The sequence below is a fragment of the Homo sapiens genome, chromosome 1, assembly GCF_000001405.40.
Source record: "Homo sapiens chromosome 1, GRCh38.p14 Primary Assembly".
Classification (NCBI taxonomy): Eukaryota; Metazoa; Chordata; class Mammalia; order Primates; family Hominidae; genus Homo; species Homo sapiens.
Genome location: NC_000001.11, coordinates 42,910,254 through 43,046,133, shown reverse-complemented (window position 1 = coordinate 43,046,133; position 135,880 = coordinate 42,910,254). Strand labels below are relative to the sequence as shown.

General features: G+C 48.7%; 1 protein-coding gene, 1 long non-coding RNA gene and 3 pseudogenes across 2 annotated transcripts, besides 37 other annotated features; 3 read left to right on the top strand and 2 right to left on the bottom strand.

Moving 5' to 3' along the window:
• Positions 9,369–9,919: an enhancer, noted in NCBI's record as "H3K27ac-H3K4me1 hESC enhancer chr1:43501886-43502436 (GRCh37/hg19 assembly coordinates)". NCBI's record gives its function as "activates a minimal SCP1, AML or CMV promoter by ChIP-STARR-seq in naive H9 embryonic stem cells {active_cell/tissue: H9 hESC(naive)}" and the evidence as "EXISTENCE:reporter gene assay evidence [ECO:0000049][PMID:30033119]".
• Positions 22,497–22,585, top strand: LOC124904715 (uncharacterized; annotated as a pseudogene).
• Positions 36,359–37,066: an enhancer, noted in NCBI's record as "OCT4-NANOG-H3K27ac hESC enhancer chr1:43474739-43475446 (GRCh37/hg19 assembly coordinates)". NCBI's record gives its function as "activates a minimal SCP1, AML or CMV promoter by ChIP-STARR-seq in primed H9 embryonic stem cells {active_cell/tissue: H9 hESC(primed)}" and the evidence as "EXISTENCE:reporter gene assay evidence [ECO:0000049][PMID:30033119]".
• Positions 37,067–37,775: an enhancer, noted in NCBI's record as "OCT4-NANOG-H3K27ac-H3K4me1 hESC enhancer chr1:43474030-43474738 (GRCh37/hg19 assembly coordinates)". NCBI's record gives its function as "activates a minimal SCP1, AML or CMV promoter by ChIP-STARR-seq in naive and primed H9 embryonic stem cells {active_cell/tissue: H9 hESC(naive and primed)}" and the evidence as "EXISTENCE:reporter gene assay evidence [ECO:0000049][PMID:30033119]".
• Positions 37,252–37,546: a silencer, noted in NCBI's record as "tiled region #10275; K562 Repressive non-DNase unmatched - State 8:EnhW". NCBI's record gives its function as "represses a minimal TATA promoter and a strong SV40 promoter by Sharpr-MPRA in K562 cells {active_cell/tissue: K562}" and the evidence as "EXISTENCE:reporter gene assay evidence [ECO:0000049][PMID:27701403]".
• Positions 37,776–38,483: an enhancer, noted in NCBI's record as "NANOG-H3K27ac-H3K4me1 hESC enhancer chr1:43473322-43474029 (GRCh37/hg19 assembly coordinates)". NCBI's record gives its function as "activates a minimal SCP1, AML or CMV promoter by ChIP-STARR-seq in naive and primed H9 embryonic stem cells {active_cell/tissue: H9 hESC(naive and primed)}" and the evidence as "EXISTENCE:reporter gene assay evidence [ECO:0000049][PMID:30033119]".
• Positions 54,591–54,696, bottom strand: RNU6-880P (RNA, U6 small nuclear 880, pseudogene; annotated as a pseudogene).
• SLC2A1-DT (SLC2A1 divergent transcript) lies at positions 62,776–87,085 on the bottom strand. Its single transcript, NR_033967.1, has 4 exons — positions 86,557–87,085; positions 75,740–75,885; positions 71,946–72,160; positions 62,776–63,009 (listed from the first exon to the last, which is right to left on the bottom strand). It is a non-coding gene; the product is annotated as an SLC2A1 divergent transcript (long non-coding RNA).
• Positions 72,052–72,552: an enhancer, noted in NCBI's record as "H3K4me1 hESC enhancer chr1:43439253-43439753 (GRCh37/hg19 assembly coordinates)". NCBI's record gives its function as "activates a minimal SCP1, AML or CMV promoter by ChIP-STARR-seq in naive H9 embryonic stem cells {active_cell/tissue: H9 hESC(naive)}" and the evidence as "EXISTENCE:reporter gene assay evidence [ECO:0000049][PMID:30033119]".
• Positions 72,553–73,053: an enhancer, noted in NCBI's record as "H3K4me1 hESC enhancer chr1:43438752-43439252 (GRCh37/hg19 assembly coordinates)". NCBI's record gives its function as "activates a minimal SCP1, AML or CMV promoter by ChIP-STARR-seq in naive H9 embryonic stem cells {active_cell/tissue: H9 hESC(naive)}" and the evidence as "EXISTENCE:reporter gene assay evidence [ECO:0000049][PMID:30033119]".
• Positions 74,167–74,666: an enhancer, noted in NCBI's record as "H3K4me1 hESC enhancer chr1:43437139-43437638 (GRCh37/hg19 assembly coordinates)". NCBI's record gives its function as "activates a minimal SCP1, AML or CMV promoter by ChIP-STARR-seq in naive H9 embryonic stem cells {active_cell/tissue: H9 hESC(naive)}" and the evidence as "EXISTENCE:reporter gene assay evidence [ECO:0000049][PMID:30033119]".
• Positions 74,667–75,168: an enhancer, noted in NCBI's record as "H3K4me1 hESC enhancer chr1:43436637-43437138 (GRCh37/hg19 assembly coordinates)". NCBI's record gives its function as "activates a minimal SCP1, AML or CMV promoter by ChIP-STARR-seq in primed H9 embryonic stem cells {active_cell/tissue: H9 hESC(primed)}" and the evidence as "EXISTENCE:reporter gene assay evidence [ECO:0000049][PMID:30033119]".
• Positions 83,162–83,456: a silencer, noted in NCBI's record as "tiled region #619; HepG2 Repressive DNase unmatched - State 5:Enh". NCBI's record gives its function as "represses a minimal TATA promoter and a strong SV40 promoter by Sharpr-MPRA in HepG2 cells {active_cell/tissue: HepG2}" and the evidence as "EXISTENCE:reporter gene assay evidence [ECO:0000049][PMID:27701403]".
• Positions 86,910–87,093: a silencer, noted in NCBI's record as "fragment chr1:43424712-43424895 (GRCh37/hg19 assembly coordinates)". NCBI's record gives its function as "represses an EF-1alpha promoter that drives an FKBP-Casp9 reporter gene in an ReSE screen in phorbol 12-myristate 13-acetate-treated (for megakaryocytic differentiation) K562 erythroleukemia cells {active_cell/tissue: K562(+PMA)}" and the evidence as "EXISTENCE:reporter gene assay evidence [ECO:0000049][PMID:32094911]".
• Positions 86,910–87,375: a biological region, named in NCBI's record as "ReSE screen-validated silencer GRCh37_chr1:43424712-43424895".
• Positions 86,966–87,375: a silencer, noted in NCBI's record as "silent region_773". NCBI's record gives its function as "represses an Ori minimal core promoter by ATAC-STARR-seq in GM12878 lymphoblastoid cells {active_cell/tissue: GM12878}" and the evidence as "EXISTENCE:reporter gene assay evidence [ECO:0000049][PMID:35858748]".
• On the top strand, positions 87,266–120,781 carry SLC2A1 (solute carrier family 2 member 1). The gene is made up of 10 exons (NM_006516.4): positions 87,266–87,500; positions 102,813–102,908; positions 114,928–115,088; positions 115,268–115,508; positions 116,099–116,261; positions 116,354–116,541; positions 116,820–116,924; positions 117,101–117,202; positions 118,326–118,529; positions 118,893–120,781. Exons 1-10 carry the CDS (start codon positions 87,483–87,485, stop codon positions 119,091–119,093), a joined length of 1,479 nt encoding a protein of 492 aa, NP_006507.2. The 5' UTR covers positions 87,266–87,482; the 3' UTR covers positions 119,094–120,781.
• Positions 87,506–88,145: a silencer, noted in NCBI's record as "silent region_772". NCBI's record gives its function as "represses an Ori minimal core promoter by ATAC-STARR-seq in GM12878 lymphoblastoid cells {active_cell/tissue: GM12878}" and the evidence as "EXISTENCE:reporter gene assay evidence [ECO:0000049][PMID:35858748]".
• Positions 90,423–90,712: an enhancer, noted in NCBI's record as "active region_910". NCBI's record gives its function as "activates an Ori minimal core promoter by ATAC-STARR-seq in GM12878 lymphoblastoid cells {active_cell/tissue: GM12878}" and the evidence as "EXISTENCE:reporter gene assay evidence [ECO:0000049][PMID:35858748]".
• Positions 92,064–93,008: an enhancer, noted in NCBI's record as "H3K27ac-H3K4me1 hESC enhancer chr1:43418797-43419741 (GRCh37/hg19 assembly coordinates)". NCBI's record gives its function as "activates a minimal SCP1, AML or CMV promoter by ChIP-STARR-seq in naive H9 embryonic stem cells {active_cell/tissue: H9 hESC(naive)}" and the evidence as "EXISTENCE:reporter gene assay evidence [ECO:0000049][PMID:30033119]".
• Positions 93,242–93,536: an enhancer, noted in NCBI's record as "tiled region #3978; K562 Activating DNase matched - State 1:Tss". NCBI's record gives its function as "activates a minimal TATA promoter and a strong SV40 promoter by Sharpr-MPRA in K562 cells {active_cell/tissue: K562}" and the evidence as "EXISTENCE:reporter gene assay evidence [ECO:0000049][PMID:27701403]".
• Positions 93,462–93,871, top strand: ATP6V0CP4 (ATPase H+ transporting V0 subunit c pseudogene 4; annotated as a pseudogene).
• Positions 93,659–93,728: an enhancer, noted in NCBI's record as "active region_909". NCBI's record gives its function as "activates an Ori minimal core promoter by ATAC-STARR-seq in GM12878 lymphoblastoid cells {active_cell/tissue: GM12878}" and the evidence as "EXISTENCE:reporter gene assay evidence [ECO:0000049][PMID:35858748]".
• Positions 95,263–95,798: an enhancer, noted in NCBI's record as "H3K4me1 hESC enhancer chr1:43416007-43416542 (GRCh37/hg19 assembly coordinates)". NCBI's record gives its function as "activates a minimal SCP1, AML or CMV promoter by ChIP-STARR-seq in primed H9 embryonic stem cells {active_cell/tissue: H9 hESC(primed)}" and the evidence as "EXISTENCE:reporter gene assay evidence [ECO:0000049][PMID:30033119]".
• Positions 98,817–99,316: an enhancer, noted in NCBI's record as "H3K4me1 hESC enhancer chr1:43412489-43412988 (GRCh37/hg19 assembly coordinates)". NCBI's record gives its function as "activates a minimal SCP1, AML or CMV promoter by ChIP-STARR-seq in naive H9 embryonic stem cells {active_cell/tissue: H9 hESC(naive)}" and the evidence as "EXISTENCE:reporter gene assay evidence [ECO:0000049][PMID:30033119]".
• Positions 99,317–99,818: an enhancer, noted in NCBI's record as "H3K4me1 hESC enhancer chr1:43411987-43412488 (GRCh37/hg19 assembly coordinates)". NCBI's record gives its function as "activates a minimal SCP1, AML or CMV promoter by ChIP-STARR-seq in naive H9 embryonic stem cells {active_cell/tissue: H9 hESC(naive)}" and the evidence as "EXISTENCE:reporter gene assay evidence [ECO:0000049][PMID:30033119]".
• Positions 100,678–100,837: an enhancer, noted in NCBI's record as "active region_908". NCBI's record gives its function as "activates an Ori minimal core promoter by ATAC-STARR-seq in GM12878 lymphoblastoid cells {active_cell/tissue: GM12878}" and the evidence as "EXISTENCE:reporter gene assay evidence [ECO:0000049][PMID:35858748]".
• Positions 100,928–101,057: an enhancer, noted in NCBI's record as "active region_907". NCBI's record gives its function as "activates an Ori minimal core promoter by ATAC-STARR-seq in GM12878 lymphoblastoid cells {active_cell/tissue: GM12878}" and the evidence as "EXISTENCE:reporter gene assay evidence [ECO:0000049][PMID:35858748]".
• Positions 101,488–101,537: an enhancer, noted in NCBI's record as "active region_906". NCBI's record gives its function as "activates an Ori minimal core promoter by ATAC-STARR-seq in GM12878 lymphoblastoid cells {active_cell/tissue: GM12878}" and the evidence as "EXISTENCE:reporter gene assay evidence [ECO:0000049][PMID:35858748]".
• Positions 102,785–103,293: an enhancer, noted in NCBI's record as "H3K27ac-H3K4me1 hESC enhancer chr1:43408512-43409020 (GRCh37/hg19 assembly coordinates)". NCBI's record gives its function as "activates a minimal SCP1, AML or CMV promoter by ChIP-STARR-seq in naive H9 embryonic stem cells {active_cell/tissue: H9 hESC(naive)}" and the evidence as "EXISTENCE:reporter gene assay evidence [ECO:0000049][PMID:30033119]".
• Positions 104,819–105,327: an enhancer, noted in NCBI's record as "H3K27ac-H3K4me1 hESC enhancer chr1:43406478-43406986 (GRCh37/hg19 assembly coordinates)". NCBI's record gives its function as "activates a minimal SCP1, AML or CMV promoter by ChIP-STARR-seq in naive H9 embryonic stem cells {active_cell/tissue: H9 hESC(naive)}" and the evidence as "EXISTENCE:reporter gene assay evidence [ECO:0000049][PMID:30033119]".
• Positions 104,878–105,027: an enhancer, noted in NCBI's record as "active region_905". NCBI's record gives its function as "activates an Ori minimal core promoter by ATAC-STARR-seq in GM12878 lymphoblastoid cells {active_cell/tissue: GM12878}" and the evidence as "EXISTENCE:reporter gene assay evidence [ECO:0000049][PMID:35858748]".
• Positions 105,108–105,207: an enhancer, noted in NCBI's record as "active region_904". NCBI's record gives its function as "activates an Ori minimal core promoter by ATAC-STARR-seq in GM12878 lymphoblastoid cells {active_cell/tissue: GM12878}" and the evidence as "EXISTENCE:reporter gene assay evidence [ECO:0000049][PMID:35858748]".
• Positions 109,252–109,321: an enhancer, noted in NCBI's record as "active region_903". NCBI's record gives its function as "activates an Ori minimal core promoter by ATAC-STARR-seq in GM12878 lymphoblastoid cells {active_cell/tissue: GM12878}" and the evidence as "EXISTENCE:reporter gene assay evidence [ECO:0000049][PMID:35858748]".
• Positions 110,696–111,488: an enhancer, noted in NCBI's record as "H3K27ac-H3K4me1 hESC enhancer chr1:43400317-43401109 (GRCh37/hg19 assembly coordinates)". NCBI's record gives its function as "activates a minimal SCP1, AML or CMV promoter by ChIP-STARR-seq in primed H9 embryonic stem cells {active_cell/tissue: H9 hESC(primed)}" and the evidence as "EXISTENCE:reporter gene assay evidence [ECO:0000049][PMID:30033119]".
• Positions 113,826–113,995: an enhancer, noted in NCBI's record as "active region_902". NCBI's record gives its function as "activates an Ori minimal core promoter by ATAC-STARR-seq in GM12878 lymphoblastoid cells {active_cell/tissue: GM12878}" and the evidence as "EXISTENCE:reporter gene assay evidence [ECO:0000049][PMID:35858748]".
• Positions 116,266–116,906: an enhancer, noted in NCBI's record as "H3K4me1 hESC enhancer chr1:43394899-43395539 (GRCh37/hg19 assembly coordinates)". NCBI's record gives its function as "activates a minimal SCP1, AML or CMV promoter by ChIP-STARR-seq in naive H9 embryonic stem cells {active_cell/tissue: H9 hESC(naive)}" and the evidence as "EXISTENCE:reporter gene assay evidence [ECO:0000049][PMID:30033119]".
• Positions 116,907–117,549: an enhancer, noted in NCBI's record as "H3K4me1 hESC enhancer chr1:43394256-43394898 (GRCh37/hg19 assembly coordinates)". NCBI's record gives its function as "activates a minimal SCP1, AML or CMV promoter by ChIP-STARR-seq in naive H9 embryonic stem cells {active_cell/tissue: H9 hESC(naive)}" and the evidence as "EXISTENCE:reporter gene assay evidence [ECO:0000049][PMID:30033119]".
• Positions 118,581–119,080: an enhancer, noted in NCBI's record as "H3K4me1 hESC enhancer chr1:43392725-43393224 (GRCh37/hg19 assembly coordinates)". NCBI's record gives its function as "activates a minimal SCP1, AML or CMV promoter by ChIP-STARR-seq in naive H9 embryonic stem cells {active_cell/tissue: H9 hESC(naive)}" and the evidence as "EXISTENCE:reporter gene assay evidence [ECO:0000049][PMID:30033119]".
• Positions 121,452–121,541: an enhancer, noted in NCBI's record as "active region_901". NCBI's record gives its function as "activates an Ori minimal core promoter by ATAC-STARR-seq in GM12878 lymphoblastoid cells {active_cell/tissue: GM12878}" and the evidence as "EXISTENCE:reporter gene assay evidence [ECO:0000049][PMID:35858748]".
• Positions 121,962–122,091: an enhancer, noted in NCBI's record as "active region_900". NCBI's record gives its function as "activates an Ori minimal core promoter by ATAC-STARR-seq in GM12878 lymphoblastoid cells {active_cell/tissue: GM12878}" and the evidence as "EXISTENCE:reporter gene assay evidence [ECO:0000049][PMID:35858748]".
• Positions 122,748–122,867: an enhancer, noted in NCBI's record as "active region_899". NCBI's record gives its function as "activates an Ori minimal core promoter by ATAC-STARR-seq in GM12878 lymphoblastoid cells {active_cell/tissue: GM12878}" and the evidence as "EXISTENCE:reporter gene assay evidence [ECO:0000049][PMID:35858748]".

Genomic DNA, 135,880 nt, shown 5'->3' with positions numbered 1-135,880 from the left:
CTAAAGTGCTTTGGCAGTAGCCATAACTTGTAGTTCAAAGAGGCCTTGCTGTGTTCTCTAGCAAGAATTCACCATTTCTGGGACCAGGACCTCTACCTTTGCAGAGCCCAGAGCTGCAGGAATGGAGAGTACAAGGTCCCTAATGGGTCACTGGAAATGAGAGTAAATGGGATCATGCCTACTTCCATCCTTTGGTTCTCAGACCCATGTATTTTTCTGATTCCATGAAACCATGATGAGATTTCTGATTCAGTGTGTGTAGTGCATCTGGAGGATGGTCCCCGTCTTGCCACAAACCAAGCTCAAGTTTTTTCCTTCCCTTTCAAGTAGTAGTACATGATCCCCCATAGAGTCATAGGTATGAGTTGAGAGAGGGGCACAGATGCAACCATGATGGGTGGCATGGGGGTCTGGGCTGCTTGCTCATGAAGTCCCACCAAGGATTGATCCCAGATATACTGTTTCTATCATATGGTGAATTGCAGCTGGACTTGCTAGGCTTTAAGACTTGGTGGGTTCAATAGGACCTAGCATATATGGGCAATTCCAGCCAGACATCTGGTCAGCAATTCTGTCTCTAGCATGTCTCAGTAGCATACAGGAGCTGTTTTTCAAAAGGTGTACAATTCTTTCCTGTGAGTGGCACGGCCTTAGCCCAAAACCCCAGGGTCTACCTTTTAATTTTCCATGTGGGGCTTGCCCAAAACTCCATACCCCATCTGTTTCCACACTGACATTTCCAACACCAAGTTCTGCCGGAGTGTATGGCCCAAGTGTCAGGGCTGTTTGCCGTGCAGTCCGGATCTGCTGCAGAGCCCTTTCCTGCTCCAGGTCCCACTCAGAGCTGGGAGCTTTGCATGTCACCCAATGGAAGGACTGCAGTGGTGTCTCTAGGTGTGGAATGTGTGCCTCCAGAACCCAAAGAGGCCTAAGTGGCATTGGGCTTCCTTCTTTATGGTGGCAGAAGCAAACAGCAGCTGTTTGTCTTTTGCTTTTGGTCGGATATGCCAGCATGACCCTGACTCCTAGATCCCTCATATCTTTGCAGATATGACAGGCTTTGAATGTTTGCAAGGTTTACCTCCCACCCCCTGGAGCACTTGTCTTATCAAGGCCTCCAGTGTGCTGTCCACCTCGGCTTATCCTCCTGGTCAGCATGACGTCATGGGTGTCATGGAGCAGTGTGATGTTCTGCAGGATGGCCAGGTGTTCTGCAGGACGATTCTCCTTGGACTATATTGTGAAAAGGAGCAAGAGAATTAACACAGCCCTGGGATAAAACTATAAAGTAGATTATTGTTCATTCTGTGTGCATGTGAACTGCTTTATCTTCTTTCCTGGTTATGATAGAAAAGAACACATTTGCCAAATCAATAGCTGCATACTATGAACCTGAAACAATATTAATCTGTTCCAGCAAAGACAGCAGACCAGCACAGCAGCTGTATTTGGGGCTACTATTAGGTAAAGCTTTTGAGTGTCTATAGTCACACTGTAGGATACACCTGGTTTATTTTTTTAATCTTTAAAAACTTTTTTTTTGTTTTATTTTCTGCAGAGACAGGGCCTCGCTTTGTTGCCCCGGCTGGTCTCAAACTCCTGGCCTCAAGTGATTCCCCCATCTAGACCTCTCAAAGTTCTAGGATTACAGATGAGCCACAGTGCCCAGCCTCATCTGGGCTTAATTTTTCAGTGTGGCCCCTGCAGAAACTAGACGGACCCTCGCTCCTGCATCTTGAGATCCTTAAGGGTAGTGTTACAGTAGTTCCTCCTTACTCAGGAGGGATGCAGTCTAAGACCCGCTGTGGATGCCCGAAACCACAGATACCACAGATAGTACCAAACCCTATATACACTATGGGTTTTTTGTTTGTTTGCTTTGTTATTTTGAGATGAAGTCTCGCTCTGTTGCCCAGGCTGGAGTGGAGTGGCATGATCTCAGCTCACTGCAACCTCCACCGCCCAGATTCAAGCAATTCTTGTGCCTCAGCCTCCCGAGTAGCTGGGACTACAGGCGCCCGCCACTCCTGGCTAATCTTTGTGTTTTTAGTAGAGACGGGGGTTTCACCATATTGGCCAGGCTGGTTTTGAACTCCTGACCTCAGGTGATCCGCCAGCCTCAGCCTCCCAAAGTGCTGGAATTACAGTCATGAGCCAGCTTGCCCAGCCCACTGTGCTTTTTTCCTATACAGTATCGGTTGGGTAGCATAGACAGCATCATGGATGCACTGGACAAAGGCATGATTCATGTCCTGAGCCAGATGGAGCAGGACAACACGAGATTTCATCACACTACTCAGAGAGGCACACAGTTTAAAACTTATTAATTGCTTATTTCTGGGATCTTTCATTTAGTATCTCCAGACTGCGGTGAACTGTGGGTAACTGAAACCTCAGAAAGCAAAACTGTGCATAAAGGGGGATTACTGTATTATCTATCTCCCCCACACCAGGTTGCAATATTGTTTTTGATTTAATATCTTGGTGGGGAGTGGGGCAGGTGAAAAATAGATGGTGGGGGGGAAGGCGTGGTAGAGGTGCAGTTTCAGAGGGTTCCACTTGCCCTTCCCCACTGTGATAGCTCTTGCCCCACAGGGCAAAGGCCCAATGTGGGGATTATTCCATCTGCCAACTATGTCAACCCAACTATTCATTCAGAGACTGAAAAAATGACTACTGAGTTGTCTCATGTGCCCAGTGGGTCCACTGTGAGCTGGACTCTGGACAGGACTCCAATTATTAATACCTTCACACTTAGTTTTTGTTTTTTTAAATGCATTCAGCTTTTCATTATCTCTCTGTAGAATCGATGCAACTTAACACCAGCTAACGTCATTGTCTTCCTGTACACCATCCCCGTTCTTTTCAAACATTTGACTCAGTGTGTGGCCAGGCTGTTCCCTCTGTTGAAGCCTTCTCCAAGTCATTACCAATGAAAGTTTTAGCAATTGAGCCACCACCTTATGCCAGGGACTACCCCTACCCTACATGCCTTGGGGATGGAGTCTTCACTGACAGCTGGACAGCAGGTGATCCAGTAAATGAGCCCATCTGGCCTCCTGTGTCAGTTTTGATCCTTTAGAAAGGAGACACAGTCTGGAGTTAGGAGTGCAAAATATTTATTGGGAGATGCCTGTGAAAGAGGAAGGGGGAGGAACAGGAAGAGGAAGAGGAGGGCAAGCCTTCAGACCATGATGCAGATCTGAGAAAGCCTCCATAGGCTCAGTGGGGTGCTCTAGAACCAAGACTGCCTGGTGGAGGAGTCCCCATTGGGCAGAAATGACTAGACTCTGATCCCCCTGTTGTGCTCAGCCACTGATTGAGAGCTTCCTGGGGAGAGTGTAGCCACCTGAGGGTGCTGCGTCTGGAGAGGGTTTGCTACCTGCACTCCTTGTAGCTTGCTATGGGTCAAATTTTTGTCTCCTCCAAAAAGATATGTTGAAGTTCTAACCCCCATTACCTCTTGAATGTGACTTTATTTGGAGATAGTGTCATCACAGATGTAACTAGTTGAAATGAGGTTATAATGGAATATGGTAGGCCCCTAATCCAATATGACTGGTATCCTTATAAGAAGATGGCCACGTGAAGACAGAGACACAGGAAGAACACCAGGCGAAGACAGAGGATTGGAGCAAGGCATCTACAAGCCAAGGCTCCCCTGAAGCTACCAGAAGCTAAGAGAGGCATGGAACAGACCCTTCCTAGCACCTTAGAGGGAGCATGGCCCTGCTGACAGCTTGATTTCAGACTCCTGGCCTCCAGAACTATGAGACAATACATTTCTGTTATTTTAAGCCACCCAGTTTGTGTTCCTTTGTTATGGCAGCCCTAGCAAATGAATACACAGCTGAACAGTAAGTTCTTTTTCGAAGGGAGAGCTGAGAGACCCAGTTCCGTGGCTAATACAAATCCCACACTGGCTCCAAAGCTCACATTTTTTACCTTCCCCTAGGGTCCCCATGAGCCGGGGAGAAAGAGAAGGTCAAGGCTTGATGTCTTTCCTTTGGATGTCCTATACCACCACCACCTTGCCCCATACTGGCCTCTGATGTGTGGACTCATCGGAGACTGGGGTGATGGAGACTTAGGGCAGGCCCCCTACGTACACACACACCCTGATAAGAAAGGCAAGGCTCTAGGGGCCTAAATCCCATCTAAGCCACAGCAGTCCACCTGGCCCCATCGCTTAGGTGACAGGGAAGGAACTAAGAAGGCACTTCATCTGCCACCCGTCATTTCTCCTACAAAGCTGGCCCCCAGTTCCTGTGAAACTGGAGACACTCACTGAAAGGAGGGGGCTAAAGAGGGTGCCCCATACCAAGCCCAGCACCACTAGGGGAGGCCCAAGGGCAGCCTCTGCCAGCCTATATAATACATATTTCCAGGGAGAGGGTGTGGGTTTCTATCAGATTTTCAGACATCTCTTACCATTCCTCCAAAGGTACGAACCCCTGATTTATTCCAAGTCTTCCTCTCAACCAAATTTCTTCTTCTCTCTTTTTTTCCAAATTTTAAGAGAGAGGGCCTTGCTCTGTCACCTAGGCAGGAGTGCAGTGGCACTATCATAGCTCACTCACTGCAGCCTCGATCTCCTGGGCTCAAACAATCTTCCCACCTCAGCCTTCCAAATAGCTAGGACTACATGTGTGCACCACCATGCCCGGCTAATTCCAAATCTCTTCTTAGCTCTGCACTGGGTTCACGATTTCCTCCCCTCCCTACAGCCCCAGAGACCTGCTCCTTGGTGACACTGTGGGGCCAGGTTCCATTTTTCTCCAAAGAAGACTTTGGCCACCTTTCCCACAAGGCCTGCTCTGTGTCTTTGGAGCTCTACATAGACAAAACTTCATCCACCTGAGGTCTCAGTGGCATGGAAGTGGCAGAGAGCTGAAGTAGGCAGCCTTTGCTATGAAAAAAGATGAGAAGCATTAGGGAGCCCTGAGGGTCGTTTCGAGAAAAGGGGAAGAAAACCCCTGTATCCTGAGTTCACACTCTGTGCCGGGCCTGGTGTGAAGCATTTCCCCCATAGCCTCATTGTTATTGGTGCCACTTTATAAGGTAGAGGTCATGGGCTCAAAGAGAAGTGTAAGGCCCTGGATCCCCAACTACAGAGTGGGGAGATGGAACCTGAACCTGGTCTCCTAGCTCAAGAGCACGCTGCCCTCTCTTGAATCCTCACATGGAGAAAAAGATGGAAATCTGCAATGATTCATCTCCCATTTGGATTCAAGTAGAGTCAAGTTTTACATGAAGACCTTTGGGTGTATTGGCCAAACCCTCATTTCTGGTCTCAGGAAAAATTGTGAGAAAGACTTTGTGAGGGCGTAAAAGATTACTGGGTATCCTGTCGGGAGTTCTCGTCCAGGTTATCGTCACATTTTATTAACCTTGAGACATTTTGCAACTCTCTAGGTTGTGGAAAATTGATAATGCAAATTATTCTTTTCTATAGAAATGCAAGGAAATTGTGTCCAGGGGAATGCAACTGGGTATCACTCTTTTTATTTTTTTTTATTTTTTTGAGATGGAGTCTCACTCTGTCTCCCAGGCTGGAGTGCAATGGCACAGTCTCACCTCACCGCAACCTCTGCCTCCTGTGTTCAGGCTATTCTCCTGCTTCAGCCCCCCAAGTAGCTGGGATTACAGGCATGTGTCACCATACCCAGCTAATTTTGTATTTTTAGTAGAGATGGGGTTTGTTTCTCCATGTTTGGTCAGGCTGGTCTCAAACTCCCAACTTCAGATTATCCACTCGCCTCGGCCTCCCAAAGTGCTGGGATTACAGGCGTGAGCAACTGCGCCCGGCACTGGGTATCACTCTAAAGACAGATCAATTTTTAAATTCCAATTTTTTTTTGAGACAGGGTTTCACTCTGTTGCTCAGGCTGGAGTGCAATGATGCAATCACAGTTCACTGCAGCCTTCACCTCCCAGGCTCAAGTGATCCTCCCACCTCAGCCTCCCAAGTAGCTGGGACTGCAGGTGCATGCTACTGCCTAGCTAATTTTTAAAAAAAATTTTGTAGAGACAGAGTCTTACTATGTTGCCCCATCTGGTCTCAAACTCTGGGGCTTAGGCAATCCTCTTGCCTCAGCCTCCCAAAGTGCTGGAATTACAAGCGTAAGGAATGGCACCTGGCCTAAACATTTCTAAATTCATCAGCATTCTTATAGCCTATATACATGTGGTTCTTTAAGTTCTCCTTTGAACCAGTTGTAACATCTTACCAGTTCCCTCATTAATTAATGGGTTAAATGACACATGTTCATTAAATATTTGTACGTGACTGAGAAATTCATATTCTTGGATGACTTTGGCTCTGACCCAAATCCCCTACTCATGACAAGGTTTGAGAGGCAGGACTTTGGATTACCCAGAACTAGCTTTTTAAGACCTCTTTCAGAGTCCATAAACATTCTTTTCCTTTTTGTTCTTTTCTTTATTTTTATTACTATTTCCTGTCTTATTAATATTTATTCTCGTGTGTGTCATAGGAAGGGCCACGAGCACAAATGTACCTGTGTCTCTTGGTAGGAAGGCATATGTGCTAGCCAAGGCCACACGGGAGACATTTATTGACTCTGTCACCTCCTCTGTTTACTCTCTCTCCAAGGACAGACTGTAACCCAGCAGGATGGGAAGGGGCAGGAGGTTTGGGAGCCTTCTTGGACACTTGGACTTTGGTAACAGGAAAGGCTGTTGGAGGCTCCAGTACTGATAACCTCCTAGGCCAGTGTGAGCCGGACAATCTGGGAGCCGGGCAGAGTGGACAATTCTGATGAGGCTGAGGATCCACCAACGTCTGAAAGACGACGCTGTTGGTCCCATTGGCCCCCCGCAGGGACCGGCCCGAGCTGAGCCCCAGAGCAGGAAGGAAATCATCCTGAAAGCCGAAGTTCAGGATGGTCCCCCAGAGCTGGGTCTCCAAACCTCTTTGATCTCATACCATTACTGGTTAAAAATAATCAGAGTTATGCAGCTTCTATATGGGTACATTTTCTTTTTAAATTTTAGGTTTGTTTATCTCCATATTAAACAGTAATAAGATGTAATTACTTTTGTTATTTAAAAACAAACAAACAAACAAACAAACAAAGAGGGGTTTTTCCTAAAGATCAGAGGACTGTCTTGCGTCCCCACTTTGGAAATCATACAGTCCAGAGAGAGACTGTTTTCACAGGACAGGGGGAGAGTGGAGCATGCAGGGAGCGTGTAGCCTGGATTTGCCACCCGCAACTTTGACAAACTGTGTCTCCCCTCTAGGGCTGGATCTCCATCCATTTAAAATTGGAATGAGAGCACCTGTCACTAGCAAACCTCCCATATGGTTTTAGCATAAACACCACTCTACATAAAAAATGCAAAGTATTATAATTATGGGCTGTGGTTGTGTCATTTCCAACAGACTGAAATAGTGGCATTTTTTTTTAACAGCAGCCAAAGGCTTTAGGGCCAGAATGAAAGCTCAGATCTAAACAAAGGAACATCCCCCAGAATGCTATAAACTCACTGCAGTAAAGCCTGTCTACGACTACAGTCAGATCCTCTTCTAAGGGTTTGTGTTAAGGGTGAGAGAATCCTGGACAGGACCAAGAGATGTAATCAGGGCCCCAAGATAAACAGTGTTGCCTTCTTTTCTTTGCCGCCTGTAATAACCAAAAACTTTGTGGTGTTACTATTTGCTAAAAGTAATCATACTATCTACTACCATTTATTGAGCACTCCAGATTCAAAGTACTTTTTTTTTTTTTTTGAGACGGAGTTTTGCTCTTGTTGCCCAGGCTGGAGTACAGTGGTACGATCTTGGCTCACCGAAACCTCTGCCTCCCGGGTTCAAGCAATTCTCCTGACTCAGCCTCCCGAGTAGCTGGGATTACAGGCATGCACCAGCACACTTGGCTAATTTTGTATTTTCAGTAGAGACGGGGTTTCTCCATGTTGGTCAGGCTAGTCTTGAACTCCCGACCTCAGGTGATCTGCCCACCTCAGCCTCCCAAAGTGCTGGGATTACAGGCATGAGCCACCGCACCCAGCCCAGATTTGAAGTATTTTGTGCACATTATCTCATTTAGTTTTCAAAATAATCCAGGAGTAGGGCATTATTATCCCATTTTACATGTGGGGAGCCTGAAACTCAGATACGTTAAATAAGTGGACAAATAACCTGGACACTGAGTGGCAAAGATAAGTCTGCCAGCCCCAACGCCACCTTCGCTACCACACTCTAGTGCGGCTCACACCTTCCTCCCACGTGCCTCCAGTCTCTGGTGAGATGCGCGGCAATGCCCTTCTGTCAGACTGTCATCCTCCCTTCAGGACCCCCTGAGAGATGGAGGCCAGGCGTGTCACCAGCTAGCTGTGCAGAAACCCTGGGTCCAAGAAAGTCACCAGCAGCTCTAAGATGTGCCTTAGAAGAAGGAGTTGAGGCTGGCACAGCCATATTCCTGGCAGCTCAGAGCTTGCAGTTGGAAAGCATTTAGACGTGTCAGATTTGGGACTACTATTTCATTGAGTTCTCAAACTGAGGCCCACAAATGTGATATACTCTGCTTGGGGACTCCCATGGTTGGTTAATGTAAAAAGGCAGACACTGCTATATTTGTTTGAAGTCAGTCTGAAGTTTGAATCTCAGCTCTACCATGCATTCGCTGCACCTTTTTCGGCAAGTGGCTTCCCCTCTCTGAGTCTTGGTTTCCTAATTGGTAAGATAACACCTACCTCATGACTGCTTTGCAGTTCCTTCACTTACTCATTCTGCAAATATTAGGTTCGATCACATGCAATTGCCAATATTCAACCACTTTTTACTGACAGAAACAGCAACTTCATGCAGCTCAACTCTAGTATTCTTGAGGACTTTATTCATCAAAGTTTTCCAGAGAAATGAAATCAGCAGGAGCTCTGTGTGTGTATGTGTGTGTGCGTGTGTGCATGTATGTGTGTGTGTGCATGTGTATGTGTGTGCATGTGTGTCTGTATGTGTGTGTGCATGTGTGTGCGCATGTGTGTGTGCGTGTTTATGTGTACGTGCGTGTGTATGTCTGTGTGCATGTATGTGTGTATGTTTGTGCGTGCGTGTGTGTGTGTGTGTGTGTGAAGTTGGCTCATGTGATCATCAGGGCTGGCAAGTCTGAAGCCTGTAGGGTAGGTCTGAAGGCTGGAAATTCAGGTAAGACTCAATGTTGCAGCCTTGAGTCTGAAGGCGACAGGGCAAGCCAGCAGGTGCACAACTCACGCAGAGTTTCTATGTTGCAGTGTTGAGGCTGCCTCAGTCTTTCCGCAAACTTGAGTCTTTGCTGTGAGGAGGCCGGGGTGGCTGACAGCAGTGAGTAAAGGGGAGAGTATATGAGATGAGTCCAGAAAGGACCTAGGGTGCCCTGCAGATCATTGTTGCCTGGGAAAATGAGGATTAAATCAGAGACACGTGTGTGTAAAGTAATGAGCATGGTATTTGGCAGAAAGTGGCAGCCTTCATTCCTCTTAGTGACCTAAGCCCAGAGCACAGGCTGGTGGATTCTCGTTCAGGCCTCCTTCCTCCCTGCCGCCTGGATCCAAAGTCCTGGACTCCAGTTTTATTCACTTCATCCCCAAGCAGGGATTTGTGGAGCCTGTGGACCATCATGACAGCCTGGAAATCCAACAGTTCCTGCTGCATAAGTGAGAGAGCCAGGATCCACGGAGAGAGGAGTCCAGGGCCACCCTGAGTGGGCCAGACTGAGGAGGGGGTGGGGGCTGATACATGCGGAGCCGCGCCCCCACTGGCATCTCAGCCCTGACCCGCCTGCCCAAGGCTGGGCTGTAGCCTTGTCCAGCTCTGTCCCAGGCTTTGTTCCTGAGTCTTCGAGGCCCCTCTTCCTGCCAAACAAAGCCCCCAGCCTCCGCCTGCCGCCCAACAGGCACCTGGGGCCTCCGGGCCTGGGAATCAAAGCCTGTTTTGCAAAGGAGGCCCTGTGTTTGGAGAAACACCCATCCCCTGCTGCCCAGCCCTTCAAAGAGCCGGCATTGTTCTGCACTGAGAAGGCGCCTCCTGACGCGAGCAGGGGCCGGGCTGACGCGGGTGGACCTCTGATCTCAGGCCAGGCCCCCACGCCACTTGGAGTAGGGCCGGGGGGACCTAGGGGCCAGGGTGGGAGCAGTCTGTCCGGTGGCATTGTGCCCCTTTCCCGTCCTCTGCCCACCTGGGCCTCCATCCATGTGTCCTCACCGAGGCCTGGACCTGGAAACCTGGAGAACCAGGCAGGCCCAGAGGGGCATGAGGAGAAGAACTGAGGTAGAGACAGGGCTTAGTGATCACAGAGGTGTTCAGGGCAAGTATGTTGAAAGACTGTAAAAAAATACCTTCAGCTTACAGATTACAGGACTGAGGCCAGAGGAGAAATGGAACTGGGTCCAGAGCCCAACTCAAGCTGGGGTCAGGCTGAGCCTTGACTTATACCCTTGGTAATCATAATCGTTATGTCCAGACTAAGGCCCAGATCTTCTGAGCTGGATTTCAGTACTCTTTTTCTTTCCTAAAGAAATATTTCAAGGCCAGGTGCAGTGGCTCCTGCCTGTAATCCCAGCACTTTGAGAGGCCAAGGCGGGTGGATCACCTGAGGTTGGGAGTTTGAGACCAGCCTGGCCAACATGGTGAAACCCTGTCTCTACTAAAAATACAAAAAATAGCTGGGCGTGGTGATGTGCACCTGTAATCCCAGCTACTCAGGAGGTTGAGGTGGGAGGATTGCTTGAGCTGAGGAGGTCAAGGCTGCAGTCAGCCAAGACTGCACCACTGCCCTCCAGCCCAGGTGACAGAGTGAGACCCCATCTGAAAAAGAAAAAGAAAAAATAAATATTTCATATATACTTTTTTCCCTCAGAGTTGTTTTTATTGCAACTTTGGTAGAGATGACCTTCCCTTTAGATAAATGCTCTTAACAGAGAGTTAAGGCCATAGAACTAGCAGCAGGGCCCAGGTGGGTCCTGAGAGCTCCCTCAGTACTCAGAGCCCCTACCCTCCTGCCTATTTTCCTCCTGCTGCCATCCTCACACTTCGCATGGCCCAGAGTTGGCTGTGGGGCCTCTTAGCCTCATCCCTGTTGCACAAACGAAGTCTCTCAAGGCACAGAGAGGTGAAATAATCTGCCCAAAGTCATACAGGAAACCAGGGACAAGACACAACCCAGAACCACATCTCAGATGTGACTTCCGTACTCTTTCTTCCCTCCAACTACACTCCTCCTGAAGCCATATCATTCCAGGTCCCTCTGCCCACGGTGTCCCTGGTACTAACATTTACTTTGCAGTCTGTGATAATGATTAAGATCAAGGGCTCTTTAATCAGACAGACTGGAGTCCAGTTTAGTTCCCCTTCTCTGTAAGACTTTAAGTAAACTACTCATCCATTCTGAACCTCAGTCTCTTCTGTAGAATAGGAACAACAGTAGCTGCCAACCTTAAAGGCTGTTGTGAAGATTCACTTGGGGAGCAACCTATGAAAAGTCCTTAGCACATAATAATAAACACTCAGGAAGTACTGTCCTGATTAATCATTATTCCTCCTACTTTCACTATGTGGAAGGGAGGGGAAAGGAGGGGCCGTGGTAAGGTGTGGAACTGTCTCTTTGTATGAGCTGCTTCCTGAAGCAAACAGCAACAACTCCTTCCTGTTGGGCTAAAGGAAGAAGGAAAGGGAAGGGAGGGAAGCGGGGCGGGGTGGGGGGAAGACAGGCAGAGAGAGAGACTTTGAGCTCCAGCTTGGGATTCTTGCATTTCACCTACTTGGCCTTCTGGGTACTCAGTGTGACCTTTTGACAGTCAGGATGTTGCTGTCCTGGTCATCTTTGCCAAACATCTAATGACCACAGAGGTGGCTTCCAGCCCCAGAATCCTGGAAAATTCCACAAGACTGTTTGGAGAGGTGGGATAGCAGAGTAGAAGCTGTGGCAACACCTTAACAAGCCACTTCACTTCTCTGAGGCTTGCTCGAGAAACAGGTGACCACAATGGTCCAAGGTTCCAGTCCCAGCCCTGTTGTTTGCTAATTGTATGAACGTGGGCAAGTCTCTTAGCTTCTGTGGATCTCAATTTTTTTCCACTAAACAAGAATAATAAAATTCATGCAATATTATGATTTAGGATATTCTGTGTGCCATGTTACCAGACCCTAAATGATGCCAAAGATGACATTATCCAAAAACATGTAAAATGCCTATACATATACAATATACAATGCATGTTATATTATAGATACTTAACAAATTCTAGTTTCCTTTGGAGCCAGAGTTTAGACTGTCTTAAATTTGTGTCAATGGACAAGTCACAATCATATAATAAATAGCTATTTGTTATATGATTCTTCATCTGTAAACTGGGGCTTAAAATACCTTCCTTACATTTAATAATAATAACATTAGCTTGTGTTTGTTGATTATGTATGACATTTGGGCATTCTCTGTGCTCAGGATTTTTTCTTTGAGACAGGGTCTCACCCTGTTGCCTAAGCTTCAGTTCAGTGGCATAATCATGGTTCATTACAGCCTCAGTCTCCTGGGCTCGAGCAATCTTCCTACCTCAGCCTCCTGAATGGCTGGTACTACAGGTGCGTACTACCACGCCTGGCTAATTTTTTATTTTTTTATAGAGACAGGGTCTTGCTTTGTTGCCCGGGTTGGTTTCGAACCCCTGGACTCAAGGAATCCTCCCACCTCAGCCTCCCAAAGTGCTGGGATTAGAGGTGTGAGCCACCATGCCTAGCCAGCATTTTAAATATATTAACTTACATAATCTCAAAAACTCCATAAAGAGGTTTTTGTTGTTTTAGAGACAGGGTCTCACTCTGTAGTCCAAGCTGGAATGCAGTGGTATGATCACAGCTCACTATAATCTTGAACACCTGGGCTCAAGTGATCCTCCTGCCTCAGCCTCCTGAGTAGCTGGGACTACAGGCATGCACCACCACACCTGGTACATTTCTTAATATTTTTGTAGAAATGGGGGGTCTTGCTTTGTTGTCCAGGCTGGTCTCGAACTCCTGGTCTTAAACAATCCTCCTGCCTTGGCCTCCCAAAGTGCTGAGATTACAGGCATGAGCCACTGTATCCAGCTCCTGCTGTCTTGAACGAGAAAAGCAGGCCAAGTAGAATTAGCAGTAGGATGGCAGTTCTGCTTTTAAAATGTGCATCTGAGACTGGATGCAGTGGCTTACCCTTATAATCCCAGCACTTTGGGAGGCTGAGGCAGGAGGATTGCTTGAGCCCAGGAGTTTGAGACCAGCCTGGGCAACACAGCAAGACTCCATCTCTACTTTTTATTTTTATTTTTATTTTTTTAATTATTTTTGAGATGGAGTTTTACTCTTGTTGCCCAGGCTGGAGTGCAGTGGCATGATCTCAGCTCACTGCAACCTCCGCCTCCCGGGTTCAAGCGATTCTCCTGCCTCGGCCTCCCAAAGTGCTGGGATTACAGGCATGAGCTACCACGCCCCGTCAATACTCCATCTCTAAAAAGAAAAAATGAAAAAGAAAAAAAATGTGCGTCTGTTTTTATGTGCAGAGAAAAGCCAGGGAGAATGTCTGTCAAAATGTTTCTGTGGTTATTGATGAGTGATTGAATTGGATGCATTTTGTTTTTTTCTTCATACTTTTTTATATTTTCCAATTTTTTTAAATAAGAAAAATGATGGAACATAGGTACTAGAGGAAGAATAAAAGTAGGCTTCTAGGCACTCCTTCATTCAATAAGTGCTTATTTGTGTTCTCCGTCAAATTATATTTTTGAGTGCATATTACAATGGGCCAGGTACCAGATGGAGTGTTAGAGATAAAACAGTGGCCTAGTGGCTGGGCATGGTGGCTCACGCCTGTAATCCCAGCACTTTGGGAGGCCGAGGCGGGTGGATCACCTGAGGTCAGAAGTTCAAGACCAGCCTGGTCAACATGGTGAAACCCTGTCTCTACTAAATATGCAAAAATTAGCCGGGCATGGTGGCGGCGCCTGTAATCCCAGCTACTCAGGAGGCTGAGGCAGGAGAATCACTTGAACCCGGGAGGCAGAGGTTGCCGTGAGCCGAGATCGCGCCATTGCGCTCCAGCCTGGGCAACAAGAGCGAAACTTTATTCCAAAAAAAAAAAAAAAAAAAAACAGTGGCCTGGAATGCTGAGAACCATTCCAATGTCAGATGCTCTGTACCAATTGTCCCCACATGTGCACTCCACTCATTCGTATACTTAACAGAGGTGATCAGACACTGCTGCCAGGCACACCAAGTCCCACACTAGGCAATGAGTACACAAATGGCCTCAGTCAAAGGCCCCACCTCCAGGAACTCACAGAGCTCAACACATACTGCTGCAGTCCAGCACAGTCAGGGCCATAGCAGGGGACATGAGCATTAAAGGAGGGAGCTGCTGACATGGAGACCATGAAGACTTCCCCAAGGAGAAAACAGACAGGCCCCGGGTGCAGGAGGACACACCCTCAGAGTGCTTGGAGAATTTTGCCGCATTCCTAGATTGCTAGACCAGGAAGCTATGACCAACGAAGGTAGGAGACAGTCAGAATTGACACATTCAAAACCCAGCAACACAGTTTGGAACAGCTTGCATTAAAAACTGTAAAATATGCATACCCATTGGTCCAGTCATTTCACATCTAGGCACTTATAGCAAAGAAACAACTAAAAATATGTACAGAGATTTAGCTGCTGGTATGTTCATTTGAGCATTGAGAAACAGTAGAGTGTAGGGGTTAAGCCCACAGACTTGGAATCCTTGTCTGCCTGGATGTTAATCAGGCCCCACCACTTAACTCACTAGCTGTGTGACCTTTGACAAGTCACGTACTACTTCTGTGTTGAAATTTCCCAATTTTGCTGGGCGCGGTGGCTCACGCCTGTAATCCCAGCACTTTGAGAGGCCGAGGCGGGCGGATCACAAGGTTAGGAGATCGAGACCATCCTGGCTAACATGGTGAAACCCCGTCTCTACTCAAAATACAAAAAATTAGCCAGGCGTGGTGGTGGGCACCTGTAGTCCCAGCTACTCAGGAGGCTGAGGCAGGAGAATGGTGTGAACCTGGGAGGCGGAGCTTGCAGTGAGCGGAGATGGTGCCACTGCACTCCAGCCGGGGTGGCAGAGCAAGACTCCATCTCAAAAAAAAAAAAAGAAATTTCCCAATTTATAAAATGGAGACAGTAATAGTACCCAATTCATAAGGTTTTAGGAGAGATTAAATGAGTTAACATCGGTAAAGCACTCAAACAGTGTGATGGCAAGCACCATAAAAACATTTGAAGAGGCCAGGTGTGGTGGCTCATGCCTATAATCACAGCAATTTGGGAGGCCATGGCAGGCAGATCGCTTGGGCGCAGGAATTTGAGACCAGCCTGGCCAACATGGCAAAACCCTGTCTCTACCATCAAAAATACAAAAATTAGCCAAGCATGGTGGCCTACACCTGTAGTCCCAGCTACTTGGGAGGCTGAGGCGGGAGGATGGCTTGAGCCCAGGAGGCGGAGGTTGCAGTGAGCTGAGATTGCACCAGTGCACTCAGCCTTGGTGACAGAGTGAGACCCTGTCTTAAAAAAAAAAAGAAAGAAAAAAAAAAAAAGAAAAGAAGCCAGGTGTGATGGCTCACATCTGTAATCCCAGCACTTTGGGAGGCTGAGGTGGGCAGATCACGAGGTCAGGAGTTCGAGACCAGCCTGGCCAACATAGTGAAACCCCGTCTCTACTAAAAATACGAAAATTAGCCGGGCGTGGTGGCACGTGCCTGTAATCCCAGCTACTTGGCAGGCTGAGGCAGGAGAATCGCTTGAACCCGGGAAGTGGAGGTTGCAGCGAACCAAGATCACACCACTGCACACCAGCCTGGGCGACAGTGCGAGACTCCGTCTCAAAAAAGAAAAAGAAAAAGAAAAAACATTTGAAGAAAACTGGAAATAACCTAAATGTCCAACATTAGAGATTTGCTCATTTGACATTCATATGATAGGACACCATACAAATATTAAAAATCTAAAAATGATTTAGAAGAATATTCAATGAATAAAGAGACATTCAGAATATGACTAAGTGAAAAGAAAAATAAAGCCAGTTACCAAACAACATGCTTGATTAATATTTAAATGTATTTGCATAGAAGAATGCCTGGAAGGACCTGTAGAGCAAATTAACACCAGTGGTTAAGGCTGGACAATGGGATTGCATGGAACTGTTATTTTTTCTTTTTAATCAACTGTATTTTCTAATTATTTTTCTAGAATCAATATAAATTTATTTTGTAATTTTAAAATATTCACAAATGCAGGAAATAATGACTTAGCTCCACCAGTTAAAAAAAGGACTGAGTTTTATTCTATAGCATTTATTTATTCACTTAATAAATATTCAAGTATCTACTATGTGCCAGGCATTAGGGCACCATTCTAAGTGCTGTCCAGCAGCAAGTTCAGTGGGTCCAGAACAACATCACTGTGAAGAAGAAAAAGGAGGAGGAGGACAGGGAGGAGGGGCAGGAGGGAGGGAGGCACTTCAAATGGGTTCAGATTGGGGTCTGGACTCGAGCATGAATACACACAGGTCTTCTTTCCAACAGTCCTTGGTGAGGACTTCTCCTCAGTAGTGAGCTATGCGTCTATTCAAAGTAACCAGCCTTTCCTTCCGAATGACTCGTTGACAGGGAGACACAGGAGCTCATGCCACATGTGAAGGGACAGAGCAGAAACATCTGCTGAGGGAGATGTCACCGTGCTGGGGACTTTCATGCCACCCATTCAGTGAATCCTCCCAACCACTTTGTGAGGAAGGTATCATCGTCTCTATTTTCCCGGATGAGGAGCGAGAGGCTTGGAGAAGTAAAGTTACTCGTCTAAGGGGACCCAGCCAGACAGGGGGTGAGCTAGCACTTGAACCCAGCTCCTTCTGGCTGAGATGCCTTCACCCTTCTACTGTAGGACCCACCACCTCCCTCCACCCCTTCATCATCACCATCAATGCTCCAGGGTGTTTCGTGGGAGGCACATTGCTAAGGGCAGTGTCTCAGGGTTACTCTTCACCTGTGAGGTGGAGGGATGAGGGGGTGAGGAGACTGAGGCTCAGAGACGTTGCTACCTGCCCCAGGTCACACGGCTCTGGCATGGTGGAACTGAGATAGGCACACGGTCCTGCTGGGTTCCAGTGCTCTGATCCTGAACAGCCACACCACCTCGCCTCTCCTCCGGTCCTTGGTTAGCCTCCTCTGAACACCACGGTGCATCTTTGGGGTAGCATTTGTGAACGCAAAAAGTGTCAACTTTTCTTTCCTTTTTTTTTTTTAAGAGATGGAATTTCACTCTTGTCGCCCAGGTTGGAGTGCAATGGCGTGATCTCGGCTCACTGCAACCACTGCCTCCAGGGTTCAAGCGATTCTGCCACCTCAGCCTCCCGAGTAGCTGGGATTACAGACGCCTGCCACCACACTGGACTAATTTTTTGTATTTTTAGTAGAGATGGGGTTTTGCCATGTTGGCCAGGCTGGTCTCAAACTCCTGAGCTCAGGTGATCCATCTTCCTCGGCCTCCCAAAGTGCTGGGATTGCAGGCGCCTGCTACTGCCCCTGGCCTTCTTTCCCTTTTCTTGCTTTTTACAACATTCATTGTCTTCTAGCAGGGAGTCTGTGTCACTGTGGAAAGACAAAGAAGTCAGAGCAGCAGAAAGGAAGACGTAGGAGGAGTGTTTGACAATCCATCAAGCCATAAGAATAAAAACTTCATTCTTTTACAGGAGTAAAAATTCTATCTCCGAAGAATGAGCATAGAAATATGGGAGATAACGGAGAATGGCTCAAAACCAAAGTCTTGGAGGTACAGTTAAAGGAACTAGAAATATTTAACCCAGAGAAAAGTATTATAGTTTTGTTCATTCAACCAACAGACAAGTGTAAGGCTTCTCCTCTGGGGCAACTATTGTGCAAGGTGCCGGTGACTCGGAAATAAACCAAACGGACATAGCCTCTGTCCTTGTGGAACCTAAAATGGGTAGATGGTTGTGATCTCTGCCTGAAAACACCTGAAGGGGCACGGGGAAGACAGCGTGGTCTTGTTCTGTGCGAATCTTGAAGACAGCTGGGACTGTTGTGTGGAAGTTTCAGCGGGCAGGTTTCTGCCCCAAAGGAGGAAGAATTTGCTAACAGAGCTCTTCTTCCAAAGTGGACAGGCGCTTTGGGGAGTTTGTAAGCTCCCCATCATGGGGCAAAGGAGGTATGACCCCTTTGAGAAGTTACAGGCTGGGCGCGGTGGCTCACGCCTGTAATCCCAGCACTTTGGGAGGCCAAGGTGGGTGGATCACTTGAAGTCAAGAGTTCAAGACCAGCCTGGCCAACATGTGAAAACTCGTCTCTACTAATAAAAAAAAATATATAGCTGGGCGTGGTGGTGCACACCTGTAATTCCAGCTACTCGGGAATTATACTGAGGCAGGGGAATCGCTTGAACTGGGGAGGCAGAGGTTTCAGTGAGCTGAGATCACACCACTGCACTCCAGCCTGGTTGACGAAGTGAGACTCTGTCTCAAAAAAAAAAAAAAAAAAAAAAAGAAAGGAAAAGAAAAGAAAAGAAAATACAGAAGAGGGGCTGTATTAGTTAGGGGCTGCCATGACAAGATACCATAGCCTGGCCGACTTAAACAACAGAAATTTATTTCTCACAGCTCTGAAGATTGGGAATTCCAAGATCAAGGTACCAACTGATTCCATTTCTGGTGAGGGCTCTATTCCTGCTTGCAAAAGCCACCTTCTCACGATGTCCTCACATGTTTCCTTGGTATGTGAGCACGGAGGGATAGAAAACCAGGTCTCTGGTCTCCCTTTTTATTATTTATTTATTTAGAGACAGAATCTCATTCTGTCGCCCAGGCTGGAGTGCAGTGGCACGATCTCTGCTCATTGCAACCTCCACCTCCTGGGTTCAGGTGGTTCTCTGCTTCAGTCTCCCAGGTAGCTGGGATTACAGTCACACACCACCACACCTGGCTAATTTTTGTATTTTTATTTTTTATTTATTTATTTATTTATTTGAGATGGAGTCTCGCTCTGTCGCCCAGGCTGGAGTGCAGTGGCGTAATCTCGGCTCACTGCAAGCTCCGCCTCCCGGGTCACGCCATTCTCCTGCCTCAGCCTCCTGAGTAGCTGGGACTACAGGCACCTGCCACCATGCCCAGCTAATTTTTTTGTATTTTTAGTAGAGACGGGGTTTCACAGTGTTAGCCAGGATGGTCTCGATCTCCTGACCTCCTGATCTGCCTGCCTCGGCCTCCCAAAGTGCTGGGATTACAGGCGTGAGCCACCGTGCCCAGCCTAATTTTTGTATTTTTATTAGAGACCTGGTTTCACTATGTTGGCCAGGCTGGTCTCAAATTCCTAACCTCAAGTGATCCACCTGCCTCGGCCTCCCAAAGTGCTGGGATTACAGGCGTGAGCCACTGCGCCTGGTCTGGTCTCCCTTTTTAAAATTTTTTTTGAGACAGAGTTTCACTCTTATTGCCCAGGCTGGAGTGCAATGGCGTGATCTTAGCTCACTGCAACCTCTGCCTCCTGGGTTCAAGTGATTCTCCTGCCTCAGCCTCCCAAGTAGCTGGGATTACAGGCATGTGCCACCACGCCCATTTAATTTGGTATTTTTACTAGAGATGGGGTTTCTCCATGTTGGTCAGGCTGGTCTCGACTCCGGACCTCACGTGATCCACCCACCTCGACCTCCCAAAGTGCTGGGATTACAGGCCTGAGCCACCGCACCCGGCCTGTTCTCCCTTTTTGTAAGGTCACTAATCTCATCACAACTTCTCCATTTTATCTAACCCTAATTATCTCCCCAAAGCTCCGTTTCCAAATACTATCACATTGGGTGTTATGGCTTCCAGTGAATTTAAGAGGGACACAAACACTCAGTCCTTAACAGGAGTCTCAAGAACCAGGCAATGGGACTAGCTCACCTGAGAGGGCTCTGCTGTGCCTGATTCTGTGCTTCTGGGGAAGTGAGGACCATGTGCACCCCACTGCTGAGGATCCAGTGTGTATCAGGCGGCTGAACTTAGGCAGGGTGAGGAGTTGAGAACCAGACAGAATGACTGAGTGGTTCACCCATCGCCCTTTCTGCTCTGGGGTTGGCGATGCAAAGATGAGCAAAACCACTCCGGGTTATACCACTCCGAGCAAGTCACTTACCCTCCTGCAATCTTAACTTCTTCATCTGAGACAGGGTATGACAGTGCCACTTTCTCATAAAATTACTGTGAGGACAGAATGGGGAAATGTATGTGAAGGCACAGAGTGGACGCCTGATGAGCACCCAGCAGATGCAAGTCACCACTTAAGAAAACTAACAAAAATTATAAGGGGATGGGACACACAGAAACCCAGATGGGGAGAGCATGGAATAAGAGGCGTGGTGGCAGGTGTTGACGGTGGCAGAGTCTCCACATCAGAGGAGGCTTAGTTTGCACAAGTACCCCCTTGGCATTCAGGAAAAGCTTTTCAGTAGAAGGGACGTTTTGAGCTAAAACATGAAAGAAGGCTGAGAGGCTGGCTGTGGTGGTTCACTCCTCTAATCCCAGCACTTCAGGAGGCTGAGACAGGAGGATCGCTTGAGCCCATGAGTTCGGGAACTGCCTGAACAACAAAGTGAGACCCCGTCAAAAAATTAGAAAATTAACCAAGCGTAGTGTTGTGTGCCTGTGGCCCCAGCTGCTTGGGAGGCTGAGGTGGGAGGATCGCTGGAGCCCAGGAGATCGAGGCTGCAGTGAGCCATATTCACACCACTGCACTCCAGCTGAGACCCTGTCTCAAAAAAACAAGAAGACTGAGGAAGTCGTGGAGTTGGGGGCAAAGTTGCTGTAAACCAAAGGATGAGAAACAGACAGGCTGCTGGGCTAACTGGAGAAAGAAAATGGCTCAGGTGACCACACAAATCGATTCACTCATTCTCCCATTGGTCATCAGTCACCTCCCACAGCATCACCGTGGACCCTGCTGACAGCCAGAACCACTCCAGCTCTAAAACTCTAACTCCCACACCTCGCCAGCTGCCCACAGCCTCTCCTCTTCCCACTCACCAACTGCATGAATCCCTCCGCTTGTGCTCTCTGACGACACAGGCCCCTCCAGCCACTGGCCCTCTACTTTCTTCCAGCCCATCACCCTCTTCTTCCTCATGTCCTTCCTTATCACAGCTCAGCGTGGAGGTGCAGTGTCTCAGTAACGGTCTTTTCAATGCTATGAGTTCTCTTCCCTGTGTCTTCATCTCACTGGTCAAGCAAACTCCCCCCCTTCTGCATCCTCCCATGCCTGTCCCTGGCAAGCCAAATGCTGCTGAGACAGTCCCACCACAGCCAGAGGCTTCCCCATAGCTCCAGGACCCTCACTTCGAATGGGCCTTGGACACTGCTCAGTAATCAACCACTATCCATTGGCATCTTAAAAAACTTCACCACTCCTCAAACCTGTACCCCTCTGCCGTTATTCTTAGAGATGACACCACCTTCTACTTAACAGAGAAAGAAGATGCCACCCCTTGTCTTCTCCCATTGACACACACACACACACGCACACACACCTGCGTGCACACACATGCATGTGAACACATACACATGCAGACATTCAGAGACATGCACACACCCCTACATCTACCCTCTTCTCTTTTCCTCTGTTTCAACATGGAAGCTGTCGCTCTCATCTAAAGCCAACCCTCCACCTGGATTCTGGTGCCCTCCCTTTCCCTTTCCTCAGGAACCTATGTTTCTTATTATCCCTTCTTCTCTTGGATTTTCTGTCTCTACTTCTAGATAAGATCCTTTCAGCTAGCCTTTATACACAGTCAAATTACATTTTTTTTTTTTTTGAAATGGAGTCTTACTCTGTTGCCCAGGCTGGCGTGCAATGGTGCGATCTCAGCTCACTGCAACCTCCGCCTCCGGGGTTCAAGCAATTCTCCTGCCTCAGCCTCCCGGGTAGCTGGGATTACAGGTACCCACCACCATGCCTGGCTAATTTTTGCATTTTTAGTAGAGATGGGGTTTTGCCATATTGGCAAGGCTGGTCTTGAACTCCTAACCTCAGGTGATCTGCCCGCCTCAGCCTCCCAAAGTGCTGGCATTACAGGCATGGGCCACCGTGCCCAGCCCAAATCACCTTCTTAACCAAAAACAAATGCCACCTCTGTCGCCTTCTCATCTCCCTCAGCAACCACTCACTCTCTGTTTCTCATCTCCACTGCAGAGGCAGGGGCCGTCTGCACTGTCTCCATGTCCTTACCTCCCACTCGTCTTTTCTGACAGCTCTAGGGAGGCAAAAGTGATGTACAATGAACTGCACATACTGAAAGTGTACTATTTGATGAGTTTTGCCATATGTATACACCTGGGAAACCCTCACTATAATAAAGGTAATGAACATCTCCATCACTCACAAATGTCCTTGTTCCCATGTACAAGCTTCTTGCTCCATCACTCACTAAAAATACCCTTGATAAAGGTACCAGTGGTGTGCTTGCTTCAGTAGCACATACATTGAAATTGGAATGATACAGCTGCTCAAGGATGACACACAAATTTGTGATGTGTTCCATATTTTTAAAATGTCTTTATTTTAAAATGGTACCAGTGGGCTACCTCTCACCAAACCTGATGGGAAATGGTCATTGTCTCTCAGATGTCTCAGAAATATCCTAAATTCAATCTGTTCAAAACCAGACTGATAGGCTTATCCCCAAACCTACTTCTGCTCCAGTAGTACCACCAGGAATTGTTCCTGACACACTTAGGCAATGCTGCACAAAGCGCCTTCCACTTCACCTACACAGCTGCCTCCATCCCCTCCTCTCCATCTCCATCATCACCACCTTAGCCTCAAACTCCTTAATCACTCATCTGCAGCATAGCAGTGGTCTCCTAACAGCTAACTGTATTATGTTGGTGCACACACTTCACCTCCAAGCTGCAGCCAGAGGGATCTATTTGGAAGGCAAGTATGATCATGTAATCCTCACCCGCATTTATTATAAAATATGGACTAAGACTGAAATCCATAGCATGGCCTATAGGGCTTGTGAGGTCTGGCCTCTCCTCTCCTCTCCAGCCCTCCCTTACCCCATCCCCACCTTGCTCTCTGGGCTCTTACCACACTGGCCTCTTTTCAGTCCCTTTAACTAACTAGGATTCCCCATCACAGGGCTTGGCACATGTTGTTCCTCATCCTGAATGCTTTCCCATTCATGCTTCAGACCTTGGCTCAATTATCACTGCCTCAGAGAAGCCCTTCCTGACTTCACTAAGTGAGTTGAACGTCTTGTCCCATCTTCACTTAGCACTTAGCACCTCACCTTTGTAGTGGGTGCCACAGCTGTGATTTGATTATCTGTGTGCCTATCTGTTTCACTCACAATTCACTTCCTTTACTAAATTCCTAGGGAAGAGACAGGGTATGTCTTTCTTTGCTCACCATAGTAGCCTCAATGCCTGACCTAGTTGACCTAGTCCCTAGCATTAACAATAAATATGTGTGAAATGAATGAGCATACAGTGAGTACCTACTGTGTGCCACGCTCTTCTGCATATTCAGTTGCATTTACTCCTACCGCCAGCCTTTCCAGTTGGGTATTTTGTTCTTTATAAATGAGATGATCAAGGCTCAGGGAAGCTGAGAAACCTACGCATGGTCACACAGCTGGAAGTGACTGAGCCTGAGTCCTTGTCAGCTACCAGCTTCCTGGAAGGGGTGAGGGAGCATCTTCATATCCACTCCCATGCTCCATGGGTCTGTGCATAGGAGGTGCTTTACAGCATTACCTCAGTTCGCCCCCAGAATCGGCTTGTGATGTGGGTGCTCCAACCTTTTCCAAATGCAGTCATCTCATTGAATTACAGAAAGATTATGTGAGCAGCCTACAGTTACTCAGCAAAATTGCAGAGCTGGCCTTGTAATACAGAGTATCTGGGATGTTTTCACCGCACTGGGCACGATAGAACAGGCAGGTGAAATCAGCATGGAGGAATCGTTAACTCCCAAACAAAGGTCTGAGCTGGGTGCTGAACCTCCCCTCCGGTCACACTCACCACTCTGAGTCATCTGGGCTTTGGAAAATGCTCTTTCTTGGAGCTGCTCTGTTGGTGCATGACCCTGGCATTGGAGAGTGTCCAACCAAAGGGGAAGCAAGGGTGGGAGCCATGCTACATCCTGGTGCCAACTCAAGGAGGCTCATGTCAAGAAGGGAGGTGGCAGCGTGTCCCTGCAGCTGACCTTCCACCTCAGCTTAAAAATAAATTCTGGTTTTGGGGTGGCTTTTCCACCGAGTCTGTGTCAGCCATCATCTTCCCTCTGGGCACAGTGTGGAAGCACGGGGTGGGTGCGGCCCAGGAGGACGGTGCCAGGTGTCTGCAGGCCCTGGGCAGGATCAGCCAGTATCCAGCTGGACTAGAACCAAGAGCCCTTGGGCGCTGGAGCTGCTTGGGCCTGTGCCTCCCTGCCTGCCTTTCTTGTGAGATGGGAGAGGCTCATCAGCTGCGGTGGCTTATGGTAATAGTGGGGTTCCTAGGAAGACTTCTCTAGGCTGGCCAAGTGAAGACCACCATCTGACTGGTGGGATGGGCAGTCTGCCCACCTGCCTCCCTGTGGTGGATCCATTGGAGACCCCATGCTTTCCTCTGCAGGCCCACGGCTCATGCCTTCCTTCTAGGTATAACTGAATAGAGCAGTGTTTCTCAAATTATCTACAATCGATCTCAGACCCATCTTTTCAGGTCACACCCCTTGCATGTTGTGGCAATTCCAAATTACTATAAAACATTTCTAATTTTTTACTCAGGATTTTGGTACTTAGCTCACTGTGGTCTAGGAACAAGGAGTTAGCTGATTTGCATGGTCCACGGACCACACTTTGAGGACCACTGGAATCGAGGACCAATTGTCGGCTAAGATCTTGGGGGCGTGAGTGAGGGGACCCAGAAATGAGAAAGACCCTGTCTGTTGCCCTGGAGGAGCACAGGCTCTAGAGAAAGAGACCTGAATTCAATCCTGCCTTTTCACCTGCTAATAATGTTTGGCAGGTACTTCCTTTTGTTGTGCCTCAGTTTCTTTATCTGGAAAACAAGGATACCTATTATAGAAAGTAGCTATTGTTTCTTTCTTCTCATTGTCTGGACAAAGATATATAGCATCTGATTTTCCTTTACATTTGGGTAGATTGACCCCTTCCCATGGCTTCAGGGATGGGGATATAACCTAAGTGTGGCCAGTTAGCAAATCTGATCTCCCTGGTTTATGATTGGTCCAGAATTGTGCACACACCCAAGCTGATGCACTGAAGGTCTGTCATGGACCCCTCGCTGGATGTGTTGAAGAAAAGATGCTGTTTTTCTGCTGGGGTTGCTAAGTACAAGGATCATCTTTCTGAAAACAAAGTCAGTACAGAAGAAAGCCAAGCCAAAAGATGGAGAAAAAGGCTCCTTGAAACAGTGTTTGAGTGCCTGGTTCCAGACAAGCCTAAAGCTACACTGATTCATGGAACTTTCAATTAGGTGCTATACATCTTTTTAATTTTTTCCTAAGTTGGTTTGAGTTTAATTTTGTTACCCACAACCAAAGAATTTTTTTTTGTTTTTGTTTTTGTTGTTTTTTGAGATGGAGTCTTGCTTTGTCACCTAGGCTGGAGTGCAGTGGTATGATCTCGGCTCACTGCAACCTCCACCTCCCAGGTTCAAGAGATTCTCCTGCCTCAGCCCCCTGAGCAGCTGGGATTACAGGCACCCGCCACCACGCCCAGCTAATTTTTGTATTTTTAGTAGAGATTGGGCTTCATCATGTTGGCCAGGCTGGCCTTGAACTCCTGACCTCAAGTGATCTGCCCACTTTGGGCTCCCGAAGTGCTGGGATTACAGGCATGAGCCACTGTGCCCGGCCAAGAAATTTTAAAATACCAATCATGAGATGAAGTAATATATGAAAAGGGCTCACCACAGTGTCTGACACAGATTAAACACCCAATAAATGGAAACTATCATCATTATTCTCATCATCCAGTATCCATTGAGGTGTATTATATGCTGTGTACTGGGGATATGAAGATAAATCAGATATAATCTGTCCTTAAGAAGTTTCCAGTCTATGGGGAGGTATGAATCAAAGAGACCCAATTCTTGTAACAAACAGGGAAAAAGTCCATCAGGGTCAACAGAGCTGGACTAACCAAGGGTCATGTGGCTGCAGGAAGAGAAAGACACTGACGGGCTGGCGCAATGGCTCACACCTGTAATTCCAGCACTTTGGGAGGCCGAGGCAGGTGGATCACTTGAGCTCAGGAGTTTGAGACAAGCCTGGCCAACATGGTGAAACCCCGTCTCTACTAAAAATACAAAAATTAGCCGGGCGTGGTGGCACGTGCCTGTAGTCCCAGCTACGTGGGAAGCTGAGGCAGGAGAATTGCTTGAACCCAGGACACAGAGGTTGCAGTGAGCTGAGATTGTGCCACTGTACTCCAGCCTGGGCAACAGAGTGAGACTCCATCTCAATAAATAAATAATAAAATAAATAAAAATTGACTTTATTATAATTTTTAAGGAAGCTAAAGGCAAGAGAAATCCAACTGACTAATGCTCAGAAAAGATTTCCTGGTCTCTTCAGCACATAATGTTCCCTGCTAGTTTCACCCTTTTGATGCTTCCTAAATAAGACATGTCCTAGAGATGTTCATTCCTGCTGAGATGCACCATGCTCTTGGTATTCTGTCTTTCCCCTGCTCATTCACCCCACCCCTGCACCACACCCAATCATTTGCCAAATCCTGTTCATTCAAACCCTGCAATGGTCTTTCACAAGGCCGTCCCCTCCTGTCCATCTTCCCACTCCCCCGGCCCTGCTGCGCACACAGCCTCTACCCAGGATCCACTATATCCCATCTCACCTCCTCTTCCCACAGCACATTCCGGAGCTGGTGAGAGCTTCTCATTGCCTAAGAAATAAACAGCAAACCTCTAGTGGGACTGCAGGGCTTCCATGAACACTTCTCACTTTCCTTTCTAAAACAGGTGCTATTGGTACCCTGCCCATGCCCCTTAGCCCATCTGGAAAGTCACCTACGGATTTTGTGAAGGATTCTTGTACACACTGGTGGTTTCACGCCTCAAGCATTCACAGTCCTCTGCCCCAGGGCTTTCTTTGGTGGCTGGAGGTGGCTCACCCACCTGGGCAGGGTTGAATAGCCAGAGAGTTGATGTCCTGGGGAGCAACCCTCAACCACTGGAATTCTGGACCTACCAGAATAGGCAGACAAATACTCCAACATCGTTGCCTTTCTGCGGAACAATTCTAAAGTGTGTTGTACAGAGTCTCTCAGAGGGTCCTCAGTTACCCAACTTACTCATCTTTTATTGGCTTTCCTCTCTTCTCTGCCTCTCTTCGCCACTTCTTCACAGTGCTCCCTTCAACATCCTCTCAAATAAAATACTTGCCCACCCTCTTAAATCCTTGATTCAGCATCTACTTTGTGAGGTGCCCAAATCAGGACACTTTCAAAGCCTAGGCATAATTCCCATCACACTGTGTCATGCACCCTTAAGTACAACCAACTTAAAACTATATGCCCCCTGCTTTCACCCTTCTATGACTTTGTCTGGCTGTACCTTCACCTTGAAAGACTTCCCACTTTCACATCTGTCCTCTCCCATCTATTGTTCAAGAATCAACTCAGGTTTCAGTGTTTTTCATGATAAGCACAAGGAGTGATCCCTCAATGCTTTGAACTCCAGAGCAGTTTATCACTTCCTTCAGCATCACCTTTGTCCTCCAGGTTTCTCAACCTAGCGGAGTCTATTGACAAACTCTCCTTTACTTTTGTTCAGCTGATGACCCCCATGGCCGGATCTAAACCTTATCATTACCCAGTTCTGGGATCTTAGATTCTAGTGTTTCCTGGATGACCACAGATACCTTTGGCTTTCTTGCTCCAGGGACACCTGCTCTATGAGGTTATCGAGGTCCCCAATCTCTTCCTCCCTATCTCTCAGCCTCTCTAGACCAGGCCTACCCTACCAATCCCATCCAGGTGAATCTTTTCCTCTAACTCACCAATCCCTTGGCCTCTTCCATCCTTCCATTTGTACAAAACCCACGTCTCGGTCAGTTCACCCATCAGCTTCATTGGTTTCCTCTCACCAGTAGCCTCAGAAGAAGTGCAAATCAGTTAAGAGAGTACACAGGACTTACCAGGACTAAAACCCTAGCTCCACAGCTATTCACTGTATGACCTCAGGCAATGTAAGTTTTTGGACTGCAGCCTCCTTCTCTGTAAAAGAGAAAAATAATAAAATGTTCTTCTACCCTCAGATAAAATTCAGTATTATTGAACCTTCAGTGTAAGGTTCAATTTTTAAATACCAAAGACAGGACAAACCGTCAGTAACTAGTAATAGGTTGTGTTAATCTTGCTTCTATTACTGTGTGTCTACTTCATTTCGTTGCGGGGGTGTGGGGGGGTACTTAGAATTGTGCCTGGCACACGGTAGGCACTTCATAAATGCTGGCTGTTATTATTACTACTATACTAGTTTCCTACAGCTGCCATAACACACCACTACAAACTGAGTGGCTCAGAACAACGGAAGCGTATTTTCTTTTTCTTTTCTTTTTTTTTTTTTTTTTTTTGAGACAGTGTCTTGCTCTGTTGCCCACGCTGGAGTGCTGTGGCACAATCTCGGTTCATTGCAACCTCTGCCTCCTGGGTTCACGCCATTCTCCTGCCTCAGCCTCCTAAGTAGCTGGGATTACAGGCGCGTGCCACCATGCCCAGCTAATTTTTGTATTTTTAGTAGAGACGGGGTTTCACCATGTTGGTCAGGTTGGTCTCGAACTCCTGACCTTGTGATCCGCCTGCCTCGGCCTCCCAAAGTGCTAGGATTACAGGTGTGAGCCACCGCGCCCAGCTCGGAAGCATATTTTCTTACAGCTCTGGAGGGCAGTGTCTGCAGAGATGGCTCTTTGGAGGCTCTGAAGGGGCACTGACTAATGTCCCTCTCCTGGCTCCTGGTGACTGCTGGCAGTCCTTGGTGTTTTGGTTTAGAACTGTACTGCTCTAATCTCTGCCTCTATGCCCACATGGCCATCCTGCTCTGTGTCTCTGTCTCCAGTCTCCCTCTGATTTGCTCTTATAAGGACACTTGTTATTGCATTTAGGGCCCACCCTAAATCCAGGATGATCTTATCTTGAGATTCTTTTTGTCTTTTTGTTTGTTTGTTTGTTTGTTTTGAGACAGAGTTTCGCTTTTGTCGCCCGGGCTGGAGTGCAATGGTGCGATCTCGGCTTGCTGTAACCTCTGCCTCCCAGGTTCAAGCATTTCTCCTGACTCAGTCTCCTGAGTAGCCGGGATTACAGGGATGCGCCACCACGCCCGGCTAATTTTGTATTTTTAGTAGAGACAGGGTTTCTCCATATTGGTCAGGCTGGTCTCGAACTCCCAACCTCAGGTGATCCGTCCACCTCGGCCTCCCAAAATGCTAGGATTACAGGCGTGAGCCACCGTGCCCGGCCTCATCTTGAGATTCTTAATTACACTGGCAGATACCTATTTTGTCCAACTAGGGTCACATTCACAGGTTCCAGGGATTAGGACTTGGACATGTCTTTTGGGGGGTCACTATTCAACCCACTGCAATTTTCTTTACAAAGAGTTTCAGTGGAGAGGTGGGAGTGGAAGCCAGATTGCAGAGGATCAACAAAGAGGAGGCAAAGAAACGTAGGTGATTATTTTACATACATATTTTTTTGAGACAAGGTCTTTTTTTTTTGAGAAGGAGTCTTGCTCCGTTGCCCAGGCTGGAGTGCAGTGGTGCGACCTCACCTCACTGCAACCTCTGCCTCCCAGGTTCAACCAGTTCTCCTGCCTCAGCCTCCCAAGTAGCTGGGATTACAGGCGTGTGCCACCATGCCCGGTTAATTTTTGTAATTTTGGTAGAGACAGGGTTTCTCCATGTTGGTCAGGCTGGTCTCAAACTCCTGACCTTGTGATCTGCCTGCCTCAGCCTCCTAAAGTGCTGGGATTAGAGGAGTGAGCCACCGCGCCCGGCCTTGAGACAGTCTCCAGACTGGAGTGCAGTGGCACAATCTCAGCTCACTGCAACCTCCACCTCCCAGGCTCAAGTGATCCTCCCACCTCGGCCTCCTGTATAGTGAGTAGCTGGGACTACAGGCACACACCACCATGCCCAGCTAATTTTTTAAAAGTTTTTTGTAGACACACGGTTTCCCTGTATTGCCCAGGATGGTCTAGTATTTCTGGGCTCGAGCAATCCTCCCACCTCGGCTTCCCAAAATACTGGGATTACAGGCGTGAGCCACCAGGACCACCCTAGATGATTATTTTAGACACTTGGTTAAGAGGGGATGCAGATGAAGGGAGAAATGGAGGAGGGCTACAAGCAGAAGAGGGATTTTTGTTCCGTTTTAAAATATGGTGTATCTTTGAGTCTCTTGGGGGAAAAAAGATGAGAAAGACGGGGGAAGATCTTAAAGATATAGGAGAGGGAGGAACAATGAAGCAAGGAGCTGGCCCCAGAACTGAGTTGCCATCAATAAATCAGGGCTGAATTGATGACTCAGTAAACCCCAGGATGGGCCAGCCACAGACCAGCCACCATCAAGCAGGTCGGAACAGAGACATGGCCGGAGGAGAGAAGTGTGAGCCAAGGAGCCTCCAAGACAAGAGAAAACAAAACCAACCAAGCCTCTGGTGGAAGACCTGAGATTTGAAAAGGGATGAATCAGGATCATTCCCTGGGCAGTTTATAAACCACTTTCATCAGTTTCTCATCTGAAGCACTGATTCCTGCTGGAGGGCAGGCAGAGGAATCACAATGTTACCTGAACAGAGGAAGAAACCGAGACCCAGAAAGGCCTTGGGGCTAGTGGAGGACGCATAGGTAGTTGAGGTGTTCAGAGTTCCAGCTGAGGAGGCAGGAAGCCCAGGAAGTCCTGGGGAGGGGGGTCCTCTGTCTGACAGCAAGGAGAAGCAGTTATTGAGGCTTCCACTCAGAAATGGACACTTTTTATTTTAGTAGTTTTTGGGGTACAGGTGGTTTTTGGTTACATAGATAAGTTCTCTAGTGGTGATTTCGGACATTCTAGTTCTCCCAAGCTGTGTACATTGTACCCAATATGTAGTGTTTTATCCCTCACCCCCTCCCAAGCTTCCCACCTGAGTCCCCAAAGTCCATTATATCATTCTTATGCCTTTGCACCCTCATAGCTTAGCTCCCACTTTTTCTTTTTCCCCCAAGATGGAGTCTTGCTCTGTCACCGAGGCTGGAATGCAGTGGCGCAATCTCGGCTCACTGCAACCTCTGCCTCCCGGATTCAAGCGATTATCCTGCTTAGGCCTCCTAAGTAGCTGGGATTACAGGCATGTGCCACCACACTCGGCTAATTTTTGTATTCTTAGTAGAGATGGTGTTTCACCATGTTGGCCAGGCTAGTGTTGAACTATTGACCTTGTGATCTGCCCGCCTTGACCTCCCAAAGTGCTGGGATTACAGGCGTGAGCCAACATGCCCGGCCGCTTAGCTCCCACTTATAAGTGAGAATGTACAATATTTGGTTTTCCATTTCTGGGTTACTTCACTTAGAATAATGGCCTCCAGCTCCATCCAAGTTCCTGCAAAAGACATTATTTCATTCCTTTTTATAGCTGAGTAGTATTCCATGGTGTATATATACCGCATTTTCTTTATCCACTTGTTGATGGGCACTTAGGTCAGTTCCATATCTTTGCAACTGCGAATTGTGCTGCTAAAAACGTGTGTGCAGGTGTCGTTTTCATATAATGACTTTTTTTTCCTTTGGGTACATACCTAGTAGTGGGATTGCTGGATCACGTAGTAGATCTACTTTTAGTTCTTCAAGGAATCTCCATACTGTTTTCCATAGTGATTGTACTAATTTACATTCCCACCAGCAGTGTAAAAGTATTCCCTTTTCACCATACCCATACCAACATCTATTGTCTTTTGACTTTTTAATTATGGTCATTCTTGCATTAAGGCAAAGTGGTATCTCACTGTGGTTTTAATTTGCAAAAACTGAACACTTAAAATACTGTTGCTCTTTTTCCCCTTTTGCACTCTCCTCCCTGGGCTTCTATGAGACACATCTTCCCGGTTTTTCACCTCTTGGATCTTTCTCAAGATCCTTTCCAGAGTGCCTGTTGCTCCTCCGACCCTTTACAGTGGGCGCTGTCCAGGTACTTCTCCCCCACTAAACTGTTTCCCAGGGTGGGCTCTGGTGGCCCTGGGCTCCAATTCATACCTCTAGTCTATTCCTTCCAAACCTAATCTTCTGCCCAGCCCTGTCTCCTGAGCTCCAGATTCATATACCCAGCTGCCCACTCCCCTGTCCATCTGGGCGTCCCATGGGTACTTCAAACCCAACAGATACCAAACTGGACTCATCCCTTTTCCCCCAAAACGGGCTCCTCCTCTCATGTTCCCTGTCAGTTGCTGGCACTACCTGCCACAATTCTGCCTCTGCCTCTCCCCCAGCATCCTGTCAGTCACCAAGAGTTATCTGTCTCTTTTGGCTCATAAATATCTCATGACCTTGCCTCCCTCTCTCCATCCCCAGGCTTTGTCACCATGGCTTACCTGGACCCTACAACAGGCTCCCCCTGCCTGCTGGCCTTTCCAGTCCATCCTCCAAATGGCTACCCCATGATCTTCCTAAATCACAAAGATGATCCTCTTGCTCACCTCTTTAAAGATGTCTGTTGGCTTCTCCACTTCTGCTGGGTAAAGCACGAACTGGCATTCAAGGCCCTTGATGATCTGCCTCTGGCCATATTCTCCAGCCTTATCATGACCGCATGTATTCCACCCTCCAGCCACACCTATGATTTGCCATTTCACAAATGCCCCCCACCTTCATCTAGGTTGTTTATTCTCCTTCCCACCAGTGTCCACTTGAAGCCAGCTCAGGTATCTCCCCCTGCAAGAAGCTCTCCTGACCCTCCTTCCCATGAGTTAACTTCTCCACGTGTGCTCGCCCCCACTTCTCTCATCTGCTCACACTGTATGGTGATAGTCTACCTGCCTGTCTACCCACTAGTTGGTGCAGGGACATGTCTGGGTTCCCAGAGTGGAATCCAGGACCTCACACATGCTCTGTACTCAGTTAATGTTTCCTGGACTGTGCTGAATTGTCACAGTGTGAACCAAGCTGCCATCATTTGCAGTTTACAAATTCATTGCACCATTATTTTTCCACTCTTCTTCATGACACATAGTCAGCTCAAAATATCTTTACACAGCAAGTTTTTTTTTTTTTTCACCTTTGCATTAGATACTTGGAATATACTCCCCAAACTGGTTTCTCTTGGTCAGGGGTTGTACTTAAGTGTGTGGTTTTTATTAGAACTGCTAAATAGTTCTCCAGAAAGATTGTGTTTATTCACATCACCACTATGTATACAGGAAAGGTATGATACCTTTCCTCATCCATCATAAGGTTATTCTTTTTTTTTTTTTTTTTTGAGACGGAGTCTCACTCTGTCACCCAGGCTGGAGTGCAATGGTACGATCTCGGCTCACCGCAAACTCCGTCCCCCAGGCTCAAGCGATTCTCCTGCCTCAGCCTCCCAAGTAGCTGGGATTACAGGCATGCACCACCACACCTGGCTAATTTTGTATTTTTAGTAGAGACAGGGTTTCTCCATGTTGGTCAGGCTAGTCTTGAACCCCTGACCTCAGGTGATTCACCCGCCTCAGCCTCCCAAAGTGCTGGGATTAGAGGCGTGAGCCACCATACCAAGCAAGGTTATTCTTATAATAAAAGACAGATAAACAAGAAAAAAGCACAACAAATTTATTGAATCAAAGTTTTACATGACATAGGAGCCTTCAGAAATAAAGACCCAAAAGCCTAGAGAAAACTGTGTTTTGTGTTTAGGTTCAATGAGGAATGAACAGCCATGTGGAGATGTGATTGGACAAAGGGGCATGACCTCATGGTAATAGACTGAGCAGGGAGATCCAGCAAAGCCTATCCAGATTCTTTTTGGTCTCCTTGCGAAGCATTCCTTCCTGCAGTGTATGGGGCAGGACTGCTCTGGGATGAGGGTCTTCAAGGGGCAAGGGAAAACAGAGAGTGTAACCTTTCTAGATTTTATGGCTGGCTTAGGGGGAGAGAGGTTCTAGTTTCTATGACGTGCTTTGGGGAATAGGAATTCTGTTTTCTCTGATTTGCTTCAAGGGAGAAAGAGGAGCGGGAGACACAGGGCCTGGATATTTTGCTTCTCTTTGAGTTCAAGTACTCAGCATGCCAAAGTGCCATACATTGGGCTATCACGTTCTGAGCCTCAACACCTGCAACACTGCCAGCAGTGGGTTTTACTATTTTTTCATTCATATTTGCTACTTTAACGGGCATGCAGAGGTGATGGTCTCTTCCTTCAGGGAGGCTTCTATAATTCTAGAGAGACAGCTATGGTAGGGTGTGACAAGTGCCATAACAGAGGGGTGGGGTGTGGAGGGTAGCAGAGGAGACTGTGGGAGCCCAGGATGGCAGGGAGAGTCTAATCCAAGTTGTGGGGCTGAAGGAAAACTTCCTAAAGGAGAGGCCAGCTACCTCAGACTAATCAGGCTGATGCCTCCCACTGCCTCCGGTCTTCTATAGCATTCTTACTGCCATTGGCTTTCCTCATCTTATCTCTATCTTCTAGCTACAACAACTCAATGGGAATAGATACTTTTCCCATCTCACAAATGAGGAAACAGAGGCTCACAGGGACCACACAGCTAGAGACGGGGCTAGAACTCAAACCCAGCTCTATGTGATGTCCTTGGGCCAGTGCTCTTCCAGCCGTCCATGTTGATAAGGAACAAGGGACAGATAAGATACTTCCTAGGGATGACCAACCCGGGGAAGGGACTTTTTAGCAATTACCCTCATTCACTACAACCCTGGAGGGTGAGTAATGTCAGCCCCAGTCTATGAAGTCTAAACAACCTCCCCAAGGTCACACTGTGGTGCAAGATAGACTCTCATCCCTACAGAGGACTTCCCCTCCCTGCCACACCCATTTGAGAGGGAGCAAAATTTATGCCCCTCCCCTCTCAATTCATAAGTTGAAGTCCTAATCCCTTGTACCATAGAATATGACCTTATTTAGAGACAGGGTCTTTACAGAGGTAATCAAGTTAAAATGAAGCCGTTAGGGTGGACCCTAAACCAATATGATTGGTATCCTTATAAAAAGGGGACATTTGGGGCCAAGCGCGGTGGCTCACGCCTGTAATCCCTGCACTTTGGAAGGCCGAGGCTGGCGGATCACCTGAGGTTGGGAGTTTGAGACCAGCCTGACCAACATGGTGAAACCCCGTCTCTACTAAAAATACAAAATTAGCCAGGTGTGGTGGCATGCACCTGTAGTCCCAGCTACTTGGGAGGCTGAGGCAGGAGAATCCCTTGAACCCAGGAGGCAGAGTTTGCAGTGAGCCGAGATGGCGCCTCTGCACTCCAGCCTGGGCAATAACAGCGAAACTCCATCTCAAAAAAAAACATACACAAAAAACAAACAAAAAAAATGGCTAGGGGGCACAGAAATTTGGACAAGGAGATGGACGAGCATAGAGGAAAAAAGATGGGAAGAGACACAAGAAGAAACAAGACAAAGAACATGGGAAGCTACCAGAATTCACCTGGCATGTTCCATACCAGAGAGGCATGGAACGGATTCTCCCTTACAGCCCTCCGAAGGAACTAACCCTGCCAATACCTTAATGTAAGACTTCCAGCCTCCAGAACTGTGAGATAATACATTTTTGTTGTTTAAGCCCCTTAATTTGTAGTACTTTGTTATGGAAACCCCAGTAAATTAATAAAGGGAAAACTGCCACCCACCCCCAAAACAGGGGATCCTGAAGATATTTTTGAACAAATAATTTTTGTGATTTCAAATTTGGTAATGTCTTCATTATATTTTTTATTGAAGAAAATTGGGGCCAGGTGTGGTGGCTCACCCCTGTAGTCCCAGCACTTTGGAAGGCCAAGGCAGGTGGATCACCTGAGATCAGGAGTTTGAGACCAGCCTGACCAACATGGTGAAACCCCGCCTCTACTAAAAACACAAAATTAGCTGGGCGTGTTGGCGGGCACCTGTAATCCCAGCTACTTGGGAGGCTGAGGCAGGAGAATTGGACCTGGGAGGCGGAGGCTGCAGTGAGCTGCGATGGCGCCACTGCACTCCAGACTGGGCAATGAGAGTGAAACTTGTCTCAAAAAAAAAAAAAAAAGAAAATTGGGAAAAGATTAGAAAGAATGAAGGAAAAAAGTAAAAACACATGCCCTCTCCCCTTGCTGTTAACATTTTGTTGCATTTCCTCGCATATATATTTCTTTGAATATATATATTCAATATATACATTATATATGCAAAATATATGTATTCAATATATATCTATTTTTTTTTCATGCAGTTACTAGAATCTTCTTTCCAGGGCTGCTGTGATGCTCGAATGGGAGATTGGGATTGGCTCCCAGTCCAGCACCATGCATGGTAGATATTATTTATACAGTTACTGTATAAAATTGGAGTCATGCTGTTTTACAACTTCCTCTTTTCACTTACCAGCTTATCTTCAGTGTTTCCCATGTCTTTCATATTCTTCAAGAACATGACAGTTAATTTCTGCAGTCTTCAGTCTGCGAATGAGGCATAACCTACTTACCCAATTCCCTGTCATTGAACATTTAGAGAATTTCCAGTTTTTCCCAGTTATAAATAAGACTGGGATAAATAATCTTTTATTTTAGGATATGCCCCAGAAACAGAATTGCTAAGTCAAATTCTAATTCTTTTAAAGGCTTTTGTACATACTGTGACATGTTCCTGCAGAAAAGTGGTACAATTTACCTCCTTAGCAGTGAAAAAAGCACTCCCTTTCCCACACCTCACCAACATCTGGTGTTTTCACTTCTATTATCTTGACCAGTTCTATAGATAGGAAAAAGCATACTCTTTTTTTTCATTTGTACTTTGGGATTTCTAGCGTTTTCACAGGTTTTTGTATTTCTTCAGTGAACTACGTTAATCATCCTTTGCGTGTGTCCACTGGTCAGTTCCTCTTATTGTTAAGGGTTTAGCAGGACTTGAAAGGGCCGCTGCAGATGGGAGCCCACGGGCAGCTTCCTCCCCACCCTTCTGACCCTCCTCCTCCCACATTCCCATCCTCTAGAGCTTTCCTTTGCTCTCCAGGGAACCTTTGTCATTCAAACAGGCCGCTGCTTCCCAGGGCCCTGGGAAAGCCACCTCCGGAGGCCCTCTCCACTTTTGACTGCTTTCCCTCCGGAGCCCCACATTCCTGCCTCACCTCTCCCCACGCCCTGCACATCCTCCCTCGAAATTCTTCAAGGAGGCCCAAAGCCACAGGGGACCCAGCCCCTGGCCTAGCCCTAGAGCAAGAATCCCAACCCCGCCCTGCTCCAGCTTGAAAGCAGGAGAGACGGGGCTAGGTGGGGAGGAACATCTGTCCTTGGGGGAAGGCCTGGGAGAGAAAGGCCACAGCACGCGGTGGAAGAAAGAACCCGTCTTTGATGTCTTGTGAAGTCTGACGTCATTCTAGAACCAAGGTCAAATCCCAGGCCAGCCACTTTCGGGCCACATCGCATCACTAGTTTGCAGGGCTGCAGTGAAGGTCAAATGTAACTTACATGTAATGCTTCTGGAACAAAAAGTCAGGTGAACTGATTACCGCAAAGCCCCAAGGATCAGGCACGGCTTCTCCAGGAGAGATGGCCCTTGGAGAGGCCGGCTTTGCCCTAGTGGCTGGAGAGTGTATCCGGCAGAAGGGGCAGCCTAGGAAAAGGCTGGGAGGCCAGGGGTACCGGGTGTGCAGTGTGGCTGGGCATGGACACGCGAATGAAGGGCCTCAGGGCACACACGGAGTCCCGAGAGGGAAGCTCAGACATCAGCCCAGACGGTGGACGGGACTCCACGCTAGACTTGGGAGACCTCGGTTTCCATCCCTATCGGTCTCCAGCTTCACTCATCCTATCACCCACAGAAGACTTTCCTGGGCGGCCAGGCAGTATGCCGGCCCCACCCAGGACCTGGAGGGGTTCAAAGACAAGCGATCAGGGCAAAGCGGGTGCCCCAGGGAGAGTGATTAAAACTGGGAATCAGCGGAGGCTTCTGAGAAGCAGCCTTTGAACTGGGCCTTAGGGTGCGACTGAGGGTGGGGAAGGCGGCCATTGCAAGCAGGGGGGTCGCAGGGGACGGGAAGGCGAAGTCTGGCTTCTTTGAGGGTGGCCGAGCAAGGAAAGGGGCGAGATGAAGTGGGCGAAGGGCGCTAGGGCCCCGACCCCAAAAGCCCACGCAGGAGAGGGGTGCCAGAGTCCAGCTTCACAAAGACCCGCCTGGAGCTGCCGCAGCCCCAGGCCCGGGAATGTGGGGCGGGGACGGGGAGGGGAGGGGAAGGAGGGGGCCGCGGGCCGGCAGCACGTAGCGCTCGTAGGCCGGGCGCGCCAGGGCAGGTAACAAAGCTGCCAGTGTGCCGGCGGCGGGGCGGGGCTGCCCGATACCTGTCTGGCGGGGGGCCGGGGCCCCAAAGGGGAGGGCAGCGGGGGCTGCTGGGCACAGTAGGCCGCGGCCTGCGCTCTGCCGAGCCTTCCCCTGCCGCAGCCTCCCCAGCGGAGCCGCAGCCCGAGAAAAGCGACACAGTCGGTTTTGCAGACTAGATGCCCGAAGCCCAGACACTAATAGGGCCTGGCCCGGGGTCGCGCAGGAGTCGTGAGATGCACAGCTCTGTGCCAAGGAGGGCTGGCGAGGAAATCCTCACCCAGGTCCCGGCCACATGCTCGTTCGCTGGGTGGGGCGGGGAGTCTGCCCCAGGCTTCTGAGCGGAGTTGGAATTCGGATGCATGGATATTCGGGTGCACGGCTCTGCGCCCCGTAATTTCTTCTCTAAGAGGCGAGAAGAGTCCCCCTAGACGGGCTGATCTCCAAGTGGCTCTTTCCAACAAGGTTAAAAAGCAGTCTTGTCGGCCGGGCATGGTGGCTCACGCCCGTAATCCCAGCACTTTGGGAGGCCGAGGCGGGCGGATCACGAGGTCAGGAGATTGAGACCATCCTGGCCAGCACGGTGAAACCCTGTCTCTACTAAAAAATACAAAAAATTAGCCGGGCGTGGTGGCGGGCGCCTGTAGTCCCAGCTACTCAGGAGGCTGAGGCTAGAGAATGTTGTGAACCCGGGAGGCGGAGCTTGCAGCGAGCCCAGATCTCGCGACTGCACTCCAGCCTGGGCAACAGAGCAAGACTCCGTCTCAAAAAAAAAAAAAAAAAAAAAAAAAAGGCAGTCTTGTCCACATCAAAGGAAGCGAGGAGGGCTGGCCTGATGGAGGTTGGGGGCCACCAGAGCCTCCGCACCCCATCTGTGGCGTCACCGTCGCGGGTTCCCTACTACAGGATGCCTCCATGGAACTCACTATCCCCGTGCGCGTGCCCGTACGTGTGGTCCCACAGACCTGTCCACGCCTGACCTCACACACGTGCACAGGTCGGCTTGTGCTCCCCACACGCAAGAGATCCTGTCAAGGGGTGCTGGAGAGTGAACCCTAGAATGACCCTTTGAGATCCTTCTTGCTCTTCCCCCACCCCTTTCGCCGGGGTCCTTTGTCCTCTGTGCAGGGCAATCCAGGGGCAGATGGAAGAAAAGAATTGGGTCAGACTCTTAGGGAACAAAGACACTTTGGGAGGGAAGTGTCCTCTCTACTGGAATCAGCTGCCCTCCCCCAGGGACCCCACAGCTCAGTCCTTTGCAGAGGAATCCTCCATCCCCCCACCAAAGCTAACAAATGGGCAAGACCACCCAGGATAGAGAGGGGGAGCAGAGAGCTAAGAGGCCAGGCCCCCATCCCAGCGTTTGGGCGTGGAGGTGGCTGCCTCATTAGTACCGTGGGGCACGGGGTGGCTGATGGCTGTGCTCCAAGGCCCTCAGTCCCGACTGCTTTGGAGCTTATCAGCCGACCTGGGGATAGGGGCCGACATGGCCACGCCCTCTCCCCTACCCTGGCAGCCTGGCCTAGAGCCCCCATTCCTGGAAAGGGAGCCCTGAGAGCAGCAGAGAGAGGCTCTGAGGCGCCGAATAGTCTGGCCCAGTCTCCTCTATGTCAGCTAAAGAGAAATGAGACCAGGCCCCTGCCCTGGAGGTGTCGAGGGCGCTGAGCAACAGGCACAAACACAGATGCAGACGGGCTACAGCCCCAGGTGCTCAGTGCTCAGACCAGTGTTCAGAAAGATTAGATGGATAAGCGGATGAGTGAATGCACGTCCATGAATTCATTTGGATAGAAAACCCTAGGCACTCCCAGGCTGGGGCTTCTTGCAGTTTGTCACTGCTCTGACCCTAGTGTGGTCAGACTGCAGCTCCCCTGGGCCAGGAAACCCTCTGATTCGACTCCCAGCCCAAGGCCTGACATTTACAAGGTAGTCAAGCTGTGCTTCCTGAAAATCCAGAGTAGCATGCTGATGTGTCCACCTCCCCACCAAACAGTACTCCTTGCACGTATCTTCAGGTATGGCTCAGATTCCTTCCCCCGTCTTCCATCCCAATATCCCCTATAGGGTAAGCAAACTGTGACAAAAGACAAATACCAGAATGAAGGCAGGCCTGGTCACTTCTTGGCTATGTGCATCTGAGCAGTCATTTCTCTCTCTGACCCTTAGTTTCCTTATCGGTAAAATGGAGGCAAAGATGCCTTTTCCACTTGATGGGATTGGGGTCACGTGCAGCACTACCCCTCCCCCTCAGCTCCCTCCTCAGCACCCAGGGCTCTTTGTTCAACCTGTACATGCTCTTACCTACTTCTCCCTTTTTATCTGCATCTATACCTGCACTAGTGGCTCCCCAAGGGCGATGGCCTCCATCTCTCTGTGCCACTACTGCCCAGCATTGCCCAACATATGCTTCAGCACATGCCCATGGAAGTCAGTGTTGGTGGAATGGTAAGCAATGAGTGAAAACATTTTGTTAACCAGAGAAGGCTGTGCGAATACGAGGGCTTGTGTCATGATAATATTTTAAATCACAGTAGTTTAGGACTTGAACATAATCTTACAGATTAACTGAGTTCTCCCATTTGACAGATGAGGAAATTGAGGCCCAGAATGTGAAACAGACTGCCAGTGATCACTCACAGAGGTTGTCCAGCTTGGACCTTGATATGCTTTGGCTGTGTCCCCACTCAAATCTCATCTTGAATTGTAGTACTCATAATCCCCACGTTTCATGGGAGGGACTAAGTAGAGATAATTGAATCATGAGGGTGGTTTCCCCCATCCTGTTCTCAGGATAGCATGATAGTGAGTTAGTTCTCATGAGATATGATGGTTTCATAAGGGGCTTCCCCCTTGGCTGGGCACTCACATCTCTCGCCAGAGACCATATAAGACGTGACTGTTTTGCCTTCTGCCGTGATTGTAAGTTTCCTGAGGCCTCCCTAGCCATGCAGAACTGTGAGTCAATTAAACTTCTTTTCTTTCTTTTTTTTTTTTTGAGATGGAGTCTCACTCTGTCGCCCAGGCTGGAGTGCAGTGGCACGAACTTTGCTCATTGCAACCTCTGCCTCCCTGGTTCAAGCGATTCTCCTGCCTCAGGGTCTTGAGTAGCTGGGATTACAGGTGAGCACCACCACGCCCGGCTAATTTTTGTATTTTTAGTAGAGACGGGATTTCACCATGTTGGCCAGTCTGGTCTCGAACGCCTGACCTTGTGATCCGCCTGCATTGGCCTCCCAAAGTGCTGGGATTACAGGCTTAAGCTGCCGCACCTGACCACGTTTTTTCTTTATAAATTACCCAGTCTTGAGTATGTCTTCATAGCAGCATGAAAACAGACTAATACGGACCTCAACTGAAGTATCTTAACTCCCAGGAGAGAGGGGCCTCCCTATAGACACTCCTCTCTGCATGGCTTCAGCCAGTGCAGACAAGGGTAAGCCAGTACTTGGAACCCTGTCTCCCAGTGACTGCCTTCCCCAAGAGATCTGACAGCCATGAATGCATCCGGGGTTCCTGAGGGCCAAAGACAGGGTGCTGTTTTAAAGATGCTGTGAACGCTCAGTGTGCACTTACAGTAGAAGGCAGAGGCAGTGACAGCAGCAAGGCAGAGCTGGAATCTTCACTGTAGGTTTCCCACTGTCATTCCCAGGACAGTGGAATCAGTATGGATTTCAGAGTCACACCAACTTGGCTTTGAATCCTGACTCTGAAACCCATTAGCTGGGCGAGTTTCTTGGGCAAGTTATTTCATCTATGAGCCTCAGTTTCTTCACCCATAATTCCATAATATTGGAATATGAATTCCTATCTGATAATCCAGTTGAGACGACTCAGTAAGAACATAAGCAAAAGCATCTGAGTCCAGAGTAAGAAGACCATCTCTTCCCTTCCTACCTTCAGTTTCCCCTCTACTTCCAGGATGGAATAAGGAAAGATTCCTGGCTGCTGCCCCTTCCACCACAGTCTAGAAGCCATCATAAGGAGGATAGTAGTGTGGGGTGGTGAGGTTTGGGGGAAGCCAAAAGTGGTACCTCAAAAGATATCCACATCATTATGTTGGGCATGGTGGCTCACACCTGTAATCCCAGCACTTTGGGAGGCTGAGGTGGGAGGATCACTTGAGCCTATGAGGTCAAGACCAGCCTGAACAACATAGTGGGCAACATAGTGAGATGCTGTCTCTACAAAAAATTTAGTTATTAGCTGGGTGTGCTGATGGTGCCTGTTGTCCTAGCTACTCAGGAAGTTGAGGCAGGAGGATCACTTGAACCCAGAAGTTCGAGGCTGCAGTAAGCTACGATCGTGCCACTGGACTCCAGCCCGTGTGACAGAGTGAGGCCCTGTCTCAAAAATAAATAAAAGAAAAAAAAAAAGATACCCACAGGAATCCCTGACACCTGTGAGCATTATCTTATATAGCAAAAGATGTGATTAAGTTGAGGTTCTTAAGAGGAGGTGCTTAACCTGAATTGTCCAAGTAGGTCCTAAATGACATTACAGGTGTTCTTATGAGAGAGGAGAGGGACAGACAGAGAGAGGAGAAGACATACCCAAATAGAGGAGAAGGCCATGTGAAGACAGAGTCTAAGATGAGAGTGATAAAGTCACATGCCAAGGAACACCTGCAGCCACCAGAAGCTGGAACAGATAAGGAATGGATTCTCCCCAAGAGTCTGGGGAGGGAGTGGAGCCTTGCTGACACCCTGCTTTCAGACTTTTAGCTTCCTGAACTGTGAGAGAATACACTTCTGTTGTTTGAACTCACCCAATTCATCATCATTTATTACAGCAGCCACAGGAAAGTAATACAGGTCTATCGATTCTGGCTCCAAATCAGCCAGTCCCCTGCCTCTGCACCTCTCATCTTCTAGCCAAATCTGGACCTAGGCCTTCATGCATTCACCCACCAAACCCCGAAGCCTGATCTTGGTGGGATGGGATTCCTGCTACCCGCCACCTAGTCTGGGTCATAGCTGTCACCTGCTCCTTGGCCCTGTCTGCCTCCATTGGGCTGCAGCACCAGTTTTTCTGCCCCATTAGACCCCAGTGGAAGTTGGGGGGAGGCATGCCTACTGGGGCCAACTACTGGCTAGTGGGGAGAAAACACTAATAGTAAAAATCAGGAGGCCTATATTTACATTTAGCCTACGCATTAACTTGGGCAAGTCACTTCACCTCTCTGGGTCATACTTTTCTCACCTGCCACGTGCCCAGATTGGACTGTGTGATTTTTCCATGTCCTTTCAGTTCTGACTGTGAATGAGCAGAGGAAGAAGGAGTGGGAAGCTTAGGAGGAAGGAAGAAGATAATCAATGCTCAAGAGTAAAAACGTGCAGTGCTATAAATGGGGTTTCAGTTTCTCTTAGAGGCTGGATGAAGAGCAGTGTCAGGTAACAGTGAACCTCACGGCTTGGGAGGAATGAGGGTTTAGGATTGGAGGTCTGCAAGACAGGTGTCCACCTGCAAGAGAGGGGACCATCTGCAAGACAGGTGATCTTCTATATGGGAAGTGTCCATCATAGGGCCTGCCCCATCACATTCCTTTCTAGGAAGATGGTTCTGTCCAAAATCCCCATAGCCCAAGTGGGTACATTTGGACATTAAACCTTGTCCTCTGCTATGGTCTGAATGTTTGTGTCTTCCCAAAATTCATATGTTGAAATCCTAACCCCCAGGTGATAATATTAAGAGGTGATTATGTCATGAGGGCAAAGCCTTCGTGAATGGGATGAGTGCCTTAAAAAAAAAAGGGTCCAGAGAGCTGCCTTGCCCCTTCTACCATGTAAGAATAGTGAGAAGGTACCATCTATGAACCAAGAATAGGGCCCTCACCAGATACCACATCTTCCAGTGCCTTGAGCTTGGACTTCCCTGGCTTCAGAACTGTAAGAAATATAAATTTGTGTTGTTTATAAACCCCTTAGTCTATGGCATTTTGTTATAGCAGCTTAAATGGACTAAGACATCCTCTGTGGATGGAGCCAATTGGAAGAAGAAGGAATCTGACTCAAGGGCTGCCTGACAATCAATGACATGGAGGGAAAAGATGGGATGAGCCAAACTAGATTCTCACCTTGGGAACCTGAATTGGGAAAACATAGTAGGAAAATGGAGGCAAAGAAATCATGATATGGAGAGGTCCAGAGATCTGAGCCTGTTCAAGCCAGTGACTGAGCAGAGAAATCAAAAGGATTGAGTTAGTGAGTTGAAGCAGGTGTGGATGATAGTCAAGTTGTTGTGTTAATGTCGAGCTGTGAAAGTAAAAGTTCATGCCCTCCTGCTACAGGTGGTCCTAAAGGTTCTTAGCATTGAAGGGGAAAGACCACAGACCTAGAACTTATAAGTACTCTGTTTCTAAAAATGCATTCCGGGAAAAGAGGAGGAGAGTATTCACAGCCAGGAATTGAGGACCATCACACTAGGTTCTTAACATGTCAAAATTACAGACTTCTTAGCTACTAGAACTAATAATAAGTGAGAACTAAGTAAGTTTAGCAAGGTGGCAGAACACAAAGTCAATATTTTAAAATCAATTATATTTCTATATACAAGCAACCAACAATTGGAAACTGGAATTTTACAAACACTTCTTAAAAGTACATAAAAACATCAAATACTTAGGCTGGATGCAGTGGCTCACGCCTGTAATCCTAGCACTTTGGGAGGCCGAGGCGGGCGGATCACCTGATGTCAGGAGTTCGAGGCCAGCCTGACCAACATGGAGAAATCCTGTCTCTACTAAAAACACAAAAATTAGCCAGGTGTGGTGGCGCATCCTGCAATCCCAGCTACTCAGGAGGCTGATGCGGGAGAATCACTTGAGCCCGGGAGGCGGAGGTGGTGGTGAGCCAAGATCGCACCATTGCACTCCAGCCTGGGCAACAAGAGCGAAAATCCGTCTCAAACAAAACAAAACAAAAAAGCCACATCAAATACTTAGTGATACACTTAATTAAATATGTGCAAGATGTATGTGTTAGTTATCTATTGCTGAGTAACAAATTATCCTAAACTTAGTGGCTTAAAATGAACATTGACTATCTCAGTTTCCACAGGAATTCAGGAGCAGCTCAGCTGGGTGGTTCTGGTTCTGGGTTTCTCATGAGGTTGGAATCCAGGTGTTGACCAGCGCTGCAGTCATCTGGGGGCTGGACATGGTTGTTAACAGAGGCCTCAGTTAGTTCCTCATCACATGATGGAACTCTCCATAGAGCTGCTCACAACCTTGCAGTTGGTTTCTCCTAGCTGGGATGATGCTACACACTCTACAGTATACAGACTAGCCTCTTACAACAAAGAGTTATCTGGGCCAACATCCCAATAGTGCTGAGGCCGAGAAACCCTGGGCTAAGCAAAGACTTAGAGAGAACATAAAAGACAGAAATCATTAAAAAAAAATGATACACAAAATCAATATTTTGTGTTAAGATTGTGTTTATTTAGGTTAAGATTTCATTTTGACTTTATCAGAATGAAAAACTTTTGCTCTTTGAAAGACACCATTCTTAGGCTGGGTGTGGTGGCTCACGCCTGTAATCCCAGCACTTTGGGAGGCCAAGGTGGGTGGATCATTTGAGGTCGGGGGTTTGAGACCAGCCTGGCCAATATAGTGAAACCCCATCTCTACTAAAAATACAAAAATTAGCCAGGTGTGGTGGCAGGTGCCTGTAGTCCCAGCTACTTGGGGGCTGAGGCAGGATAATTGCTTGAACCCGGGAGGCGGAGGTTGCAGTGAGCCGAGATCACGCCACTGCACTCCAGCCTGGGTGACAGAGTATAAGACTCAGTCAAAAAAAAAAAAAATTTGTCCAGGGGAGATTCCTATTAAAGATCTATATAGGTGGTCACGGAGTTTGTCCAGGGAATGAATCATTTAAGGATCTCTTTATTAGTTGGGGTTTTTGACATTCAGAATCTTTGAAGACACAGGTAGTAGGGAGGGATTGAATTCCTCATCAGTTAGGTCCCTCATGAGGCCCATTGCTGGTAAAATCTTTGTAATATTCCTGGAATTTCACTTAGTGATTCATGCATATTCTTACACCAATGCCCCTTGGACTGGGTCAGTGTGAGTGGTCCAGGACTTTGTTTCTTGCCACTAAAAGCTCTTCACTAGAAAAGGGTCAGAGTTCTAGTTTATGACTAAGGGTTAGGTTAAGATTAGATTTAGAATTATGCTCATGGAAAACCTAGCTCAAATGGTTCCTAGAAATTGTCCACATAGTAAGTGATCAGTATATATTGGTCAAAGAAATGAATGAATGGAAACTGGTTTAAGCAAATGGAATCTGTTAGCTGGCTTCAAGTGACTCAAACAACATAATCAGGAATGGAGAGGGGGTCTCTCTCTCTCTCTCTCTCAACCTGCTCTGATCTCTGCAATGTCATGCTTAGATGACCCACTATCCACGACCTACCACCACTGTGCTAAAGGATTCCTTGTCCTTCCCTACACTGTCCCAGAAAAGGTCTCCCTGGTAGCACCCACGGGTGTGGGGGGCAGCCACTTCTCTTTCTCAAGAATGCCAAAGACTGGGTGCGGTGGCTCACGCCTGTAATCCCAGAACTTTGGGAGGCTGAGGCGGGTGGATCACGAGGTCAAGAGTTTGAGACCAGCCTGGTCAACATGGCGAAACCCCGTCTCTACTAAAAATACAAAAAAATTAGCCAGGTGTGATGGTACATGCCTGTAGTCTCAGCTACTTGGGAGGCTGAGGCAGGAGAATCACTTGAACCTGGGAGGCAGAGGTTGCAGTGAGCCAAGGCGGTGCCATTATACTCCAGCCTGCGCGACAGAGCAAAAAAAAAAAGAATGCCAAAAAAGTCTCTTGCTTTCCTTGGCTCTGATTTGGTTCAGAGCCAGCCCTGAATAAATGGCTGCAGACGGCGGGTGGGACATGTGGATTGGCTAAGACCCATCAAAACCTATTCCTGGTCCTGGGGCATGAGCTACTTCCTTCAGGCATGGGTAGAACAGATGCTTAGTGGCCAAACTTACAAATGTTACAGGAATTTCAGGGTCTGGATTAGAGTGCCAGGAAGGTTCCAATCTAGACTAAGCAATAAAAAGGTTCAGTTGTGTTTTTCCAGATGAGAGAAAAATGCATAAACACTTTTGAGCCCTGCATTCCACTCCCAGGGCTTTTCTTAAAAACAAAACAAAAAAAAAAATCACCTTCCCTAAAAGCTGTTGTTCATGGTGTTCTTTATGTAGAAGAGTATAAGACCACATGGAAGGCCAGGCGCGGGGGCTCATGCCTGTAATCCCAGCACTTTGGGAGGCCGAGGCTCGTGGATCACGAGGTCAGGAATTCGAGACCAGCCTGACCAACATGGTGAATGAAACCCTGTCTCTACTAAAAATACAAAAATTAGACAGGCATGGTGGGGTGCGCTTATAATCCCAGCTATTCAGGAGCCTGAGGCAGGAGAATCACTTGAACCTGGGAGGCGGAGGTTGTGGTGAGCCGAGATTGCACCATTGCACTCCAGCCTGGGCAACAAGAGTGAAACTCCATCTCAAAAACAAAAACAACAACAACAAAAAACACATGGAAAGAGATAAGGTTGGGGTAGGAAGGGTGGGGCAAACAAAATGCTATGTACATTACTGAATGATAGTGATAAAAAAAATACTGGCTAGGCTGGGTGTGGTAGCTCATGCCTGTAATCCAGCACTTTGGGAGGCTGAGGCAGGAGGATCGCTTGAGCCCAGGAGTTCAAGACTAGCCTGGGCAACATAGTGAGACCTGGTCTCTCCAAAAAAAAAAAAAAAAAAAAAAAAAAAAGAAAATTAAGAATTAGCTGAGTATGCTAACATGCACTTGTAGTCCCAGCTACTATTTGGGAGGCTGAGCTGGGAGGATAACTTGAGCCCAGGAGATCAAGGCTGCAGTGGGCTTTGATTGTGCCACTGCACTCCAGACTGGGCAGCAGAGTGAGGCCCTGTCTCAAAAAGAAAAAAAAAAATACTGCCTATAACAGTCACTAGACATAGGCCGAGCGCAGTGGCTTATGCCTGTAATCCCAGCACTTTGGGAGACTGAGGCAGGCAGATCACGAGGTCAGGAGTTTGAGACCAGCCTGACCAACATGGTGAAACCCCGTCTCTACTAAAAAATACAAAAATTAGTCGGGCGTGGTGGCGTGTGCCTGTAATCCCAGCTACTCAGGAGGCTGAGGCAGGAGAATCACTTGAACCCGGAAGGCAGAGGTTGCAGTGAGCCGAGATCGCGCCACTGCACTCCAGCCTGGGCAACAGAGTGATTGCGCTACTGCACTCCAGCCTGGGCAACAGAGTGAAGGTCCATCTCAAATAAAAAAAAAAATCACTAGACATATAGGGATTCAATGATGTACAGGGGTTGGCTGAAAGCAATTGAAACATGTTTTCTTTTGCTTTCCATAATGATTACAATGCTTGTATAATCATAAAAACAAATTAGAACACAGCTTGGATTAGGTTAGGGGTAAAGCTGGGGCTGGAATTCAGTCAGGTGACATTTCCTTGGAGAAGTGATTTAACCTTTCTGAGCTTTCCTTTCTGCCTATGTAAACAGAGGTATTAATAATAATAGTGCCACCTCCTAAGGCTATTGTGAAGGTTAAAGGAAAAATCTCCATAGAGTGCTCAGCACACAGTACCTCATGCACAGTAATCATTCAATGTGGCCTTGGGATTGTCACTGGCCGTGGGTGCACAGAACTGGCATCAGATTTTTATAACAGCTTTATTGAGATATAATTGACATACAATAAGCAGCACGTATTTAAATTATACGGTTTGATATGTTTTGACACATGTATACATCCCTGAAACCTTTGACCCAAACAAGATTATGAACATATCACCTCCAAGTTTCCTTATCTGTATCTGTAGCTCATTTCTTTTTATTACTGAGTAGCAACATTGTATGAACATATCACAACTTGTTTTACCACTCACCTGCTGATGAACATTTGGATTGTTTCTAATTTTGGCTATTACATATAGAGTTGCATTCATTTACGAGTCTTTGGGTACACACATGCTTTCAGGTGTCTTGGGTAAATACCTACTAGTGGGATGTCTAGGTTGTAATGTGAGTGTAGATCTTTACGAGAAACTACCTGGCACCAGATGTGGCCATCAGAGTGCGGGACTGCCCTGGAGAGGAATGAGAGGGTGGAGGTCAGAGTCAGGGGTCTCCTACACCCTCTCCTTACCTTCTCAGGCTCGATGGTCAACTCCTAGAGGTCTACAGCTGGCATCTCAATAGGGCCTATTCCTTCTTAAAGACGCCCTCCTCCCCATGGCAGGAGTTCCCATATCCCAGTGGGCATCAAAATGTCCTGGAGAGCCTTCTATTTATTTATTTTGAGATGGAGTCTCTGTCTTGCTCTGTTGCCCAGGCTGGAGTACAGTGGCGCGATCTTGGTTCACTGCAACCTTCGCCTCCCAGGTTCAAGCCATTCTTGTGCCTCAGCCTCCCTAGTAGCTGGGACTACAGGTGCATGCCACCATGCCCAGCTTTTTTTTTTGTATTATTAGTAGAGATGGGGTTTCACCATGTCAGCCAGGCTGGTCTTGAACTCCTGACCCCAGGTGATCCGCCTGCCTCAGCCTCCCAAAGTGCTGGGATTACAGGTGTGAACCACCACGCCTGGCCCTGGGGAGCTTTAAACACTGTAGATTCCTTAGGCATGAGCTGAGAGGAGTGAATAAATTAAATAAATAAATAAATAAATAAAGTAAATAAATAAACATTGTAGGCCGGGTGCGGTGGCTCCCACATATAATCCCAGCATTTTGGGAAGTTGAGGCCTGAGTGTCGCTTGAGCCCAGGAGTTCGAGACCAGCCTGGGGCAAAACCCCATCTCTACTAAACATACAAAAATTAGCTGGGCGTGGTAGCTCACACCTGTAATCCCAGCTACTTGGGAGGCTAAGGCAGGAGAATTGCTTGAACCCAGGAGTCAGTGGTTGCAGTGAGCTGAGATCGTGCCACTGCACTCCAGCCTGGGCGACAGAGTGAGACTCCGTCTCAAAATAAATAAAAAAATAAAAATACAAAAAAATTAGCCTGGCGTGGTGGCACACACCTGTGGTCTCAGCTACTCAGGAGGCTCAGGTGAGAGGATCACTTAAGTTTGGGAAGTTGAGGTTCAGTGAGCCGAGATTGTGCCACTGCACGCCAGCCTGAGTGACAAGAGTGAGACCCTGTATCCAAAAAAACCCAAATAAATAAAAATAAACACTGTAGATTTCTGGGTCCCATCTGAGACCTGCTGACTTAGAATGTTGCCGGGTAGGACCACAGAATTTGTTCTTTTAAGTGCCCTTTGTGATTCTGCCATATTAACAGGACCTCACCTGCCAGGTCAAGTTTAAAACCTCAGGCAAGGCATTTCCAGCCTTTTGCCATCCGGCCCCCATGTCCTGTGCAGGCTCACACCTTGCCCTCACCCAGACACGCAGTCTCATGAAACCACTCCATGTTCCCGACATGCTTAGGCTCTCTCACATCTGAGTCTTCACACAAGTTCGTCTTTCTATATCCCCCTTGTCTACCTGGGAAACTTCCACACATGTCCTCTGAGGCCAGCTAAAACACTATTTCCTCTGGGAAGCCTTCCACATCTTTCTTCCAACCAGCCAGTCAGAAGTCTTTTCTCTTTCCTGTGAGTCTCCCAGCACCTCCCACCATTCTATATCCCAGCATGCATCACTCTGCCCCATAATTATTTAGTGATGCCTGTGTCAAACAGTTTGTATAGCTTGCCTTGTTTCAGGTCCCCAGGAACCCTCTGAGGTAGATGATGATGATGATGACGATAGCAGCAAAGGTTTAGCAGGTGAAAAGTTTGCTCAAAGAATTCTACGTATGGGCCAGGCGCGGTGGCTCATGCCTGTAATCCCAGCACTTTGGGAGGCTGAGGCAGGCGGATCACCTGAGGTCGGGAGTTCAAGACCAGCCTGACCAACATGGAGAAACCCCGTTTCTACCAAAAATACAAAATTAGCCGGGGTGGTGGCACATGCCTGTAATCCCAGCTACTCGGGAGGCTGAGGCAGGAGAATTGCTTGAACCCGGGAGGCGGAGGTTGTGGTGAGCCGAGATCGCGCCAATGCACTCCAGCCTGGGCAACAAGAGCGAAACTCCGTCTCAAAAAAATATATATATATATACTCAACTGAATAGTTAAGGGGGACCCTCTGAGTGTCTCCAGTGCTCTTTCTCTGTAGTTCTCCTCTCTCCAGTGCTCTGCCTTACAAACTTCAGCCTCTTTGGCTTCCCCCAGGCCCCTGGACATGTCTTGTTAATGAGGGGAGCCATGGCATGGGAATTTTCTCCAGGTGACAAGTCAGTAGGACTAACCTGTATTTCTTCGTTTCTCTCATTGATCACTGTTTGCCATTATCTAATGTATAGATAGTGTCTTGAGTGCCATTTTGTGTGTGTGTGTGTCTGTCTGTTTGGTTTTGTATTTTAAGGCATTTCAGAAGGGAGGGTAAATCTAGTCTCTGTGACTCCGTTCTGAAAAAGCAGAAGTTTGCGGTGTCAGAGTTGGCATTGGAGTTGGTCAGGAAGTGTCAGAGCTGGCTCTGCACTGGAGCGGGGAGGCTTTTCTTCCTTTATACCAGCTGGCACACCTGCCCCCAGAGAAAGACTGATCCTACTGTGCCGTCAAGCTCTCAGGCACTGGGTGCCAACTGGGTCAGTTACCAGGGAGAGGAGGTAACTGGTGTGCCCATGGGAAACTAGAGCTGGCATATCTCATTATAACTGTCAACAGAATGCTTCTTCACCGAGGTTCCAATGCTGCCACCTCTCCAGCCAGCCCAGCTGGGGTCAGGGTGCCTTCCTCTAAGGGCTCTGACCTCATCTCCAGTTACTGACCTCACCTGGCCAGAGCTGGAGGGGATTAGCACTTACGGCCTCCCAGCTGGTAACATTAGCCACTACCTAGCAACAACAATGACAAACTTCCATTTTTCGAGCAGTTACTATTTGCCAGGCCCTGAGCTACCTACCAAAAAATTGAGGCTAGAAGAGGTAAAGCTGCTCACCCAAGTGACGCAGCTGGAAAGGGGAAAAAGGGGGATTCAACACTTACCTCTGGAGACCTGGGGGATGGTCTGTCAAACATACATCCTGGGAACTTTCGGAGGCTCTGGGTCCCATCCTCTATTTTGGCCTGGGCTCCTGTCTCTGTTTCTGGCTTTTGTCTGCCTCTGGGTCTGAAGACCTAATCCGAATCTGCTTAGTTCTGGGGCATGGCATGGTGCGCGGGACACACACTGACTTTGTTAACAGACAGACTGAGGTTCAAATCCTACTTTCTTTTTTTTTTTTTTTTTTTGAGACGGAGTCTCGCTATCGCCCAGGATGGAGTGCAGTGGCGTGATCTCAGCTCGCTGCAAGCTCTGCCTCCCGGGTTCACGCCATTATCCTGTCTCAGCCTCCCCAGTAGCTGGGACTACAGGCACCCACCAACACGCCTGGCTAATTTTTTGTATTTTTAGTAGAGACGGGGTCTCACCACGTTAGCCAGGATGGTCTTGATCTCCTGACCTCGTGATCCGCCTGCCTCAGTCTCCCAAAGTGCTGGGATTACAGGCATGAGCCACCGCGCCCGGCTCAAATCCTACTTTCTAACTGTGTGACCTTGAGGGAGTCACTAAATTCTTGCTGAGCCATAAGAATCACCTCTACAACATGGGGTAGTGGTATTACTTCACAGGGTGAATGTGAGGATTAAATGAGATAATATGTAAAAAGTGCTTACTTCCACCTGGGTGTTCAATACATGGTAGTGAGACGTCTAGTGTCCAGTCAGGCATGTAAGGGGCTTGGACGTTGTCTCTCTGTCCTAATAATAAGTAAAAAGTTTAGCAAACTGGAAAATCAACAATTCTTCTTAGATCCTTTAGAGGAGTCAGGTCACAGGGCAAATCACTGCCCTCAAAATTGAAGAGACAGAGAAGGAGAAACCCCCAAGTAGAAACCTGCTCTAGAACCGGTACCAGGACAGGACAACCTAACCTGTAATTGAAGAATAGCTGGAGGCTCAGCGTGGGCAAATCTGAACATTAAACATTCCAGCAAGAGCCAGCCATAGGGGCGTCCCCACATGTTTGTGAGTTTAATCTTCAGGATCTCTATCGAGTCCTCCCAGTGAATGTCAGAGAAAAATCTCCTTGTGCTTTCAGCAGGGGGATGGGAAAAGTAACCATTTTGAAATATGCCAGAGCATTCTGTTCTTAACAAGGCCTGCTTCTCAAGAGAAACTATTTTAGCCCAGCCCAATCTTCTGGAGCTTTATCAGAGCCTAGCTGACCTGAGGGAGGGGAAATAGCCAATTCCACTCCCATCTCTGTCCCACCTAAGGGGAGAAAAAAATGGAGAAGCACTGGTGAACTTCACAGCCCAGGAGGGTTCCCAGGCTCATGAAAAGAGTGAGAGCTAATCACAGGACTGTGGAACGCCACCCCTGCCCCACACCTCCTCCACCACATGACTAAAGGCCTATTTTACGGGAATTCCTTTTACCCAGTGTAGGAGCTATGGGAAAACTTTCCCTTCACTCTCTGAAGTTTCACTAAAAAATCAATTTACAGGCTGGACTTGGTGGCTCACACCTGTAATCCCAGCACTTTGGGAGGCCAAGGTGGGTGAATCACCTGAGGTCAGGAGTTCGAGACCAGTCTGGCCAACATGGAGAAACCCCGTCTCTACTGAAAACACAAAAATTAGCTGGGCATGGTGGCGGGCGCCTATAATCTCAGCTACTTGGGAGGCAGAGGCAGGAGAATCATTTAAACCCAGGAGGCGGAGGTTGCAGTGAGCCAAGATTGCGCCATTGCACTCCAGCCTGGGCGACAACAGCAAGACTCTGTCTTTTAAAAAAAAAAAAATCAACTTACAAAAGGCAAATTAGTAGGAGAAATGGCGTACAAATTTATTAGCATGCACAGGGGAGAATCACAGAGTGATTACCCAATATCCCAATGGAGTAAGATGGTACCCTTCTTTTTTTAAAACTTTTATAAATTTTTTAAATTAAAAAAAATGGAATGCTTTACGAATCTGCATATCATCCTTGCGCAGAGGCCAGACTAATCTTCTCTGTATCGTTCCAATTTTAGTATATGTGCTGCCAAAGCGAGCACTATATACCCTTCTTCTTAGGGGAAAGGAAGATGGGAAACTATAATGATTTTAGGGGATAGGAAATGAGTTTTAGGAGAATTCAATGGGCTTGAAGAACATACAATTTCCTTGAACAAAGTCTGTTGGGCCTGCGGAGCAGACAATGGTTTGTGACAAAAGTCTGTCTAACCATCCTGGTCAACATGGTGAAAGCCCATCTCTACTAAAAATACAAAAATTAGCTAGGCGTGGTGGTGAGAGCCTATAGTCCCAGCTACTGGGGAGGCTGAGGCAGAACCGCTTGAACCCGGAGGCAGAGGTTGCAGTGAGCCAAGATCACGCCATTGCACTCCAGCCTGGACGACAGAGTGAGACTCTGTCTCAAAAAAAAAAAAAGTCTGTCTGGATTTGTTGACAGACTTGGGTCTTTCTTCCTGTGACATGAATTCAGTTAATGAAAACTCAAAGAAGGGACTAGAGGTAATTGTTTTCTTCTTTGGCGGAACTGGACTTTAGGCAGATAGGGGAACTTCAGAAAACAACTTTATCATGTGCTTTGGGAGGGACGGGAGGACTGAGAGACAGGAGATGAGGGAAGGTCAGAGAGACCTTGAGGCTTCTTCTTCAGTTTGGCATGTCAAAGCACCATATTTTGTTGTATCGGTTTCTGAGCCCCAACACCAGTATACCATGTGTGGCTTTCAATGGGAAATTACAACACATATTAAAGGCAAAACACACACTTTGAAGAAAAAGAGCAAGCGTCAGAACCAGGCTGGGATACGACAGGAATGTTGAGATTATCAGACTAAAAATTTAAAACAACTATAATTAATGTTAGGGGCTCTGATGGAAAAAGTAGATAACATGCAAGCACATATAGACAGTGTAACCACAGAGACAAAAATTCTAAGAAAGAATTTTTTTTTAATGATAGAGATAAAAAATACTGTAATAGAAATGAAGAATGCTTTTAATGGACTCATTAGTACATTGGACACAGATGAGGAAAGAATCTCTGAGACTGAAGATATATTAGTAGAAACTTTCAAAACTGAAAAGCAAAGAGAGAAAAGACTGAAAAAACATGAGAAAGAATATCCAAGTACTGTGAGACAACTATAAAAGCTATATTATATGCATAATGGGAATAGCTGAAGGAGAAAAGAGGACAAAAGAAATACTTGAAGCAAGGATAACTGAACATTTCACCAATTTTTTTTTTTTTTGAGATAGAGTCTCAATCTGTCACCCAGGCTGGAGTGCAGTGGCGCAATCTCCGCTCACTGCAACCTCTGCCTCCCGGGTTCAAGCGATTCTCTCTCCTGTCTCGGCCTCCTGAGTAGCTGGGACTACAGGCGCCTGCCACCACGCCCAGCTAACTTTTTTGTATTTTTAGTAGACAGGAGGTTTCACCATGTTGGTCAGGCTGGTCTCAAACTACTGACCTCAGGTGATCCACCCGCCTCGGCCTCCCAAAGTGCTGGGATTACAGGCATGAGCCACCGCACCCTGCAACTTCACCAAATTAATGTCAGACACCAAACTACAGTTCCAGGAAACTCAGAGATTTCTCTCTCTCTCTCTGTCTCTCTCTCTCTCGCCCTCATACACACACACGCGCGCGCGCACACACACACACACAAAGCCCCAAATGCTACACCTAGGCATATCATATTTAAACTGCATAAAATCTAAAATCAAAGATAAAGAAAAAATCTTGGAATGAAAGCAGAGGGGTAGCCAACAGTACTCCGGCCAACAAAAAAAAAAAAAAAAAAAGGAAAAATTTTTTAAAAAAGAAACCACAGTGGGGAAAAACTTGCCTATAGAGGAGCAAAGACATTACATCTGAATTCTCAGAAACCAAGCAAGCTAAAAGAGAATGAAGTGAATATTTTAAATGTTGGGAGAAAAAAACCCACCAACTTAGTATTCTGTATCCTGAAAACTTTCCTTCAAAAGTGAAGGAACTGGGTGAGGTGGCATGTGCCTATAATCACAGCTACTTGGGAGGCTAGTGTGGGAGTATCCCTTCAGCCTAGGAGTTCCAGGCCAGCCTGAGGCAACATAGCAAGACCCTGTCTCTAAAAGAAAAAAGTTGGCCAGGCACAGTGGCTCACTCCTGTTAATCTCAGCACTTTGGGAGGCCGAGGCAGGCAGATCACTTGAGGTCAGGAGTTTGGGATCAGCCTGGCCACATAGTGAAACCCCATCTCTACTAAAAATACAAAAATTAGCCAGGCATGGCAGCATGCACCTGTAATCCCAGCTACTCGGGAGGCTGAGGCAGGAGAATCACTTGAACTCAGGAGGCGGAGGTTGCAGTGAGCCAAGATGGCACCACCACACTCCAGCTTGGGCAACACAGCAAGACTCCATTTCAAAAAAAAAAAGTCAACAAATCTAGACATATATATAAAGTTTAATAAATCTAGTCTGAATAGAGTTTAATCTCAGGAATGCAAGGTTGTTTTAGTATTTGAAAATCAATTTGTGGCCTGGCACAGTGGCTCACGCCTATAATCTCAGCACTTTGGGAGGTCAAGGCTGGTGGATCACCTGAGGTCAGGAGTTCGAGACCAGCCGGGCCAACATGGTGAAACCCCATCTCTACTAAAAATAAAAAAATTAGCCAGGCATGGTGATGCGTGCCTGTAGTCCCAGCTACTCGGGAGGCTGAGAGAGGCGAATTGCTTGAACCTGGGAGGTGGAGATTGCATTGAGCCAAGATCATGCCACTGCACTCCAGCCTGGGTGACAGAGTAAGACTCCGTCTCAAAAAAAAAGAAAGAAAGAAAATCAATTTGTGTACTTGATTATATTAACAAAATAAAAATTATATTCCTTTTTTTTTTTTTTTGAGACAGAGTTTCGCTCTTGTTGCCCAGGCTGGAGTACAATGGCGCTAGCTCGGCTCACCGCAACCTCCGCCTCCCGGGTTCAAGCGATTCTCCTGCCTCATGTGCCACCACGCCTGGCTAATTTTGTATTTTTAGTAGAGATGGGGTTTCTCCGTGTTGGTCAGGCTGGTCTCAAACTCCCGACCTCAGGTGATCTACCCGCCTCGGCCTCCCAAAGTGCTGGGATTACAGGTGTGAGCCACCGCGCCCGGCTTTGTTTTTTAAAAAGTGAAAGAAAAACAAAGACTTTCTCAAACAAAATTGAAGGAATTTGTTGCCAGTAAACCTAATTTACAAGAAATGTTTAAAGAAGTTATTCAGAGAGAAGGAAAATAATATAGATCAGAAACTCAGATCCACTTAAAGAAAGAAAGCAATAGAGAAAGAACAAGTAGAGAGAAAATTAATACTTTTATTCTTCTTATTCTTAATCTAACAAATAAGAGAATGTTCAAAATAATAATAGCAACAATGAATATAGCTATATATAAGCAAAATGAATACAGTGAAACGGGATGGAAGGAGGAATTAGGAATATTTCATTATTGAAGCAGAATAGTGCCATTTGAAAGTGGACTGGGATTAGTGTATATGTATACAGCAAACTCTAGGGCGAGCACTAAAAAAACTTTTTTTTTTGAGATGGAGTCTCGCTTTTGTCGCCCAGGCTGGAGTGCAGTGGCGTGATCTCAGCTCACTGCAACCTCTGCCTCCTGGATTCAAGCTATTCTCCTGCCTCAGCCTCCCGAGTAGCTGAGATTACAGGCACACGCCACCATGCCCAGCTAATTTTTGTACTTTTAGTAGAGACGAGGTTTCACCATGTTGGCCAGGCTAGTCTCAAACTCCTGACCTCAGGTGATCCGCCCGCCTCAGCCTCCCAACGTGCTGGGATTACAGGCGTCAGCCAGCATGCCCAGCCTAAAAAATTTTTAAAAAGTAAGTATATTGGGAGGCTGAGGCAGGCAGATAATGAGGTCAAGAGTTTGAGACCAGCCTGACCAACATGGTGAAGCCCCGTCTCTACTAAAAAAAAATAAATAAATAAATACAAAAATCAGCTGGGCGTGGTGGCATGCACCTGTAATCCCAGCTACATGGAAGGCTGAGGCAGGAGAATCGCTTGAACCCGGGAGGCAGAGGTTGCAGTCAGCTGAGATCCCGCCACTGCACTCTAGCCTGGGCGACAGAGCGAGACTCCATCTCCAAAAAAAAAAAAAAAAAAAAAAAGTAAGTATAATCAATATCAATATGCTGAAAATAAGACGAAATGTAATTATGTAAAATGCTCACTTAAGTCTAAAAAGGAAGAAAATGTGTGGAAGACAAAAATACAAGGGCAATGAAGAGAAAACAATAACAAATATGGTATATATTAATCCAACTACATCAATAATCACTGTAAACATCAATGATCTAAATATATCAATTACAAGACAGAGATTTGGTCAGAGTGAACCAAAAACAAGACCCAACTATACGCTGTGTAAAAAAAAAAAGAACACTTTTTTATTTTATTTTATTTTTGAGACAGAGTCTCTCTCTATTGCCCAGGCTGGAGTGCAGTGGCACGCTCTTGGCTCACTGCAACCTCCACCTCCCAGGTTCAAGCGATTCTCCTGCCTCAGCCTCCTGAGTAGCTGGGACTACAGGCAACTGCCACCATGCCCAGCTAATTTTTGTATTTTTAGTAAAGACGGGGTTTCACCATGTTGGCCAGGCTGGTCTCGAACTCCTGACCTCAGGTGATCCACTTGCCTCGGCTTCCCAAAGTGCTGGGATTACAGGCGTGAGCCACCATGCCTGGCCAAGATACTCTATTTTATTTTATTTTATTTTATTTTATTTTTTTTGAGTTGGAGTCTAGCTTTGTCACCAGGCTGGAGTGCAGTGGTGCGATCTCTGCTCACTGCAACCTCCACCTCCCGGGTTCAGGCTATTCTCCTGCCTCAGCCTCCCGAGTAGCTGGGATTACAGGCACGCACCACCACGCCCAGCTAATTTTTGTATTTTTAGTAGAGATGGGGTTTCACCATGTTGGCCAGGATGGTCTTGATCTCCTGACCTCGTGATCCACCCGCCTGGGCCTCCCAAAGTGCTGGGATTACAGGCGTGGGCCACCGCGCCCGGCCAAGATACCCACTTTAAATACAAAGACACCAGAGGCCTGCCTGGCCCTCAAGAGACTGCCCACCATGCCCTGACTGAAGGCCCCATCACTTGGGGAGGGGATCCTGATAGAGGGCACTACTGCCATTGTTGGGGCCCAAGTCACAGCCATCCCAGGCAACAGGGGAGGGCACACAGCTGAAAGTGGAGTATCACCTGGTCTCCTGGGGAACATGTTCTTAACTCCAGAGTGGGAGGGACAGGGAGAGTACTGGAGATTCAGATTATCAGCCACTCCCTGGGGTTTGGTCTCAGCTGGCTACGCTAGCACCTCAAGCTAGATACTGTCAGTGGACCTGGGCACTGGGATGAACCCAGGACAGCATGCCAGCCCCTACAGGGACAGGCAATGTACAGAAAAGGCCCAAACCAGCCGGGCGCGGTGGCTTACAACTGTAATCACAGCACTTTGGGAAGCTGAGATGGGCAGATCACCTGAGGTCAGGAGTTCGAGACCAGCCTGGCCAACATGGTGAAACCCCATTTGTACTAAAAATACAAAAATTAGCCAGGTGTGGTGGCATGTGGCTGTAATCCCAGCTACTCAGGAGGCTGAGGCAGGAGAGTCGCTTGAACCCGGGAGGTAGAGGTTGTGGTGAGCTGAGATCGTGCCACTGTACTCCAGCCTGGGAGACAGAGTGAGACTCCGTGTTTAAAAAAAAAAAAAAAAAAAAGGGCCCAAACCCCCTGGGCTGCCAAGACCAAAGGCAGATGGCGAACCACATCTCAGCTTCTCTTTTGGGCTTTCCATTAGTCTCTTCCATATTTGTCTTCATGAGACAACCAAACAGTACAGGCTCAGTCTGGGGAATGAGAGGCTTGCAGCCACGCTTTGGACTGGGGTTCCTTGGTAGCAGCTCTGTGGTAGGAGAGTGAGCCTAGAAGATGACCCCATGCAGCCTAGTGGCCCTCAGAGGGCAGAATCCAGACATAGGCCTGCTGCCTCCATGCCCACAGGCGCTCCTGCAGCATGCACAGCTTAGAAGCACCAGGTTTGATATGAGGAGAGGGATCCTTATCCACATCTCCTTGAAGCACACAACAGTCAGAAAACTGTAGGCAAGGATCAAGGCCTCGTGCAGGGACAGGGCAGGGTCTTCCCCAGGCCCCGTGTCTTGGGAAGGAGGAAAGCCGGGGCTGGGTGAGATGAGGCTCGGCCTGAGGGAGTTCATCTGGACCAGAGGGCTGCTTGCAGCCCATCTCAACAAAGACTCGCTGCTCCTCACTGCTCGGTGTCGTGCAGGTGTGCCACTGCGAGCCGGGCGGGCAGCCCAGCCCCATAGGTAGTGGGCAGAGAGTATGCATCGCCCACACACAGTACCTTCTCGTATGACACAGCAGCCCTGTGGTGGTGCCATTTCCATTTTTTTGGATGAAGAAACTGAGGCTCAGAGACACTAGGTCCTATGCCAGGGACATGTAGCTAGTAAGTGGCAAAGCCAGGTCAGTCAGCCTAATCCCCAAGCACTAAACTCACTCTGCGGTTCTGTCTCCTGAGACACCTGTCTCCCTCTCCCCGCTCCTCCTCCTTCTTCCCTCAGCCCCATCTCCAGGCTCTGCTGCCACTTCAGGCTTTTCCTTGTGGGTATCTCAGCCTCCTAGCCAGCCATGGTGGGACTCCCATGGGGTGGAAGAACCTGCGCCTTCCACCCACAAGGGTTTTATTTCTGCCTCTGCCACCTGCCTGTGCTGTGTCCCCTATATAAGCTACTGTCCCTCTCAGAGCCTTGCTTTCTCACCTGCAGAATGGGGAGGGCCTGTCTCCCACCTCCTGGGGCCATGGAAGGGACTGGAATGGTTCTCCCTTGAGCTGTTCTCTCACGTCCTGCCAAGTTCGCCAGACTCTGGGGCTCTCCACTTCCTCCCAGAGCTGCAGAGTGTTGGTCTCGGGGGAAGCCTGGTAGGTGCTGGGATCCTTGCCTCAGGGATGGACCAGTCACCTGTCCCCCCTCTCTCCTGGCTGACCCCACAGAAAAAAAAAATTAAAAAAAAATAAAAAATAAATACAAAGACACATATAGATTAAAAGTAAAGAGATGGAGAAAGATATAACAGGTTAACACTAATGAAAAGAATGTGAGAGTAGCGATATTCATTTCAGAGCAGACTTCTGAGCAAGGAAAATTATCAGGGATAAAGAGAGACATTACATAATGATAAATGGGTCAATTCTCCAAGAAGACATAGTTAAATCCTTAATGGGTATGTGCCTAACAACAGAGCAGCAAACTATGGAGGCAAAAACTGACAGACCTACAAGGAGAAATAGATGAATCCACTAGTATAGCTGAAGACTTCAGCATCCCTCTGAGAAATGGACAGATTCAGCAGGCAGAAAATCAGTAAGAACATAGTTGAACTCAACAACACCATCAATCAACTGGATATAATTGGTGTCTATAGAATACTTCATCCAGCAACAGCAGAAAACACATTCGTCTCAAGCTCCCACAGAACATTCACTAAGACAGGCTGCATTCTGGGCCATAAAGCACAGCTTAACCAATTTATAATAATAGAAACCATACAATGTCTGCTCTCAGACCACATTGGAATTAAATTAAGATAGCAGGGTAATCATTCTCCTTCAGTTCTCCTGTGCTATGTACATTAAAATAAAATGGTTATGCCTTTTCTTCTATTAATCTGCCTTTTGTGTCAGTTGATTACAGTGGACCTTCAGAGGATAAAGGGAAAGTTTTTCCTTGGCCCCTATAATAAGATGGGCCAGTATTAAGCTAATTTTCAATGCTGTAGCTAATCACATTATATTAAGGTTGAAATGCAGTGGAAAATTGAAATGTATCTTCCACATATCCCCTCTTGGAAGACCTTAGAGATGGTTTTCAATATTTTATCAGAGAACATGAGAAATAGCTTGCCAGACCCAGAACCCAGAAGCTTTATACATTAGCACTTGAAATCAAGCCAAATGGAATGTACATACTCTCGTGGGAGGTCTGGGTGTCTGGGAAAGATGAGTCTAGCAATACACTGACAGAGGACGAAAATAAAGCTTAAGAAGGAAGCAGTCCTTTAAAATTTTATTGTCATCGTTTTGCATTTAGACTTACCAATTAAAACATGCCATTTTTTACCCTTTAGTTCAGATGTATTTCTCTTCTTAGAGATAAAGACTCTAATAGATTATTCAGGTTGGGTGCAGTGGCTCATGCCTGTAATCCCAGAACTTTAGGAGGCCAAGGCAGGTGGATCACCTGAGGGTGGGAGTTCGAGGCCAGCCTGACCAACGTGGAGAAACTAAAAATACAAAGAATACCAAAAATACAAACTTAGCTGGGTGTGGTGGTGCATGCCTGTAATTCCAGCTACTCAGGAGGCTGAGGCAGGAGAATCGCTTGAACCTGGGAGGCGGAGGTTGCGGTGAGCTGAGATCGCACCTTTGCACTCCAGCCTGGGCAACAAGAGCGAAACTCCATCTCAAAAAAAACAAAAATAGATTATTCAAGTCTACGCATAGTTCAGATAACAAGCTGTCTTCCAATTTTTCTCAGAAGTATGCTTTTTTGTTGTTGTTGCAGAGGCAGTATCAGCACTTGCCAGCAATGTTGCAGAGGAGATGCCTGTGTTGAATAAGGTGTGGACTCAATGACCCCTTAAGGCCTCTTCTAATTGTTAAGATTTTTGGGATTCTGAAATTCTCCACAATTCTTAGAACTTGTGGTCCTTAGGCTGGGTTATTCCAAAATTTTTGTTTCTTAGATTATTTGCTATTAAAATTCTGTGAGTCTCAGGTTTTATAAGTGGCACTAAATATGATAAGGCATACAAAAATTACAACCTAAACATATGGCCCAAATTCCTGTTAGGAAAAGGAACTACTTTTGTTGAGGAAAATGCTTTGATAAGGGCTTTGAGTTAAGACCCCACCAAGAGCCTGGGATAGCTTATGCCTGGGCTCCTGAGGAGCAAATTGGGAGGGAGGGAGAGAAGTGAGCAGAAAGATGACAGGTCAGGGAGGAATAGCTCACATCTCATTGTACATCTGGGTAGCAATAAGCTGTGCTTCACAAGATGTGATACCTCTCCAGAACATTCTGGACCTCTGTGTAATCTGCTCTTGGGAATGCTTAAGGAGAGTGATTTTATTTTTTTATTTTTATTTTTTTAACTTTATTATTATTATACTTTAAATTTTAGGGTACATGTGCACAACGTGCAGGAGTGATTTTATTTTTATATGGAATCCAAGTTTCAGTTTCATCACATTCAGGTCAGTGTGGCTCAGGACAAAGCCAGCATGTTTTGCTGGAGGCAGAGATTATGGTACTAAGTGTAAGCCCCCTGGGACTTAGCCGACTTCTCTGGGAGAAATGTGGGCTTTCTCACGCAATGGTGCATGTCATGCTGCGTCTAAGGAACTCCATTCACATCGAAGTCTATGTGAATGGCCTTCTTTAGAGGTATATTAGGTACAACCTGAGCAACTGAATGTGACAGCCCTGGAACTCAGGCATTAGAGGACATTTCGCCTCAATCTGAAGGAATGGGGAGATCTCCCTTCTTCACCCTCCTAGCTAATATTCTGGTGCACGTTATATTTATATATATTTATAAACCTCTATGTCTAAGGTTCTAAGGTCCTAGGGTTCTATGATTCTACAGTTCTCTGACTCCAAGAACCTAAGAGTATAATCAGGTTCTATAATTCTATGGCAACAAGAACCACACAGCTAATGCTATTGTGCTTGCTATACCTTCTAGGCACTGTGCCAGGCACTTTGCGTGTATTATCTCAATTAATCCTTAAGCCCTATGACATACACACTATTATTCTCTCCATTTTGTAGATGTGGAAACTAAGGCACAGAGAGTTCTGTCATCCATCCAAGATTATGGTGCCAGGACTGAAGCAGCTAGTCTGACTTAGAGTCTCTTCCCCTCTGCATTCCACTGCTGACATTCCAATAAGCTCCCTCCCTAATTAATAAGCCTCCTTTCACTGGGAGCTGCCCTTTTCTCAGCTGAGGCCCCAGAAGTTAGAAACCAGACCTGAGCCCTTGTATCCTGTGTTGGGATGTGTGAAGCTGTCATGTCGCGTTGTGTTGTAATAGGCTGTGTTATGTTTCATGCGTTTGGCTCCACTGTATTATGAACTCTTCTATCACAAGGACTGAATCTGATTTGACCTTGTAAATCCAGCTTTCAGTCCAAGGACTGGTACACTTTGGGGGTTTAAAAAAATGTTTATCATATGAGCGACTAATTGCCCAAATGGGCTGTTGGGAGTGAGTTCTGGTGTCTATTAGACACCAGGTGTCTGGCAGTCCCAGAGCATCACTGCAGGGGAGGGAAGATTTCCCCTCTACCCTCTGAGGGTTCGGTAATTGACTCTATGAAATAAACTGACAGTAGAAGAAAGAGTTACAGAAGAAAAGGTACACAAATATACTACATGCATGGGGGCATCACATGAAAGAAAAGCAAATGTCCTAAACCTCAGTGAGAGCATATATACCTCTTAAAGGGGGTGAGCGGAGGGAGGGTTCAGGCAACTTAGGAGAGAGTAAATGATTTGGAGGAAAGATGAATGGGCCTTCAGAAGAATAGGTGATATGTGATAAAGTCTGTCTGGGGGTGGTGTTGACCCCCAGTCTCCTGTCCTGTGATCTGAGTTTACTCTTCTCTGGTTGATGAGGTTCCTGGGGAGGGGAGTTATAACCATTGAGTTCCTTTTGGAGGATTTATCTTGAAGCAGATAAGGGAAGTTCAGAGAAAGTCCCTCCCTGCATTTGCTGTTCCTCAAATGCTCTCAGTTTGAAGTCCAAAGTGACGTACCTTGGGGTGGCATTTCCTGAACTCTTTCATCATCCTGAGACTGCATTCTGACGAGGCTGGCAAGGTGGGCACACTTCCGAAGGCACTTGAGCAGGTGGAGCCAAACCAAAGTTCATCCTCACCAGGAGATTGGAGCCAGGAGCAGGACACCCTTGGGTCCCAGCTCAGGATCAGGTTGTAACTAAGTCAAGATGCGGAGCCTGGAGGGAGCCTCATCGGAGCGGGGCAGGTATGAGGAAGAAACTAGCCCCAGGTGCCTCCAGGTGTCCGTATCTCATTGTTACAGGGAGCCATAAGAGAGAAGTGGCCAGAGACGTAAAGGTGCCAGAGCCAGGTGTGCTTGGTGCTCTACCTTGTAGTCTCTTCTCCCTTCAGGACAAGGGCCCCACCTGACACCCAGCCTGGCTCTTGGGGGCTCTTCCCTAGGCTGGACTTTGCCCTGACTCCCAGGTATGAGCTGGAGTCCTGCTGTGGACCTTCCCAATCGCTAGACACAGATGCAGCTGCATCTGTTGACTTTGAGCCTGCTCAAGCCAGAAGCCCAGGAGTGCCTTCCTGACTCAGCCTCCCTTTGGTCCTGAGCCCTGCAAACACACAGCTGCCTTTAGTGTGGCCAGCTCCACAGCCCATCTGCCCCTCTCCCACCTCAGCTCTTACACTGAGAGGTGCTCACACTTGCTGAGCTACCTGCCCTGTCCTAGGCTAGGCATCAGCTTCTCCTACCTGGCCTGTCTGATCCTCTTTATTGAACACTCTGCCTGACCTCTGCCTCTTCCACCCATTCCCCAAAATCAACTTCCATAGCATTGTTCTAAGAGGCAGATCTGGCTGGGTGTGGTGGCTCACGCCTGTAATCCCAGCACTTTGGGAGGCCAAGGCGGGCGGTCAGGAGTTGGAGACCAGCCTGGCCAACATGGTGAAACCCCGTCTCTACTGAAGATACAAAAAATGAGCCAGGCGTGGTGGCGGGCACCTGTAATCCCAGCTACTCGGGAGGCAGGAGAATCGCTTGAACCGGGAGGTGGAGGTTGCAGTGAGCCGAGATTGCGCCATTGCACTCCAGCCTGGGCGACAGGGTGAGACTCCATCTCAAAAAAAAAAAAAAAAAAAAAAAAAAAGATGCAGATCTGACCATGTCCCTTCTCTCCCTAAAATCCTCCAATGGCTGCCCACTGCCTAAGGCAGAAAGTTCTAGTTCTTCAGCCCAGCTTCCCAGGCCCTTCATGGATGCCCCTGCTCATCTCCCTGCCTCCACTCCCTCTGCTCCCCTGAACCTGCCATGCTGTAGCCATCACAAACTTCGTGCCTTTGCATTTGCTATTCTCACTGCTTGGTATGCGCTGCATAAATTCCTACTCATTCTTCAAGAATCAGCCTTCCCTGGGTTACTCCTTGGTTTTATAACACCCTATGCACAACTCCACAGTGGCAATTATCATGTTATATTAGAGCTGTCTGATTGTGTTGGTGACCCCATCCAACTGGGAACACCACATGAGGCTGTATATTGCCTATGGCTTTATCCTGTGCCTGGCACATGGTACCTATGTGTTGAATGAGAAAGGAAGAAGTAAATGAATGGCAATGAGCGAGTGAAACAGTGCCATCGGTGATGGTGTGGGTGGGGTTGGTGTGGGCAAGGGATCCTGATGAAAGGAAACAACAGAACACAGCATGAAGACACAAGAGCCGACTCCAAGAGGGAGGTGAGGAAGCTGCCCCGGGAGCGTTCCCCCCATCTCTCTGTGGGAGTCCGTCCTGGACCGGAGCTGTGTGCTCTGAAATCCTCGGCATCCCTGTCATTTCCTTGTGTTTGTTGTTTCTGCTACCCCTGTGAGGAAATGATCCTTAACCCTGCCCCTGGGAAGAGTTGCTCAGACCTTACCCAATGTTGTTGTCTCCTGTGTAAGATGAGGTGGGAAGGCGGCTGCACAGCTCACTCCTACCCCATGCACCAGGACCCCCCTGGTAGGGGGCACCGAGGGCACGGCCTGGGAGTTTGGCCTGCAAGGCTAGAGCCAGGACAAGAGACCGGGCCTGTGAGAAGGGGGAACCAGGAAGCCACAGGGCCTGGAGGCTGGACCACTGAGCCCTGCAGCCACTGCTTGAGCCCCCAGGGTGGACTCCTGTCCCAGCTCTCTTGTGCTTAGCCACATGCCTGATGACACGCACTTCATGCTTAGCAGAGCCAAAACAGCAGGAATCACCCAAAGCTTTAGGTCAGGAGGTTGCGGGGAGAAACTACCTATTTTATTCACTTTCAGTACCCAACAGCATGCTCAGCACATCGTGGAGGGGCTCAAAAACTGTTGGGAAGAAGGAAGGAAGGAGGGAAGGCTGTCTGTCCTTGCTGGATCCAGAGGGCTATAGGGAAGAGGCACTTCCAGGGGTCAGCCCTGGTGGTAAACATCAGAGTGTGGGACTGCTTTGGAGAGGGGTGGAAGGCTGGGGGTCAGAGTCTCCTACACACACTTCCCACCTTCTCAAGCTCTCTCCCCATATATTGGAGGTCTGGGGTGGGCATCTCAATGGACCCTATTCCTGTTTAAAGATATCCCCCCACCCTCTTCCATGGCAAAGGTTCCCAATTCTGGGTGGGCATCAGAATTTCCTGAGAAGCTTTAAAAAGTGAAGATTCTTCAATCTAAATGCCCATCTGGGATGGAGTGGATAAAGAAAATGTGGCAAATATACACTATGGAATACTATGCAGCCATAAAAAGGAACAAGATAATGTCCTTTGTGGGGACATGGATGGAGTTGGAAGCCATTATCCTCAGCAAACTAATGCAGGAACAGAAAAGCAAACACTGCAGGTTCTCACTTATAAGCTGAATGATGAAAACACATGGACACATTGGGGAGGGGGAAACAACACACACTGGGGGCTGTTAGGGGTAGGATCGGGGGAGGGAAAGCATCAGGAAGAATAGCTAATGGATGCTGGGTTTAATACCTAGGTGATGGAATGATCAGTGCAGCAAATCATCATGGCACACGTTTACCTATGTAACAAACCTGCACATCCTGCACATGTAACCCTGAAGTTAAAATAAAAGTTGAAGGAAAAATGTAAAGATTTATGAGTCCCACTTGAGACCTACTGACTTAGAATACTGTTGGGCAGGACCATAAAACAGTATTTATTTTTAGTGCCCTGGGTGATTCTGCCATTTAGACGGGTAAGAACTCCTCACCAAAGCCGGGCACGGTGGCTCACGCCTGTAATCCCAGCACTTTGGGAGGCCGAGGCGGGCAGATCACGAGGTCAGGAGATCAAGACCAGCCTGACCAACGTGGTGAAACCCTGTCTCTAGTAAAAAATACAAAAATTAGCCGGGTGTGGTGGCGTGTGCCTGTAATCCCAGCTACTGAGGAGGCTGAGGCAGGAGAATCAGTTGAACCAGAGAGGCAGAGGTTGCAGTGAGCTGAGATTGCGCCATTGTTCTCCAGTCTGGGTGACAGAGCGAGACTCTGTCTCAAAAAAAAAAAAAAAATTAAAAGAACTCCTCACCTACCAGGTCAAGTTTAAACCCTCCAGCAAGGTATTCCCAGCCCTCTGCAATCTGGCCCCAGTGCTCCCGTGCAGCCTCACGCCCTTCACTCCAAGCACGCAGCTCATGAAACTGCTCCATGTTCCTTATCTTTGGTTGCTCTCTCACAACCAAAGATGATAGAAGTTCATCTTTCTGTCTTCCCCTCATCTACACAGGGAACTTCTACATGTCCTTTGAGCGAGGCTTTGCAGCAAATAAAAATATTTCACCCCAAAATATACTTCTTTGACATATTTTGAGATGGCTGTTCAGAGAGCCTGGGAACAGAAGTAGGCCTGCAAAGCTGTCTTTTGTAGGGGAGACCTGCATCTATAGGGACATCTGCATTGATGCAGGCAGGCTTCCTCTGCGGACCTTCCCTTGTCAGATCTAGGACAGACTAACTGATGAGAGTCTGGTACCTTCAAAGGTCTACTCTCTCTGACAGCTGCTATCTGTGAGCTTTCATCTACATAACAAGACCACCTTTGCTAGGGAGGCCTCCTCTTCTCCCCATCTCATAAACTGTTTTGCCAGGATCCAAGCCTCCCTTTCTTTCCTTCCTTCCTCCCTCCCTCCCTCATTTCTTTCTTTCTTTTTTTTTTTTTTTTTTTTTTTTTTTGCTCTTGTTGCCCAGGCTGGAGGGCAGCGGTGCGATCTCAGCTCGTGCAACCTCAGCATCCCTGGTTCAAGTGATTCTCCTGCCTCAGCCTCCCGAGTAGCTGGAATTACAGGTGCGCACCACAACACCCAGCTAATTTTTTGTATTTTTAGTAGAGACGGGGTTTCATGTTGGTCAGGGTGGTCTCAAACTCCTGACCTCAGGTGATCCACCCACCTTGGCCTCCCAAAGTGGTGGGAATACAGGCATGAGCCACTGCGCTCAGGCCCCAAGCCCCCATTCTTTCTGTAACCTCAAGATGGCATATAAGCTTCTGCACCCCATTGCAGAGTGGGGAGTAATCAATCACTCTGTGGTTCTCCCTGTGTGCGCATTAATAAATTTGCATGCCATTTCTGCTATTCATCTGCCTTTTGTCAGTTGACTTTTCAGTGAACCTTCAGAGGGCAAAGGGGAAGTTTTCCCTTGGCTTCCATACCTTCCACACCCTTCTTCCACCCAGCCAGACAGAAGTCTTTTCTCTTTCCTGTGTCTCTCCCAGCTCTTCCCTGTATCACAGCACCCGTCACTCTGCCCTGTTATTATTTAATGACGTCTGTGCCAGATAATTTGTACAACCTGCCTTGTTTAAGCCCCCCAAGAATCCCTGGAGGTAGATGATGATGAGGATGAGGATGATGATGATGATGATGATAGCAACAAAGACTCTGCAGGAAAAAAGCCTGCTCTAAGAATTCTACATGTGCTGCCAGACCCCTTCATCCTCACCACAGCCCTGTGAGGGGTAGCTTTCATTATTATCAAGTCCATCTTAGAGACAAGGACACTGATGCCCAGAGAGGTGAACTCATTCACCCTAGGTCACACTGGAAAGGGGTGGAGCCAGGATCTAACCCAGGCAGTGCTCCAGTTACCCACTGAGCTTCAGCCCTTTTATACATGAAGACCCTGAGGCCCAGGGAAATCATTTGTCCTAACTCACCATTCCCATAAGTGGCAGAGTCATAATTTGCATCCAGTAACCTCTGACCCCAGGGCTCCACACTCTCACATGGCCCCTGTTTAAACCTGCTGCAAAGTAATCTCCAGGTCAAGCTCCTATTCCTGGCCTGTTCTATGATGTTCCCTTCCTCTATCCCACAAACCCCCAGAGACTTGCCTTCCCATCTTCCCAACATGGCCTTCCCTCTGATCTCACTCCCTACCCATCCTGCCCCACCTCGAGTTCCCTGGAAGGAACACCCTGCCCTTACTGGGGTCACAGCTTCCCTGGCAGGCAGAGATCCAGCAACACTTGGGAGCTTTTCCCATTATTTCTCTATCCTGCATTCTGGACTAAGCAGGCAGAGGCAATGGAGGTGTTGGGGGAGCACCCTCTTCCCCTCCCTGGGCTTCTTTGTCAGTAAGGTGGAGAATGGCCCTGCCCTGGCTGCCTGCCAGGGCCAAGAAGATGTTCTGATGGGATAATGGGGCAAAAGCTTCACAAATGCTGGTGGTCCAGCCCTGAATGCCTCACTCCTGGGCCATGATAGGAGGGTGGGGTCCCAACCAGCTGGAGACCCAGCCCCACCATGCTGACAAGGTACCTACCCACCCTGCGCCCCAGCAGCCTCCTCTAAAGTAACTTCTGCATAGAATCACTATAAGAATCGACTGCAGCACAGACTGTACACATATAAAGGGCATCCCGACAGAGGAATAGCTCCATAAATAAAGGGTAGCAATTACGTGAAGGGTCCGGCCTCCTTCTGTAGAATCAGAGCTGTGAAATCAGGCACCTTTTCAGAGAACTCCAGTGGGAAACCAGCTCTCCACAGTGGGCCCCCAGTTCAGCCATCCCACCACTGAGAATAACTCTAGCTGTCCAGCTGGGCAACAGCAGGCTTTCAAAATTGCATGGTAATCTTGTAATCACAGATATCCTTTTTTTTTTTTTAAATAAGGTCTGGCTCTGTCACCCAAGCTGAAGTGCAGTGGCACAATCTCAGCTCACTGCAACCTCTGCCTCCTGGGCCAAGGGATCCTTCCGCTTCAGCCTCCAAAGTAGCTGGGACTACAAGCACACAACACCACACTCAGCTAATTTTTTTTTTTTTTTTTTTTTAGAGAGACAGAGTTTTACCATGTTGCCCAGGCTGGTCTTGAACTCATAGACTCAAGCAATCCACCCACTTTGGCCTCCCAAAGTGCTAAGATTACAGGCAAGAGCCGCCACGTCCAGCCCTGCAGATATTCTTTACCTCACAGAAGTTGTAGAGCTCTTAACCATCTGCTTTTCTCATCAATCCTTTACAAAGCCTACAGAAGGAGTTTGCGTGGTTCCGTGCTGGCCTGAGCTCATCTCCAGCTCTGTTTCTTACTTGCTGGGTGATCTTGGGCAAGTAATTTCCCTTCTCTGGGCCTCAGTTTGCTTCATCTGTGAAGTGGGTGGGATACTCTCAGCCTTTGAGGGTTCCTGTGAGAATCACAAGTATCAGGCACAGAGGAAGAAGATAATAGTCCTTAAATCACCATTACCCTCATTCTCTAGATGAAGAAATTGAGGTTTGGAAAAGCTCCCCTACTTGCTCCACAGCTAGGAAGAAGCAGGGTCGGCTCTGAGTCCAGGAGCTCTGCTTCCACACAAGAAGGATCCCCCAGTTTTAAAACTTCTGACACTATGAGGTATGGCTTTGGCTGCTCAAAAACAAAGACCAATCTCAGGGTCCTGTTTTAGATGTCCCTTGTTACAACTCTTATTAGTTACAGCCAGCTTGGCCCAGATGCAGCACCAGGTCCTCCAGACTGGGTCAGAGGGAACAAGGTGAAAGCCAACACGGGCGTGGAGGGTGAGGCCACGAGCCCTGTGTCTGCCGGAAGGCCCACAGACATGGGACAGGAAAGCCATGGGCTTGTCCCAGTCGACCGCACAGTGAGGACACAGTGACCTCATCCCCACAGCCATGAGCACTGTTGTCAGCACCATGCTCCAATTTTACAGCCTGAGTCAGCGGGCAGAGGGACACTGTGCATTTAATAGCCTGACATTGTGCAGAGAGACACTTTGCATTGCCCCGGCCTCGACCCTGCTGATTTATTCGGGCTACCTCAGAGTAAAAGACGAGAACTCTTCTTAAGCATCTGGCTCTGGGTAACTTACTTCTAATCTTCTCTCTTTTGAAGACAATGATAAAACACCATTTTTCGATTGACAAAGACTGAAAAGACAAACCACACCCAGTATTGACCAGAAGACTTCGAAAGAGCAGGTCTCTTTACAGCCGATAAAAGTGCAAAATGTACCATTTTTTCTGAAGGGAAATTTGGCAAAGCTTTAAAAATTCACCTGTCCTTTGGCCCTGTAATCCTTCTACTACAACGATATGTACTGAGTTCTTGGCACAAAGCTGTCCTTCATAGAGTTGTTTATAACTGCCTCCAAATGAAAACTGCCTAATTACTCATCAAGAGGAGATTGGTTCAATCAATGATGGTCTATCAGTCAGCCATTCAAAATCATGTTGGGGCTGCGCACCGTGGCTCACACCTGTAATCCCAGCACTTTGGGAGGCCAAGGCGGGCAGATCACCTGAGGTCCAGAGTTCGAGACTACCTTGACCAACATGCAGAAACCCCATCTCTATTAAAAATACAAAATTAGCCGGGTGTGGTGGCGCATGCCTGTAATCCCAGCTACTTGGGAGGCTGAGGCAGGAGAATCGCTGGAATCCAGAAGGCAGAGGTTTCGGTGAGCCAAGATCACACCATTGCACTCCAGCCTGGGCAACAACAGTGAAACTCAGTCTCAAAAAAAAAAAAAAAATCATGTTGGGGGCAGAGTGCAGTGGCTCACACCTGTAATCCTAGGACTTTGGGAGGCTGAGGAAGGTGGATCACTTCAGGCCAGGAGTTTGAGACCAGCCTGGGCAACACAGCAAGACTCCCATCTCTCAAAAAAAATTTTTTTAAATTAGTGTATTGGCACATGGCTGTGGTCCCAGGTACTAGGGAGGCTGAGGTGAAAGGATCACTTGAGCCCAGGAGTTGGAGACCAGCCTAGGCAATACAACGAGACTCTATCTCTTTAAAAAAAAAAAAAAAAAGATTAGCTAGGCATGGTAGTGCGCACCTGTAGTCCCAGCTACATGGGAGGCTGAGGCAGAAGGATTGTTTGAGCCCTGGAGTTCAAGGCTGCAGTGAGCTATGCTTATACTATGATTATGTCACTGCACTCCAGCCTGGGCGATAAAACCAGAGCCTGTCTTTAACAACAAGAAAAAAATCACATTGGGAAGAATATTTACTCACATAGGAATGTTCATGAGCAATCAAGAGACAAAGCAACTTAAATCCAGAATGATTTGCATTGATATAACTAGGCTTGATAAGCTTTTCCACATGAGGATTGTCCCCTTGGAACGCTCCCCATTGGAACCCAGCCACCACGCTATAAGGAAGTCCAAGCTATCCTTCAGGAGACAGAGGAGGATGCAACACCATATGGAGAGAATGGCCCAGCCATGTGTCCAGCTGAATGCTGCCGCATGAGTCACCCCAGCTGCCATCATGTGGGGCAGAACTGCCCAGTCAGTCCACAAAATCATGAGAAATAATAAGCTGTTGCTGTTTAAATCCACTAAGTTTTGAGATGGTTACTCTTTTTTTCTTTTTTCTTTCTTTTTTTTTTTTTTTTTTTTGAGATAGAGTCTCACTCTGTCACCCAGGCTGGAGTGCAGTGGCACGATCTTGGCTCACTGCAACTTCTACCTCCTGGGTTCAAACAATTCTTGTGCATCAGCCTCCCACATAGCTGCGATTACAGGTATGTGCCATCACACCCAGCTCATTTGTTTTTTTTTTTTTTTGTGGGGGTGAGTAGGGGCTCTGTCACCAGGCTGGAGTGCAGTGGCGCGATCTCGGCTCACTGCAACCTCCGCCTCCTGGGTTCAAGCGATTCTCCTGCCTCAGCCTCCCGAGTAGCCGGAATTACAGGTGCGCACCACAACACCCAGCTAAATTTTTGTATTTTTAGTAGGGACGGGGTTTTACCACATTGGCCAGGATGGTCTTGATCTCTTGACCTCGTGATATGCCCACCTTGGCCTCCCACAGTGCTGGGATTACAAGCGTAAGCCACTGAGCGGGGCCCCTTTTTGTATTTTTAGTAGAGACAGGGTTTCGCTATGTTGGCCAGGCTGGTCTTGAACTCCTGGCCTCAGGTGATCCACCCGCCTCGACCTCCCAAAGTGCTGGGATTACAAGCATGAGCCACCCCACCCGGCCTGACATGGATAATCTACAGCAATAGATAGCTGTGGCACCTTGTTTGCATTCCTAGATTTTCAGAATGCACACAGACCACAAGAGCAGAAGCACCTGTGTGGAGCATCAACTTAGTTGTGCACACCTGGAAGGCAGAGCTTTAAGTGACTCCAACTTACTGAGCCTCCACCACTGGCCAGTCATTGTGCAGCTTCCACAAATACCATCACGTACTAGGTACTTAATAAGTATTTATGGAATAAGTGAATAAATGTCTTAGTTAACACACACTGTATCCCTGGGAGGTAGGAACTGTTTTATTATTACTATTACTATATATTTTTTAAGATGCAGTTTTGCTCTTGTTGCCCAGGCTGGAGTGCAATGGCATAATCTCGGCTCACTGCACCCTCCACCTCCTGGGTTCAAGCAACTCGCCTGCCTCAGCCTCCCGAGTAGCTGGGATTACAGGCATGTGCCACCACGCCCGGCTAATTTTGTATTTTTAGTAGAGACGGGGTTTCTCCATATTGGTCAGGCTGGTCTCAAACTCCCGACCTCAGGTGATCCACCCACCTCAGCCTCCCAAAGTGCTGGGATTACAGGCGTGAGCCACTGCGCCTGGCCCAAAAACATTTTTAATGAATGCATGTGTGCCTGTGTGACAACATCAGGAGGAACACATGCTTCCTCCACCCCATCCTCACACAGAGTGGGGCTCTGCCAGCCTTGTTTGTGCTCTGTGACCGTATCACCTGACCATAACCAAATGGACTCAGGACAAACATCTCACCCAAATTGTTCCTACCAGCTCCTCTCATCTTAGAAAAGTCAGGGCCAGGAGACAGCTGAGTCAGCTTCTAAGGGTTGTTGAAATGGTCCCATGCAGACTCTGGTATTGCATCGTGGGCATTTTCTGCTGTGTGGGGCAGAACAGGCCTGTTTGTGTTGAAACAGAGAAATAACACAGATGAGAAAGGTAGAGCATCCTAGTGGCAGCCTACTCACTGAATCCAGATCTTCGTCAGCGTCTTGTTGCATCCCTGTGCCTGGTTTATGAGACATCTCTGTATCCTTTATCTTTTTTATTTTAAAATATATTTTAAAGATTTTTAAAAAATTATTTATTTATTTATTTATTTAGAGAAGGAGTCTCACTCTATTGCCCAAGCTGGAGTGCAGTGGTGCGATCTCAGCTCACGGCAAACCCTCCCTCCCGGCTTCAAGCGATTCTCCTGCCTCAGCCTCCCGAGTAGTTGGGATTACAGGCGCGCACCACTTCACCTGGCTAATTTTTGCATTTTTAGTAGAGATGGGGTTTTGCCACGTTGGCCAGGCTGGTCTTGAACTCCTGACCTCAGGTGATCTGCCCGCCTCGGCCTCTCAAAGTGCTGGGATTACAGGCATCAGCCACCATGCCCAGCCTATTTTTTTTTTTTTAACTTTTTTGTATTTTTAAAGACAGGGTATTGCTGTGTCACCCAGTTTGGAGTGTGATGGCACAATCACGGCTTAGTGTATTCTCGAATTTCTAGGCTCAAACCATCCTCCTGCCTCAGTCTCCTAAGTAGCTGGGACTGTAGGCACATGCCACCATGCCTGGCTAATTTTTAAATTTTTTTTGAGGTACAATGTCTGGCTATATTGTCCAGGCTGGTCTGGAACTCCTGGGATCAAGCAATCCTCCCACCTTGGCAAACCTAAAGTGCTAGGATTACAGGTGTGGGCCACTGCATCCAATCTCTATATCCTTTATTAAATTCTCCCTTTTTCCCATAATCCCAGCACTTTGGGAGGCTGGGGCAGGTGGATCACCTGAGGTCAGGAGTTTGGGACCAGCCCGGCCAACATGGTGAAACCCTATCTCTACTAAAAATACAAAAATTAGCCAGGCATGGTGGCAGGCACCTGTAATCCCAGCTACTCGGGAGGCTGAGGCAGGAGACTTACTTGAACCCGGGAGGCAGAGGTTGCAGTGAGCCAAGATCACACCATTGCACTCCAGCCTGGGCGACAAGAGCTGAAACTCCATCTCAAAAAAAAAAAAATCTCCCTTTTTGGTGACAGCTGGTTTAAATGCATTGATACTTGCAACCAAAATATCCTAACAATCATTACTTTAAGGAAATAGGGAAGATAGGACTCTCAGCCACAAGACCAGGCCTCCGGGAACCAGTTAAAAGAAACACGCAGGACAGACTACTGCCTGAGCAGGAACCAGTTAAAAGAAACACGCAGGACAGACTACTGCCTGAGCAGTCTCTGTAAGTAAAGACTACACCAGCCACTTTACAATACCAGGTGTACAGGCTGGAATGTAAGCTCCATGAGGGGAGGGCTCTATAGCCAAACAGTCAAAGCCCTCCTTGATGTGGCTTCTGCCTCCCAGCCTCAGCCCCAAATGTTGGGTTGGGCACTGGCCAGGTTGTAATGTGCCATTCTAAAGCCTCCCCAGCTGTCACACCTATAAATCTAAGCCAGGGTTCCAGCCCACCAGGAAGATGGTATAACAAGTTCTAGAAGTGGCATTGGGCTTTCCAAGTACCTTCATCCCCACTGTCTCCTGTGATCATCCCATCAGGGTCCACCAGCCCAACTTTAGGGACATGGGAATGAGGGAGGCAAAGGGGTTAAGCAACCTGCCTGAGGGGTAGGTGAATAGAACTGGGACTTAAATTCAAGTCTGAGCCAACCGCGCTACTGGGAGAAGGATTGAATAACACTTGATCTTTATTATCGTAGTTTTAAAGATGAGGAAACTTTAAATGAGATACCTAGAGTAGTCAAATTCACAGAGAAAGTAGAACGGAGGTTGCCAGGGATTAGGGGTAACAGGGAATGGGGAATTATTATTTAGTGGGTTCAGATGGATGATGGCAATGGTTGCACAACAGTGTGAATGCACTTAATGACACTGAACTGTAATCTTAAAATAGGTAAAATGGTAAAATTTATGTCATGTAGTTTAATTTTAAGTGAGGAAACTGAGGTCTAACAGGATAAAGGTGTAGAGCAGATTTTTTTTTTTCTGGGATGGAGTCTTGCTCTGTCACCCAGGCTGGAGTGCAGTGGCACGATCTCGGCTCACTGCAACCTCTGCCTCCCGGGTTCAAGCAATTCTCCTGCCTCAGCCTCCCGAGTAGCTGGGATTACAGGCGCCTGCCACTGCGCCTGGCTAATTTTTGTATTTTTAGTAGAGATGGGGTTTCACCATGTTGGCCAGGCTGGTCTCCAACTCCTGACCTTGTGATCCACCCGCCTTGGCCTCCCAAAGTGCTGGGATTACAGGCATGAGCCACCACGCCCGGCCTTAGACTAGATTTTATACAAAGTCTGGGGACAAACCAGGTTCAATTATTAGCTCGGCCACTTGCTGACCTACTCAACCCTGGGCAAATCACTCTGAAACTGTGCTTCAGTTTCCTCCTTTGAGAAACAGGATAAAAAACAGTAAATCTAGAATTCGTTATGAGAATTAAATGAGATATTAATAACTCCATACCAATCACTTACCTGGCACATAGTAAATTAGCAACACATACAACATTATTATGACAAGGTTTCTCAACCCAGAGCAAGAACAGCCTTTCAGACGCTTGAAGAGTCTTGGCGCTTATCTGTTGCAACCCCTTTGTTACAAAGCTGAAGAGACTGAGGGACAATGACTTGCCCGAAGTCACCCAGCCAACTTGTAACAGAGCCCAGAGTTGAACCAAACCACTCTTCTCTGAGTCCAGAGATCCCCAGCTCCAGCCAGCTCACACTGCTTTCCCTTTTTAAAGAAATGAACTGCGGTGGATTTGAGGCATGAATTTCAAGCCTCAATGTGGAAAGCAGGGGCTCCTGTGGCTCTCAACCGATTCTCTCTCCCTCTTGCAAAGCATGAGTCAGCTCCAGTATAATGTGTGAGTCAGCCAGCTCCTCCGTGATGAATGTGCATATGACTGCCAGGTGGCATCCAGGTGGGAGCTGGGCGGGGCAAGCGGGCACAGCTAGACACCGGCTGCTCTGTCTGGGCATAAGCTGTGTGCTTTCTTTCAGATCCAAATTGCTGCATGGTGGTATCTATAAGTCAGGAGGCCCAGGTTTTACACCTTCAATTTGCTTCCAAATTCCTTCTTCACTGTGATCTCAAGCAAGTGGCTTAATTTCTCTGTGCCTCAGTTTTCACAACTGTGGATACATGAATAATTCTAGTCTTGCCTGCAGCATAAGGTGTGGGGAGGACCCAAGGAATGACATGTGGGAAGGAGTTTTGCAGAGTTACAAAGTTATATCAAAGCCAGGTACAGTGGTGCTGGCCTGTTGTCCCAGCTACTTGGGAGGCTGAGGCAGGAGGATTGCTTGAGCTCAGGAGTTTGAGGCCAGCCTGGGCAACATAGCAAGACCCTACCTCTAAAAAGAAAAAAAAAAAAAGAAAGAAAAAGTTATATCGGCATGAAAGGCATTGTTTTTCCACTTCTCTGGAGAAATATGATTCTAAGAATAAAACAAAACTGTGCCAGGCTATTTGTTTTTCCCATCAGTCCTTGGGCTTCTCAGGATCCTTCTGGTCTCCTTGCTGTTCCCCCAGCCTCAGGGTGCCAGGTTACTTCCTCAGACTCAACACTTGTGGAGGGCTTACTGTGCACCAGGCCCAGGGCCAAGCCATTGAATCCTCCCCAGAGATCTCCAAGGTCAACATCATTCTGGGTCTTAAAAAAAAAAAAGAGGGCCGGGCGCGGTGGCTCACACCTGTAATCCCAGCACTTTGGGAGACCGAGGCGGGTGGATCACTTGAGGTCAGGAGTTCAAGACCAGCCTGGCCAAACATGGTAAAACCCTGTCTCTACTAAAAATACAAAAAAATTAGGTGGACGTGGTGGTGGGCGCCTGTAATCACAGCTACTCAGGAGGCTGAGGCAGGAGAATCGCTTGAACCCGGGAGACAGAGGTTTTAGTGAGCCGAGATTGTGCCAGTGCACTCCAGCCTGGGCAAAAAGAGTGAGACTCCGTCTCAAAAAAAAAAAAAAGATTATTATGGGCCTTATTTTACAGAGAGAAAACTGAGGCTCACTGGTAATAAGGAACTCGCCAATCACAAGGTGGAGCTGGGCCATGAAGCCAGACTTTTGGAACGTTCCAGAGTTCTGCCCACCCCACGGGGAAGAAAAGCTCCTCGGGGAGGCATCATCAGGTCCTCTTCTTCCAACCTCACAGACCTCCAGAAAACAATACGTGGAAATTGAGAGGGGAAGACCCCTGCAACCCTGAAGAAAATCAGGCTTTGAGAATGTAAAAAAATGGAAATAATAATAGTTACCACGTTTCAAGTATTTACTGTAGGATAGTCACCTGATACACGTTTCCTTACTTCATATTCACAATAATTCTTAGAGGTGAGTACTGCTATTATCCCCATCTTACAGTTGGGGAAACTGAGATTCAGGTGAGGTAACATGCCCAAAGACACATAGCTAGCAGGTCTGTTTCCAAAACCTGTGGTCCACCCACCAAATACCACTGTCAGCCTCCTCCTTCATTCATTCTTTGATTAATTCATTTATTAAACATTTATAGCTTCTTTCTTGTGCCAAATAACTTGCTGGACAGAGGCAAGACAGGAATACCTGAGCCCCAGCCCTAGAGGAGGTCATTATCTCAGAGGAAGATAAGGCTCAAATAATTGTAATCTAAGCGATAAGAGCCAGGCAAAGCAAACTGCTTGTACTGTTGCTGGATCAGAGCAGGCAGTGCCAGTTGGAGTTTTTGTTGTTTTTATTGCTTTCTTTAAAGGCAGAGAATCTGGCAGCATTTGATTTAAAACAAGTTTCTCTAGAGTCAAGTCATCCATTTATTATTATTTTTTATTTTTATTAAAAAAAAATTTTTTTTGAGACGGAGTCTTGCTCTGTTGCCCAGGCTGGAGTACAGTGGTGCAATCTCAACTCACTGCAACCTCCGTCTCCTGGGTTCAATAGGTTGTTCTGCCTCAGCCTCCCAAGTAGCTGGGATTACAGGTGCACACCACCACGCCTGGCTAATTTTTGTATTTTTAGGAAAGATGGGGTTTCATCATGTTGGTCAGGCTGGTCTCGAATGCCTGACCTCATGATCCCCCTGCCTTGGCCTCCCAAAGTGCTGGGATTACAGGTGTGAGCCACTGCGCCTGGCCTATTTATTTATTTTTAGAGATGGGGTCTCACCATGTTGCCCAGGCTGGACTTGAACTTTTGAGCTCAAGCAATCCTCCTGCCTCAGCCTCTTTAGTAGCTGGGACTATAGGCACGCACCACCACACCTGACTCCATTTATTTTTTCAATCCAGGTGCTGGAACTCACACTACCTGTGTGATTTTGGGCAAATTACTTCCCTGAGCCTCAGTTTTCTCCTTTAGAAAACAGAGAGAAAAAGGCCAGGCGCAGTGGCTCACGCCTATAATCCCAGCACTTTGGAAGGCCAAGGCGGGCGGATCACGAGGTCAAGAGATCGAGACCACCCTGGCCAACATCATGAAACCCCGTTTCTACTAAAAATACAAAAATTAGCTGGGCGTGGTGGTGCGCACCTGTAATCCCAGCTACTTGGGAGGCTGGGGCAGAAGAATCTATTGAACCCGGAAGTCGGAGGTTACAGCGAGCCGAGATTGCGCCACTGCACTCCAGCCTGGCAACAGTGAGACTCCATCTCAAAAAAAGAAAAAAAAAAGAAAATAGAGAAATACTTATTTCATAGAGTTGCTGTTGGAATTAAATTAACTGAAATGTTGTATTCCTTCATTCAACAAAAATGTAGGAGACCCAGTGTGAGGCAGGTGCTGTTTTTGGTGCTGGGGACACTGGAAGAAGCAGATGGAGACACTCCCTTGGAATTACAGAAATATTTTAAGTAAAAAAAAAAAAAAAAAAAAATTCAATTTGGTTAATTGAAGCAAAATATGCATTCAGAAGAGTACGAAAATCAGAAATGTACACACCTCAATGCATTTTCACAAACTAAACACACCCGCAACCAGCACCCTGATGAGGAAACAACATTACCAACACGGTCAGAAACAGGGTGTCACAAGAAAGGCACTCACCTCCCCTGTAAAATTTAAGCAGGGGTGGAGGGGGGTAGAGGGGGGCGGCGGACTCTGTCATCAGGATAAATAATATTTTTAATGCAGTATTTTTGAAAAACCAGAATTAATGCAAAAAATCCATGATGACAAAATATCAAAATTTTAAATAAAAACAGGATTAGTAACATGCTGTGCTGAGTCATATTAAAGCTCGAGGCAAAAGGAAAAAACATCAGTACTGCTGATCTGGTCTCCACCTGCCTCACCCTGATTACCAGCACCCGCCCCCAGAGTCGCGACCCTCCCTTCCAAGGGTAACTACTGTTACCCCGGAGATAAGTTTTGCCTGTTTTTAAACTTTATACACATGACATCACACTCTTTCGCACAGCTGCTATCACTCAATATGTCTGTGAGATTCAGCCACATTATTGCGTGCCATGGAAAGATGTTTGAACAAAGCAGTGATGTGGTCAGCTGTGCATTTTAAAGAGACCAGTGTGGTGGCAGGGAGGAGGATGAATGAATAGTGGTCCTAGCCTATGCTGGAGGAGGGACTGTCTGCATGGAGAGGGCAGGCAGAGTCCACGGGATGGGCAGGCAAAGTCCACGGGATTGACTGGATATGGGGAATGAGGGAGACAGAGAGGGGTCAGGGAAGATACCAGATCTCTGGCTAGGGCAATTTGGTGGCTAGAGGAGCCATTTCTAGGGTGGGGACAGGAAGGGATGGGCAAAGATAATGAGTTCAGGTTTGAGCATGGTGAGTGTGAGGGACCTGTGGGACATCCAGAGGGACATCCTGGAGGCAGCTGGACAGAAAAGCCTGGTAGTCAGGAGAGAAGGGAGGGGAGTATGTGCCTTCAATTCCCCCAGCATCAGCGAGCAGGTGGTAGCCCTGATAAGTGCATTTGCAGAGGGTCGGAGGGCATACAGAAGATAAAGAAGGGATGCCGAAAAGCTTTCTGAAAGCAGGTGGTTCAAGCAGATGTGCAAATCAGAATGAAAACATTAAACACACAAAACTGTCCTGCCTGGCCCATCAGACCTTCCTGGAATCCATCACTGTGTTTACCTGCAATCCAGGAGGATTTGAATTGCAAAACACCCTTTGGATTAGGGGGGCTTCCGTCCCAGCCCCTGCTATCCCCTCTTGTACCAATTGTAGCTGACTCAGCAAAACCTTTCCTCCTGGCTGCCAGGGACGCTTGCCTTTAAAGGCAACAGAGTCTTTTCCCAGCCCGCCTTACTCACTCCTAACTCTGGAGCTGCTAGGACCCGCCCTGCACGGCCCTGCCACCACCACCATCACCACCACCACCCCTCCCCCACCCACTTGCGTGCTCTGAGGCACACACTAGGCTCCAGCATCCGCCTGGCACCTGACACCTCCCTGCTAGCCAGTCCCAGAGAGCTCTTTTCCTCCAGACTAGCTGGGGCTGGAACTGCTTAGAATCGGACCCAGAAGAGGCCGAGTTCCGTCCAGGACTAAAGGCAGCCTCCAGGGAATAAAGCTGTCAGTGTGGGCGCAGACTAGGGAAGGGGCACTAGGTCGTTCAAGCTGAATGCTGGGGTTCCACAGCCTCCTCACACCCCCTTTAGTGCCTCAGGTAGAGTAGGCTTGTGGGGACACTGAGGTTTCCTCAGGTCCTTTCCCTGCTCAATAACTCTCCATGGCTCGCCACTACCCACTGCATAAAGCCCTAACTCCTATACCTGGCATTTGGGAGCCTCTGTGATTCCACTTCTTCAGTCTCTTCTCCTCCCTAAGCCCCCATGCCCCAGCCACAGGGGCTACTTAGGTGCCCCTCCTGCTCCCCTTTCCCCTTGCACCCAAACCTTCTCTGCTCATGTGCTATTTCCTGGGGCCTTCTCTAGGGCTCATTCCCTAGTTGGAGTTAAATTCTGCTTCCAAGGAATCAGCCACCCAAATAACAAACCAGTCCACCTGAGAATCTAGTCTGTGATGCAGCGTCAATAGCTTCTGATGAATTTGCTTCTGACCAGTAGCCTCCAGGGGTCATAAAACATTCACAGAGAGGAACACAGAGAAGGTAATGGGGGTCTGTGTGTGGGCAGGTGGGGTGGGGTGGGTGAAGGAAAAGCTTTTTTTTGGCCACTGTGCTTTTTCCTCAAGCACCGCCCTACCATGGGATGGGGATTTGACTGAACTTCTCACGTCAAGAATGAGTACAGTTTACATAGCTAAGCCTTTATAAACATCCACTTTCCCTCAGGCCTACCCAGGAAGGGTTTGTTATATCTATTTTACAGATGTGGGTCTTCAGGCTCAGAGAAGAGAAGGCATTGTTTGCCCATGAATGTTTGCAAGTAAATAGCAGAGCTGGGACTCAAAGAGTCCGGATCTGGGGCTCCATCATGAATCTCTAAGAGTGGCCCAGAGATTCTCACGTTCCCTAGGTAATCATTCTGGCAGTCTGCTGCCTTTGCACATGCTCTTCTCTCTGCTGAGAATGGCCTTCCCTCAATCCATCTGGTGAACTCCTATTCAGTCTTCCAAACCCTGCTTAGCATGACCTCCCCCTTCCCAGATGCTCTCTCTACTCACTCTCCTTCCCCTGTGGTACAAGTTCTGCACCTGTACAGATTCTTAACCCTCTACGCTTGACTTGGTATTGTTGCTGCTCATTTCCCCTCTTGCTCCTCCTCCAGCTTGGGGCCTCCATGAGGCTAACAATGGGGTCACATGTCTCTGTCCCTGGGAAAGTGGCCAGCATGGGGCTGGCCCAGAGAAGGACAAGGTGGCTGTTTGGTGAGTGTGACCCATGGGCTGAGTAAGGCAGACCCGCAACTGGGAAAAGGCATAGACTGGATGTGCTAAGAAACAAGGAGCTGTGGAGAGACTTTGAGGAGGGAAGTAGCAAAACCCAAAAGGTACTTAAGGAAAGACTGGAAGTATCAGCAGGACGGACTGGAGGGGAAGGAACATTCAACACAGGTAGATTAGCTGCTCACTCATTCGTGCATTCCTTCCCTCCTTCAGTCATTCACCCACGTGCCTCAGCTGCAGAACCTGTCCTCAAGGTGCTCACAGGCTGAGGGAAGGCAGACAGAGGACAAGTGGCAACCTACAAAACACCAAATGGTAAAGGAGAGAAAGATTTCCACTTGGGAGAACCAGGGACACTTCCCGGAGGAGGAAGGACCCATGGTGCTTTTTGGCATGGTGAGGTCGGGGAGGGCTTCCCAGGCAGAGGAGACAAGCTGAGCAAATGTGTGGATGTGAGTTGCTGGTGTGAGGGGCGAGGCTGAGCGTGTAAACTGGTGCCATGAAGAAGGACCGTGATGGCCAGGCTTGGCCCTTACTCCCTCCATGACAATTTCAGACAGATGAGCAGGAGAGTGGCAGGGTGCAGGACTGGAGGACAAAAGACCAGAGGAGATGGAGGCCCTGCAGACAGCAGGGGAGGGAAGGAGGATGAGGTGGTGTAGACAGCGGAGTCAGCAGGACTTGGTCTGTCCAGGGGTGAGGAGAGAGGTGGCCCAAGCTTTCCAGGCTGAGCATAGAGAGACCACAGGAATTGAAGCCTTGGGCAGGGGGGTGCCCAGAATGCACCTGCCTTCTGTTTCAGGGCTCCATACTCAACCAAGGTGCCCCTCAGCCAGAACTGGACACATTGCCAGAGAACTCCAGGGGTCATCTGGTCGGCTCAGCCTCCCGGTTTCCGACAGACAGTAAGCCCACCATGACTCCCTCCATCGGGAAAGGGACCCTCAAGACTTTGATCAGACCTTTGGACTGGGGGTCCTTCCCTTCACTGTGTCTCAAGTAAGGCACTGGTCTAGAGGAAATAAGGTGAAGTCAGATGATAGCAATACCACTACCAGTGCAGTGGCACATGCCTGCACTCCCAGCTACTACGGAGGCTAAGGTGGGAGGATCACTTGAGCCCAGGAGTTTGAGACCAGCATTTATTTATTTACTAACAGACTAAATAAATAAACCAACAATACCACCAACCAGTAAATGAGAACTTCCATGCTAAACACTTCATGAGCTTATCTGGAAATTGCACCTCTCCTGATAGCAATGAGATTGGTGTGGGAATTCCATTTACTCATAAGAAGACAGCCTCGGCCGGGCTCAGTGGCTCACGCCTGTAATCCCAGTACTTTGGGAGGCGAGGTGGGTGGATCACGAGGTCAAGAGTTCAAGACCAGCCTGGCCAAAATGGTGAAACCCCGTCTCTACTAAAAATAAAAATAATTAGCCAGGGGTGATAGCGGGCGCCTGTAATCCCAGCTACTCGGGAGGCTGAGGCAGAGAACTGCTTGAATCCGGGAGGCGGAGGTTACAGTGAGCCGAGATCGTGCCGCTGCACTCCAGCCTGGGCGACAGAGCGAGACTCTGTCTGAGAAAAAAAAAAATTAAAGAAAAAAACGAAAACAGCCTCACTGGCCAGGAACTCGCCCAGGATCGCGGCCGGGCCAGTATACAGTTGAGCTGGTTCAAACCCGAGGTCTATCATGTCCTTAATGTCCTATCATGTCAGTCAGTTAGCCTGCCTTTCATATTTTCCACACTTACAGGTCACCATAGACTCACCTGAACTGTGAGAAGTAGAGGAAGGCGTCCCAGAGGAGGTGATTTTAAAGCCCAGGTTTGAGATGGGTATGCATTTCCAGGCAAGAGAGCCCGGCCGGTGCAAAAGCAAGGCTTGGCTCACAAACGGGAATGTGGGGGGTGGAGACAGGGAAGGGAGAAGTCAATCCCTGGGCAAGACCTCCTGGAGTCTCTCTAACAAATAAATACTACTTTCCATGCAGTAGACGCTGTTCTAAACACTTTACAAATATTAACTCACTTGGTCTTTCTACAACCCTACGAGGTGGTACTGTTACTATCCCTAGTGCACCGAAGTCACCCAGCGGCCGAGTGAGAACTCCAGTCCAGCTTTCCACCCGCTACTCCGCGCATCCCAGCTTGCCTTACAGCCGGGTACCGGCTCCACCATTTTGCTAGAGAAGGCCGCGGAGGCTCAGAGAGGTGCGCACACTTGCCCTGAGTCACACAGCGAATGCCCTCCGCGGTCCCAACGCAGAGAGAACGAGCCGATCGGCAGCCTGAGCGAGGCAGTGGTTAGGGGGGGCCCCGGCCCCGGCCACTCCCCTCACCCCCTCCCCGCAGAGCGCCGCCCAGGACAGGCTGGGCCCCAGGCCCCGCCCCGAGGTCCTGCCCACACACCCCTGACACACCGGCGTCGCCAGCCAATGGCCGGGGTCCTATAAACGCTACGGTCCGCGCGCTCTCTGGCAAGAGGCAAGAGGTAGCAACAGCGAGCGTGCCGGTCGCTAGTCGCGGGTCCCCGAGTGAGCACGCCAGGGAGCAGGAGACCAAACGACGGGGGTCGGAGTCAGAGTCGCAGTGGGAGTCCCCGGACCGGAGCACGAGCCTGAGCGGGAGAGCGCCGCTCGCACGCCCGTCGCCACCCGCGTACCCGGCGCAGCCAGAGCCACCAGCGCAGCGCTGCCATGGAGCCCAGCAGCAAGGTGAGTCGCGCGCCCGCGGGCCCTCCCGCCAGGAACAAAGGCGCAGACTCCTGCCCGCCTTACGCCGGCCAGGGCCTCCCCCGCCGCCCCGCTGCGCTGTGCGCCCGGGGCGGGCCGCGCGCCTCTCCGAGCCTGGCTCGGTGCGGGTCCCGAGCGCAGCGCCCCGCCGGGCCGCTGGCCGCAGTGGGGATGGGCTTCGGATCTAGCGGGCCGGAGGGCGCCGCGTGCGTAGTTGGCGCCGGCACTGAGCACATGGCCTCCTTCCGGGGGCGCCGCGCCGTCCACGCGGCCCTGCTGGGGCTGGGGACACAGGGCCCGGGAGCGGCACGTCGCACACGACCTCGGCAGCAGCAGCCCAGCCTCGGCCCCTCCCGGTGCGGGGGAGGGGGCCCGAGCGCGGCGCCCATTGGCTGAGCGGGCCGAGCCCCCGGCCCGGCCCCGGCCCCGGCGCGCGGAGGAGTCAGGAGCCGCCCCCGCTCTCCGTCTGCTCCCCTAGCCCGGACGCCCCTGTAGGTGGGCGGCCTGGTGCGAGGTGTCCCACCGGCCTCCCCTACTCCTCCCGCCAGTCCCCCGCGGTGACGAGGCCGAGGCCGAGGGGAGGGCACTTTTCTCCAGGCCCGGGCTCGAACGCGGGGGTTGAGATGAACCTCCGGTCTCGGAGGCTCTCCTTTGCGAGGAGTGCAGGCCCCAAAGCTTTGGCCCAGTCTCGCGGAGATGTGTTCCGCGGAGGCAGGTTTACCCTCGGGGCCAGGCGGGGAGCGCAACCGGAGGGGCGGGGGATCTGGGGGCCAGGAAAGAGCCCCAGGCTGAAGTCTAGCGGGAAGCGCGCACGCCACGGGGTTGGGGAATGAGGGATGGGGACTCTGGGGACCAACAACTCCCTAGATAGGATTTCTTTTTTTCTGTGTAAGTGGGCTTGTCCTGCAGGGCATCTTTGTAGCGTCCGCAGAGCGATTTCTTTTCAACAAATTGTTTGTGGAGCCCCTCCTGTGTGTAGGGCATTGTTTCTTTCCACCTCCTTTCCTCCCCCTAGTCTACAATATTTTCAAGTCCCCTTTTTCTTTTGAAACGGTCCCTCTTTATCTATTATACTTTGATTTTTCCATCTCGTCAGCTGGGAGGGCACCTGGATGGCCCTTGTTTTCTTAGCTGGGACGCGGGGGTAGCACTGAATTTTGAACTGCCCTTCCTACTGGCTGTGGAGGTGTCCCGCTGAGACTGAGCGGGGTGGCGCTGGGCCGCACCCTCGGCAGGAAAAGGCCTTCCGCCCCACACCTGTTGAATCCATAAATCCAGACGACTTGGTTCACCCTTCCTGGGCCCTCGCTTGAGGTGAGACCCCGGGGAAGTTCCCGGGGAAGGCTCCCAGGATCTTAGGTGAGCCGTAAGGGTGGGATATAACTAAACAAAAGTTCAGTGAGAAGCTCTTCTAGCTAGTGGCAAGGAAGTCCAAATATCTCAGGGCTCTTGCAGGCCACTTAACTTCTGGGCCTCAGTTTTTCCATCTGAAAGAGATCACTTTTGTCACTTCCTCTAGGGAAGGAACTATCTATTCAGCATACTATGCCAGACATGGGTATTTATTTGTTGAGTGGATAAGGGAATACTACGTGGAGACAGAAAAGTGGAGGAGAAAATCAGCAGGTTCTTAGCCAAACTACTTTAAGCGTCACGGACCTTATAGCCCTGCTGGTTACTCACTAGCCTGGAGCTCAGAGAAGGGAAATAAGTTTGCCAAAGTCACACAGCTAGTAAGTGGTTGAACTGGATTTGAACCCAGGCCCATCAGATTTAATTTCATTTCTGTCTCCACTGTCTCTCTTCACCACAACATTTCTTGAATTTTGGGCAGAAGGGAGAGAGTTTGCCTATCTTCAAAGGTGGCCCCTTGTGCCAGCTGGTTCTAAATAGTGTAGCAGGTGGGTGCTCTTCATGGAGTGTTCTCCAAGTTTTCCACTGTCTACCTCGTCAGTAATTAATGTTGGAACACCTCTTTCACAGTGGTGTATCTGTATTTTTATTTTTTTATTTTTATTTATTTATTTTTTGAGACGGAGTTTCGCTTTTGTTGCCCAGGCTGGAGTGCAATGGCGCGATCTCAACTCCCTGCAACCTCTGCCTCCCGGGTTCAAGCGTTTCTTCTGCCTCAGCCTCCCGAGTAGCTGGAATTACAGGCATGTGCCACCACACCCAGCTAATGTTTTTTTTTTTTTTTTTTTTTTTTTTGTAGTTTTAGTAGAGACGGGGTTTCTCCATGTTGGTCAGGCTGGTCTCGAACTCCCGACCTCAGATGATCTGCCCGCCTCGGCCTCCCAAAGTGCTGGGATTACAGGCCTGGGATTACAGGCGTGAGCCACCACGCCCGGCTGTATTTTTAAATTCATGCACATGCAGTTTGATACTAACAGATGATATGCCTTCATAAAATAGAAATTTCAAAAGACAGATAGATACAAGACAGCAGTTATAGTCATTTTCCCCTCCAAATCTTGTGTAGATCATTCCATATACATTCTGGAATAAAGCCCTTCCCTTTGGAGACTGCTGATTTGACCTGCAAGCACAGCCTTTTTGTGCATGATGTTAGAGGCCTGGGGAGGTCATATCGCTTGCCTTTCACACAAGATCTGAAAACCAGGTGTGTCTGGCTCCAAAGCCTTGGTTCTGCTATGTTCCTCTTTGTCTCCTAGGAAATGGGAACTGACTTAACTAACTTCCCCGTGTTCCATTGTGCTCCTCTGTAACTCACAGTAATGAGCTTAGCTGAATAGGAAGTAGGGGACAGATGGAATCACCTTGCCTACAAGCCAGGGGTTCGCCCACGATCTCTCCTGGGCAGCACGCAAGGGTGAGCCCTGCCCCAGATGTCTCACCCCACCCTTCGTGAAGAACTTGTAACTAGCCTTGCCTATGCCCATCACTCATCACTTTTCTGGCCAGTCTCTACCTTCCAGAAAAGGAAAAATCAGAAATCTGCAGGCTTTCTCAGCCCCTTTGTGGTGCAGACAGCATAGTTTTTTGTTTTTTGTCTTTTTTTGAGACGAGGTCTCACTCTGTCACCCAGGCAAGTATCTTGGCTTACTGCAACCTCTACCTCCCAGGCTCAAGCGATTCTGTCACCTCAGCCTCTTGAGTAGCTGGAACCACAGACATGCGTCACCGTGCCCAGCTAAATTTTTGTATTTTTGGTAGAGACAGGGTTTCGCCATGTTGCCCAGGCTGGTCTCGAACTCTTGAGCTCAGGTGATCCGCCCACTTCAGCCTCCCAAAGTGTTGGGATTACAGGCGTGAGCTACCGCACCCGGCCAAACATAGATGTTTGCATATGTGGTTTTGAATCCCAGCTTAGCTTAGTTGCCCAGTTTTCATCATTACAGTGTCTAGGAATTCAGAAAAGAATGTACGTCTCTGTCCCCATAGATGCTCCATAAATATTTCTTGCTTCCTTGGACTCCCATGATGCCTTACCTGGGCTGTGGGTGACTTGTACCTGGGCCTTGGCCTTTATCCAAAAGCTGGCATTCTGGCAGTATGAGCTTTTGGGGAGTCAGGATGCTGGCCCATGGGTATTAAGTCAGGTAAATCATTAAAGCTCCCACTAACCCATTCTTCCTAGTAGGGGCTTGTTGGGAAGTGAGTAGGCATGGCACATGGGTGAGAGTGCCAGGCCAGGGAGGGTCAGCTCATGTGAGTGCCCTGCGCTGCTTTGGGCTTCTTTGCTTTGCTTTTTTGCCTTAGGCTTCCTGCCTACCTTTCTGAATTTGGGTCACCCTTGGGATAGTTTGAAAGGGACATTCATGTCCATTAACTCCAAGGGTCCTCACAACTGCCCTGTGATACAAGTTACAGTGACCTCATGGTCCAATAAAAAATGACTTTGCCAAGATCACACACTGAGCCTCCCACCCCAAGACATGCTGCCAGCCTTTCCAGGATGACATTAGAGGGTGGAAGGAACCCAGAGCAGGAGGGGCCTTCCAGCCATGGCCCAGCCCTCCATTTGACAAATGGGGAAATTGAGTCCAGAGAAGGGAAGAGATTTGTCCGAGATAAGGCTATCACAAAAGATTTGAGGCGTTCTATGGAGCTGTGTTTTGTTTTGATTTTTGAGACGGAGTTTCGCTCTTGTTGCCCAGGCTGGAGTGCCATGACACAATCTCAGCTCACCACAACCTTCGCCTCCCAGGTTCTAGTGGTTCTCCTGCCTCAGCCTCCCGAGTAGCTGGGATTACAGGCATGTGCCACCATGCCCGGCTAATTTTTTTGTATTTTTTTTTAGTAGAGATGGGGTTTCTTCATGTTGGTCAAGCTGGTCTCGAACTCCAGACCTCAGGTGATCCGCCCACCTCGGCCTCCCAAAGTGCTGGGATTACAGGTGTGAGCCACCGCGCCTGGCCTAGCTGTGTTTTTTTTTTAAAGATGCTTTCTTCTCCACATGCCTGTCTGTGCCATCCTCCACCCACCCCAAATGAGCAGGAATCCCCAGACACAGGACTTGCCATGCCATAGGAGCCTGAAAGTTGGATTAGACGTAACTTGACAACTGAAACTCTACTGTGAATGGAAACAAAACACTAGATGTTCCCACTAAACTCTGACCTTGAAGAAGTGGCTTTCCTTGGAGCCTTGGTTTCCTTCTCAGTAAATAGAGACTTGGCTACCCCCAGTGGATGTGGTGAGACTGGCCCCGTGCCCTAAATTAGAGAAGTGGCTATTTTAAGTGGAAAGACCCTTTGTAAGGCCAGTCTGGGTGTACAAATGATGTAAACAGCCCCAAGATGATCCTTGTCTAGTACCGAGCCATCCAGGGATTCGACCCTATTTGCCCCGGAGCTGGGCCAGCCTCAAATCCCCCGTAATCAGCTTGTGACTTCAAGGAGCTCAGCTTTGCCCAGTGCCTCCTGGTCACGGGGTGTCGGCCCAGAGCTCTGCTCAAGTACCAAGGGTACAGCCATCCAGCTCCCTGCTTCCCCAAGACTGGCAAAGCTGGGGAGGCCTGGAACAAAGAGGAAAGTGTGCAGTGTTGGCTTGGGGCCTGCAACCTCACCCCTTCCCCCACCTCACTCCTGGGCATAAAGGTGATAAAGCCGCTCACTCAGTCTGCAGTCTGGTAACCGACGTCCCCATGATGGCGGAGGCTGGGAGGCCTCCTGACCAGATTCATGGGCTCAGAGAGGCTGTGTCCAGGCCTGCAGGCCCAGCCCTGGCTACCCTAACAAGCCTCCAATTGTTACCTCTCTCCACGGGAGGGGTGGACTGGAGCCTGAGGCTCTGTCTTCCAGCCACCAGGCCTGGCAGTAGCTGATGCATAAACATTAGGGTTTTGCAGTAACTGAGCAGGGCTCCCAGGCCTTGAACCTGGGCAGAAAGAAGACAGCATCTCCTCTCTTTGTGACCACACTGACTTGCCTCCCTGAGGCTTCTGCACCCTGGAATGGGAGAGAGCTCTTGCCAGGCCTCAGCTGATGGAGCCTTTGGCTACTGAGGCCTCTGCTGGACAGGAAGTCTGCCTATGTCTCCTAGCCCAGTTTATCTCCCCCTGCCCTGGCATTTGGGAGTGGGGAGGAAACGGCTCCATCAGAAACAGCTCTACCATTGGACCTTAGGCCAGCCACACTTCTTGTTGGAGCTTGTGTCCTCAGCTGTACTGGGGATGAGAGCTAGCTGTCTGGGTCAGCGGCACTGAGGCTCCAGGGGAGCATGTGGTCTGTGCAGCAGGCTTGGGGAGTGCTGAGCAGCACAGATTGGGTTTCATAGCACAGTGGGAGCCCAGACAGGCCAGCTAGCCATAAGCACCTCTGCTGGAGGAAGAGGTGGACTCTCTTGGGCTGGAGGGCCCAGTTCAAGGAAAGAAACAAACAGCTACACTGGGCTCCTTGATCACCCAGCTGTGGCAGTTCTTCTTGAGGACTTCCTGCCCCTAGGTGGGGGCTGCCTTCAGCTCCCTGCTGCGTGTGATAACTTGGGTGTGGCCCTCACAGCTGTGCAGAAGCTATTCCCAGAGGGTTCTGGCCCCAGGTAAACAGATTCTGCTCTGGGCTCGCCTTGCCTCCATCCCACAGCCCTGTGTGCTGTCTGTGGCACAGCCTAGAGCAGCACTGCCTCGTGGCCCTGGCCCTTATGCGGCTGGAGCTGATCCTGAAGTCCAGTGTCCCAGCGGTCATGGCTGGCATCATCACCATCTACAACCTGGTGATGGAAGTCCTTATCCCCAACTCGCTGATCGACTGCATCAGCCTCTACGGGAATCTCCTCCAGCCAAGCGCTAGGCTGAGTGTGGGCCTGAGTGGCCCGGCAGCCAGCTATGTCATCAGCACTGTGGGGGACACAGTGCTGCCTAGAAGCCCGGGCTATTTGTGGGCTTGATCCTGATCCTCATTTTCACTGCATGGTCTCATTCTCTCCACAAAGTAGCCTTTGAGCCCACCAGCCACAGAATGTGATATAAAGATCACCCCTGCTTATTCCAGAATGAACAGCCTGAGACACATATCCCTTCAGTAGTTGGTCTTGTGAATGCAGTGTCCTAGTGCAAATGCCCATCATCTGTTGACCCCATCCTTGCCCCTGCCTGCCCCATGCTGTGGATATCTGGGCCCCCTCATCACCCATCCTGGCCCCCTGACCAGTGAGGATGCCCCCTCCCATCTAGGGTACTCTGCGTCTAAGGATGAATTCCAGTGTAATTTTCTCTCTTCTGTAGGTTTATTTATGGAAGATTGGACCTGTTCATACATCTGTGGGGCAGCCCTCCATCTCCCAGCTATATAAAGTCTCTAACCACAGTGTTGCATTGTGGGGTTACCATGTGGTCTGACACTTCCTTGCATGAACTACCCTCACTCCAGCCCTGGACAGTCCAGGGCCTAGCAGGCAGTGTGTGGGGCCTACCAGGTCCTGGCATCCAAGCTGTGTCCAATAAAGTTCTTAGATGTGACTGGAAAAAAAATTGGATTAAAAAAAAGCTTCAGAAGTTACAGAGCCAACTACAGAGAAGCATAATAAATGAAAGAGTGTCTTCTAGTTTTGACAGTTTGGTGTTTACCCTAAAGACTTCTCTTTGTGCATGTGTAGATACATGCCTATAAATAGAATATTTGTGTAGTTGGATCCCACTTTCTGCATAGTTCTTTGCAACCCATTCTGTTCACCAAACCAACCCTTAGAGGTAAATACTGGCAGTGTTTCTCTCTGCACATACAACCAAGTGCCACTATACAAGTTCACTAACTCCCTGTTCCTTACACAATATGTACATCCTATTGCTTTTTTTCCCCCCTGAACAATCTACCCTGGTACTCTTCATAACACATACATGTTATGTGAAACACAGATGTGTTTCATTCTTTCCAATAGCTGCATAATACTTCATTACAGGCATGTCCCACCATGATTAAGAAATAGCAGCCCCATCACCTTCTTCATACCACTCACCACCTGATGTATTACATGTATTTATTTTCTGCCCCAGCCTTCAACTAACCTATCAAGTTCCATAGGCAGGGATTTGGTATAGTTTTATCGCTGAATTTCCATTGACTAGAAGAGTGTTGGGAGCATGCATTCAGGCATAATCTTTCCTTAGCAATATCATTTATTCATAGAAGATCCTCTCTTATGGAGAATTAACTGAAGCTTAGAGGAAGAGACTTTTTTTTGAGACGGAGTTTCACTCTTGTTGCCCAAGCTGGAGTGCAATGGCGCGATCTCGGCTCACTGCAACCTCTGCCTCCCGGGTTCAAGTGATTCTCCTGCCTCAGCCTCCCGAGTAGTTGGGATTACAGGCGCGCGCCCCCCACGCCCAGCTAATTTTTCGTATTTTTAGTAGAGACGGGGTTTCACCATGTTGGTCAGGCTGGTCTTGAACTCCTGACCTCAGGTGATCCGCCCACCTCAGCCTCCCAAAGTGCTGGAATTACAGGCGTGAGCCACCATGCCCAGCCAGGAAAGGACTTTTTTAAGGTCACACAAGTGGAGGAGCTGGGACTTAAATGTGTCTGCTGAGAGTGACAGTGAACTTTGCATGTGCCCAATCTTACCAAATTAATGTTCTCTTAGTTGAATTATTGCCCATCTCACCACCAAATGTGTATCTTCTCAGGGGTGTCAGTTTCCCCAGGGTCCAGATCCTGGCCCCACACCCACACATGGCCAAGGAGCCATTTACATTTAACATTCCATAATAGGATGCATACCTTTTCGGTTATTTAGGGAGGATGTGGTTTTGCCTGGAAGGCTTTGAGAATGCTGGGCAGCTAGCTCAGGGGACGTGGGGCTTAAAGCAGAGGCCGATCAACTTTTTTCTAAAGGGCCAGATAGAGCGTAAATATTGTCAGCTTTGTTGGACATGTAGTTCTCGGCCTGCCACTCAGCTTTGCTGTTGCAGTACAAAAGCAGCTGTAGACAAATGAGTGTGGCTGTGTTCCAATAAAACTTTATTCATGGTCACTGAAATGTGAATTTAATATAATTCTTACATATCACAAAATATTAGTCATTGTCTTTTTTTTCTCCCCAGCTACTTAAAAATGTAAAACTCATTCTTAGCTGCCATAGTTTGCCAACTTTGGCTTATAGCAAATGCAGCAAAGTGGCCCAAAGGTTTCTGAGCCTGTGCCCGGGCTGTCTCAGCTCAGAGTGGGCAAGGCTCAGAGAGTTGCTTTTATGGAATTTGACCTACATAGAAAGCACCAGGTAGAAACCTTGTTTCCTTCAGGGACCAGTACCCGGAAACAAGGGGGAGGACCTAAGCAGGAAAGCCATAGAATTTGGCATCAGAGACCCCCAATTGGAAACTTCCCTGAAGCCTAGAGTCCCCTGGTTCTGCGCTTTTCCCTCTCTCTCATTTCTCATCTGTGAAAAGGGAGTAATCGCTCCCCAAAAGCTTGTTCATGGTGGTTAATCAGAATGTGTGAGCAGCCTCTGGCAGGGTGCCTCAGCTCGCTGCTGCTGCTGCTGCTAAATGCACCAGCCCCCTCCTCTCAGTTCTACTTTGAAGACTGGCGAGTGCCTTCTGCCTCGAGGGCAACCAGGGGTGTCTGGAGGTTCAGTCATGCAAGGGTCTTGATATCATTGGAAGGCTTAAAGGAAGTGGCTTCAGGAGCACTTAATGCTTGAGGTCACCCTAAGGTCAGGTTTTGGACTGTTAGTCCATCACTCTTCTTTTTTAAAAGGCTTGGCAGGATGGAACCGGTCAGAGGGTAGAATGCCAGGCTAGGAAACCAAACAACTCTAGTCCCAACCCTGGCTTTTGTTTGTATGCTAGGCTGGGCACCTGCCCTCTGACCTCAGGTGCCTCCTGTCAAGTGCCGATGTTACAGCAGTCTGCAATTTCTTGAGCTTCTTTCTTTCTTATTGCAGCCAAAGCTGTCTTATTTTTTTTTCTTTTGAGAGTGTCTCACTCTGTCGCCCAGACTGGAATGCAGTCGTGCAATATCTGCTCACTACAACCTCCGCCTCCCAGGTTAAAGTGATTCTATTCTCCTGCCTCAGCCTCCCAAGTAGCTGGGATTATAGGCATGTGCCACCACACCCCACTAATTTTTGTACTTTTTTTTTTTTTTTTTGAGACAGAGTCTTGCTCTGTCGCCCAGGCTGGAGTGCAGTGGCGCGATCTCAGCTCACTGCAAGCTCTGCCTCCTGGGTTCAAGCCATTCTCCTGCCTCAGCCTCCCGAGTAGCTGGGACTACAGGCATGCGCCACCATGCCGGGCTAATTTTTTTTTTGTATTTTTAGTAGAAACGGGGTTTCACCGTGTTAGCCAGGATGGTCTCGATCTCCTGACCTCGTGATCTGCCCGCCTTGCCTCCCAAAGTGCTGGGATTACAGGGGTGAGCCACCGTGCCCGGCTCCAACTTTTCTATTTTTAGTAGAGACAGGGTTTTGCTGTGTTGGCCAAGCTGGTCTGGAACTCCTGGCCTTAACCAATCCGCCCGCCTCGGCCTACCAGAGTGCTGGGATTATAGGTGTAAGCCACCGCGCCCAGCCTTGAGGTTCTTTCTTTTAATGCCCAGAAGTTCATTTAAATGAGTAAGAAACACAACAAAACAAATTAAAAGGGAGCTGTCATGGATTCAGGTAAACCCCTCCCCCACTCCTTTGAGCCGTGGACTAAGCAGTTGGAAAGCCCTGCGTCCCCTGCTTCCCTGCACCTGGGGAACCCATGTGGGATGCTGTGGGAAGAGGACAAGATGGAGCAACATCTGGAGTCTGCCAGCCCTGGGACCCTCCTCTTGCCAGGAATACCCTGCCTCTGAGTAGCAGTAGCCACGTGCCCTTCCTGTGCCAATATAGATTGAGAACCTGCTGCAGGCCAACCCTGGGGCTGGAGCGCAATGCTGACACACTGACATGGGTCAAAAGGCCACAGTGTTTGGCAAGTTATACAATGTGGCCAGGGCCATCTGGCATCCGAGCGTTGGGGGAGAGGTCCTGAATCTTAACACCTCATCCATGGCTTCCTGGGAGAGGGAGGGCTCTTGTGGGTCGTGAGACCCCCAGCGGTGGGATAGGGAGGGTGAGGGGTGGGGACATGAGAAATGCTTCTCTGTGCTGGACCCTGAGCCCAGTTGCTGGCCAAGCTGGGAGGCCATGACTCTCCTAGGAGAGTCAGGATTTGAACTCAGTCTGCCTGACTTCAGAGGTCCTTCCTTGACAGCCCTGTGGGCTTGGAGTGGAGGGTTTTGTGGGGTGCTGTATTTACCTCTCAGAGCTCTGATGTTCCAGCACTCGTCAGGGGTTTGATAAATGGCTAAGGATGAACACTGGTCTGGCACAACAGATACTCACAGAGCCAGCTTTGCCCAAAAGCCAAATTGAAAAGTGGCAGGTTTCTTTGTTTGGCAATTAGCATGTGCTGTTCCCTACTCTCGTCACTCTGGCTGCAGACACGGTATGACCCAGGTTCCATTCCTTTTTTTTATCTCACTCTGTTGCCGAGGCTGGAGTGAAGTGGCATGATCTTGGCTCACTGCAACTTCTGCCTCCCAGGCTCAGGTGATACAGATGTGTGCCACCATATCCAGCTGTTTTTTTTTTTTTTTTTTTTTTTTTGTGTGTGTGTGTGTGTAATTTTAGTAGAGACCTGGTTTCACCATATTGCCCAGGCAGGTCTTGAACTCCTGAGCTCAAATGATCCGCCCACCTTGGCCTCCCAAAGTTCTGGGATCACCGCGTCCTGCCCCTGGTTCTATTCTTAAGGAGTTCCCAAACTGAGTGGCAGATGGGTAATAAGCTAGAGACTGCAGAGGACATAGCAAGAGCAAAGGCCTGGAAGAGAATGGAATGTTCTAGAAAGTAGTCTCATCCCCAGGGAGTGCTGATGGGCTGCTGGGGATCCCAGACTCTGGGCTGTACATTGCTCCCCACCAGTAAAAAAGGCTCCCACAAGAAAATCACAAGCTCTATGGGGCTAGTACCCTTCTCTAAGTCATCACCAACTGTTCATCAGCTTGACACCAGAATAAATAAATACACGTTGAGTGAATGGACTTCATTGCCATGTTCCAGTTCTAGCCACTGGCTGGTGGGGGCAGATGGTGCTGAGGCTGCCCGATCGAGGGTAGCTTGCTATTCTTCACCGATCCAGCAAACACTTGTGGAGGGAATTCTGCCAGGCTTCATGATGGATACTGATAGAAAACGTAACAGCAACCCTTTAAGGAAGGAACTTTCATCCCCGTTTTCTAGGTGAGGAAACCAAGGCCCAGAGCAGGGCTGCCTTGTATCCAACTCCAAGGTGAAAGGAGGCAGCTTGCTGCATTTAAACGTGGGTCTGCTTCCAAGCCCAGCAATGATCAAGCCGGCTATAGTGGGCGCAGCAGAGTGGCAGCATGAATCTGAGATTGGTCGCAGTGTCTTGTGCCTACTGAGGAGCAGGGGCCATGTCCCTCCCCCTACACCTAGCACTGAGCCACACTGAGCACGCTGTTTCTTAATCTGACTGGTCCCCATTTCTTCTCCTTGCACATACTGTTCTGTCCACCTGGAATGTAGCCTTGCCACTGCTTTCCCACTTGGCAGACTCTCTGTGTGTCCTTCACAGCCCAGCTCCAATGTCACCTCCTGGGAACTCATCTTTTTTTGTACCCAGGCAAAACTGGAAATCTTTCCCTCCAGGGTTCTCACAGTGCCTCATACCAGCCCCCTGTTGAAGCCCAGACCACACTAGCCTCTCATCTTCATCTGCCTCCCCACTGCCCCCACCCCACTGTACTGGAAACTCCTTCCTTGGTGTCAGGACTGGGTCCAGTTTCATCCGGGGCCCCAGCTCTACTTAGCATGAGACCTAGAGCATGGGTCACTGGTATTTTAGTCAGTCCTAGTGCAGCAGCTGCCTGGGTGGATGTGGATATGACCCAGGGAGTGGGTAGGCAGGTTTTCTAAAGTCGAGTTTGACCTCGACCTGCTGATGACAAGGTCCAGCGGAGGGGTATGTCCTTGGCCTCCAGCAGCCCCCATTGACAGAGGCTACAGTCGAGCAGCTGCTCAGTGGGGCCCCAGGGATGACTTCAGAGGCTCCAGACCCCTGGAACATCAGATGCAGACCTCAGTAAAACAGGGCCTGTGATAATAGCACTTACCTCACATAGCCAGTGTCATTCACTCATGCTCTACCAACATAATTTTTGCCAGATCCATGGATCATTTGTATTATTTTCCACTTAATGTTTTTATTTAAATTGCTTTGTTCTAAGTAATATGAAATCACAGGGCTTGTAAAAATTATTTTGAATAGGTGATTCCATTCACACCATTCAGAATTCAAAAAAGTGCCAAAGGCTATAAAATGAAATCTCCCTTTCACCCTGTCCCCAGTCACCCAGGCCCCCCCGGGGTTAGAATGTTACCTTTCTTGTACATTCTTGTTTTTTGTTTTTTGTTTTTTTTTTTTTTTGAGACAGAGTCTGCTCTGTCGCCCAGGCTGGAGTGCAGTGGCGCCATCTCGGCTCACTTCATCTCCCAGATAAAGTGATTCTTGTCCCTCAGCCTCCCAAGTAGTTGGGACTACAGGCACGCACCACCATGCCCAGCTAATTTTTGTATTTTTAGTAGAGACAGGGTTTTGCCATGTTGGCCAGGCTGGTCTCGAACTCCTGGCCTCAAGCTGAGATTATAGATGTGAGCCACCGTGCCTAGCCTCTTGTGCATTCTTTTAAATAGATGTGTATATTCTCCCCCTACCCCCAGCCAATTTTTTTTTTTAACCCAAAAGGTAGCATACAATATACACACTGCTCTGTTTTTGGTTTCGCTTTTGTTTTTTGGGACAGAGTCTCACTCTGTCACCCAGGCTGGAGTGCCATGGGGTGATCACAGCTCACTGCGGCCTCGAACTCCCAGGTTATGTATTCCATTATATCACTATGCCACGTTTTCTTAAATGATAGATTGATGTCACTGCATTGCTTGTTTTTTAATCTATTCTAATGTGTTCCAGAAAAATACAGTATATACTTTGCATCCCATGAGCAAATGCAGGTAATACCGCAGGCAGAAAGCCCAGCACGTGGCGGGCCTAGCAGTCGCTGTTTAGTGAGCCCTCCTGGTGATGCTTAGTGCCTTGCCACAGCCTCTGAATTAGTGTCCACCCTATGAATTAGGCTTGACCTGGTGTGTCGCTGGGGTCCCCCAGAAATTTGTCAGCTGCTCACTACCCACTCGGAACAACAGCTCTGGGCCTGAAGGCTCCCCAGAGAATTGAGAGAAGGGAGATTCTGGGGGCAGTGCCAGGACATACGGGGGGTGGGGGCTGTCTTTCTAGTTGGGCAATGCAGAGGATTTAGAGGGAATGGAGTCCCTGTGGTATGAGGGAAGCCCCAGCATGTGGAATAAATGTCCAGAGGCAGGCTAAGGGGTCAGGTAGACAGACTAATGGGAAGGAAGGATGCAGCGCACACACAGAGGGGGCTCTGAGCTGCACACTCCTCCTGGGCCGAAGCCTTCTTCCTCTTTCGCAGCCTCTGATGTGAGAGCCTTGGCTTTTGCAGTCGTTGCCCTGACTGACGCTTTCAGAGAATGAAAAGACCATACTGGGAATATGCCTGGTAACAGCTATGCCCAGGGCTATCTGTGATGATCTTGAAGTAAAGGCTGCTTCTGGGTTCTGTGGAAACCAAGGCCCAGAGACCCACAGCCAGGCCATGGCCAGCTCCACCCACTTCCAGGGCCCAGCTTGGTATAGTGTGCGTAGTGAATGCCAGTCGTTTCTTTGGCATGCCTCCCGCAGCCCTGTTCTCCCACAATCAGTTAAAGGCCTGCCTAATGTCACATTTCCTGACTTCCTCATTTTTATAGCTGAAAAGAGCACTTTTCTTCAGCAGGGCTGACACCCTGCTGGCCTCTCAGTCACCTGTGGCTAAGCAGGGCTCTTCACCTGCTGGCCTCTGCCCTTCCTGCTGCCTTAGGTCCTCGGCTTCCAATGGACAGAAGCAAACTGCTCTTTTTCTCTCCCATCCCTTTGCCCATTGGAAACACCTTAGCCCCACACTCTTACTCACCTTGTGCACTTTTCCAAAGTGCATTCCCGCCTAGCATGTCGTCTATGTCCATATAACCTTGGGAGGCTTATGGTTTGGGGATTATTGCCGTGAGGAGCACTGGGTAAGGAGTCCGGAGCCCTGAGCTCTGCTGCAGGCTCCTGAGTGATCTGGAACTTGCCTCACCCTCTCAGGGCTCAGTTTCCTGCCCTGTGAACAGCAGGAAGGGTAGGGCAAGGTGGGATCACATCTCCAATGTGACAAACGAAGCTGTTGCCATTTTGCTGACAAGCAAATGGAGGATAGGGGAGAGGTGGTACATGGGGGACTTAGCCTGCTGGAATTCACAGAGCAAACAGGCAGATGGGCTGGAATCAGAAGCCAGCGGCTTCAGCTCCAAATCCAGGGTGCTTCTCCTATCTATATCTGTGCTATTCCTACCAAGTAATTTGGGCCCCCTCGCATAGGAGGGCTGGTTCCTGGGCCTCCCAGTCAGAGAGTCTAGAACCACCAGACCCTAGGCATGGCTCCACCAGGGAAATGAGACCCCCAAGAATCCAAAGCCTCTCCCTCTCTGAGACCTGGCTACAGAGAGAGAAGATCATACTTCCCCTCTCTCCCCAGGAAATGGCCCGGCCAGCCCAGTATCTTGAAGTCAGCTAGGCTGGTTTGGGCACCTAAGGTCAGGAATTGGCCAAGTTTCCTGGGAGAAAGACTGGTGTGGTGCCAAGAGTCAGGCAAGATATCTGAACACAGAAACTTGCCAGTCCAGGCCCTGCCCTGTAGTAACCTGCTCCCAGACACGCCTATAACAGTGTGGTTTGTTTCTCCGCAGAAGCTGACGGGTCGCCTCATGCTGGCCGTGGGAGGAGCAGTGCTTGGCTCCCTGCAGTTTGGCTACAACACTGGAGTCATCAATGCCCCCCAGAAGGTGAGTACTGTGCCATCGTTGGCTTATGGACACCAGCCTGCTCTGTTGCACATCACACATGCCCACAGTCTCACGCCACCACCTGAATTAGAGTCATTTATATGAACGCACTGTACTGTCTGCCTCTCCAGCCAGTTTTCTGGCCCTGATCATGTCAGAGACTCTTCTCTTGCTTTGGAATCAGGGTGGCAGAATTCTAGAATCTCAGGTCCCACAGAATCCTGGGGTCTTGTATAGGCCCTCTTGACCAACCCCCCACCCAACTCAGTCATTTAATAATATGTTTGATGATATAATAAACTCAAAGCAAAGCTCAATACAATAATGCTGCATTTCCGTGGCATTCTGGGGCTGCAGAGGGTTTTCATGGGCTTGTCTCACTTGATGCTCACTGCAGCACTGTCAGGAGGCAGCAGGCACCACTCCCAGCCTGCAGGTGTGGGAAACGGCCAGAGAGAGGAAACCCGCCCAATATCACCCAGCTAAGTCAGAGACAGAGCTGGTATCCAACACCTGCCTGCCAGGTGGTCCTTGAGCCTGCACTCATACCCATCCACAGGCAGCACACTTCCTTTATTTGTAGGTTGAAACCGCGTCCTCTCCCTGAAGGCCCTGTGGCAGTCAAAGCAGAAATGGCGTCTTGCCCTAGGGAGCCACAGGGGGTGAAGGTCTGTGCTGGCTTCCTCCTCCCTGCCGTGCATCCTAGATCTGTCCTCACTTGTTTACTTGAATGTCAGGATGGGAAGGGACCTAGACCATCTCCTCCAGCCCAGCCTACTTGCATTAAGGAGGAGAGAAGAGGAAAAGGGGGTAGGGGGTAGGAGGCAGGGACAGGAAAGGAAACTGAGCCCTTCCTCTGTACCAGGCATTTTGCTTGTGTTTATGAGATTGGGTGGTGATTTCCATTTTGTAGACCCGGAAACTGAGGCCCAGGCAGATGAAATGGCCGACAGGCCCAAGGTCACAAAGCTATTGAATGCTGGAGTCAGAAGCCAAGCTCTGTTGTTTCCATGGCCTCAGGTTGTCTTCCTAACCAGCTGCCTTGCCCGTTTAAAAATCTGTACCTTCCCAGAGAGGACCAAATGAGAGTGGGCAGTCCTCACGTCAGGACCACATTTCTTGTCCAGACGGATGGGGCTAGAAAGTGAGTGCAGTGACTCCCAAAGATCAGGGTCCTGTTTGGGGGAACCAGGTAGTGTCTAGAGTTAGCTGGGCTTCTTCCAAATAGGCAGACAGTGGCTATGGGGCCACGCCCGATGCTGAGGAGCAAGTCACCAGGAAGGCTTGGCCTGCTGAGTCATGCTCAGCTGCAGGGGAGGTGACAGGACTTTTCCAAGTTTGCTGGGCATGGAGACCGTGGGCCCATGCTTGGACCAGCCCCAAGCCCTGCATTTGCTAAGTGCTCTTGACAGCTCTTGCCAAAGTGTGTGCTTCAGAACTGGCTCCCTTTGGGAATCCTTACAGATGGAAAGTCTGTAAGACAGGCTGGGAGGAAACAGAGGGAGGTTGAGCTCTCCACTTGGTTGCACATTGGGGTTTCCAGAACGCCCCCAGATTCTGATTTAATTGGTCTGGGATGCTGTTTGGGCATTCAATTAAAAGCTTCCCAACCAATTCGAATGTGCAGCCAAGGTTGACAGCTACTGGATTTAATGATGTCTTGACTGTGATCTCATAGTGAGTTAATGACAGAACTAGGACTCTAAGGCCAGGACAGAGGAGGTGTTTTCCAGAAACAGAACAGGGTTGGGGTGAGCAGGGGGCCTTCAAAGCAAAATGCCCAGAAGACAGAAAGCCTGGCATTCAGTAAAGCGTGAGTAGTTTAGTGTGTCACTAGAGTGAACAGGAGGAGGGGAAAGGTTGGGGAGGTCAACAAGGTAAGGTAGGCAAGAGCCAGACCACAAAGGGCCTTGTGAGTATGGCACGGCACAGTCAGAAGGGGCGGATGGGCACCAGCACGGGGGCCCAGCTAGGGAGCATGGACTTCAGGATGAGGACAATAGGGACCCACTGCCCAGGGCAGACGTGATCAGACTTGCATTGTAGGGAAATGACTCAGGCGTCTGGTATGGAGGGGCGGACTTAAGAATGTGAGACTAGAGACGGGAAACCATCAAGAAAGTTGCCGTTGGACTAGTGACATAAAAGCAAACCCTCAGAGGAAGAATGGACAGGATTTGGTCATCAATTCCGTGCGAGGGCAACAGAGAAGGGTTTAAAAATGGTTTCTAGGTTTCTGGCATGGGTGATGTGTGGTTTGAAGAAGGAGCAGGTGTGCCAGGAGCTGAGAGGTGGCCGTGGGATGTGCAGGAATGGAGGCGTGGGGTGACACAGCTGGAGATGTGCAGGAGGCACCTGTATGTATGGGTCTGTTTCTTAGACCCAGGCTGGAGAAAAGTTGAGAATTAGTCACTGGTATCCACACAGTGGAGAAAGATCTTCTAGGGAGACTGTGGAATAAAAAGAGAAATGAAGATTAAGGCCGGGCATGTGGCTCACGCTGTAATCCCAGCACTTTGGGAGGCTGAGGTGGGTGGATCACTTGAGCCCAGGAGTTCAAGACCAGCCTGAGCAACACATCAAGACCTCATCTCAATTTTATAATTAAATAAATAAAAATTAAAAGTAAAAGATCAAGGCCCCAGAGAACAACCCATTGCTAGAAAAAGACCCTAAGTAGAAGAACAAGAGCTGGTATCTCTAAAACCAGGAGAGGATACCCTCCCAAGACAGAGGGATAATGTAAGCCATCGAAGGGCCAGGGTATTTGTCTGGTTTGTCCACGGCCGTGTCCTTAGTGCCTAGAACGGTGCCTGTCATAGTAATAGACACTGGTGGATAGTGAGTGGAGGAAGGCCATCGGGTACCCCAGGGGTTGAACTGGGCAAGCCTCTCCACATTGCTGAATGCAGAAGAGGCGATGGTGGCCTTGTGGCCACTCGGGCTGACTGGGTGGCACAGCGTGGATAGAAGCCTCACTACGATTGGGTGAAGAGTGAGAGGCAGATGAGAAAGGGTGGAGACGGCTCTTCCAAAAGAGTTGGTGGGAGAGGGAGAAAAGAGGAGGTTTGGAATGATGGTATGGCTAGGAATTTATTTATTTATTTTAATGAAGGTTATTTTTAAACATGTTGGAAGGAATCAGCAGGAGAGGGTGAAGATAAGGAAGTGAGGGCGGAGGTCTTCCAGGAGGGAGGGTGGTGTCGGAGCAGAAGGGAGGGGCTGCCTTTGGCCAGGAGGGACTGAGATACCTTTTTTTTTTTTTTTTTTTTTGAGACGGAGTCTTGCTCTGCTGCCCAGGCCAGAGTACAGTGGCATGATCTTGGCTCACTGCAACCTCCGCTTCCTGGGTTCAAGTGGTTCTCGTGCCTCAGCTTTCCAAGTAGCTGGGCTACTGGTACAGGTGTGTACCACCACGCCCAGCTAATTTTTGTGTTTTTAGTAGAGATGGGGTTTCACCAGGTTGGTGAGGCTGGTCTCAAACTCCTGACCTCAGGCGATCCACCTGCCTTGGCCTCCCAAAGTGCTGGGATTACAGGTATGAGCCACCATGCCCAGCCAGGGACTGAGAGACTTCTGAAGATGTAGACAAATCTGAGATGAACTTCTGTGATCCCCGGGGCCTCCCATCTAATCAGAAATAGGCAAGAGGTTATAACTGTCATGGAATATGGGCAGAACCTCTGACCAGGGCATCACGGGGCTGGTCAGCAGCACAGAGGGCCCAGATGAGCCTGTAAACTGCATTCATAGGACCATGTATGGTCACCTGTCCAAAGGTCACTTCAGGAACCAGCCCCAGCAGACCGAAGCTGGAGATGTGAGTGGCCAGAACTGAGAACGCTGAAATCTAGCGGTGTTTCTTGGGCAAGCACCCAGACACTTGGTCTGTTGACTTTTGTACTTTACAAACACTTCTCACAAGGCTGGCTGTAGTTTTTCCAACCAGGAGCCAGATTAGAAGTGATACATGTAACATGTGAAGAGAGGACAGAAGGACCCAAGAAGAAGAAATGAAAGTGAGGCTCAGAGCCCATGTGTAGTAACAGGGCAGAGAGACTCCTGTGCCCGCGTAGGCTGAAGGCCTGCCCTAGGGCGACACAGAGATTCCATCTGGCCAACCCTTTCATTCAGCCAGGACTTCCTGAGCATCCACGCTGTGCCAGATGCGGTCCTAGACAGTAAGGAGAGAGAAGTATAGCTGTGAACACAGCAGGCACATGCTGGCCCTCAGGGAGCTGCCTGAGACACAGTCTGAGCCAGGCCCTGTCTCCACAGCAGTGGGAGAGACCCCTTGGAGAAAGCCAGAGTGTCACTAACAGAGGGCTTCAAGGTGCTGTGAGAGCAAACGGGGCAACTAATGCTGGGGCTGGGGTGACAGGGGAGATTAAAAAAAGGGCTTCACGAAGGACTTGGCAGCCATGCTCGACCTTGAAGGGTTAGTTGACCTCATAGGGCAGGAGGGGCAGGTGTCTGGGCAGTGAGAGGGGCTTCTGCAGAGGTGCAGGGGTGTGAAATGTTCTGCTGATGCGGAATTGCTAACTGCCTGCAGTGGGCACACTGACTTCCCTTGTCTGTTTAGAAGAACCTCTCTTAGGAAACAGCATTGGGTTGGCCACAGTTTGCCTACTCTTGAGAAGAGACTTTGCCCCACAAGTGGTGAGGATGCCAGAAGCTTGTTCTCTTCCATAAAACAGGCCCCAAAGGGCTTCCTCCTGGAAGTGGTTAATTAATCATACTACCTTATATGTTTACAAAGCACCACCCCATAAATTACCACCTCACAGCAACTCTACAAGGCAGGCGGGGCTGACATCTTCCCCTCTTCTAAATGAGGGAACTGAAGCCAGATGAGGTATCTGGAGAGTGAGAGGCTGAGCTAGAGGTGGGCTCCAGGCCTTGTGCCTCCCCAGCTCTGCACACTGCCCCTGCCCTGCTGTGAGTGTGACAGGACATTCCTGCCATGCATCCCCTCCTGGAGGAGGAGGACAGAGCAGAAGAGGTGAGCCCAGCCACAGAGGGAGCAGCTAAATGAACCAGGGAATCCTGACCATCATACTGGGCTCATCCGAGCACTGCCTTTCCCCTCCCCAAATGACTGAGCTGCCAGTAGAGATGACTGACGGCCACTGAGAAACCATGAAGTCCTGGCCCAAGGGACAGTGTCAGGCATGTCTGAGAATAAGGCATCCTCAGAATCCAGAGTTTGGGCCAGAAAGGCCTCAGTTGTTTGACAAACAACACTCCTTGTTTGACAAAGGAGGAACCTGGTCTGCAGAGGAGGTGAGGTCTGCCCAGGATGACCCAGCTTGGTGAGTGAAAGAGCTGGAGGCAACACCCGCCTCCCAACCCAAGCCCTGTGTCCCGTCAGGCTGAACTGGGCTTCGTGCTCTAGGCAGCCTCTCCTTCTCTCTCCTATATCCAAAGAGTTCTAGTCCTCTCTCCCCTTCACCCGTCACCACTACCATAAACCCTTACTGCTTACTTATAGCTTGCCCAGGCATTGTTATACATACTCTAGAAATAGTAATTCAGTTGTTCTTCAAAATAACCCCATTAGGCAGACACCATAATTTTCCCTGCTCTATAAGAAACTGGGGCACAGGAATGTTAAGCAATTAAAGCAAGGACACACAGCTAGTAAGTGGCAAGGCTGCAATGTAACTCCGGGGAGTCTGGCCCTAGTCTGTGCCCTTGACCATTGTGGAAGATGGACACAGTCCCAGATGGGCACCTAAACACCCTTTCACTCACCTACAACTGCCACCTAGCTGGCAGTGTGTGGTCTCACTTTGGAGCTGAGTCAAGCTCAGTCATGTACCAACATCTCAGGTTTCCCACACACAGTTGCACAATCTCTTACACCATCACACCCTGTCATATCACATCACCCCTCAAGCCCTTCAGTTAGATTCATGGCTTGTTGGTCATTTAGTGTCAACTCTGCACCTCCACCACCGTGCTGGGCACCAGCAACATGGATGCATCAGACAGACCATCTCCGTGCTGAGGTTTACTGTACAGGGAGCACACGGTACCTTACAGTTAGTCTTCTAAAGGCGATGATGGAAATGCGAGCAAGCACAGTGGGAGCAGGGAAGGAAGAGGGAGAGGGTGCTTCGCCCTTAGAGCAGGGTTTCTCAGCTTGGCACTGTGATGTTTCTGCTGGTGTTGTAGAGGCCTGTCCCATGCATTGGAGGATGTTTATCAGCATCCTTGGCTTCTGCCCTCTAGATACCAGTAGCCAGTGTGGCAACCAAAAATGTCTCTGGGCATTGGCAGATGTCCTATGGGGTACCAAAGCCGTCTCTGTTTGAGAACCAGTTGCAGTGGAGTGGGAGGGGTGGTTCTCGGGAGGAAGGCTTTCCAGAGGAGTATCTGTGCATGTTCTGAAAGGTGATTAGGCCCAAGCAAAGGTGTGAGGTGTCTAGGTCGTATGAGGGAGTCACTGCGTGTGCCTTGTGAGTCATAGTTGGGGTAGAGGAGACACTTTATTGCAAGAGCTGAGAAGGGCTTCGGGTGTGGCCACGGCAGTGGGATGATTCCTCTGTCTACCGGGAGGCCTGGCCTGGCCTGGCCTTGGTTTGGAGGCTAGCCATGTCAGGGCTGTTCCAGGGAAGCAGCCTGGGTGGTCCAGCCCTCTGCAGGGGGGTTGGGGCCCAGCTCTAGCCCCAACCTGGGCCTCTTCCCCCAGGCCCCAAAGTGAGGCCCCAGGGGACCCAGTGGGCAGGGTTATCTGTCCAGCCCCACCTGGAACATCTGGCTCCAATCTCCCAGCTCACCCTGGGGTGTGGCTGAGAGTTGCTGTGGAGATGAAGGCCCTGGGCTGAGAGCTTGTGGGAAGGGCAGTGTGGGGCCAGCCCCAACTGGAAGACAGGGGCAGGCAAGGAACAGGGGTGAAGGCCAGGCTGAGAGGCTAAGCCGGAGAAGCTGGCCCTTTCCTCCTTGTAACTGGCGCTGAAAGCTTGGCTGGCAGTTTAGCCCCTTCTTCCCCACAATAGCATCCCGTAGAGCACAGGGAGAGTTGAGACCGAGCCTAAACCTGGCCCAGGGATCCCTGCTGGGGATGACCTAACTGACCTAGTCCTCCTGGGGTAAAGGAATGTCTAGAGGGAAGGATGGTGAGACCAGCCAGAGGTTCCAAAACGCATACCCCTCCTGGCAGTGGTCTAGAATCCTAGATCAAGGGTTGGCAGGAGGGCCACATCCAGCCAGCAGCCTGTTTTTGTGCAACCCATGAGCTAACAATGGTTTTTACATTTTTACAAGGTTGAGAAAAAAAGAACAATGAGTGACAGAGGCCATATGTGGCTCACAGACCCTACCTAATGGATTCTAGCTAGCCTTTTACATAAAATGTTTACCCCAGTCCGGCTCTGGAGCACTTTGACTTGCATGCTCCCTACTTACAGGGAACTCACCACCTGTAAGGTGGGCAGCCTCATACCCTGAAGTCTATAAAGCTCTTCCTTCCCCTGAGCTGGAGTCTGGCCCTGGCACCTCTGCCCTCTGGGGCTACAGAGTGCTGGGTTCCTCTGCCAGGAGCAGCCGAGCAGGGTCTGGAGACTAGCTTTATTCCCTGAGGCAGGCCCGTAGTTCCTTCAGGTTCCTCCTTACTCTTACATTCTTAGGGTAATGATTTCTGGCAATTTCAAAATGGAAAACCTTGTCCCTAAGGCTCCTCCGAAAGTGGTGACTTCTTTTCTTGAGAGAGCAACAGTGACAGCAGTAACAGCTTACCCATGTGCCAGGCAGTGTTCGCCGCCTCATGCCCCTCTACAAAGGGGAAGTGAGAAGTTCCTTGGCAGATGGGCAGACATGTAGTCTCACCCACAGTTGCCTCGACTGGCGGGAGGTGGTGTGGGGATTCCCAGGTGTCCTTAGGCTTGGGCAGGCCTCCCCCTCACCCCAGGAGAGCCACCGGGTGAGGAATAGCTTCGCGTACCAGAAGCCATCCGGTTCAAAGGATCTCAGCTGCCCAGAGTCAACCTGCTTCTCCAGGGTGGTCTCCATGGTGGGTGTCCTCTAGGCTCAGTGAGGCACCTGGACAGAGATCTGTAGTAGCCCCTCAGCTCTAGGCTGGCCGACACCATGGCAGTCCCCCCAGGAACTAACCAGAACCGCTCCTCCCTCCTCAACACGCTTGCCGCCACCCAGACTCCACAGCTGGGTGAAGAGACTGGGCTGGGAAGGGAGCAGAGAAGCGGGTGGATGGCCGAGCCTGGCACATTTGGTGTGCAGGACTCCGACTGCATTCTGAGGGGTGGTTCACTGTGGGAAATGGGGTCTGACTTTGGTGGATAGGAAGAGTCGGGAGCAGAATCCAGATGAGACCCAGGGCAGGCTGCCTGGGTAGAGAAGTAGGACAGACTCGGAGGCAGAATCGAGAGGACCTGGTGATGGATGGATGTGGGGTGGTGGCAGCATCAAGTGTTTAAATCCTAAGCTTGGGACGGGCATGTGAGGTGGGAGCGTTCAGAACAGGCACGTGCCAGGTCTCACCTCACACATGACCCAGGGTTGCGGAGGCTGCTGGGAGCCGGCGGGATTGGGCCTGTGGGATCCTGTCAGGGCATAATAAGTAGACTCTTCTTTCCTGAGGTGCACCCAGACACTTCTAGGGAGGATGTGACCCCAGAGCTTTTCCCCATGTAGGGTTCTTCTCATTCTCCAGCATCCCCCTGCCTTTCCTGGGCCAAGAGTCAGCGTGGAACCCCATACGAATCCCCAGGGAGGAGAGGGCACAGAGCACCGGAACCAGCAGTAGGAATTGGAAAACCAGGCGTGGCTTCTTCCCAGAAATCTCAGGCATCAAGAGGCAGAAACCCACTCCCCAGCCTCAGCTTGGCCAGGAAGTGCTGCTGTGGGCTGGAGAGGATGGGTCTAGGCCAAGGTGAACATGCAGAGAGCTGGCTGCTCACCCTTCCTCCACCCCATAAAGTGGTCTGAGTAACAGAGCAGCTAGGCAGCGTCCAGGAGCCAGCCCTGGACAAGGTTGGGTCCCTTTGACTGTGTGACCACAGGCAGGAGACGTAACTCAGGGTGGAGCTCTGGTCACACCTCACTTACACACAGCCCTCTTGTCAGTTGCCCCAACATCTCAAGAGATCTTCAAGCTTATTTAGGTAGTTTCAAGCCTTACTTAGCACCTATTTACTCTTTCTTTGTATACAATTCAAACAAATTCCATTTGCTGACTTCTTGGCAAATTTCAAAAGAGGTGTGGAGAGTTGTACAAGACAAGCCTCTGAACCACAGAGGGTTGGGGGAATACCTTAGAACTATGGAATGCAGAAATTTAGCCATCAGGAGCCAGTCTGCACAGGGACAAACACCTCTCCTTGCCCCTGGAGAGAGCCCCAAGGGCAGACACCATTGCCCTGCAGCCCTGCTTGTAGGTCTGGTTGCTCAGGAGAGCAAAGTGAAATCTCTTCACATTTTCACCCCATAATGGGTCAGGAAAGATTGGACCCTCAGAAGGGCAAGCGCCATTTATCTGGACCGTTCCCATATCCACCCTCATTCAGAGCAGCCTGTTCTTGGTGGAGCCTGATAAACGGGGCATTACCGTTCCCAACCAGTCCTCCTCTGGGGTTAGTTTCGTCCACAGAAGAACACTTTGCATTTTGTTACTCTGTTTTTTGTCAAAATCTGCCTTCTGTCTGCCCCCAGCAGAATCAAGGGGTTCTAAGAGGAGAGCCTAACACCTTTGGTTCGATTCCTCCATTTCCTCACCAGGTATCCCTGGCACTGGCTCTGGGACAGACCATGGTGTGAATCAACTGTCTTCCTCAGGGAAGACAAACTCCTGGAGTCAGGGAAACCTGGATCTCGAAAGGTTTCAGCAATAAGGCCAGGGGTACCTTCCAGGCAGGAGTAGTAGCATCTCAAAGGCGTAGAGGGGTGGGAGATGGTGTGTAGTGAGTGCAAAGGTGTGGTAGGTAGGGAGATTGGATTGATACCTGGCAGGAGCCCCGATTTTGAGTTACGGGTTGAAGGCTTGGGGAGACTCTGTTAGTGGTCTGCACAGCCTTCAGGCCACCAGTGTGCAGTGGGGTGATTTTAGGGATGATGACACCAAGCACTGTTTCACTGATTCCCTGCAGCACTGTGAAGCAGCTCCTGCTAATGTCTGCACTTTAGAAATGGGGCCATGGAAACTCACAGATGAAATAACTTGCTCATGGTCACACTGGAAATAAGGGGTGGAGCTAGGACCTGAATTTAGTTGTGTCCAGAATCAGAGTTCAGGTTTCTATTCACTGCCCTGCATGGCGTCCTTGGAACGGACAAGCAGATCCTTAGGGCTTGCCTCTGCCCTACCAACTGTCCTCGCCCCTTGGAGCCTGGCCTCCATCAGATGCCTGCTGACTTGGGACAGGTTGTGACAGGGCAGGGGAAAAGATGGCTAGAGGCTGAGCACCCACAGCAATGGGAAGGAAGGCACCAGGAGGCAGGCCCAGCATATTTGAATAGGTGGGCATTTCTGGGACTGCAGGCTTTGGTTTGGCAAGTGTGCCTGCCCACACCTTCTTCTTCTGCTAGACCTCAGTGGGTTGGAAGGGATAGGGAGGACCAACAGCAGTGATGGAGGCTGCAGAGGCTGCATACCGCTGTGTGTGCATGAACCTGTGGCATGCACACACACGGAGGGGTGTTGGGATGGGTTGGGTTCACATGGAATTGAGTTTGAGCTGTAAGTGGTAGGGGATGAGGGGCATGTGAGTTTGTGACTGGCTAAAGCAGGAATATTTAGATTCTATGAGCACGGGTATGTGTGTGTGATGGTATACGTGCATAAGAAGCCGTTTCTGGGTAACTAGGGCCTGCACTCTGCTATACGTGTGGCTGGGTGGGTCTGGCCAGTCCCATGGCACTGAGAGTGTGGTGAGTGTGCTCAGGCAGAACGGGTGCTGCCTGCCTACCACATCCGTGGGAGCTGGCCAGGGTGGGGGCAGGGCTGGTGGGCAGGGCTGCCCTAGGACGGGCGTTTCCAGTTCCTGGAACTGCTTCCTTGTGTGGAACCTTTCCCCATACCTCCTAGCTGGGCCCTTGGGAGAGGGGAGGAGGCCGTGGGTCCTTCAAGGGGGTGCTCGCAGGCCAGACACAAGGGAGCTAGGCCTGGGGAACAGAAAGCCACAGCGTGAGTCTTTCAAGCACTTCTGAAGGGTGACATGTGTGAGTTTGTCACACCAGGCCCTCAGTGCGGTCAGGGAGTCTGTACTTCCTGGATGGCGGAACCTGTCTGTCAAGCCCTGCTTCCTCCCCAGCAAGGGGTTGGGGGGAGGGCCTGATGGCAGGAGATGGGCCCCTGGGGCTTTGAGACATGGTGAGGAGAAAAGGGGCAAGTGGGAAGACCCTTTTCCTTCTGTATTTCTCTTTTTTTTTTTTTTTTTTTGAGACATAGAGTCTCACTCTGTCACTCAGGCTGAAGTGCAGTGGCACAGTCTTGGCTCACTGCAAACTCCGTGTCCTGGGTTTAAGCAATTCTGCCTTAGCCTCCCGTGTAGCTGGGATTACATGCTTGCGCCACCACGTCCAGCTAATTTTTTTTTTATTTTTAGTAGAGATAGGGTTTCACCATGTTGGTCTGGCTGGTCTCGAACTCCTGATCTCCAGTGATCTGCTTGCCTTGATCTCCCAAAGTGCTGGGATTACAGGCGTGAGCCACCACACCTGGTCTTGTACCTCTCTGTTCTATGCCTGAACTTCCACCACTGATCACTTGCCATCATCCCAGCAAGTCACACTGAGCCTGTGAAACCACAGGGCACTGGAAACCACACGTTAGGGGAAGTGGGAGAGTTGGCGGGGCTCTCAGATGAACTCCAACCCCTTGTTTCTCGCCTGGGGAAAGTGAGGCCCACAAAAATAGAGGGACTTGGCTCAAGAACATGCAGTGAATCTGTGGCAGAGCCAGGCCCTGGCCCTCTCTTAGGGAGGGGTGCAAGGGGAAAGGAAAAGGAAGACTGGGTCCTGGCCCCTGGCTTGCTCACCCAGGCTGCATCTCCCCCTGCAGGTGATCGAGGAGTTCTACAACCAGACATGGGTCCACCGCTATGGGGAGAGCATCCTGCCCACCACGCTCACCACGCTCTGGTCCCTCTCAGTGGCCATCTTTTCTGTTGGGGGCATGATTGGCTCCTTCTCTGTGGGCCTTTTCGTTAACCGCTTTGGCCGGTAAGTAGGAGAGGTCCTGGCACTGCCCTTGGAGGGCCCATGCCCTCCTGCCCAGGGAGTCCCAGATGGGGTGGGAGGTAGGGGAGACTTATCTGCCTGTTCCAGGGTATTACCTCTGACCCAGCCCCTCGGAGCCCAAGGAATGTGGGCACTGGCCTGACCTGTGACCCCGTCCCCAGGCGGAATTCAATGCTGATGATGAACCTGCTGGCCTTCGTGTCCGCCGTGCTCATGGGCTTCTCGAAACTGGGCAAGTCCTTTGAGATGCTGATCCTGGGCCGCTTCATCATCGGTGTGTACTGCGGCCTGACCACAGGCTTCGTGCCCATGTATGTGGGTGAAGTGTCACCCACAGCCCTTCGTGGGGCCCTGGGCACCCTGCACCAGCTGGGCATCGTCGTCGGCATCCTCATCGCCCAGGTAAGCTGGGGCAGGATCTACCTGCCTGGCACGGCCCCTGCCCACAGCTTCAGTGGCTCTCGGATCTGTGCCCAGCAGGGCAGAGTTTCTCTTCCGCCCAGCCCCCACAGCCTTGCAGAGGACAACTATGGTACACAGGTCCAGAGAACACAGCACCATGGCCTCCCAGTTGACAGCAAGATGACTTGACTCTTCTCAGTCCCTTTCTTCTCACTCTAGGCTTCCAACCACAGGGCCCGCCTTCCCCCAACATGCCGCAGGCTGTTATGCACAGTACCCTCTCTCCAGGAGGCTTCCCCTTCCCTGTCCCCAAAACCCTCTTGTGGCAGAGTAGCAGCCCCCATTCTCTGTGCTGGACACATCTGTGGCCTTGTCATTTGTCCTCCCAGCAACACTGTGGGGTAGGTCCTACTTTTCCCATGTGACCGATGAGGAAACTGAGAAACAGGGCTCATGCTAGTGGCAGAGCCTCTAGAACTGGGGCCCTTCCCTGAAGCAGCAGCTGACACAAAGTAGGGAAGGCCACTCTGGCAGGACGGGGTGGGAAAGGGGGTCAGGGCAGAGGCGCTCACGGCCCCTGCTTCCCCCAGGTGTTCGGCCTGGACTCCATCATGGGCAACAAGGACCTGTGGCCCCTGCTGCTGAGCATCATCTTCATCCCGGCCCTGCTGCAGTGCATCGTGCTGCCCTTCTGCCCCGAGAGTCCCCGCTTCCTGCTCATCAACCGCAACGAGGAGAACCGGGCCAAGAGTGGTACGGGCATGGCCCTGCCCTCCTCCCCACTCCCTGAGCCCTGGCCTTCTTCCCACTCTGAGCCACCCTCACCTTCCCTCCGGTCCCCCCAGTGCTAAAGAAGCTGCGCGGGACAGCTGACGTGACCCATGACCTGCAGGAGATGAAGGAAGAGAGTCGGCAGATGATGCGGGAGAAGAAGGTCACCATCCTGGAGCTGTTCCGCTCCCCCGCCTACCGCCAGCCCATCCTCATCGCTGTGGTGCTGCAGCTGTCCCAGCAGCTGTCTGGCATCAACGCTGTGAGTGCCCCCACCCACCCTTCCTGTGCCCCAGCCAAGCCCTCTGGTCAAGTGTGCATGGTGAACAAGTCCCAAACTTGAAACAACAGATACGCCTCTGCCGAAGAAGTTTCCCTTTAGACCCCAAGCCCGTAAGGTCACTGCAGTGCAGTGTCCCTTCTGCCTGAGTATTTGTCCCCTTCATTCTTTACTCATCCTGGGTCCCACATCCACTGCTACAGAGGCAGGGAAGGGCCACAATGTCCAGGTAGGCCCCAACAGTTTCTCTTGTCTGGCAGGTCTTCTATTACTCCACGAGCATCTTCGAGAAGGCGGGGGTGCAGCAGCCTGTGTATGCCACCATTGGCTCCGGTATCGTCAACACGGCCTTCACTGTCGTGTCGGTGAGTCTTTGCTTACTGGCCCCCCCAGCCAAACCCCAGGGAGGAGGCAGTGCCATCTTCCCCACTGGTCTTTGCAGTGCCCTGTGACTTTCTCAGCTCTTGAGGCAAGGCCTCTGGGTGGGTGGGTTCAGAAGGGCACTAGGCAGGGGTGGCACTGACACTGTCTCTGCCCACAGCTGTTTGTGGTGGAGCGAGCAGGCCGGCGGACCCTGCACCTCATAGGCCTCGCTGGCATGGCGGGTTGTGCCATACTCATGACCATCGCGCTAGCACTGCTGGTGAGTTGCTAGGTTCTGGAGAGTGAGGGATGCGGGAGAGTTTGCCTGGGCTTCATATCCCAAAATGCCTGTCTCAGCCCCAGGCTGGCAGGCCTTTTGGTGGCTGCATTCTCCCTGGCTGTGGGTCTGACTTTCTGGCTCCTGAAGTTGTCTCCTTCCAAACCACACACATCCTCTCTTGAACTTGCTCCTCCCTGCTTGATGGATTCTCAGCGCAGCACCTCTGGTCCCAGACCCCAAACTCTCACCTCCTTAAGGAATTGCTTTGCCTAATATTAACCCTTTCCAATCTTCATCTGTAGCCTCAATTCATCTTCACAGCAACCCCGGGAAGTAGTGCTGTCCTCCCCATAGAGGCGCAGAAACATGCCTTGCCTCATTCAGTTCACACGACTGGAGGTGTAGTTCAGTTCTTCCCATTTTATGGGGGAGGAAGCTTAAGTCCCAGTGAGGTTAGTAACTTGTCAGATAAAGGATGAAGCCAGGAATCAACCTCAGTCCCAGGCCTGTGACTGTGACCGCTGTGCTAACCCTGTGCCTGGCACTCACACACAGGCACTCGTTTATTTAGCCTCTGGGCAAGGAAAGCACCATGACTGTCATTTTACAGCTCAACCTGGGCTTGGAAAGTTTGGTGGTTGCCGAAAGGCCAGACAGGCAGCAAGTGGAAAGCCCATAAATTTTCTACCCTGGCCTCCTCAAGAATGGTTATATGCAGAACCGTATGCTTAGCGCTTACTCTGTGCCAGCCTGAGCTGGGCACCTCACACGCCTTAGAACCTGAATCCACCCCACCCCCAGGAATGTTCTGCATCCTGCCACAGGCGGACTGTGCTGCAGGCACAGACAGGGGACCATGGGGCCTCTTAGCACCGTCCACATGCACACCACATTACCACTCCCAGCGGGTGGACTCAACACTTGCAGCCACCCTGCAGGACTTAAATCATTTTGTTCGGATGAGGAAACTTAGGCCCAATGCTGGATACACAACAAATCCAGGACCATCCCCAGGCTTCCTGCCTTCTCGCATAGCTCTGCTCTGGCCTCTGTAGCTTCTGTTTCCCCTGAGGATCCATCACAACCCAGTCTAACTTTTCCCCCTCTCCGTCATCCTCAACAGGAGCAGCTACCCTGGATGTCCTATCTGAGCATCGTGGCCATCTTTGGCTTTGTGGCCTTCTTTGAAGTGGGTCCTGGCCCCATCCCATGGTTCATCGTGGCTGAACTCTTCAGCCAGGGTCCACGTCCAGCTGCCATTGCCGTTGCAGGCTTCTCCAACTGGACCTCAAATTTCATTGTGGGCATGTGCTTCCAGTATGTGGAGGTGAGAACCCCCACTGTCTCTATACTCACCCGCACGCATGACCCCACAGTGCTGTGCAAAGTGCTGGCCCAGCATTCTCATTAGGAATCATGCTGAGGAGGAAACTGAGGGTAGGAAGCCCAGGTCACATGACCAAGAATGCTGACCTCAACTCCAGGGTTCTCCCCTTAGCCTTGAATGGTGCTCCTGGAGCCTGTTACATTCTAGGTACAAGCGTGGTCTCAGTTAATTATGATAGCATCCCTGGGTAGGTGGATGTTCCCTTTTCAGCTCAAAGGCCCAAAGGTAAAGTGACTTATCCAAAGTCCTACAGCCAGGATGTAGGGTCATGACTCCAACCAAGTGTGTCTGTGTGTCTTTCAGCAACTGTGTGGTCCCTACGTCTTCATCATCTTCACTGTGCTCCTGGTTCTGTTCTTCATCTTCACCTACTTCAAAGTTCCTGAGACTAAAGGCCGGACCTTCGATGAGATCGCTTCCGGCTTCCGGCAGGGGGGAGCCAGCCAAAGTGACAAGACACCCGAGGAGCTGTTCCATCCCCTGGGGGCTGATTCCCAAGTGTGAGTCGCCCCAGATCACCAGCCCGGCCTGCTCCCAGCAGCCCTAAGGATCTCTCAGGAGCACAGGCAGCTGGATGAGACTTCCAAACCTGACAGATGTCAGCCGAGCCGGGCCTGGGGCTCCTTTCTCCAGCCAGCAATGATGTCCAGAAGAATATTCAGGACTTAACGGCTCCAGGATTTTAACAAAAGCAAGACTGTTGCTCAAATCTATTCAGACAAGCAACAGGTTTTATAATTTTTTTATTACTGATTTTGTTATTTTTATATCAGCCTGAGTCTCCTGTGCCCACATCCCAGGCTTCACCCTGAATGGTTCCATGCCTGAGGGTGGAGACTAAGCCCTGTCGAGACACTTGCCTTCTTCACCCAGCTAATCTGTAGGGCTGGACCTATGTCCTAAGGACACACTAATCGAACTATGAACTACAAAGCTTCTATCCCAGGAGGTGGCTATGGCCACCCGTTCTGCTGGCCTGGATCTCCCCACTCTAGGGGTCAGGCTCCATTAGGATTTGCCCCTTCCCATCTCTTCCTACCCAACCACTCAAATTAATCTTTCTTTACCTGAGACCAGTTGGGAGCACTGGAGTGCAGGGAGGAGAGGGGAAGGGCCAGTCTGGGCTGCCGGGTTCTAGTCTCCTTTGCACTGAGGGCCACACTATTACCATGAGAAGAGGGCCTGTGGGAGCCTGCAAACTCACTGCTCAAGAAGACATGGAGACTCCTGCCCTGTTGTGTATAGATGCAAGATATTTATATATATTTTTGGTTGTCAATATTAAATACAGACACTAAGTTATAGTATATCTGGACAAGCCAACTTGTAAATACACCACCTCACTCCTGTTACTTACCTAAACAGATATAAATGGCTGGTTTTTAGAAACATGGTTTTGAAATGCTTGTGGATTGAGGGTAGGAGGTTTGGATGGGAGTGAGACAGAAGTAAGTGGGGTTGCAACCACTGCAACGGCTTAGACTTCGACTCAGGATCCAGTCCCTTACACGTACCTCTCATCAGTGTCCTCTTGCTCAAAAATCTGTTTGATCCCTGTTACCCAGAGAATATATACATTCTTTATCTTGACATTCAAGGCATTTCTATCACATATTTGATAGTTGGTGTTCAAAAAAACACTAGTTTTGTGCCAGCCGTGATGCTCAGGCTTGAAATGCATTATTTTGAATGTGAAGTAAATACTGTACCTTTATTGGACAGGCTCAAAGAGGTTATGTGCCTGAAGTCGCACAGTGAATAAGCTAAAACACCTGCTTTTAACAATGGTACCATACAACCACTACTCCATTAACTCCACCCACCTCCTGCACCCCTCCCCACACACACAAAATGAACCACGTTCTTTGTATGGGCCCAATGAGCTGTCAAGCTGCCCTGTGTTCATTTCATTTGGAATTGCCCCCTCTGGTTCCTCTGTATACTACTGCTTCATCTCTAAAGACAGCTCATCCTCCTCCTTCACCCCTGAATTTCCAGAGCACTTCATCTGCTCCTTCATCACAAGTCCAGTTTTCTGCCACTAGTCTGAATTTCATGAGAAGATGCCGATTTGGTTCCTGTGGGTCCTCAGCACTATTCAGTACAGTGCTTGATGCACAGCAGGCACTCAGAAAATACTGGAGGAAATAAAACACCAAAGATATTTGTCTCTAGAGGCTCAGCTGACAAAATCTGGGAGAAGTTTGCTTTTGTAACTACAGGCAGGCTTTTTTCTCCCTGACATGAAGAGGGGTTGTAAGAAGGGTGTGAGAAAGGAAAACTGGTACTTAGCAAATGGAAATACCTATATGTATTACCATTAGGTATAAAGAATCTATGAGGACATCCATCTGCATCTCAACAAAGAAGAGCAGGTTGCGAAGAATATGCCCTGCCTGAGCCTGGGGACAGGGCGGTTAACTGGTGAAGGGCTGAGGCCAGATGAAAGGAAGCCTTATCGTGTGCTCCCAAAAGACTTCTGTTGAAAGGAGTTATCCGGGTCCCCGTGCGGGAGGGGGTGCGGGGGCAGGGCAAGAAGGAGAGGCCGGGGGCCCAGGTATCTTACTCCTACGACGCTGCTCACTCAGGGCTGTCCCCACTGGACCAGAAAGGAAACAGACGGGGTGGGGTGGGGTGGGGTGGGGTGGGGATGGGTGGGAGCCCCGCGCCGGTGGCCGGACGCGAGGACTACAAGGCGGATGGCGGGCGGAGCTCATTCACACTCGAGGGCCCAGAACGTTGGCAGAGCCAGGCAGCACCCGAGCCCCGCCCCGGCCCAGAGGTTCAGACCCCGGTCTGAAAAGGCCCGACAATCCACTCGCAGCTGCCTCCCGCCCTGGGTCAGTATCGACGTCCCCGAGCACCGCCATTTCCCAAACTGCAAAATGTCAGCGCAGGCGCAGGGAAGCCGGCCCGCCCTCAGCGTGGTCCAGAGTGCCGCGACGGCACAGCTGCCGGTCGGTCCCCTGACGCCTTTCCTCTAGGGGCCGCAATCCACCCCGGGGTAGAAGATTTGGGGCCAAGGTTCGGCCGCCTACTGCCGGGGTCGATGGCGCATCCTCTCCAGACCTCACAGCGGTCCCCTAAGCCGGGCCACCGGCGGCGCACGGACACGATTGGGGATGGGCGGGGCCAGGTGGTTTCTCCACCAATCAGAGGCGCATTGTTGGGCCCGACGAGGGGCGGGCTCCAAGACTCCACCAATCACACCCTGGCGGTTCCAGGCGCTGGCCCTTGGGGACGACCTGGGCGCCTGCTTGCCAGGCGATGCGGTTTACTCTGGAGGGGGTGACGGTGACTTGTGTATCGCTGGGCATCCCTGGGGACGTAGCTCACCCGGGTTCCTATCCCGCGTAAGGTGACGTCTACGGTTTCTGACGAAAAGGGGTAAATAGATAACGGGACTGTTCTCCAGGCCACCATCTTTTCCCAGCAGTGCTTAGTTGTTTCACTGACAGTGTTATGAGATCTTTCATTTGAAATCTTAGGCGCAAAATCTCCTCTCCCTGGAAGCCTTCTGGATCAGGTTTTCCCGGGAACACTACATCGGCTTGTATTTCCTCCATCAAAGCGCTCTCCACGCTGTACCGGAATTGAGTGTCTTTCCACCACATTGGGGGCGGGGGCGGGGACGAGGGCGGGGGTTGGGGGGGTAGGGCAGCTGCCGCAGGAACAGGACTGAGCCATTCCTTGGTCCCCACTTCCCACCACAGACTCTGGTCAGGATTATTGAATGAATGAAGTAGAATTTAGAAGCCAAGAAGTTCTGAAATCTGAATTCTTACAGTGCAATTTTAGGTAGACGATCTGACAATTCAGGATGTATTTAATAATAGGGAAAGGATATCATTCTTTTCTGTCAACTACATTTTTAATGACCCCTTTTTCATTCTGTGATTTTTATTTCATAAGTCTCCTACAGTTCTGGTCCGTCTGTCCATTGCAATTGCTGGGCCTACTGCTGGCCACTCATCACCTCTCCCAGGATCACTGCAACTGCCTTCTCACTGATCTCTGTGCTTCCTGCTTCCTCCTCATTCTCCACACTGCAATCGATGATCTTCCTAAAATTCAAATCTAGTTATGTCTCTCTCCTACTTAAAAACCTTCCTGGGTTCCTCATTTCTCTCAGGATAATGTCTGTGTTTCTTAACCTGAAAATTCAAGTCATTCATGATCAAGCTCTCGACCTCACCACTGCCCCCACTCAACCCCAACCCTATCCTCCAGCCATCCATCCACTCTGTTCTCTGATCACGTTCTCCTTCTCCTCTGGGCCTCTGAAGTTTCCTCCGAAGAGACTGCCCTCCCACCTACTCCTGTTATCCACTAGGTGATCACACCCCACCACAGCTCAAGGAGTGAGAGAACAGAAGCTGCTAGTTGGGAGTCTGGCTCATCCATTCATTGGCACATTCCTGCCAACTAGTGGCTGTTTTGTGAACATTTTGATCAGGGCAGGGTTTAACCTCACACTTTCAGGGTTTCAGAGATACTACGTTGCTTTGGAGGGAACCCTTGACTGGTCCTACTACAACAAATCCATCTGGTAACCCTGACCCTGGCTTCCCAAATGATCTTCCTAAAAATGTGTTCTGACCACATTATTCTGTGGGTTAATACTCCCCACTTTCTCATGATAAAGCCCAAATTCCTTAACCACATTCTGGCCTTTGCAGACCTTATCTTCCAATACACTCCTTCCACACCCTAATCTCCAGTGAAGCTTGATGTACTCTATGTTCCCAGGACAACTCCTCACCCTAAAACTTTTTGTTCAATCCCCTTTCTCCTGGTCTGCCTTTGGTCTCTCCATAAGATTATCTGATATCAAAATACCAAATTAGCTGTCACTTTCTCTATGAAGCATTTGCTCAATTCTTTGAACCATTACCTAACTGAGTACACACTTGTTGCCACGTTTTCTCCTCAGTTGTGCTGGGTCTTGGAAAAAATATGGTTTCTGGAGTCAGAAATAGCTGATTTAAGATTCCTGCACTGCTATTTAGCTGAATAATCTTGGGCAAGTCACTTCACCTTTCTGATCTTCTGTTTCTTTTCTGTTGTAATATTAAAATGAAATAATATATATTGTAATGCAGATATCGGCTGGAGTTACATCATCTTCCCCCTTCCAAATGTTTCAGAAAGTCTGGTAATCACCCCCAAGGTTTCTGTGAATTCCCAGGGATCTTTTGTTTTCTTTCTTTCTTTTTTTGACACGGAGTCTCCCTCTGTCACCCAGGCTGGAGTGCAGTGGTACCATCTCGGCTCACTGCAACCTCCACCTCCCGGGTTCAAGCAGTTCTCTGCCTGAGCCTCCCAAGTAGCTGGGATTACAGGCCCCCACCACCACACCCCACTAATTTTTGTATTTTTAGTAGAGACAGGGTTTCACCATGTTGGCCAGGCTGGTCTTGAACTCCTGACCTCGTGACCTCATGATCCACCTGCCTCGGCCTCCCAAAGTGTTGGGATTACAGGCATGAGCCACCACGCCTGGCCCCCAGAGATCTTTTATATATTTTTTTTTTTTTTTTTTTTTGAGACAGAGTTTTGCTCCTGTCATCCCTTGGCCTCTTTCCCAGCTCAGGCTTTGGGCCCAAACTCCAACCAGCTTGCCCAGTCCCCACTTTGCTTGTCAAAGGCCTTGACTAATGCTTTGAAATGACAGCTGGTAAGGACCTGTCAATTTACTTGGGCTTTCCTTTACCCAGTTTTTATCAGGGAGCAGGGGAATCACAAATTTCCCCTTAAAATGTGCGATCTCTTACAAAAGTTATTCCATACACGTTTGCATGAAGCAATGGATGAGAAGACTTAAGCGTGTTTATTAAGTGGTAATGGATTTCCTTTGTTCTTGGACTCACTGTTTTTGTCCTAGTCTCCTCATAAAGGACTGGATCCCAGTGCGTCACAATTGTCATGGACAAAGAGCTTGATTTTGAATTATGGTTCAAGAGGAAGGTGGTTTTGACCCCAACCTAGGATATCAGTTTTTCCATCTTCTGCCACTGTCTCAAAACGAATTCCACATCTCTGTCTTTCTTCTAGAGTAGTTATCTTCAAATTTTTTTGCTCACATACTTCCTAAAAGAATTTTGAGGCCAGGCCTGGTGGTTCACACCTGTAATCTCAGCACTTTGGGAGACCAAGGAGGGTGGATCACTTGGGCTCAGGAGTTTGAGACCAGCCTGGACAACATGGCGAAACCCTGTCTCTACAAAAAATACAAGAGTTAGTTGAGTGTGGTGGTGCATGCCCATAGTCCCAGCTACTCAGGAGGCTGAGGTGGGAGGATTGCTTGAGGCCAGGAGGTCAAGGTTGCAATGTGTGAGCTATGATCACACCACTGTACTCCAGCCTGGGAGACAAAGCAAGAACTTGTCTCAAAAAAAAAAAAAAAAAGAATTTGAAAAACTATCTCTTTGCTTATTTTTAGATTGAAGTTACAAATTTGTCTTCTTAAATTCAAATATTTGCAGGAGATTTAATTTCTGATATGTGATATTGTCATTTTATTTTATTTTATTATTTTTTGAGATGCTGTCTCTCTGTGTCCCCAGGCTGGAGTGCAGTGGCATGATCTCGACTCACTGCAACCTCCACCTCCTGGGTTCAAGCAGTTCTCCTGCCTCAGCATCCTGAGTAACTGGGATTATAGGTGCCTGCCACCATGCCAGGCTAATTTTTGTAATTTCTTTTAGTAGAGACGGGGTTTAATCATACTGTCCCGGCTGGTCTCGAACTCCTGACCTCAAATGATCCACCTGCCTCGGCCTCCCAAGGTGCTGGGATTACTGGCATGAGCCACCGTGTCAGGCTGATATTGTCATTTTACAATAAAACTCTTACATTACTCTTCTTTATATATTCAAACAATATACCACAGTGTTACTATATCCATATCCACAAAATAGGAGATTTTGTATATATATTATTAGATTTATACATAAGTATTTCAATATGGGGGGTGCTAATATAATGGTAGTATGTTTTAATTTCCACTTGTTCATTGCTGGCATATAGAAAGCAAATGACTTTTGTATATTAACCTTGTATCCTGCAATGTTGCTATAATTAATTGCTTATTAGTTCCAGTGGTTATTTTGTAGATACTTTTGGATTTTCTATATAGACGATCATGTCATCAGCCAACAACAACAGTTTAATTTCATCATTACCAATCAGTATACCTTTTATTTCATTTTGTTGTCTTGTTGCATAAGCTAGGACTTCCAATACAGTGTTGGAAAGGAATAGTGAAGAGGACATCCTTGCCTTGTTCCTGATCTTAGCAACAATAATGCTTCACATTTTTCACCATTAAGTATAATATTTAGCTGTAGGTTTTTTGTAAACATTCTTTAATCAAGTTGAGGAAGTTTCCCTCTATTTCTAGTTTCCTGAGAGTTTTTATCAGGAATGAATGATGGATATTGTGAAATACTTTTTCTTTCTTTCTTTTTTTTTTTTTTTTGAGACAGACTCTCACTCTGTTGCCCAGGCTGGAGTGCAGTGGTGCAATCTCAGCTCACTGCAACCTCCGCCTCCCAGTTCAAGTGATTCTCCTGCCTCAGCCTCCTGAGTAGCTGGGAGTACAGGTGTGCACCACCACACCCAGCTAATTTTTGTTTTTTAGTAGAGATGGGGTTTCACCATGTTGGCCAGGCTAGTCTCGAACTCCTGACCTCAAGTGATTCATCCGCCTCGGCCTCCCAAAGTGCTGAGATTGCAGGTGAGAGCCACCACGCCCAGTCCTGTGAAATACTTTTTCTGTATGCACTGATATGACCATGTGATTTTTCTTCCTCCTCTTCTTCTTCTTCTCCTTTTCTGTCTTCCTTTTCTTCTTCTCCTTTTTTTTTTTTTTTTTTTTTTTTTGAGACAGAGTCTCACTCTGTCACCCAGGCTGGAGTGCAGTGGCGCGATCTCGGCTCACTGTAGCCTCTGCCTCCCAGGTTCAAGCAATTCTCCTGCCTCAGCCTCCCAAGTAGCTGGGACTACAGGCACATGCCAACATGCCCGGCTAATTTTTTGTATTTTTAGTAGAGATGGGGTTTCAACGCGTTAGCCAGGATGGTCTCCATCTCCTGACCTTGTGATCTGCCCGCCTTGGCCTCCTGAAGTGTTGGGATTACAGGCGTGAGCCACCACGCCTGGCCTTTGATTTTTCTTCTTTAGCCCGTTGATGTAATTACATATAGATTACATTAATTGAGGGTTGTTTTTTCAGGTTTTGTTTTTGTTTTTGTTTTGTTTTTAAGACAGACTCTCTCTTTGTCACCCAGGCTGGAGTGCAATGGGGCAATCTCAGCTCACTGCAACCTCTGCCTCCTGTGTTCAAGCAATTCTCCTGCCTCAGCCTCCGGAGTAGCTGGGATTACAGGTGCCCACCACCACACCCAGCTAATTTTTGTATTTTGGTAGAGATAGGGTTTGGCCATGTTGGCCTGGCTGGTCTCAAACTCCTGACCTCAGGTGATCTGCCTGCCTCAGCCTCCCAAAGTGCTGGGATTACAGGCGTGAGCCACCACGCCCAGCCAATTGTGTTTTTAATGTTGAACCAGGCTTGCATGCCTGGAATAAATCACATTTGGTCATGTATATAATTTTTTTAATGCATCATTGGGTGTGCTTTGCTAATATTTTGTTAAGGATTTTTGCATTTATTTTCATGAGAGATACTTGTCTGTAGTTTTCTTTTAAATTTATTTATTTATTTTAAATTGACAAATCGATTTGTAGTTTTCTTGTAATGTATTTGTCTGGTTTTAATATTAGGGTAATACTGGCCTCATAGAATGAGCTGTTTCTATCTTCTGGAAGATGTTTAGAAAATTGGTATAATTTTTTTCTTAAATGTTTGGTAGAATTCACTAGTGGATCCATCTGAGCCTAGTACTTTTTGTTTGAGGAGTTTATTATTTATTGATTCTGTTTCTTTAACAGATGCAAGCCTGTTTCAGATTGTCTACTTCTTGTGTGAGTTTTAACAGATTGTGTCTTTCAAGGAATTGGTCCATTTCATCTGGGTTGTCAAATCTGTGGGCATAGAGTTGTTCATAATATTCATGTATTATTCTTTTAACATCCATGGGATTTGAATTGATCTCCTCTCTTTCATTTTCAGTATTTGTAATTCATGTCTTTTCTCTTTTTTTCTTAGTTAGCTTTGCTAGAACCTTATGATTTTACTGATTTTTACAAAGAAACAGGTTTTGGTTATGTTGATTTTCACTATTGATTTCCTGTTTTCAATTCATTGATTGCTGATATAATTTTTATTATTTATTTTAATCTGATTGCTTTAAAACTGTGTATAGAATCCTAGGTTTTTGGCTTTTTCTCTTTCAACACTAAGTATTCCACTCCATTATTTTCTTGCTTACGTGATTTCTGAGAAGAAGTTGGATATAATTCTTATTTTTGCTCCCCTATAGGTAAGTGGCTTTTTTCCTCTGGCTTCTTTCAAAATTTTTTCTTCATCTTTAATTTTCTGCAGCTTGAATATTATATGTCTAGGTGTAGTTTATTTGTTTGTTTGTTTTTGGCATTATTTTGCTTGGTTATTTCTGAGCTTCCTGATCTGTGGTTTGGTGTCTGGCACTAATTTGGTGAAATTCTCAGGCATTATTGCTTCAAATGTTTCTGTTGTTCCTTTCTCTCTTTCTTCTTCAGGTATTCTCATTATGCCTATATTATACTTTTTGTAATTAGATATTCTTTCTCATTTTTTTCATGTCTTTTTTCTCTTCACTTTCAGTTTTCAAAGTTTCTGTTGACATATCCTCAAGCTCAGAGGTTCTTTTTTCTCCAGCCATTTGCAGTGTACTAATGAGTCCATCAAAAGCTTTCTTCATTTGTTAGTGGTTTTTTTCTTATCTCTATCATTTCTTTTTTATTCTTTCTTATAATTTTTATCTTTCTGTTTAAATTGTCCATCTGTTTTTGCATGTTATCTACTTTTTCCATTAGAGCTCTTAACGTATTAATCATAGTGAGAGGTGACAACGTGCTAGCAGCCCTTGCTCGCTCTCAGCACCTCCTCGGCCTTGGCATCCGCTCTGGCCATGCTTGAGGAGCTCTTCAGCCTGCCGCTGCACCGTGGGAGCCCCTCTCTGGGCTGGCCGAGGCTGGAGCCAGCTCCCTCTGCTTGCAGGGAGGTGAGCATGGAGAGTCGCGGGCGGGAACTGGGGCTGCCCACAGCACTAGCGGGCCAGCGTGAGTTCCGGGTGGGTGTGGGCTCTGAGCCCCGCAGTCAGAGTGGCCGGCTGGCGCCGCTGGCTTAGGGCAGTGAGGGGCTTAGCACCCGGGCCAGCAGCTGCGGAGGGGGCGCCGGGTCCCCCAGCACTGCCGGCCTGGGCCACACTCGAATTCTCACCAGGCCTCAGCTGCCTCTCTGCAGGGCAGGGTTCAGGACCTGCAGCCCACCATGCCCAAGCCCTGTGGCGGTGGGCTCCCACGCAGCCCCAGCCTCCCCGACGGGTGCCGCCCCCTGCTCCGCAGTGCCCAGTCCCATCAACTGTGCAAGGACTGAGGCATGCAGGTGCATGGCACGGGACTGGCAGGCATCTCCGCACCCAGCCCTGGAGCGGGATCCACTCCGCGAAGCCAGCTGTGCTCCTGAGTTGGATGGGGACTTGGAGAACTTTTATGTCTAGCCAGAGGATTGTATATGCACCAGTCAGCACTCTGTCTCAAGTTCAGGGCTCGTGGATGCACCAATCAGCACTCTGTATCTAGCTAATCTGGTGGGGACTTTGAGAAACTGTATGTCTAGCTGAAGGATTGTAAATACACCAATCAGCACTCTGTGTCTAGCTCAAGGTTTGTAAATGCACCAATCAGTGCTCTGTGTCTAGTTCATCTGGTGGGGTTTTGGAGAATTTTTACCTCTAGCTAGAGAATTGTAAATACACCAATCAGCACTCTGTGTCTAGCTCAGGGATTGTAAATGCACCAATCAGCTCCCTGTCAAAATGGACCAATCAGCTCTCTGTAAAACAGACCAATCAGCTCTCTGTAAAATGGACCAATCAGCTCTCTGTAAAATGGGCCAATCAGCAGGATGTGGGTGGGGTCAGATAAGGGAATAAAAGCAGGCTGCCGGAGCTAGCAGTGGCAATGTGCTTGGCTGCTCTTCTGTGGTGTGGAGGGTTTGTTCGTTTGCTCTTTGCAATAAATTTTGGTGCTGCCCACTGTTTTGGTCCCCATTGCCTTTATGAGCTGTAGCACCGTGAAGGTCTGCAGCTTCACTCCTGAAGCCAGCAAGACCACAAACCCACCAGAAGGAGGAAACTCTGAACACGTCTGAACATCAGAAGAAATCAACTCTGGACACACAACATTTGAGAACTGTTAACAGTCACCGCGAGGGTTCGCAGCTTCATTCTTGAAGTCAGTGAGACCAAGAGCCCACCAATTTCAGACACAATAGTAGTTTTAAATTCCGATTAGGGGAATTCCAACATCCCTGCTATGTCTGTGTCTGCTTCTGATGGTTGCACTATTTGTTCAAGCTGTGGTTTTTTTTCTTTTAATGTGCCTTCTAATTTTTTTGTTGGAAAAAAATGAGCAGTTTTGTACTGGGTAAATGGAACTGTGGTAAATAGGCCTTTAGAGCCTGGGGAACAGAGTGAGACCTATCTCTAAACAAACAAACAACAACAAAACCTTAACTAAGCATGTCTGTAGTCCCAGCTATTTGGGAGGCTCAGGCAGAAGGAGCACTTGAGCCTAGGAATTTGAGGCTACAGTGAGCTATAATTGAGCCACTGCACACCAGCTTGGGCGACAGAGTGAGACTCCGTCTTGGGGGAAAAAAAAAGATATAGATCTTTAGTAATGTAGAAGTGCGGTGTTGCAGGAGGGAGAAGTGTTCTACAGTTCTATTATTAGGTCTCAGTTTTTTGGTGAGGCTTTGGGTCTAGGCTGTGAACTTCACCAGTGCTTCTCAGCTTTTGTTTTTTCCCCTTAGGTGGGGGCAAAACCACTAGAGGAGACTGAAGTTGGGTATCTCCCTTCTCCTACAGGGAAGCTTAGAGGAAGCTGGAGTTGGTATTTCCTTTCCCCCAGGTGGGAGGCTGCAGACTGCTGGAGTTGGGTATTTCCCTTCCCTGGGGTAGGTTAGGCTCTGGCAAAATTCTTTCTCCTGAGGGTAGACCTTTTTAAAAACAACAGAATGCTTTGGCATACTGCAAAATGGTTTATTTCCCCTCCCTCTGCTAGAAGCATGAAGGGATTTTTCTCTGAGATTTACTGTGAGGATCTGGTAGAGCTCTGAGAGGTAAAAATCACAAAAGTGTTGGGGCATCTCCATAACTCAGTACCCCTGGAATGTTTTTTTTCTTTTGAGACAGGGTCTTGCTCTGTCACCCAGACTGGAGTGCAGTGACATGCTCATGGCTCACTGCAGCCTCAACCCCTTTGGGCTCAAGCGATTCTCCTGCCTTAGCCTCCTGAGGAGCTGCGACTAGTGGAGTGCACTACCAAACCCAGCTAATTTTTAAAGTTTTTAAAGAGACGGGGTCTTGCCATGTTGCCTAGCCTGGTCTTAAACTGTTGAGCTCAAGCAATCCTCCCACCTCAGCCTCCCAAAGTGTTGGGATTACAGGTGTGAGCCACCATGCCTGGCCCCTGGTGGAATTTTTAACTCTCTGAGTTGTCCACACTGTTTCTCCAAAAATTGGGGCAGTTACAGTTTAGGTTTTCCTATTCCTGTTTTCAAACCTCCTGTAGAGGCTTCTGCTCATCTGTTGCATTTCCAGTAACTTGTGACTGCCTGTATTTCCTGTCTCTCCAATTTTGGCGGCAGCAATCTGCCTAGTGGTCTCATTCCTCTAACAAATCTAAGAAGAGTTGTTCAGCTTTTGTTTGGTTTTGTTATTGTTGCTCAGCCTTTTAACCTGTTTAGATGGAGTGTTACCTTCTAAGCTCCTTACATGCTGGACCGGAAACCAAATTTCTGTCCTTCGTTTCTGAAGGACAGTTTTCCTGAATACTATTCTTGCTTGGCAGGTTTTCTTTCAGTGCTCTGAATATATCATCCCACTCCCTTCTGTCCTGTAAGGTTTCTGCTGAGAAATCTGCTGATAATTTTATAAGAGCTCCCTTGTGCTTGATGAGTCACTTTACTCTTGCTGCCTTCAGAGTCTCTCTTTGACTTTTGACAGTTTATTATGTGTCTCAGGGATGGCTTCTTTGGATCATATATTGTATCCCATAAGTCCCTTAGGCTTTCTTAACTTTTCTTCATCTTTTCTTTTGTTTCCCCTGACTCAGTAATTTCAAATAACCTGTCTCAAATTTCCTGATTGTTTCTTCTGCTCAATTAGATCTGTTATGATCCCTTCTAGTGAATTGTTCAATTCAGTTATTGTTTTTTTCAACTCCAGAATTTCCATTTGGTCTTTTTCTTAACAGATTCTTTTTTTTCTTTTTAGAGACAGGGTCTCACTCTATTGCCCAGGCTGGTCTCAAACACCTGGGCTCATGTAATCCTCCTGCCTCAGCCTCCCAGAGTGCTGGAATTTCAGGCCTGAGCCACTGCACCCGGCCTCTGCGTCTTTGTTGGTATTCTGGTTTTTATGGGTCACTTCCTGGTTTCATTTGTGTATCTGATTCTCTTGTAGCCCACTGAGCCTCTTTAAGATGATTATTTTGAATTCGTTGTCAGGTAATTCATAGATCTCTGTTTCTTTAGGGTTCCATTTCTGATACATAGTTGGTCCTCTGGACCATGTTTCCCACTATCATCATATGTCTTGTTATTTTTTGCAAGAGTTTGTGGATTTGAAAAAATGACCATGTCTTCCAGTTTTAATGGATTGGCTTCATAAAGGGGAAAACCTTAAACATTCAGCTCAACTAACAGTTTGGGGGAGTGGTCTCTCAAACCTTTTCTGGAGATACGTATTCTTGGGCTTGTGCCTGTGATTTCCCAATTCGAGAGGTTTGCTGGTGTCTTTTCAGAAGCTTGTGGTCTCTTGCTCTCTCTGGTGTCTGTCTACAGTACTGCAAGTTCTCAGGGTCTACAACAAGCTGTTGATGTCTCTTGTTCTCAGCAGTCCCCAGGGGATGTGTATGTATGTATGTATATATATATATGTGTGTGTGTGTGTGTGTGTGTGTATGTGTATATATGTGTATATATATGTGTATATATGTATATATATGTGTATATATGTATATATGTGTATATATGTGTATATATACACATATACATATACACATATATGTATATATATACGTGTGTGTATATATATATATATATATAATTTTTTTTTTAACTTTATCAGCACTCAGTGTCAGGCAAGACAGAAACCGGTCCCTCAGGGAGCCCCCTGAAAAGCCTGAATGTTGGACGCACATTCTACTCTTCTGTTTCACTCTCAAGGTAGAAGCTTCAAGTTGGGCATTTACTCCTGAAAGCACCAAGCTGTACTGGCTTTGGGAAAGGGCTATTGTAGGTTAAATGAAAATGTTTCTTCTTACCCATTTTAATATAGCTGTTCTTGACTTTGAACTTGCCTCAGGCACTAGTTTCTAGAATTCTCATAAAAGCTTTTTGGACCATATATTAAGTCAGTGTCTATGGAGGAACAAGGTCTGAGATGTCCTATTATGCTGTATTACTGATGTTACTCCTCTCAGGAAGATTAGTTTTTGAAAAGAGTACATGCAGAAAGTAAAGATCGGGATTTGGACATCGATTCCCTTAAAGCTAAATATGTTCACATATTCCTTGGAAATTTTTTTGGACATCCACAGGTATGAATACCCAGTTTGAAGATAACCTTTTTGGAGGATTCAAATTAGTATTCTTTTGGCTGCCTTTGGGATTTTGTTTCCTAAGTCTGCCTTGAATGTGCTCTCAAAATACCTACTTCCTATACTGGATCTCTTCCACCCCCAAGCTGGGCACCTGGGTCAGAGGATGTGTCTGGCAGGCTTTGAATGGTATAATGGTTAATTTTATGTGTCAACTTGACTGGGTTAAGGAAGACCCAAATGGCTAGTAAAACATTATTTCTGGGTATGTTTTTAGAGTATTCCCAGAGATTAGCATTTGGGTCAGCGTACTGAGTAAAAATGATTCACCCACCCTAGTGTTAGCAGGTCTTATCCAACTCATTGAGGGCCCATCTGAATGGAATAAAAAGGTAGAGGAGGGGGGAATTCTCTCTCTCTCTCTTTAGCTGGGACATCCATTTCCTTCCTTTGGACATTGGAGCTCCTGATTCTTAGGCCTTCAGACTTCAGGAGTCAGAGCAGCAGCCACCTGGGTCTCAGGCCCCCAGCCTTGGATTGGGAGTTATATCATTGGCTCCCCTGTTTCTCAGGCTTTCAAATTCACACTGAATTTCACTACCATATTTCCTGTTTCTCCAGTGTGCAGGCAGTATATCATGGGACGGACTTCTTGGCCTCTACAATCACTTGAACCAATTCTTATAATATATCTGCCCTTAATATCTGTATAAATATCTTATTGGTTCTGGTTTTTTCGAGAACCCTGACTAATGCAGATTTCGATACTGAGAGTGGTTCTAGAGCAACAGAATTTTAAGGATGAGTTTGCTGAATTGGTTTTGGGGCTTATGGAATTGGCTCTTCAATCATCTTAGATTTCAAGATGCTAAGGACTCTATAGTAGTCTATTGCATGAACTATTTATAAAGATATGCATTAGATGCTCCTAGTTTACCAAATATAAGAAGTAAAAACCTAAGTAACTCTGTATATGATACTTTCAAACGTTTTTGGAAAACCAAGGAATATAATGCCATTGGTTGGTTGCTCCTAATGTCACTGAACAAAATGGTGAAAGAGGAGGATGAGCTCAGAGATTCAAATTACCAGCTTGAGCTTCAAATAAATGATCTAAGAGCTTCTACATGTGCCCTGAGGGAGAGCCTTATCTCCTAAAACCTCAGTACTGAAATTGCTGCAAATGAAACAGAAGATTTCATCTTGTAATTGGCTGAATTACAATGCAAATTGAACACGCAGCCTTACTACAGGGTGTAAGTAGGCAGCCTTACACCCTGCCTACTGTTGAAGTGAGGGTATTCATTGGGAAATAATGTCCCATCCAATATATTAGGATGGGGACTTAGGGGAAGACCCTAATGAAGCTGAGGACATTGAGTCTTAAATCCTGATAAGTCTCTTTTGCTAGTGGAAGAGTTCTTTCCACCCCCAGAAAAAGTTGCCTGCCTACTCTCAACAGAAGTGGCTTCCCCAACCCCAGCAAAAGTGGCTTCCTTACTCCCAACAAAAATGACCTCCCCCACTGCAGTGGTACTGGCTTTTCTACCTCTGCCCAATGGGATTAATCCTAAATTGCCTGAGGGATGGTAGTGGCCTCCACTAAAGCAGTTGCTAAGCAAGATAATGTTGATTCTTCTCAGGACTCATCCCCACCTCTCCTCTTTCTTCTACACCCCTAACTAGACTCAAGTCCCAGCAGGCCCTTAAAGTGATTTATGGCTCATGAGAAGATATGTTATATTCCAAAAGAATTATTTGAGTTTTCTTCTTATATAAGCATAAATTTAGGGAATGTGTGGGAATGGATATTAAAAGTATATAATAATGGCAGAAGGAACATAAAGTTGGATGGCCTAATTTATTATTTTCCAATCCTGCTCCTTCTTTACAGGCCTAATTTATTGATATGGACCCACTAAGCAGAGATTCTGCATTTAATGTTGCCTCTTGGGGAAGTTAGGGCTCTAATCATTTGTTTTTTGGCTGAAACATGGATCAAAAGGTGGCCCATGATGAGCGAGTTGGAAATGCCCGATCTCTCTGGTTTAATGTAGAGGAAGGGGTTCAAAGGCTTGGGAAAATTTGAATGTTACAATGGATTTGTCATTTAAGACCTACTAACCCATACAAAGAGAGTCCAGAAGTCATATCTTGCACAATACTTTCAGAAATAAATTTATGAGGGTGTAGTCCCAGCACTTTGGAAGACCAAGGCGGGCAGATCAGTTGAGGTCAGGAGTTTGAGACCAGCTGGGCTAACATGGTGAAATCCCATCTCTACTGAAAGTAAATACACAAAAAAATTAGCTGGGTGTGGTGGCGGACACCTGTAATCCCAGCTACTCAGGAGGTTGAGGCAGAAGAATCACTTGAACCCAGGAGGTAGAGGTTGCAGTGAGCCTAGATCACGCCACTGCACTCCAGCTTGGGTGACAGAGCAAGACTCCATCTTTAAATAAATAAATAAATGAAATTTATGAAGGGTTCTCCAACATCCTTGATCACTCTCTTCTGTA

What these genes read in the sequence shown, in the direction of transcription:
- SLC2A1 (NM_006516.4), top strand. An exon ending in TTCGTTAACCGCTTTGGCCG is followed by an intron (nt 115,089 to 115,267) that starts GTAAGTAGGAGA and finishes CCCCGTCCCCAG; the next exon opens with GCGGAATTCAATGCTGATGA. An exon ending in TCGGCATCCTCATCGCCCAG is followed by an intron (nt 115,509 to 116,098) that starts GTAAGCTGGGGC and finishes TGCTTCCCCCAG; the next exon opens with GTGTTCGGCCTGGACTCCAT.